General features: G+C 43.7%; 3 protein-coding genes across 4 annotated transcripts; 1 reads left to right on the forward strand and 2 right to left on the reverse strand.

The window, feature by feature from the left end:
* Positions 1 to 57,577: 57,577 nt before the first annotated feature.
* Positions 57,578 to 72,529, reverse strand: ATPSCKMT (ATP synthase c subunit lysine N-methyltransferase; the record flags this gene model as incomplete). Its single annotated transcript, XM_080698402.1, has 5 exons — positions 57,578 to 57,748; positions 64,184 to 64,234; positions 65,481 to 65,618; positions 68,447 to 68,736; positions 72,439 to 72,529. The coding sequence occupies 5 exons, from the start codon at positions 72,527 to 72,529 to the stop codon at positions 57,578 to 57,580; spliced, it is 741 nt and encodes a 246-aa protein (XP_080554528.1).
* An 8,497-nt stretch (positions 72,530 to 81,026) lies between these two features.
* Positions 81,027 to 96,831, forward strand: CCT5 (chaperonin containing TCP1 subunit 5; the record flags this gene model as incomplete). 2 transcript variants are annotated; one of them, XM_080703668.1, is made up of 11 exons in its annotated part: positions 81,027 to 81,131; positions 84,611 to 84,671; positions 85,969 to 86,133; positions 89,019 to 89,217; positions 91,685 to 91,877; positions 91,957 to 92,106; positions 92,818 to 92,937; positions 93,446 to 93,631; positions 94,175 to 94,312; positions 95,063 to 95,243; positions 96,704 to 96,831. In XM_080703668.1, 11 exons carry the CDS (start codon positions 81,027 to 81,029, stop codon positions 96,829 to 96,831), a joined length of 1,626 nt encoding a protein of 541 aa, XP_080559794.1. The 2 variants fall into 2 exon arrangements, with proteins under 2 accessions (XP_080559794.1, XP_080559795.1); XM_080703669.1 differs by lacking the exon at positions 85,969 to 86,133.
* Positions 96,832 to 98,750: 1,919 nt separating this feature from the next.
* CMBL (carboxymethylenebutenolidase homolog) lies at positions 98,751 to 110,509 on the reverse strand (the record flags this gene model as incomplete). The annotated part of the gene is made up of 5 exons (XM_080718963.1): positions 98,751 to 98,930; positions 102,065 to 102,156; positions 105,488 to 105,630; positions 107,613 to 107,720; positions 110,295 to 110,509. The coding sequence occupies 5 exons, from the start codon at positions 110,507 to 110,509 to the stop codon at positions 98,751 to 98,753; spliced, it is 738 nt and encodes a 245-aa protein (XP_080575089.1).
* Between the last annotated feature and the right edge of the window lie 22,271 nt (positions 110,510 to 132,780).

Raw genomic sequence — 132,780 nt, forward strand, 5'->3', positions numbered from 1 at the left:
GTGATCTACACTTAACACTAGATCCAGGCCCATTGATATTGGCCATCTGCATAAACTGAGAAAGACTCAGAGAACCAGGCTTGCAACAGGAAAAGTGCCAGTGACACTTGGTGTCTGCACAGAGAGAGACTACAAATATATATATTCATATCATTGTAGGATTGCATTACTTTGTTTTTGTTTTGTTTTTTTTGTGTGTATATGCTTGTCTGTTTGCTCAATTCCAACCCACTCTCAAGCTTCTTCCCTTGTATATAACTCCTCTCTTCTCTCCATCCCTTTTTCCTTTTCTCTCTTCTTTTCTCTTCTTTGTCTTGTATTAAATCCACTTCATACCACTATATTTTTAAAAATATTGCTTACTAGAATACTACTAAATACTCACTATCTATAGTCTCTAATACCTTACCAAACTCATACTCTCATTCTATCTGATCCCATCTGTGGATTTACCCTATTCCTGCATTTACAACCTCACTTCCCTTCTCACTCAACTTTCACTGTTGAATACAATACAACTTTCCCTTGGATATTCCAGCTGACACCTAGAGACTGAGAGAACTCTACCAAAAGCAACAGATACAAAGTTCTGAAATCACAAAAAGGAGGAATAACAAGAAAGCAAGAAGCCGCCACAACACCACAATAACAGAACCTGACAACACAGAATTGCAGAGATCTCCAGAAGATCAAATCAGACCTCAGCACTGTGAGAAATAATTGTGTATTGTTTAAAGATATTCTGTGATGTTTTGATATAACAACCAAACAAGCTAAGATACCCCCTTGTGTACACCAAGTCTGCCTGAATCTTCTGTGAATTACAGGTTATGGACATCTTCTCTTCCACAACAGGGAAAAAGATACCACAGTTCTCTGCCTTCCTGCTATTTCCTGGCTTATCTTAGTTAAAGTGTACCATAGAAAATCACTGAAGGAAAAAGAACTAAATTAAAGGAACAGTTTTCAGTAGGAGACTACCAATCTAGCATATGCAAGAAGCAAGATATGTTTCATCTAAACGGTTGGCGCTTATTCTCCTGTCATAGGTAATTTGTCTGAACATATTTTCCTTTTCTTTCCCAGTAAGCATATAAAAGAAGTTTTAGCTTTGTAATTTTAGGTGTTTGAGAATTTGGTATAACAATATTAGCCATCACATTCATGGGTTGAATCTTCTCTGTGGCAATAAATCTCAAGACAAAAATAAAAGTAAGATGATGTGCTATATCGTTTCTGATTCCAATACTATTCCTGGCTTAACACATGACTTTTATGTCTTTGTTAACATTTTATCTAGATTTGTACAAATAGATGAAAAAATATCTGATGTAGTACAAAAATATAACAGTAGAATAAAAACTCTAGGCAGAATCATAAGCAGGAAGAATCAGCTGCAAAAATACCTCCAACTTGAATAAAATAGTTAAAAGTTTTAGCTAAAATATCAATTTTGAATACAATTACAGCCTATAGTTAGCATATTACTCAAAAATGGATATTTTAGTGCTCTACTTTTCAAATTACAATGTGCAACTTTTAGCAATCAAGGATAGTTGGAAGAAGTAAAAGTCATAAGATGGGAAATGTTAAACATGTAGCTGGGGATAGAGGAGGAAAAGGAGAGTGTGTGGAGCTTTAAATGAGGCTGGCATCAGCACAGTATTGGGAACAGCAACACCTCTGATCTGGAAGGCCCAAGAGAGCAGGTATTAAGGGAAAACTAAATCGTTTAGATTTAGAAAAACAAAAAATAAAGCACTTGGAAACAAATGTTGAGTAGAAAAATTTAAATGATGCCTGCTAAAATTAAAAACAGTTTTGGTAAACTGTAATTATTAACAGAAAATTGCTGGGACAACAATTTCAACTTCAGGACTATTCATATCACCACCTAGAAGTGATTCAGAACTCAAAAAGACTCATTAAAGTGATTACTTATTTAAATTTGGTAAACTTCCTATGCAGATGATACTCTCTGTACTTAAGACAAAGAAGCAAAAACAGAAAGATGGGCTCAAACATGTCTCCCACCACATGCAGAGGGAAAAATACTGCCAATGCATTCAGGAGAGGTCCTAAAGGAGACACCATCTCTAACTGCCAAAGTTCTAAGAAAACCTACCACTGTGCTGGAAGAGGAGACAATCCTTATCTCTCCAGGCTTGCTGCTAGACAAATATCCTGAAAATACAGAGCTGCCGTGATGCCAGTCACATTTAGTGCTCTCCACGTTCCCTTTCCCCTCACCCAAACCAGATGGGCTTCCCATTTTATCTTTCTACTTCTTTTAATTGCTTTTTACTATTGAAAGTCCCACAGTGTAATTTGAAGATAACATTAAAATATCAGAACAAGCTGAGCATGGTGGCGCATGCTTGTCATCCCAGTACTTAGGAGGCTGAGACAGGAGCATCACAGGTAAAAAGCCAGCCTCAGCTACTTAGGCTCTCAGCAACTTAATTAGACCCTGTTTCCAAATAAAATATAAAAAAGGTCTGGGAGTGTCACCCAAAGGTAGAAGGTCCCTGAGTTCCACCCCCAGTACCACAAAAAAATAAAAAATAAAATAAATAAAAATATATCAGAACAAAGGCTGTCAGTACCTCTTCTGTAAGATGTTCTGAAACACAAGTAATGACTCCAGTGACACAGATTTCTCTTCAATAGCAATATTTGTCACAAGACAATGGAATCATATCACTCAAGGGATGAAAAAAATAGTGTACAATTGTATGACTTCAATGGTAAGGGCAAAATAAAAATACTGTCAGATAAATGTAACCAACATGATGAACTATCCAAATTCTGAGAAAGTCATAAAGCCACTGCTTTTTAGCACTCGTCTTTGTCTTTGATTTTTCTTTAAGATTAATAGCAGATTAATCCATCTACTCTTAGACTTTAAAAAACATAAATTTTATGGTCACTGTTGGATTAACAAAAAATGTTAAATGTAAATCACAAAACAAAAAGACTAATTATACATTTTATCCTGTAAACATCAAAATTTAAACTTTGAACACCAGTTGAGTTTTCTTTACCCAAGTCAGGCTGTTGCAGGTAAAGATCTTTACAATATGGAACCACCATAGGACCCAGCTATAACACTCCTGGGTATCTTTCCAAAGGAACTGAAACCAGAATATTGTGGTACACATATCTATGTTTATAGAAACATGACTCACAATAGCCAAGTTATGGAATCAACCTAGGTACCCATCAATAGATGCATGGATTAAGAGATTATGGGATATACACACAATGAAATTCTACTCAGCCATTAAGAAAAGAAAGTTATGGCACTTGCAGAAAAATGGATGGAACTGGAGAATACCAGTGAGATACCAGGCACAGAAAAGAAGAGCCATATGTTTTCTTATATGTAGGAGGTAGAGAGACATTGTGAAACAATTCAAACAATCCTATGTACATACTTAAAGGTATTAAATTGCAATATTACAGTCAGAAAGGGGAAGGGAACAGGGTGGGATCTAGAGGGCAATACATCAAATTGCTGTGTGCAAGGGTCTTTCTATTACACTAGACCTTAATATGATGCATGGTTACAATGCACCAATGAAATATGGCATATTTTTTAAAAAGATTCTTGCAGTTAAGAATGGCTCTCTCTTCCCCAACTTGTGATGCTTCTCCTCCCTGCCAAATACAGCCTCTGATCCCTCTATATCAAGAGGAAGGAAGAGGAGGGTAAGAAGAAGAGAAATCTCTTCCTAGCTGTAATAGCGGAGAAGCACCAACTCCCCACTCTGCAAGTATTTACACAGGACTCTATGTACTGGGACTCTTTGAGTCTTCAGAAGCTTTCCTTCCCCAATTCATAGAAATCACTCACCTCAGTTCCCTGGAGGAGCTTGAAAGAATTTGTTCCATCTGGGTGTAATGGTACACACCTATAATTCCAGCACCTGGGAGGCTGAGACAGGAGGATCTCACGTTCAAAGCCAGCCTCAATAGTTTAGCAAGGCTCTCAAAAACATAGCAATACCATATTTCCAAATAAAAAAGGGCTGAGGGTCTAGCCTAGAAGTAGAATGCCCCAGGTTTGAAGAGAGAGAGAGAGAGAGAGAGAGAGAGAGAGAGAGAGAGAGAGAGAGAAGAAGAAGAAGAAGAAGAAGAAGAAGAAGAAGAAGAAGAAGAAGGAGGAGGAGGAGGAGGAGGAGGAGGAGGAGGAGGAGGAGGAGGAGGAGGAGGAGGAGGAAGAGGAGGAGTTGGAGGAGGAGGAATAAGAGAAAGGGAAGAAGAGAAGGAAGAATGGAGGTGGGAGGAAGGAAGAAGGAAGGAAATGAGTGTGTTTATTCCAGTTGATCACTTAACTGCCTTGATCATGAGGAATTCAGTGACACATTTTCTCTCCTCTTGGGAACAGTTTCTCCTCTCCACTTGACCTCTTAGCCAGAACCTAAGAACACCCTACATAGGCTATCTTAAATGTATGGCCCAGGAAGGCTGAAACAGGAGGATCACAAGTTTGCGGCCAGCCTCAGCTACTCGGTGAGGCCCTCTGTAACTTAGTTAGACCCTGTTTCAAAATAAAGAAGAAAAAAATAGGGCTGGGGATTTAGCTTATAGGTAGAATCCCCCTGGGTTCCTTCCCCAGTACTGAAAAAATAAAAATAAAATGTATGGTCCATTTCTAATCTACACCATGTAGTCAAATATTTTTTGCATCCACAAACTTTGAGCAGGCAACAATATTTTGACTTTATAATAGTGCAAAAAATGCTGTGCATGTACCAGAAACTGAAAACCAATATGTATACAGTAGAAATCATACTTCAGCCTTCAAATTTGGATCTTTTCCCAGAATAGTAATATTCAGCATGATTCTCCCTTGCAAAGCAGGCAGTTGCAGGAGCGATGACTCCTAGTTAGCCACATGATCACGAGAAGAAACAACCTGCCCTCTGCAGTATACCATAGGTCAGCCTCACTTTCAGTGGGCTAGGTGAGTGAGTGCATTTTAGATTCGCCAAAATTTTGAACTTAAAATGAGTCTATTGGGATGTAACCCCACTCTAAATCAAAGAACATTTGTAATATATGTAATCATATATATACATATATAGTCAGCCTTTGGAAGATATGGTGAGAAAAACTATATGAGGGTTGTAGAATAGTGAAATAAAGCCAAATCCTGATCTTTGATCATAAAAAGTCAACAGTAATAAAGAGTATTCTAAAGCCAAAAAGTCAAGAATCAGCCTGAGCATTATATCTGAAACTATGAAGGGAAACACATGAGAAAACAGCCTAAAGAGTAGAAAGAGCTTACTGATAGAGTGAAGGAGGGAAAGAATGACCACTCTTTTTCATTATGGATCTAAGAGTACCACTGGACTTCCTAAGCTATATAATATGTTAATTGTCTATTATAAACATTTAATTTTTAAAAATTACAGTAAAACCCCTGAAAATGATGTGCTAGGAGGATATGAATGAGAAAGCACTTTTTCCTCAGGAGGTGAAGGTACTGATGAATCTTCCTAGTTTTTCTAGAAAAATATATCATTAATTATAGTTTTAAATAACCACTTGAAGAATAAAAATTATATCTATGGCTTCCAAATAACAGAAAGATTAAAGTAAAACTAAAGATAACCTTATGGATTCAATATAAAGAAAAAATAGACTTTAGGTAAGATGGCAACCAAGGGAAACAGTACATATGAGTCCTGCTGACAGAACTCTGATCTCCATTGCCTTAAAAAAATGTTCTTACAAAAGCAAGAAAACGACTTCTGGGAAGATGGCGACGGAGAAAAGCATGGCTTACGAACCCCGCTAACAACCAATCTCTATTACCACAATATCAGTGCCTTTCATAGCCAGAAAACACCATCAGCAGAGAAACAAAAATGTAATTACAAGGAACAGAGAAAGAGGGCTGGAAAAACGAGACTCCAGAAAGAAACCAGACCGCAGTGCTGCGGCCAGAGCCACGGCGCGGAGCGGGGGGGGGGGGGGCGCCATCTTCCCTTCCTTTGCAGCACCAACCCCCAGAGAGGAGGGGGGCTCAGAACGGAGCTCAGAGCCACAGAGGAGATACACCAGCCTAATGCCCGAGGACGCGGAAGCAGTGCCTTACTGCCGGTGGCAGCGGTGAATTCACCAGACGGCTTCAGACCAACGCACTCAACAGCCCACCAGGCTCCAGAGAGGAGCGGCGAACAGCGAGCCGAGGTGAGCTGCTGCGGATCAGCCGGGAGGAATTTGGCAGATTTCTCGGCGCAGGGAGCATCTAAAGCTCCCAGAGTCTGGGCTTGGCACACCCTGCAGGGACTCAAAGCGGAGCTCAAAACCAGAGAAGAAATACGCCAGCCTCACGGACGAGGGTGTGGCAGTAGCGCCATATTGCCAACGGCAGCAGCAGCAGCGAATTCACTGAGTCCACTACAGCTCCACCTGCGCACTCAACAACAGTGAGTCAAATTGCGGCCCCTAGAGGAGAAATCCCAGTACTGTACTCCCAGGGACTTGACCCAGTGGGGGAGTGGCATTGGCAGAGATATCACACCATAGGAGAACGCCCAACCTGGCACCCCCCATGGTCTAAAGAAGCCTCAATTGACTCCCTGAGTCTGAGACTCTGTGATACAACCCAGTAAAGGAGTAGTGGGGACTGAGATACCACAGACTCGAGATCCAGAGCACCTTAAGTGAAGTCGTAGTGACCCAAGGGAAGAACCCAGAGAAGGCACAAACTCCCAAAATCATGGGAAAGAGGAATAACAATGGAGCAATGAATGCCCACAACCCCACAACATCAGAACCCGATAAAACAGAAAATCAGAGATTTCTAAAAGATCAAATCAGGAAAATAACTGTAGAAATAATAGAGGTGTTCCAAAAAGAATGCAGAGAAAGCCAAAAAGAGATAAAGGATGCAATTAATGAAGTAAAGGCCTCAATTCAAAGATTAGACCACATGGAGAATAGAATCTTGATCTTAGAAGAAGATCATTCAAAAAATGAATGCATAGTTTCTAATTTAGAAAAAAAAAATCTGACAGCGGGAATCTGACATTGAAGAAATATGGGCCCATTTTAAGAGAGCTAACTTAAGAATAATTGGAATAGAGGAGGGAAAAGAAGGTGAAACCAAAGGGATCAACAATCTCTTCAAGGAAGTAATAGCAGAAAATTTTCCAAACATAGAGCAAGAGGTTGATACACAGGTCCAGGACCCTGTTTCCAAATAAAATATAAAATAGGTCTGGGAGTATAGCCCAGTACCACAAAAAATAGTTCTTGGTGTATAGCCCAGTACCACAAAAAAAAGAGTTATGGTGTTTTCTTCCTTTTGTTTTTTATTTATTTATTTATTTTTATTGGTGCATTGTATTCATACATCATAATGGGATAAAAAAAATACTTTTGTAGACATACATGCACACATTGCTCAGTTAGTCCCTACCCGATCCTCACCCCGTTCCCTCCCCATCCCTCCTTCTCATGCTCACCTCTGCTCGCTGTCCACTGCTCCTCTCTGGAGCCCGGTGGGCTGTTGAGTGCGTTGGTCTGGTGCCGTCCGGTGCGCTCGCCGCTGCCGCCGGCAGTAAGGCACTGCTGCCGCGTCCTCAGGCATGAGGCCGGCTTATCTCCTCTCTGGTTCTGAGCTCCGTTATGAGTTCCCCTCCTCTCTGGAGCCTGGTGCTGCAATGGAAAATGGCGCCCACTGCTTCGCACCACGGGTCCGGCTGCAGCACTGTGGTCTGGTTTCTGGTGTCTCGTTTTTCCATCCCTCTTTTTCTCTGTCCCTTGAAATTACATTTTTTGTTTCTCTGCTGATGGTGTTTTCTGGCTATAAAGGCACTAATTTTGTGGTAATAGAGATTGGTTGTTAGCGGGGCTCATAAGCCCCGCTTTTCTCCATCGCCATCTTCCCAGAAGTCTCCCAAGAGAATTTTATAAAACTTTATAGAAGAGCTAATCCTGATACTCAATCTATTTCATGAAATAGAAACAAACAGTCTGTGAATGTCTTTTACTGTAAGGTGTGTTTCTTGCAAACAGCATATATTTGGATTATGTTCTTTAATCCACATTGCCAGTCTATGTCTTTTCATTGGAGAGTTAAGTCCTTTGACAGTCAGTGTTATTATTGAAATGTGTTGTTTGTTTCCTGTCATTTTATGTTCTATCTTCTGTTGGATATAGTATTATTTCTTCATACTTAGATGCCCTGCTGATCAACTTCATCTTTTCTCTGGTTCTGGAGTCTGCTTCTTTTTTCTTCTTTATGGTTTATTTCTTTAAGTATTTTCTCTAGTGTTGGCTTAGAATTCATGAATTTTTTGAGGGTCTTCTTATCTTGAAACACTTTTGTTTCTCCATCAATGTTGAATAATGGTTTTGCTGGATATAGAAGTTTTGGTTGGGAGTTGTTTTCTTCCAGAGTCTGGATCACATCATACTAGTCTCTCCTGGCATTCATGACTTGGGATGTGTAGTCTGGAGTGATTCTTATTGTTTTGCCTCTATATGTTACTCGTCTTTTTGTTCTCACTGCTTTTAAGATTCTTTCCTTGACATCTATGTTGGTCATTTTGATTATTATATGACGTGGGGATGTTCTTCTTTGATCTTGTCTTAGTGGTGTTCTGTATGTCTCCTGAACGTGAAGATCCAAGTCTCTTTCCATGTTTGGAAAATTCTCTGAAATTATTTCTTTGAAGAGATTATGGATGCTCTTGGTCTGCAATTCTATCCCTTCTTCAATGCCTTTTATCTGTAAGTTAGGATGCTTCATATCGTCCCATAGTTGCTGGATGCTTAGGTTTTGTTGCTGTACTGACTTCTGTATGTTGTTGGCTGTGTTTTTGGTTTTGAATGAACTGTCTTCTAACAGTGATATTCTACTTTCCATTTCATATAATCTTCCAGAATTGCTGTCTTCATTTCATTTATTGACTCTTTCATTTCATTCCAGAACTCTTTCTGATTCTTTCTTAGTGTTTCAATTTCCTCTTTCATTTTCTATAGACATGTTTTAAAGCCTTTCATCATATTGTAGATCAAGATTCTGAACTCCCCTTCTTGCATTTCTTGTAGGTCAGTATTCGTGATTTCTGTTGTCTCTTCATTATTCCTGGTTCTGTATTTTCAGCATTCTTAGTTCTGTTTTTCTGATTTCTACCCATTGTTTGTGAGTATTATGTTTAATCCAATCTTAGTATTAGGAGTTTAGAGGTATCGGCAGGTCAGTAGTGCTTTTCCAATGTTGAAGGTTGGGTGATGGGGGAGGAGCCGGGGTGATGGGTATAGGAGTTGGATTAGGTAGAGGATATGTATAGGTTGAGAAAGACTTTAAGTATGATGGGCTTCAAATTATACTATAGAGCAATAGTAGTAAAAAACAGCATGGTATTGGCACAACAATAGGCAGACTGACCAGTGGAACAGAATAGAAGATACAGAAACAAACCCACACATCAACTCGAGATGGATCAAAGACAGAAATTAGACCAGAGACTGTGAAGTTATTAGAGAAAGGCATAGGATCTACACTCCAACATATATGTACAGGGAGTAACTTTCTCAATAAGACTTCCAAAGCGCAGGAAATTAAAGCAAGAATTAATAAGTGGGATATCTTCAAACTAAGAAGTTTCTTCTCATCAAAGGAAACCATCAAGAACCTAAAGAGGAAGCCTACAGAATGGGAGAAGATCTTTACCAGCCACCACTCTGATAGGGGGCTACTATCCAGAATATACAAAGAGTTCAAAAGACTCTACACTAGCAAAATAAACAACCCTATCAAGAAATGGGCAACTGAAATGAATAGACATTTCACAAAAGAAGAGATACAAATGGCCAATAGATACATGAAAAGATGTTCAACATCACTAGCCATCAGGGAGATGCAAATCAAAACTACACTGAGATTCCATCTAACCCCAATCAGAGGGGCAAACACAAAGAAATCAAACAACAATTGCTGGCAAGGATGTGGGGAAAGAGGAACTCTTCTACACTGTTGGTGGGAGTGCAAAGTAGTTCAGCCACTATGGAGATCAGTATGGAGATTCATTAGAAAACTGGGAATAGATCCACCATTTGATCCAGCTATACCACTCCAGGGTATCTTTCCAAAGGGGTTGAAATCAGAGAACTACATTAACATATGCATACCCATGTTCATAGCAGCACAGTTTGTAATAGCCAAAATATGGAACCAACCTAGATCTCCATGAACAGATGAACGAATTGTAAAATTATGGGAAATACACACAACAGAATTTTATTCAGCTATAAAGAAAAATATAATCATAGCATTTACAAGAAGATGGAAGGAACTGGAGAACATTATGTTAAGTGAGATTAGTCAACCACAGAAAGAGAAGGAACATATGTTTTCTCTAATATGTCCAAGCTAGGGAGTAGTGATAATAACAGAGGGACTCCAGATGATGGAGGGGAAATCTCAGCAAAGCTTGAACAGAAAGAAGGATAGGAGAGGAAGAAAGCTGAGGTTGTTCAATGGAGGAGCTACATACGAATATGTGTAATAGCATAATTACAACATGATTAACCTGGACACTCTCTATTGGGAGAGGGAAGGGAAATGGAAGGGGAAGGGCATGAAGCACAATGTAAATTTACACTACTCTCAATATGTTCCACTTATAAAAAATAAAAAATTTTTAAAAAGAAACAGGACTCTCCCAAATACATTCTATAAATCAAACCTCACATTAATACCAAAACCAAATAAAGACAGCTCAAGGAAGGAAAACTACAGGCCTATATTTTTTATGAACTTGGATGCAAAACTGTGAAACAAAATACTAGCAACATACATTCAAAACCACATCAAGAAAATCATACACCATGACCAAGTATGGTTTATCCCATGGATGCAAGACTGGATCAACATATGAAAATCAATCCATGTAATTCATTACATAAACAGACCCAAAAATCATATGATCATTTCAATAGACACTGAAAATGCACTTGACAAAATCCAACATTCATTTATGCTAAAAGAACTGCAAAGAATCAGAATAGAAGGAACATACCTCAATATCATAAAGGCCATCCACAATAGGCCCACAGCCAACATCATATTAAATGGGGGGAAAAAACTGTGAGAATTTCCCCTAGAAACAGGAACAAAACAAGAATGTCCATTATTACCACTTCTTTTCAACATAGTACTTGAGACTCTAGCCAGAGCAATAAGGCAAGAAAAGGAAATCAAAGGAGTACAAATTGAAAAAAAAACTCAAACTTTCACTATTTCCAGATGACTTAGAAGGCCCAACAAACTCAACCAAAAGATTTATAGAACTGATCAATAAATTCAGAAAAGTGTCCAGATACAAAATCAATCTTAAAAAAATCAGAAGCTTTTCTGTGTAACAAACATAAATCCACTGAAAAAGAAATCCAGAAATCACTTCCACTCAGGATATCCCACAAAAAATAAAATACTTCGAAATAAACTTAACCAACAAGGTAAAAGTTTTCTACAAAGATTATTATAAAACACTGAAAACAGAAATCAAGGAAGACCTTAGAAAATAAAAATATCTTCCATGTTCACGAATTGGCAGAATAAATATCATCAAAATAGCCATACTTGCAAAAGTGATCTACAGATTCAATGCAATACCCATTAAATTACCAAGGTCATTCCTACAGACATAAAAAATCAGTTCTTAAATTCATTTGGAACAACAAAAATACTGGAATAGCCAAAATAGTTCTCATCAACAAAAAACATATAAGAAAAATCACAATACCTGACTTTAAACTATACTGCAGATGCATTGTAATAAAAACAGCATGGTACTGGCACAAAAACAGATACATAGACCAATGGAGCAGAATAGAAGACTCAGAAACAAATCTGCACTCTTATAGCCAATTGATTTTGAGAAAGGGGCCAAAAACATACACTAGAAAAAAGATAGCCTATTTAACGAATGGTGTTGGCAAAACTGGCTAGCCATATTGAGAAACATGAAAATAAACCCCACTTTCTCATCCTGCAGAAGAGTCACTGCAAGATGGATCAAAGTCTTGGAAATTAGACCAGAGACTTTGAGGCTCCATGAAGAGGATATAGGTCCAACACTGTAACACACAGACATAGGCAAAAACTTTCTCAACAAGACCCCAAAGGCACAAGCAACTAAAAAGGTGGGTCATAAGTGGGTTCACATTAAACTGAAGAGCTTCTGTACAGCAAAGGAAATTATCAAGAACATCAACAGAGAGCAAATAGAATGAGGGAAAATTTTTGCCAACTATTCTTCCAATAGAGGACTGATATCTAGAAAATACAGAGAACTCAAGAAACTCAGCACTAAGAAAAACAAATAACCCAATCAAAAATGGGCAAGTGAATTAGACACTTCACAAAGGAAGCCAATAAGTTCATTTAAAATACTCAACATCATTGGCAATCAGAGAGATGCACATCAAAACTACCCTGAGATTTCACCTAACTCCAACTAGAATGGCAATCATTCAAAACACAAACAACAACAAATGCTGGTGAGGATGTGGAGAAGTGGGAACTCTAATACATTGTTGGTGGGACACAATATTGGTCCAACCACTTTGGAAAACAGTATGAATGACCCTCAAAAGAATGGGAACAAACTTACCATATGATCCAACAATACTACTTCTGGGTGTCTACCCAAAAGAATGGAAACAAAACTGCCAAACTAATGCATGTGTATCTGTGTTCATAGCTGCCAATTCACCATTGCCAAGCTATGGAACCAGCCAAGATGCCCATCAACAGATTAATGAATTACAAAACTATAGGATATGTACACAGTGGAATTTTACTCAGCCATAAAGAAAAACACAATTACATCATTTACTGGGAAATGGATGTAATTGGAGAACATTATGCTAAGTGAGATTAGTCAGTCACAAAAAGTAAAAAATCAGATGCTCTCCCTAATATGTGGAAGCTAGGGAGAAAATGACGCACAGGAGGAATTCTAGATGAAGAAGAAGAAACTATATATGAGCAAATAAGGTGACCTGAGGGGGCTGGGAGGGGGAAAAGGGAAATTCCCTAATGTACATGATGTACATTCACAAATATATCAAAGTTAATCACTGGTATATTCACACAATGAAACTTTACTCATCCATAAAAAAAAACAAAATTAAATTATTTGCAAGAAAATAGACAGAAGTAGAGAATATTATGTTAAGATTAGCTAGTCTCATAAAGCCAACAGTTGTATGTTTTTTTCTCTTATATGGAAGCTATAGAGAAATCGAAAAACTAAAGAGACTTTTAAATTAGGAGAGACTCCAGTAAAATATAAGGGGATTCAGGAAGAAAAATAGAAGGAACAAAGAAGACTTAAGGAAACAGCTCAAATAATGTTATATACATATGTGAAATTATCAACACCAATCTCAGTAGCACTATGGGAAGGGGGGGCGGAGCTGGAGGGAAGGGAGGGGAGGGGGAGGAGGGCGGGAGGGAAGCACATCAAGCTCCGTGTCCATGGGTGTTTGTATCACTTTCAACCTTACTCCGATGTATAATTTCAATGCAGCAATTAAAATATATAAAAAAGAATTTAAAAATAAGTGACAAACGTTTCTTATTTGAATGTACTTTAGTTAATAGAATTGTTTCTCACAGAAGTAGGTTCTGAAACCACTATATGTGTGTCCTAAAATTTAATAATTAAGTAAACAGATGGCAAACAGAAAAATACAGGCTTCTTATTGTTAATGTAGGAGTTATAGATATGAGGATAGGCTGCCATGATCTCTGTAGTAACATATTAGAGTTGAGACATCAGTATGAACTCATGTTTACCTTAAAATAGATACATGAGGCTATACATAGAAATATTTATATGACATATAGGTAACTACATAGAGATAATGCAGATAAACATATGCATATATACTAGTTTAGATATATATTTTTCTTGCTATGTCAGATGAGGGAGTGTAGAGGCAATAATATCACATCAGAAACAAAAACATCTAGCACCCAGATCTTGGATTCTAATATCACCTTCCAGTTATAGGTAAAAAATACCAGGGCTCTTTAGAGAAGAAGCTGATTCTAGGCCTGCAGCAAAAAATATACAAGATGCACCTGGAGCATAAAGAATATAATAATAATAATAATAATAATAATAATAATAATAATAATAAAGCATATTGATGAAGTATGGAAAAGGACATACTATCCAATATCCAAAACTGAACAATCTGAACAACAAAATTAAGTAGTATTGGATAATAGCCAAAATGTTAAATAAATATGCATGAGTTCATATTGAGGAAAAAGGAAGGAAAGGAGGGAAAGAAGGAAGAGAAGAAGGAAGGAAAAAAGGGTAGGAGGAAGGGAAGAAGGGAGGAAGGGAGGGACAAAGGGAGAAAGGATCCTATGCTGAATTCTAGATAATTTATGAAGACACTTGGCCCTTCGAGAGGTAGAACATAACTCTGCCTTCCTTAAGTGTGCACAGACTATGCACAGTAATTTTATTTCAGAATGGTGAATGAAAAGAAGGGGAAGGGTAGAGTAAGTCTACAGTAGACAGGTGATCAAGCGTAACAACAGCAGGGGTAAGCTGACACTGTGTAACCTTAATAAGATGAGGTGAACATGGCACTTGAATTGTGTGGTCTTCCTTCCAAAAATCTATAACCCTGGTCTAACCATAAGAAAAAAAAATCAGACAAATCCCAAATAAAGAGACATTTACAAAATACTTGACCTAAGTCAAGGTGACCCAAAATAAATAAAGTCTGAAAAATTGTCATAATCAAGAGTCACCTAAGGACATGTGACAGCTACATGCACTGTGGGATAATGGAATCCTACAATTTAAAAAATGAAGGGCTTTGGATAAAAACTCAGGAAATATTAACAACATATGAGCTTTCGATAATTTTTTAATTATTTAATTAGAATCTGATGAACTCTGCAAAAAAATCAAAAACTATTAAGTCAGTTTGGCAAGGTTGCAACAAAAGGGAATAAACTGTGGATAGTACATGTCGCAGTGTGACTGAGCCTCAAAATAATGATGCTGAGGGAAAGAAGCCAGATAAAATAGTACACACTGTGTAATTCCATTCTTATGAAAGTCTAGCAAACACAAAATAAGCTTTAGTGACAGAGAGATTGTCAGAGGTTTTCTAGAGACAGGATAGAGGGATGGGCACAAGGAACCTGGGGATGATGGGTATGTTTCTACCATCAAAACATACTATATTGTACACTTTGGAGTGTATGTAGATCGTACCTTGACAAAACTACTAAAAGGAGCCATGCATGGTGGCACACACCTGTAAACCCAGCACTTGGGAGGCTGAGACAGGAGGACCACAAGTTCAAGGACATCAGCAACATAGTGAGACTCTCAACAACCCAGCAAGACACTGTTTCCAAATAAAAAATAAAAAGGGCTAAAAGAATAGCTCTGAGGTAGAATGACCCCGAGTTCAATCCCCAAGAACACAGGGAAAAAAAATAGAAAGAAGAAAGGATTGGAGGGAAGGAGGGAAAAACAAACTCCTAAGTGGAAGAAAAGTATGCAAGATCAAGAAGAGATGAGATGATTTTGAAACAAAGGGAAAAAAAGGAAGTGTTACTTGGGTACCAAAACTGACAGACCAGAAAATTGCATGGTTCCCACAGTGAGGTGTGAGGTCAAGGTAGAGAGAGTGAAGGATCAGATTAGAAAACCCAGAGATAGACCCACACCTATCTACAGAAGTTTTGTAATTAACAGAAGTGGATTGTTCGATAAATGGTGCTATGAAAGTTGTTATTTCTCCATGGGGAAAAATACGCAGCAGTCAATTCCTACCCTTGCTGTACACAATAATAAATTTCAGGTGGATTAAATATCTAGCTCCAAAAAAGCAATACTTTAAAGTTGTAAGAAGAAAATATAGGCAAAGATTACCGTGGGGTATGAAAACTTTTTATACTAGACGCAAAATTGACAAATAATAAAGAAAAGAATTGATTCTTTAAATTTCTGCACAATAGAATACACCATTAAAGGGTAAAAGAAAAAAAATAATAGGCTGGGAGTAGCTGTGAGTATCAAATCAAATTATTAACTCCCAGAATATATAGAGAACTTCTATGGATCAATATAAAAAAGACGACAGAATAGAAAAAAAACACATGACTCACAGAAAACCCCAAAGGTCAAAGAACTAAATTATCATGAGGAAAATTAAGAATTTCCAATTAAAACTGCAATGAAATACCATTTTATATTCAACATATTGACAAAAATTTGGTGTGCTTAGGTAAATTAAAATAGAAATGTGTATTGTTTACCTCATTAGGAGAACAAGTTTGAAGGAGCTGTTAAATATGATGCAGGTTATATTCCACAGTCCCTTCTACTTCTGTATATACCTAAAAAGCTCTTGCCCATGTGCACAGAATTTATAAATAAGAATATGCTTTACAGTTGTGTAAGAAACAGGAAAAGAAGGAAACTGCATGGAGTTTCATCAATAAAACAGATTTCTTTATTTTATGTACCCTCTTTATGGTTTTATTGGTGCATTGTAATCACACTTCATAATGAGAGTCACAGGGATACAGTTGTATATGCTCACAACACTTGGTATATTTCATTCTGCACCTCCTTCCCATTCACCCCCATCTCCACGCGTTAGTGAGATTTGAGATTGGTAGCCTTACCTTCACATATGGACATAACACTACTTGTTCTGTTTGTTTCCTTTCCTCTTTTCCTTCCCTCACCTCCTTCCCCTTGAGAAAACGTAAGACCCTTGACATTTCTGAGACTGGCTAATCTCACTTATGTGGGAGAACAGATTTCATTGTATATGGGGTGGGGAATTGAACCAAGGAGCATTCTACCTCCAAGCCACACTCCTAGGTCCTTTTATTTATTTTTTTAAAGAGGGTCTCACTTTGTTATGGCTGGCATCAAACCTGCAATCCTCATGTCTCAACTTCTCAAGCACTGAGGAGACCGGCTTCGCCACCCTGCCTAGAGAGAGTGAATTTCTTTAAATGTGATTTTTATACAGTAAAATACTATAATGATAAATAAAACGAGTGAACTTGCAAAGCATTAATATAATAAACCTCAGAATTGTAAGATATCATTCACTGAAATTTGAAAAAACATATAAAACAGCATTATGTATTACTTATGCCTATGTACATTTATAAGTATTAAAACATGTTGGAAAGAGACCACCTCGCTGGTGAAGGTAGGGAAGAGAAGGAAGGAGATCAAGTCAGGGCCAACCCAGAGGACTTCACTGCAATGGTAATATTGCATTTCCCTAAGAAAAACACTCAGGAAGAGAAGAGGGAAAAATATGAGTGATTCCACTCATGTAAGGTATTAGCACAGTCCGCTCACAGGGAAAGAAAGTAGAACGGTGGTGTTCTACTTTCATTATTCATTCTACTTTCATTATTTCATTCTACTTTCAGAGTGGGGAGTTCACATTTCCTGGGTTCTGAGTGTCAGCTGTACACGATGGCCAACATTCTAGGGGTGGATGCTGGCAGTGATCACACGGTCATGAGTACACGTAATGATACTGACTCATACACTTGAAAATGGTTAATATTAAATTTTATGGAATATATATGTTACCACAATTAAAACTTAATTAATTACAAAATAATCATGCATTATACCACAAGTTTCTTAAACAGAGAGATGTCACACACCGAGAGAGAACATGATGTGAACAGGCCCCATCTGGGACCCTCCCCATGTTAATGGGCAGGTGCTCAGTGTTACAAGATACCAAGATCCCCAAGGAGAAGTCTCTCAGAGTCCCAGAGGATAAGCCACCACTCATTTGGATCAGACATCTCTGTTGAAAGTGCGGTTCTCCCGTTTCTCTTTCTAATGATTCTGCTGCTTTAATTATGAGTTGTGAACGGTTATGGCAAAGAAGAACAGACAGGTCAGAGGTACTTATAGAAAGGTGGGGGTGGTAATCTATGCGAAACTTTATCCAAATCGACTCCTTGTACCTGGGCATAAGATCTTTCATCACCTATGCCTAAGATGCAAGCCTGTAACTGGAGGTCAAAGAAACATTTCTTCCCAAGCTTCTGCAAAACCTCTCTCTGCATTATTCCAGGAAGGACCAGCTACATCATTTGCAGGACTCAGTGTAAAATAAAACTGCATGGCTCCTTGTTCAATGACACTTTGGAGTTGTAGGTAGCAACAGCAGAACATAAGTCAACACAAGGTGTTTCTGAGTGTGTAGCCTGGTGGCATGTCCAAGTGACACTCCTGGCTTCCAAGCTACAGGAAAAGTGAAGGGTGTGTGTTGGTGTGCTAGAAAGTGCTTAGATACTCTTCTCCCCCCATGCCATGTAAACGTGGTCAACCCTACAACTTTTGTTTACTTGTCAAATAGCATCACTAAAATAACACATGAATATGAAGAATAAACATTACTAAAAGAAACTACCATTTCTCCTTCTTGTCCCTCTCCTCCTCCTCCTTCTCCTCTTCCTTCTCCTCCTTCTTCTCTCTCTCTCTCCCCCTTCTCCCTCTCCTTCCTGTCTGCTAAGAGCTGGAACTCATAACTTCTAGAAAATATTAGAAATAATAAAATTTAATCTAGATCCCATGGCTCTTCTTTAATTTGCGTGGAAAGTGTTAAGGTAGATACCCATCACATTCATCATACCAAAATAAATTACAAATGAATCAAGACTTAACTTTCATTTTTATTATTTTCAGCTACACATATTCATGGGGTACAGTGTGATAATTTGAGACATGTATACAATCTGTAATGATAAAAATCAGTGTAACTAGAATTTCTGTCTTCTCAGATGTTTTTAATTAACATGTTAGAAGGTACATATTTACAAGGTACAGTGTGATATTTCAATACAATGTGTACTGATCCAATCAGGATGATTAATGTTTCCTTCTCCTCATCATTACTTTGTGTTTGGAGCCTTGGAGTTGCTCTCTGCTAGTTACTCATAAAATATGTAGTAGGATGCTCTGAACCATTCACTCCAATGGGCTGCAGAGCACCAGATCCTCCGACTTCTACCTGTGCTTCAGCACCTGTCTTCCACCCTCCCTTGACCCTTTACCCTTGCCTCCCCTGGCCTTTTATCCTTGTCTCCCCTGACCCTTTACCCTTACCTCCCCTGACCCTTTACCTTTGTCTCCCGACCCTTTACCCTTGTCTCCCGACACTTTAACCTTGCCTCCCCTGACCCTTTACCCTTGCCTCCCCTGGCCCTTTATCCTTGTCTCCCCTGACCCTTTACCCTTGCCTCCCCTGACCCTTTACCTTTGTCTCCCGACCCTTTACCCTTGTCTCCCGACACTTTAACCTTGCCTCCCCTGGCCCTTTACCCTTGCCTCCCCTGGCCCTTTACCCTTGTCTCCCCTGACTTTTTTTGTGTGTGTGTGGCACTGAGGGTGGAACCCAGAGGCTTTCTACCTCGGGGCTATACTCCCAGACCTATTTTTATATTTTATTTGGAAACAGGGTCTAAGTTGCTGAGAGCCTCACTAAGTAGCTGAGGCTGGCTTCGAACCTGTGGGATCCTCCTGTGTCAGCCTCCAAAGTGCCGAGATCCCCTGACCTTTAACCCTTGTCTCCTCTGACCCTTTAGCCTTGTCTCCCCTGACCCTTTACCCTTGCCTCCCCTGACCCTTTATTCTTGTCTCCCTTGACCCTTTGCAGCATCTAGTAATTACTCTTCCACATTCAGCTGGACTCTTTCAGAAAAAAAGGGGCAAATTCTCTTCTTGAAGCACAGAGGCTTTTCAAACATAACACAGACCTTTCACTCTCTACACAAGACTGCCTGTTCTCAACTTTGTATCATCACTATCCCTTTTGAAGTCTCTTCATCCAGCAGAGAAGGGAGGGGCTATGTTTCCCAGAACTCCATCCCAGCATGGTTCTGAGTTAGAGTCCTCCAATGAGAACTGCAGGACAGAGAGAGAGACTAGAGGAGCTGGCATTGACTCCCAGAAACAATCAGAGCCACTCATGCAGGAAGATGTAAGACTCATCTTCTATACAATCTTTTTTTTTAGGGGTAGGGGTGCTAGAGATTGAACCAATGGGCATTTTATCTCCAGGCTACACCTCGAGCCATTTTATTTTATTTTATTTTATTTTATTTTATTTTATTTTATTTTATTTTATTTTTGGTGGTACTGGGGATGGAACCCAGGGGTATTCTACCTCCAAGCTACACCCCCAGGCCTATTTTTTCTTCTTTATTTTAAAACAGGGTCTCTCTTAGTTGCAAAGGGCCTCACTAAGTAGCTGAGGCTGTCCATGAACTACAATCCTCCTATCTCAGCCTCCCAAATGCTGGGATTACAAGTGTGTGCCACCATGTCCAGCTCTTATTATTTTATTTTGAATCAGAGTCTTGCCAAGTTGCTGACAGTCTCACTAAGTTGCTGAGGCTATCAAACCTACGATAACCTCCTGTCTCAGCTTCCCAAGTATTGAGATTACAGGTAACCTTACAAGCTCTTGAGAAGCCCCTGCTTGTCGCTACACAATGAGACACAGGAAGAAAGCTTCCTAGAGATTCCTGGGAACTATGGCAGCTCCCCAGTGAGCTTGGCCAAAATACCCACTTCTGTGCTTCTGGCAGTATTTCCAGGACCATCTCCCATAACCTCCATGCCCCTAGACCTTCCAAGGGCATGTGAGCCCTCTTTCCATTTGTAAGAATATGGAAAGACCTGGAGAATAGTATGTTAAGTGAGATTGTCCAGGCACAGAAAGAGAAGGGGCATATGTTTTCTCTAATATGCTCAAGCTAGGGAGTCTTTAGAATATCAGAGCTACTCCAGATAATGGAGGAGATTCCCAGCTGAGCCAGGGAGGAAGGGTGGGGAAGGAAGAAGGCTGAGGTTCATTACTGGAAATGTTACCTGCGACTATGTGTATACATGTGAATAAAATATTGTTAACCTGGGCACTTGGTATTGGGAGGGAGGGAAATGGGGGCACCAAGTACTGTGTGAATATATGCCATTGTTAACATGATCTACATTATGATGTAAGACTGGAGTGCATCAAAAAAATGTTTTTAAACATTTAACATCAGGACTATGAAAAGCAACTTCCCATTTTCCTGAGGGACCCATCTGATACATGTATCTTTGGGAAATTTATTCTATAGTTATAGTTACACATATGTGCAATTATTACAAACAAAAATCTCATTGTTTACAAGAGCAATCACTGAAAAAAGAACTAAAAGCCTATCAATAGTGGAAATTAAAAATATAATGCACCCAGAAAATACAAGGCTCTTTATTATTAAAAATAAAAAGGCACAATGCTTCATGTATCCACCATGATACACAAAGGTGAAAAAGCCTGACAAGTTCAAATTAGCTTATATCATATATAACAATTTGTATGATAAAGAAATACACAGAATATCTCCAGTTATTTGTATAAGAAACCAATGACAAAAGATCAGGATGGGAGGAAGAACTACCCCTTTTTTACTTTTCAACATTCTACCATAAGTATATATTTTTAAAAAAACTACTTACACAATGGGATACCATTCAGCCATAAAAGGGATGAAATTCTGTTATTTGCAACAATCTATAGAGACCTCGACGTCATGATGTCAAGTGAAATAAGGCAGACACAGAAAGACAAGTGCCACAGGACCTCACTCATACATAGAATCTACAAAGCTTGCTTTCAACCGAGTCAAGAATATAAGGGTGGTTACCAGAACCTGAGGAGAGCATTTGTGAGGATGGGATAGAGAAACTGAGTCACTGGAGACCAAGCTGTAGTCAGAAAAGAGAAATTAGTTATGATGTTTTATTATATAGTAGGTGGCTATAAATAATAATAATGGAATGTGTGTTTCAATGAAATGCTAGAAGAGGATTTTTCAGTGCTTTTATCACAAAGGAATGACATATGTTTTAGGAGACAGGTTTATCCTATTTTGAAGATGTGTATTAGAAGATGTGTATGTGTATTGGAATATAACATGGTAGCCCATAAATATGTATAATTTTATGTATCAATTACAAATAAAATTTAAAAAGAAAGTACTAATTAGTAAGATTACATAATTATAATATGTCAGAACAAACCAACAGATGCCTCTCTTTGGTCTGTTTTTCATCTCCTCTTGAGATTTAAAACAAATTAGAAACAGGAACCTGAGCTTCTTTTTGGAATATTTTAGAATTACATTTATTAGCCTTTTTGAAGATTAATTTTCTGCATCGATTTGTACTGCGTAAAGCTTACACCCCAAAGGATGAGATAGAAACTGAGTTGAGAATTCAGTGCTTCTTCCTCTTACTCTACAAGATTACTTAAATTTTAAATCCATACATTTTATCTTACTGAGCTGACGTATCTACTGTCTTGGTTGATAAATTCTAGAGACTGATTTGTTTGTTCTCTAACAGCAAACTAAAGGAGGTACCTTACTTGCAGTTTCTATAACAAAATACCTGAGATGAGTACTTTATAAAGTAAAACAGGTTTATTCAGCTCATGGTTCCAGCACCTTGAAGATCCAGACAGCACAGTGAGGTCCTGGTGAGGCCACTCTGTCTTGTCAAAACACGGTGAGCAAGTGGGTGCATATGAGAGCAGCATGTGTTTGAGACAGTGAAATCAAAGGAGCCAGCCAAGGTGGCCATGCTTATTTACAACAATCCATTCCCAGAGGAAGAAATCCAGTGCCAGGAGACCTGACCCACTCCTGAGAAGACACTAGTCCCCTCTGAGGGAAGTGCTCCCATGACCTAGTCACCGCCACTAAGCCCCACCTCTGAGAGGTGCTAACACCTCCCGCCATCCCCACACGGGGGACCAGGATTCCAGCACAGGAATCATGGGGGATAAACTGGACCCAAACCCTGCAGGGCACCTCGATGACCACTGGAAATAAAATCCTCATTCTTTACGTTTTCTAACATTCTCTCCCTTGTCTAGAAGTAGGAGGTCTCTCTGTGGATTCCTTGTATGAATGGAGTCCACTGGAATTCTGGTAGCACTTGTGAAAATGAGGTTCCGTCACAGTTAGCGCTAGAATTCTGTCTTCAAGTTGGTTTTTGTAATCCCAGAGCTACAGCCAAACATTCAACATGGTTCATGAAAACAGCTGGCACTTCAACTTCTCCATGGGACCTTTCTGACTCTTCCAGCAAAATGTTCCTTCTTTGCCCTTTAAACTCTATAATAGTATATATATTTTCAGGAATTATTTTACTCTCATATTACTTAAAATTGGCCATTTACCAATATATCCAACTGTATTTGGAGGTCTGTTTTTTAGTATTACTGCTATTGCTAATTTTTAGGCAGCAATGGGGAGACATTTCCTGGCTACTTCTGATATGTCCACATAAAGACAATGCCTATGTTTTATTTACCACATATATCTGCTATCTCTGCCTTTTTGGTTACTGTCACTATTTCTCCCTCCCTTTCTTTGTGTAAGTAGTTTAGAACTGGGTTTCTCTCTCTTGCAAAGGCCAGAGCCCTGGTAGCTCCAGCCCCCATCTAAAATCTGCAGCCTTTCCCGGTAGTCATCCTCCTAACTCAAACCCTAACCACATACTCCCTCCCAACACCCATGAATCCTTTTGTATCCCACTTCAGTCTTCCTTCTTATTCTACATCAGGTGCCTTGCTTGCTTATCCAAGGGATGCTAACAGTTCCACGAAATTTAGGGAAAAATATATAAGGTAGTCTGGTTGAATTGTGTCCCCCAAAAAGATATATCCAGATCCTAATCCAAGGATCTGCAAATGTGACCTTATTTGTAAAATGAACCTTTGCAGTTGTAATCCAGTTAAGATTACATCATTATGGTGGGCACCAAGTCCAACCTGACTAGTGTCTTTATAAAGAGAAAGAAGACACCAGTGCAGACCTGTGCAGAGGGCCGAACACAAGAAGAGACACAGGAAGGATGCTGCATCAGAACAGAGGTGGGAGTGGAGTCCCACACCTGCAAATCAAGTTTTGCAGAGGACGGCCAATTATCACCGGGAGCGGGAGAAAGTCATGGGACAAATTCTCTGCCTCAGAGCACTCAGAAGTTAACGACTCTGCCAATACCTTGATTTTGGACTTACAGCCTCCAGAACTGTAAGAACATAAATATCTGTGGTTTCAAGCCACCTTGTTTGTGGTACTTTGTTATGGAAGCCTAGGAAACTCATACACAGGACACTGGTTGCCTTGTGATACTCCAAATTAGTACAAACTTGTCTTTGAGTATCACAAGACACGTGACCAGAAGAAGCCAGGCCCTTGCACAGTGCCAGGGCTCTATTCCCTTACACATCTGTTTCAGTCTTCCCTCTCTCACCACACACCCTCAGACAAGCGAGACCACTTTGTCAACAGCCCCTGGCTCTGTCCCTTAAATCTTGGCTACTATAGAGAGCCTGGCTCAACAGTCTAGATCCAAAGTCAAAACCGTAGGCGAGGGCTCAGGTTGGGTCAAGAGCCCTTGGGTCAGTAGTAAGAAGCGGAGGCAGGGTCACACTATACAAAATGTCTGTTCAAGCAATTTCTAGCTGAAGACATCTCACTATCACTATCTCTCTCTCTCTCTCTCTCTCTCTCTCTCTCTCTCTCCCTCTCTTTCTCTCTTACACACACACACACACACACACACACACACACACACACAGGAGGTTCTCTGCTTTCTGAAGTTAAAACAAATATCCACTGGATTCTTAAGCTAGTCTTAACTCCGTATCATAACAGTGTATCAGACTGCACTCTTGAGTTTTGTCAATAAAGTACTGGAACTCTATGAGTTCAAAGTTCCTTGTAAATCTCGTTTTTCAGAAAGCTGTGCTACAGGTGTTCCTGGGGCATGGTACTTCCATTTGGCAGCTTTCATGAGCTATGGGTCTCCTCTCCTGTTCCTGTTTGGTCTCTGCACCATCTGAAGATCCCTTGGTGGCCCTGCCTCCTTGGTGTTAACCCTGTGTGCTCATTTGCTGCAGCCCAAATTGAGTGGGACTAGTCCTGCAGATCTGAGACTGCCTGGCCTGATCAGTGATACACACAGCCCTTGCCTTGCACGAGGCAGCTGAGCGGAGAAGTGTGAATGGCTTTAAAAGAACCCATCACCATTACTGACAAATGAACTTAAAACATGTTCTTCCAACAATTCAATAGCATCACCTTTAAATACAAAGCAAGGTTCAGTGATCAATGTGCCTCTTCTGATGCCAGCTCCACTTCTTTAATTAATGAAGCACAAACATCAACACACTAAATTAATCGATCGTATTATACATCAAATTCTGTAGGAATTCTGGAAATCGTACCGACGCTGATTATGGATTCGATCAGTCAGGAGAGACAATAGCGCAAATGTCAATGGCCTGAAGTATCATTTCTCACCTATGCTGTGGTGTTTTTTGAAATGGCCAGGACTGTGTCCCGTGACCCCTACATTCAGGGACACAGGCTGGCAGACACTCTAGCATCTGAATGCCACATTCAGATATCTGAATAACAGTTGTCTAAAGGAAATACCTGTTACTTCTGCTCATGTTGCATTGGCCACATGTCATGTCTATGTTCAAGGGGACATGGAAATACAATCCCACTATGCTGGAATACTGGTGAGGAGTCCTAAGGGGCTGGGAAAGATCAATCTTACTATGTCCCTGGAAAATACAGTACCAGAATAATAGCAAACAGTCTTTATGTCTAGGACACTCATTTTTTTTTTAGATAGAGGTACTTAAGAATAAGTTCCAAATAAACTTTCCATAAGACTACATCTTAACAGGGCACCAGTTTTCATCTGTGTATCTATACAAGTGAGAATACCTTGAGCCATTTCCCACAGAGATCTTCAAAATGTAAGCTCCACTGGTTTTAAGAGATGCTACATGGGAAAACAAGATCTGTGTGTTCTAACAAAGTTGTCAAAAAAAAAAAAAGATGGTTAAGAGTAGATGCCCTTCTCCACTGCAGAACCATTCAGGGGGTGTGTCATGGAGCTGGGGTACCTTGAAGTGCACTTCAGGAAGAAATACCTTTCATTTCTAAAACTAGCATTCAATAGGTGAATTTAGCCTGTGTTGTGTCTAAGCTTTTGTTTCTCAGGTGAATTAACTCTGAGCTTGGTTATTTGGGAAGCTATGCTATGGTGTGCAAAGAATCCCCCAGACCAGACAAGGCACCTGTGTGTGTGGAGCAAGCTCCAGCATGCCCATTTTTTGTTGTTGTTGTTGTTCTTCTTGAATGTAGGAGGCATCTGCCAGGTAATATGAAAACCCTGACATCTTCATTTAGATAGTTATCCCATCTCAGATTCTCTTTGCTTCCATCACTTAACCACAGAGCAGACAAAGGTGTGGAGTTGGTCCTTCACTTTCCTACGCAATGCCAAGGTTGCCCTTTTAAGCATTCTTTTCCCATAAATACTACCTTGCTGTCCCTATTAGTGGTGATTTCACTCATTTAACAATAGAAAGCTACACTCACGTTCCATAACCTCCATGGGCCTGATCCAAATTCAGCCATGCCAGCCCATTGATGCTGACCTATTACTACATTTTACTGGAGAACGTCTTGGCTCCGGGCCACAGCGTAGCTTTTACGCCCAGGTTTTCTCTATGGAGTACAAGGAGGCTACGTACTCACTTGTACCTAGTTGCCTCTATGTTTATGACTAGAAATGCAAGACTGATTTTTCTCCTGCTACTGCACTGCGTTATGAATAACTTAATGTCTAACACTCTCTCAAGAATGAGTTTCCTCTCTTTCCGTTCTCTTACCTTATTTACTTCAGGAACACTGGGCGAGTACTTGAGAAGGATAATGCTCCATGCTTATGTCCTCTCTGGGAGTTGCAAACAAGACTGAGCCAGCCTGCCGAGAACACACATATGGGTATTGCAATGTGAGACAGAGGCTTCGCTGATCAGTGAACAGAATGAACCCCAGCTGCTTTGTTCTGGCTCGAATCAGAAGCTGTGACTTCTGCCATCTCCAAGGGCTGGTTAAAGCTCTGATTCATGCGTGAGCCACCCGGGCCATATGGGTAGGCAACTTGGCTAGGGCTAGAACTTTCTTTTCAAATGCTATCAAGTCCAGGGGAAAAAATCCTTCTGATGCCAACCCATTGCCACTTTCTGACAATCACTTGAACAATGTCATTTAAAGCTATACACTTTTAATCTCTGAATATAGTCCGACTTGCTTATTATACGTGACATTTGCAAAGAGTTGCTAAAAATTATCCTCCCAACTAGTGGTCCTCTGGCTTGCTAATATTCCCTCTGGAATAATTCATTGAGCTTCTGCTCCTTAAACTTTCCCATTTGGGGACCCTTAACAGAAAGGAATTCCAGAAAGGAATCCAGAAAGTAGGTATGAAGATGAATGAAATTCCTTTAAAAAAAAAAAAAAGCCCTGTTTTTTTCATTTAAATGTAAATGTATTTTATATTCTACTCTGTAGACACTTGTGATTGTTTTAACCAAATAGTAGGTTCTGGTTTAATTACTTTAAAGCACCAAGGGTCTCCTCAGGAAATAAAACCCACTTCCTTTCTTTTTTGCAGTACTAAGCATAGAACCTGGGGCATTCTACCCACAAGCTATACCCCCAGCCCTATTTTTTATTCTTTATTTTGAAACAGGGTCTCACTGAGTTACAAAGGGTCACACTAAGTAGCTAGTGCTGTCCACAAACCACAATCCTCCTGTCTCAGCCTCCCAAATGCTGGGATTACAAGCATGTGCCACTACGCCCTGCTCCACTTCCATTCTTATAGCTGAGAATTTAACATAAAAAGTTGATAATCAAGTACTGATGACCTTAAAAACACAGAAAGCAACTAACACACAAGGGCTGGGGAACTGAGGGGAGAAGGTGGGATTACAGAACCCTCCAGCAGAGAGGAGGGGCCTGCCAGGACTGCCCGGAGGCTCCGAGAGGAGCCTGAATGTGTGGTGTGAGTGCTTCTGAGGGCCCTAAAGAGGCTGGTTCTGGATGTGTAGGAAAAAATGCAATGTAAAAGCAAGCACTGCTGCTGAGACAGCTGGCTTCTTATTGTAAAGAACTGCCACGGGGGCCCTAGAGTCAGTAACAGGAAGCAGGAAGGAGTGGATCCCTTCCTCTGCCAGCCTTGGGGTAGCGTCTAGCGCCCCCTCCTGACAGAACCTAAACAGTGATGACTGACAAAACAAATGCATTTGCAGAGTCTTGTCCTCTGGACACACAGCTACGCTAGAAGGGAAGGGAGAGGCGATCTCTAGGAGCCAGCACGGATGCTGCCTGTTCTCCAGGAACAGTTCTGATTGAGTTAGTTTGCCAATGGAGGCACCGTCTCTTCATCCTCTGGCTCTGCTTGCCTCTGCCAAACACTTTAGAGCCTTGACCGTGCCCTGTCATCGCGTGAATTAACCGAAGGGGCACTGGGCAGGGTCCAAGGACACCAACATCCTATTCAGCACCCTATTCTGCTGCTTTTTTATGACCTGGAACACAACGCTTTCTGGATTACCTCTTATTTAACATGAAAGAACTGGTTCTAATTTTTTAAATCAATTCCAATTTTTCTAAATCCTGGAGATTATTTTGGGAAGACTCACCTTTTATCAGCATGGATTTAGTGGCAAGAGGACCCCAATCGAGTAAAATGGAGGTTGAACCCAGGTATGCTCAACCAGTAAGCTACAACCCTAGCCTTTTTTATTTATCAGTTTTTATTTTGAAAGACATATTTTTGGGTGTTTTTGAAAGATATTTTAGAAGGACGAATAATTTTTGTCTTTCTAAATTGCCCAGGCTGTCCTCAAACTTAGGATCCTCCTGCTTCAGCCTCCCCAGTAGCTGGGATTACAGGCATGTGCCATCGTGCCCAGTTTATAGAGAGACTTCTAAGCCTCTGTTGGGATCTAGAAGAAACATAAGGCAAGGTGCTAGGAGGAGGAGAGCCCTGAGATAGGAGATGTGGAAAAAGGAAACAAAAACTGAAATAGAAGGGTGCCAGTGGGGAACCTGCAAGGGGGCTAACCAGCAGGAGAGTGTCTGATCACCCATGGGGCCTCCCTTATTTTTCTAGTGCTTGAAAGTTGGAACTTTGTGTGCTCTATGATACTGTGCAGACACAGGACAGAATGGAAAAGCTAGCCTTTCTTCTGTAGTAAGAAATTAGAGTCCCCGTGTTAAACACCTAATTCTCCATTCCCCTTGGGGCTGTAAAGGCAGAAGATGAAATACTTGTACATTTTGCCATCTGCCACACATTTCTTTTTTTTTTAAATTGGTACATTGGAGTACAAGATGGTAAAGGCGTAAATGCACACATCACTCATTTATCCCTTCCCAAATTCCCACCCTATTTCCTCTCCCCTCCCTCCTTCTCATGTTCGGCTTAGTGAGATTAGTCAATCACAAAAAGTAAAAAATTGGATGTTCTCCCTAATATGCAGAAGCTAGGGAGAAAAAAGGTCATGGGAAGACGAAGAAGGAGAAAGCATAGGTGAGCAAATAAAGCAACCTAACTGGGGAGGAAGGGAGGGGGAGAGAGAAATTCCCAAATGTATATGATGTACATTCACAAACATATCAAAGTCAGTCAGCATTTCTTGACACCCAACTCCCTTCGTATAGATGAAGTACTTGGTGTTTCTTTGTAAGATGTGTTATTTAACGCAATGGACACACCACTCACAAATTACAGGAGTATGGTGTCGAACTAGATCACACAGCAAGCAGGCAAGAACCAGAAGACAGATAATTCCGTGGCTGAGCTTGGTGTGTGAGGTGTTGATGTGGAAAGACAATCCCCCCTCTAGCTCTCCCATGAATGTGGTTACAAATCACTTGGTAATTAAATATCCTTTTCAGGATATCTTGGCTGATTTAATGAGGGCCAAACCCATCACAACAGAATGCTCATCTGAGCTGGCAAGGGTTTTTTTCCTTTGTTTCATTTTCAAAGATTTTTATTAGTGTAAGATATTTGGTAATATTCTTTATTAGGCTGATAAGTTTTGAATTGCTTTTCGTTTTATTATCACATTAGTTCCTTCTAAATGGTTTTACTAGGACTCGGAAGTCTCTCGAGTTTTAATAACCTCTCTTTCTTCAGCACTTACAATCATAGAATTAATTGTATAAAATCATGATCCTTCTCTGAATGTGTCACCAGGCCAAGAGAAGAAACTTCAGTAAGAAGAATTAGACCTTGAAGAGTGATTAACGATTCATCTTACTAAGAGTTTTCACTTCAAGACTTTCATTTGCTTTACTGTAGCACGACTTCTTTTCTTTCCACCTGCAAGATGCTTCAGACTGAGGAATACTTTGGAATTCTTAGAACTGGGGACAGCAGGCTTCTATAAAATATGAATGCACCTCTCTGTAACGGCTAGTCTGGATTATCAACTGGATCATGAAACACCTAAGATAATGTGACTTTGAGTATGTTGGTGAGATTATTGGTTTGTGCGATAGCAGATGTAAGGGGTAGTCCTGCCTGAATGTGGGCAGCACTGTCCTGTTAGGTGCAGGACCTGGATAAAGGAAGGAGAAGGCCACTGAAAGCATATGTGTTTCTACTTGAGGAAAGCACCTCTTCTCTTGTCTGAGATACTGGCCTTCAGTTCTTCCAACTAGACTTTCGCTATCATTTCTCCAAACAGTTTCCTGGCCTTTCAATCATGAACTGGGACTGAATTAGCATTCACTCCAATTCTGAGACTCCAGCTCTTGGACCACCTGACCAGCCAGCTCTCAGTGTGCAGTCAGCCACTTGGGACCACGCTGCTTTGGGCTGTACGTTGATTGATAAATCACCTTGCATCATATATGTATTCTGTGAGTTCTGTTACTCTAGTTAACCCTGACTAATACGCTCTCTCTGTAGCTATCATTGTTTTAAAAATAGATAACAAGATGAACTAAAGAAAACTATAAAATTATCAGCTAACCAAATTTTCTTAGCATCTTTATTTCTTAATCCATGTTGGTAGTAATTCTCCCAAGAATATATATCAACTAACTTAAAGTACTAAGGTTGAATCCTCTTTATTAAATCATAATTAATATCAATTACTACTAAAAACAAAATGTCAACTATAACTAGTTCTGAAAGAACAAAAATTTTGGATAATCTTTTTTTTTTTTTTTTTTTTTTTTTTTGGTGGTACTGGGGTTCCTGGAAGCCCTTCTACCTCCGGGCTACCCTCCCAGACCGATTTTTACATTTTCATTTTTGGAAACAGGGTCTCCTAAGCCAGCACGCGCGGCTTCGAACCTGCGCGATCCTCCTGTCTCCGCCTCCCAAGCGCGGGGATTACAAGCGTGCGCCACCACGCCCGGCAAATTTTGGATAATCTTTTATCTTAGATATTGTCAAATGAGAATATCAAGTAGAAATAGTCAAGTATTCAAAGAAGTGTAAATAATTAAATGCCCAGTTACAAGAATAAGAATTGAGTAAATTAAAATCATAGTTACCAAAAAACTTTATTATTAAATGAACAATTGTTTTGGATGATCTGAAATTTCACTTTTAACAGTGCTTAACTGGAGATATATATCTGCTAAAAATCTCTCTAACAACAACTAGAATATTATCCTCGTGTCAAAATTACTCTTATAAATCTAGCACATAATGAATCTGCAATAAATGTCTACTAAATGGATGGGTTTGCTCAATTAATGTGTTTAATCAGATAAAAGAATACTGAACCCATCAATCATAACTCCTTGCTTCAACAAAGCTATAAATATTGCAACTAATCAATTATTGATAGATTTGATCTTTAGGGAGCTAAGTTATTTCTAGGGATATGTAAATAAGCAAACTATTAGGTAAGACCTAAGACACAGACTTTAATGTGTTAGTCCTCGATTCTTGTAAAACAAAACACAAATTTAAATTTCTTCAGAAGCATCAGGCAAGCTGAGCGTAGTAGTGCACACATGTAAGTACTTGGGAGGCTGAGACAGGAGGATCACAGGTTCACAGCCAGCCTCAGCAACTTATTAAGGCCCTCCAAAACTTAATGAGACCCTGTTTCAAAATAAAGAAAAAAATAATGCTGGGGGGGGGTGCATCTTGGAGGTAGAATGCTCCTGGGTTCAATCACCAGTACCACCAAAAAAAAAAAAAAAAAAAAAGGTCAAGAGCAAGACAAAGATGCCCACTCACCACTTTGGCTTTAACATTCTACAGAAGGTTCTAGTCAGAGAAAACAAGAGAAAAAATCTATTAGATGATGTAATCTTGTGAATAAAAATTCCTTAGACATCTATAAATAATTAGGCCCAACAAAATATATACAATTTTGTATGCTGAAACTGGTAAAACACTGATGAAAACAATTTAACAAAGATAAATGTGAGATAAACCATATTCATGGATTGAAAGGCTCAATATTGCTAAGAACCATTTCTCCCCACTTGATCTTTAGATTTAATACCAACCCTTTCAAATCTCAGACATTTCTGCAGAAACTAATTGGCAAGATGATCCTAAAAATTCATATGGAATGGCAAAGGAACTGCAATAGCCAATATAATTTTTATATATTTTTAAGAGAACAAAGTTGGAGCTTTATCATCTAATTTTGAGACTTACCATAAAGCTGTAATACTGAAGGCTGCATAGTATTGAATAAATAATTAATATATGGATCAATAGAAAAATATACATACAGTACAAAAATAGACTCACATATATTTTGACAATTGACTTTTAACACAGCTGCAATGGAAATTCAACTGAAAACAAATAATCTTTTCAACAACTCTGGGAACCATTGGATAGATAAATGCAAAGAAATAAACCTCAATTCTTACCTTACCCCATAAACAAAAATTATCCCCAAATGGATCCTAGATATAAATGCAAAACCTAAAACTATACAACTTCTAAAATTAAATACAGAAAAAAGTTTTATCTCCCTAATTAAGACTTCTGAGGTATGGCATCAAGGCACAATTCATAAAAGAAAAGAACAATTAAATTGGACTTCATCAAAATTAAAAACTTTTGCTTTTCAAAAGACATTGTTAAATAATTAAAAGTAAAGCTACATGCTGGGAGAAAATATTGGCATAACACATGCCTGATAAGGTATTTGTATCCTAAATATAGAGAGAACAATCAAAACTCAGTAATAAATAAATAAGCCAGGCATGGTGACACACACTTGTAATCCCAGTACTTGGGAGGCTGAGACAGGAGGATCATAAGTTCATGGCCAGTCTCAGCTACTTAGTGAGGCCCTCCACAACTTAGTGGGACCCTGTTTCAAAATAAGGAATAAAAAAAATAGGGCTGGCGGTGTAGCTGAGAGGTAGAATGCCTGGGTTCAACCCCCAGTTCTAAAATAATAATAATAATAATTAATAATAATAATAATAATAATAAACATCGCAATTTTTTAAACTGGCAAAAGATTTAAACAGACTCTTCACCAAAGTGATACACAGATAGCAAACAAAGATTTTTCAAGATTCTGCACATCATATGTCAAGAGGAAAATGCAAAATGAAACCCTAATTAGAAATCGGCACAAACCTACAAGAAAGAAAATGTGGAAAACAATGGCCGATAAGGGAGCAGAACAACTGGAATCTCACGTATTGCTGGTGGAATGCCATGCATGGGCAGAGTCTGGCAGTTTCCTCTGAAATTAATACTCAGCCAGCAATCCTACTCTTGGGTATTTACCCAACTTCAACAACAGTGTGTATTCACAAAGTGAAGCCCGTATGTACATGTCTATGTGAATAAAACTTTACAAATGTTTATTCATAGTCATCAAAAACTAGAAAAAACACAATGCGTTTATGCTGAGGAATGGATAAACAAAGTCAGGTACATCCATATAATAGATCCTTCTTCAGCAGAAAGTAATAAATACTCAATAACATGAAGGAATCTCAAATGTGTTCCGCCAAGTCAGACAAGCCAGGCTCAAAGGGCTACTCTATGATTTCATTTATTTTACATTCTGGAAAAGACAAAACTATAGCAACAGAAATATCAGACATTGCCAGGAAGGAGTTACAGAGCCCCTGGTTTCAAAGAGATACATGGGAATTTTGTGCACACTATGGTGATGGTCATGTGACTGTATGAATGGTCAAAATTCACAGCACTGTGAATTAAAACAAGTTAATGTTTTCTGTATAAATTATACCTCGTTTTTTTTTAAGTGTATGGTTTTCATATTCTACCATTAACACCTTAGGATATTAGGTTAAAATATCTCTTGGGGGTGGATATGATCAAGGTGTGTTATTTGCATATACAAACACGCCTCAATGAAATCCATCATTTTGTATAAATAAAATGCACTAATAAAAATATTCTACATACTTACATAAGTGGCTACTATCAGCCTGTACTCTGAAGATATTTCTAGTTTGTTAGAACAGAATATTGGCTTTTCTAAATAGATGATTAAAATGAAAGAAAAATATTATCAAGCCCACTTTGAAACTCTCCTATTGTAGGAAAATTTCATCTGTAAATTGAAAATCATGGTCCTTCATCATTTCCCTTCACATATAGTCAAGCAGCAAAAATCCTCTTTCTTGTTTTAATTCCAGCAATAGTTTATGTGCTTCTCAGAAGGAATTCATCACAATCAATCTGGATTATTTTCATGTTTGCTAGCAGTTTGCAGGATTTGACCGATAGTCGTATGAATAATTTAAAATATTTGTTGATATCAGTCTAAACATAATTCATTGTGTTTGATGGCAAAGTAATTCTTTATGCCTGAAATAAAAACCAGAACCATCCGTTTCAATGGAAACTCTTCTTATAGAGGATCAAAATTTCATGTTTTAAATGGCATCGAATAAAAATGAACTTGAAGAAATAATCACCAAAAGACTTAAAATACAAAATACCTACATGCAAGCCAAGCCGTGGAGCTGAATAAAAAATAAATCTATCACAGACTTATCTCATCTTAGAGAATCGCTGAGTGCTCGAGCTTTTCTTCTTTCTGCCTAAGTACTAAGTGGGTGAAATATTTTCCTTTCATTTACTGGAAACAAAAGTAATGCTATATCAGCAGATAAGTTACGAAATAAAGCACACACACACAAAACAGGATGATGCCTAGTTAAATGTGAATGAAACAAAATGACAAAGAGGGTTCATTAAGGTAAGAATTTTGTAATCAAAAGTCGAATTCTGAAAATTTAAAATGTGGGGAGATGGGGATGTAACTCACTAGTGGAGCATGTGGGAGGCCCTGGGTTCTATCCTCGGCCCCACCAGAAAATCAAAATAAAATAAGATGTGGGAGCAAAAGGCCTATGATCCCATCAGGGATAGAAAGAGACACAGTGTACATCAGGCCCCAAGAGAGATAGCGGGCTGAGATAGGAGGATCACAGGTTCGCAGCCAGCCTCAGCTACTTAGGCCCTCTGGAACTTAGAGAGATCCTGTTTCAAAATAAAGAATAAAATAGGGCTGGGGGTGTAGCTCAGAGGTAGAATGTCTCGGGTTTAATCCCCAGGACTGCAAAAATAAATAAATAAATAAATAAGCAGGAATTTGAATACTGGAAGGTAGAAGGAGGAAGAGAAAAGTCAACTCAATCAACCACTAGATGAAAACATAGTACTAAGCGGAAAAGAATTAGTAAATTGTAAATAAGAGCAGAAATGTGGCAAATATTAAATTCTTAGTTCTCACTTTGGAACCCACCAACTCCAAAAATATATATATTTGCATTAATATTTGTTGAATGAAAAATTATTGAAAGAAATGTTCTCCCAATTAATCATTATGCTAAGAGAAATTTTTTCATTAAAAATTCCAAATTTGGAAGCCAGACATAGTGGCACAAACCTGTAATCCCAGTACTTGGGAGGAGGACGAGATAGGAATATTGCAGGTTCGAGGAAAGCCTTAGTAGTGTAGTGATACTTTCAATAAACTAACGAGACCCTGTTTCAAAAGAAAAATCAAAAGGGCTTGAAATATAGCTCAAAGATAGAATGTCCCTGGGTTTAATTTTCAGTACCCCAAAAAATAAAAAATAACTAAACTAAATTTGGAAACCAGGCTTGGTAGCAAATGCCTGTAATCCCAGCAACTCAGGAGGCTGAGGCAAGAGGATCACAAGTTCAAGGCCAGCCTGGGCAACTTAGTAAGACCCTGCCTCAAAATAAAAAATGAAAAGGGTAGGGGATATAGCTCAGTGGTTGAGAGCCCCTGAATTAAATTTCCAGTACTGAAAAAAAATACAAAATTTGGTTCCATTTACTCAGGAAGAAACTAATGCTGTTAGAATTCTATAGTCATAAAAACTTAAAGTTTAAAAAAAAAAACAGAACAGAGAGCAAACTATTTTTCAACAAGGAATTTTTAATCCACAGAGGGAGAGCCATGTCTGTTAACTGCTCTAAATAAGCCCAATCTGTATGTAAGAATGTATGTAAGAATAATATTGTCCAGAGAACTAAAAGGTTGTGTAAATGAGACACATAAATTCTTACTGGGGAAGTTAGAGAAATTGTATAGAAGGGGAGAGGTACCAGAGGCCTCCAAATCCATCACTGTCAGTCTTGAAAAGGTGAAGAGGACTAATCCTGGGAACTGCAGGTACAAGGAAGCTTGGCATTAACTTAGGGAAAGAGGAGGGCCTAGTAGAGGCTGTATACTGCCATCTGCCAAGAAACCAAAGCTACAAGGGATGCTGTGGGTTTCTAGGAATAAATCATGCTGGGTGACTAGTTTTATGTTTTAAATTACAGAGAGAAGACCACTACGTCTGTGATAAAGGGCAAATTGTATGGCTGGACTGCAGCAAGACTTATGACCAAGTCTCCCTGACATCTAGTTCACCAATGTCGATGGGGTCCTCGAGATACACATGCATGGCTCTCTGAGCCGCCCACGGGGAGTGCCATTCGAGTTACACACTCACCCCTGTCCTCACAGTCAAGACAGAGAAACGTCAGCTCCGCGGTGAGAAGCGTCACTGAGGTGATTATACATTGAAGGAACAATCTCTGTGCCGTTAACAGAGCAAGTCAGACCCGGCTTACATGATGGGAGGCCGCAGAGATCTGACCATGGCCCCATCTCACTCAAAGTTTGTGGCTGATTCCCTCAAAAAACATAAATAAGAACACTGACCACAGTTATTAAAGTTGTATGTGGCATAAAGTGCACAGAGATAACCAAATGATGGAGTGATTAAACTAGTCTCCAAAAAGCCCTTAAAAGCCCAGAGCATTGAACAAATATAACATGATAAAATTTTTAAAAGAATATATTGAAGGTTCTTCTCTTGCTTCAAAAACATAAAACCCACTAGGGTCACAAAGTAACTCCACTTAGGTGGCTTATATAAGGATATTATGTGGAAATAAGGCTTTTCTGAAGAATAAGTAAAATCCCCTCTGGGTGGAGAGTGAGTCCCAGTCTTATTTGAAGACAGGTTCAAGGTAAGGACAGGGGAGCAGTGTCCTCCTCTGCAGTGGGGGCCACGCCAGGGGAGCTGTCTCTGGCTCCAGGAACCACTTGAGAAGGTGAATTACAGTCTCACTTCTGTTAAATGGGCAGCCAAGGGAGAGCTGTATGTAAAGAAATGAGAGAACAGAAAGTTCACTGGGATGAGACAGTTTTTCAGATAACTGCAGTCTATCCCACAGAGAAAGTGTTAGATTTGTTCAGAGTGTTCTGAGGGGGGAATTAGGGTCACTGGGTGGGAAACACGAGTGAGCCGGGTTTCAAACAGAAAAGACATTTCTAGCAGGGCGCACCCCATGGTAAAACGCACTATCTTGAGAATCACGAGTGAATGGCCAGTCTCTGGAGGCATTTCTGCAGGGGCTCCAAAACCTCGAGAGGACTATTTTATTTATTTTTATTTATTTATTTATTTTGGTGGTACTGGGGTTCCTGGAAGCCCTTCTACCTCCGGGCTACACTCCCAGACCTATTTTATGTTTCTTTATTTTTGGAAAAAGGGTCTCTTAAGCCAGCACGGCTGGCTTCGAACCTGCACGATCCTCCTGTCTCCGCCTCCCAAGCGCGGGGATTACAAGCTTGCCACCACGCCCAGCAAGAGAGGACTATTTTAGACAGGGGTCAATGGCCATTTACATTCAATAACTGAAGGTTCCATTCGGCACTGTTTGTGAATGTCACCTGCTCTTCTACTCAATACATCTGTGTCAGTCAGCGTTCTGACACTGGGACAAAATACCTGAGAAAAGACACTTGGAGAAGGAAAATTTGTTTGGACTTACCGTTTCAGAGGTTTTAGTCCACGGTCAGCTGGCTCCATGGCTTGGGCTGGCAGTGAGGCAGAACACCATGACCGGAGGGTGTAGTAGAGGAAAGCAGAGCCACAAACTAAGTGGCAGGGGACAAAATATAAAACCCAAGTCACACCCCTAAGAACCTGCTCCCAGCGTTATGGCTTCATTTGTCCCCAAAACCTCATGTGTGGGCAGTGGAGCCAGGCTCAGAGGGAGGTCAGGCCCTGGGGAGGGAGGGAGTCCCCTGAGGGTGTAGCCTTGGGGACTGGGTTGGTTTGTCCCTCCCATATCTTCTCTCTCTGCTCCCGCAGCCATGAGTCCAGTTTGGGTTTTCCTCTTCCACCTTTCCTGCCTTGGAGCCAACTGGTCAGAGACTCTGAAACCATGAGCCCCAAATAAACCTTTCTTCCTCTAGATTGTGCTTCCTCTATTTTGGTCACAGTAACAAGGAGCTGAGGAAAATATTCTCCAACTGGGTTCTATCTCCTATAGTTTCTACCCCTCCAAGATACCATTCAGCTATGAACCCCTCAGTGGATTAATTCATCAATGAAGTCAGATCACTCATGACCCAATCACATCCCAAGAGTCCCACCTCTGATTCCTGCAGCATTGAAGACCAAACCTCCAACACATGAGTCTTTGGGGAATGTAACCCATCCAAACTATTACAACACACTTTGACAAACACAAAAAGCAAAGGAAGAAGTGTCTTGACTTTTAACTTACTGTCAAAATTTGGTATTGGGCATAACCAGCTCCAATAATTAGCATTAAGCTGAGCATGGTGGCACACACTTGTAATCTCAGTACTTGGGAGGCTGTAATCTTCAACAGGAGGACTGCAGGTTCAAGGACAGCATCAACAACTTAATGAGGCTTTCAGCAACCTAGCAAGACCCTGTTTCCAAATTAAAATAATAAAATATGACTGGGGGTATAGCTGGGAGGTAGAAAGGACCTGGGTTCCACCTAAATAAATAAATAAATAAATAAATATTAGCATTAAATTTTCAGAGAAGGCAAGAAAGGAAAATGAAGAAAGGCAATAGTGGTTGTAAATGTGACATTATCTACGGCCAGCCACAGAATAGAAGCAGGTTAAGAGAAAGGTGTTTCCCCCAAAAAAAGAGGTACTCACCCTTGCCGGGCGTGGTGGCGCACGCTTGTAATCCCCGCGCTTGGGAGGCAGAGACAGGAGGATCGCGCAGGTTCGAAGCTAGCCCCGCGCGCTGGCTTAGGAGACCCTGTTTCCAAATAAAAATGCAAAAATAGGTCTGGGAGTGTAGCCCGGAGGTAGAAGGGCTTCCAGGAACCCCAGTACCACCAAAAAAAAAAAGAGGTACTCACCCAAAGCTGCTCCTCCTTGCTTCTCTACATCAAATATAATAGCTTCTCCCTACTGCCTCGTCTGTTAGAATCTAATTTTTTAGTTATTTGATCTGGTTACCTAAATATCACAAATTATGTGTTTTTCTCTTTCCACTTTATTACAAAGACAACAGAACAAAGAAGGATAAAATACCTTAATATAAAAAAATTAGGAACACACATTATTGACCCAATATAAGTCCTTGAAAACCAGTTCTCCACCAGTTTCAGTTAGCATTCTAACTCCTGTGACCCAAAATACCTGACAACCACAACATAGAGGAAGGAAGATTTGCTCACAGTTTCGGAGGTTTCAAAGGTTTCAGCCCACCATAGGCCAGGTCACACCAGTAGACTCAGGCATAGCAGTGGAAAGTAGAGAGAGCTGGAGGGTATATAGTCCCCAAGGCCACATCCCCAGTGCCCTCCCTCCTCCAGCCACACCTGACCTGCCTACTTCACAAATCCATTAACCCATCAACGGATCTGTCTGTTGGTGAGATTAGAACCCTCATGATTCAATTATTTCACTTCTGAACAGTTTTACATTGCTATATATAAGCTTTTCCAGGAAACATTCTGTATCCAAATCATAACACCATATCCATAAAAGCTCATTCTGCATGAGCACCCCAGCTTTCTGACTTCTAGAGTATCATTAACCAACATGCATAATAGTTCAGCAGATTTCAACCCCACATCATTGCTGAATGTTATCTCTTTCAGTTATTTATGGTCTTTAAAAAAAGTGCAGTTCATATGTGAATCAAAGACAATCTTCCCTTTGGATGTACAAACTTAAAAAGTAACTTTCAATTGGAAAGGCGTGTATGTGTGTGTGTGTGTGTGTGTGTGTGTGTGTGTGTGTGTAATGTATGTTTAAAAAAAAGTGATTTCAAAATATACAAAGAGAAGTCTTCCTCTCACCTCAGATCCCAATCTCTACCCAGCACTGGGGGTGGGGGGGGGGGAGAATGACACAGGCCTGTAATCCCAGTACTTGGGAGACTGAGACAGGAGGATCACAGGTTCAAGGCCAACTTAGGCAACTTAGGGAGATGCTGTTTCAAAATAATAAATAAGGGTGAGCATGTAGCTCAAAAGTAGAATTTCCTGGGTTTGATCTCCAGTAACACACACACACACACACACACACACACACACACACACACACAGTGGATATGTGATAAAATGAACAAGAGTGAGTGCCAAGGACAAGGCATAGAAGCACAAAGGAAAAGTCAACCGGGAGAGACTTCCAGAAAGATGGCAACTAAGGGAAGCAGCACATCTCAGTCCTGCTGTCTCAGTCCTGCTGACAGTCTCTATTGCTGTGAAAACAGCATTCTGACAAAAGAAATAAACCAGCATAAATTTAAAAAGAGTACAACAAACGAAAAAAGCTAGAAGGCAGGTCAGAGAGCAGGAAAGTACCCCACCTGATCAGCCATGGGCACTGCATTGGCACCATCTTGCCTCACAGCACCAGCCTACCAGAGACTCACAGGGGGGAAAAAAAACTTGAAACAAAGTAAGCAGCTACAGCTCACTGGAATTGTAAGCCATCAGTTCCCCCTGCACACACACAGGCTACGACTTGTAGCAGTGGCAGCCGAGCTTACCGTGCAGCCACAGGGACTTAACGCAGCCAGCAATAAACTCTATAAGCTCACAGGGTCTGAGACTTTGCATTTCAAATGAGCAAAGGTGGGGGTGGAGTCTGCTGTTGGACATAGCAGAGGTTCAAATTAGCAGACAGCACCCAGGGACAATAAGGCAAAAATACCTACAGTCCCCAGGGCTCAGAGCCCTAGTAAGACTCAAAAGTATTCAGTTCCTCCATAGGAATTGTAAGCTGTCAGTTCCTCTTGTGCAAACACTGGCTATGACTTCCAGCAGTGGTGGAAGCTCACCATGCCCTCCAGGATCCAAAGCAGCACTCAACACCACCACAAGTGAACCCACCTTCCCTGCGGGAGAACACCCAGCGTGGATACAGGGACTCGAGAAGCTGCGATAAACTCCATGTAACCTGGCTTAGACTTTGTGGTTCAACCCGGTTAAGGTGGAGGTGGCAGGTCTCCTCTAGCAGAGGCTCAGAGAGCCTTGGCCCACATCAGTGGAAAGCATGGAGGGAGACCTATGCTTAACACTAGTTCTAACCAGTAGGCTCTCCAAGATTACCACAGACCACACAGTCATGGTGAACAAGGAGAAATTAGGCCAACCTAGCTCTAGCTGTAGAGAATAGGGCCTCTATCAGATAAACTGGGTTTGGTTTCAGAGGCAACTACCACCTACACAGGCAGGGAGGGACTCAGGCTCCACATCGGTGGAAAGTATGGAGTGAGACCTATGCTTAACACTAGATCCAGCCCATTGATTTCAGCCATCTATATAGACTGAGAGTCTCAGAGAACCAGGCTTGCAGCAGGAAAGGTGCCAGTGGCACTCAGTGTCTTCACAGAGAGAGACTGCAGAGGCCAAGTCTACTGAGTATTCATATATTGTAGGGTTGCATTATTTTGTTATTGTTTTCTTTTGTTTGTTTTTGTGTATGTGTATGCTTGTTTGTTTGCTCTCTTCCCTACCTCTTTCACGAGCTTCTTCCCTTGTACATACCTACTCTCTTCCCTCCGTCCTTTTTCTTTTTTTTCCCTTTTCCTTGTCTTGTATTAAATCCACTTCATATCACTGCACTAAATACTCTACATTGGTTACTAGAATCCTACTGCATACTCACTACCTCTAATCTCTACCTCACCAAGCTCAGGCTCTCATTCTATTCAGTTCTCTCTGTGGCTTTACCCTCTTCCTGCATTTACGACTTAGCTTTCCTCCTCACTCAACATTCTCCATTGACGTCAACACAACTTGCCTTTGTATATACCAGCTAATACACACATACTGAAGGAAATCTACTGAAAGCAACAGACACAAACTTCTAAAATCATGAGAAGGAGGAATGACAAGAAAGCAGTGAGCTCCTATAAACCCATAATTAAAGAACCTGACAACACAGAATTGCAGAGGTCGCCAGAAGAACAAATCAGAAATTTAACAATAGAAATTATATAGAATTTCTGAAAAAAATTTAGAGAGAGCCTGAAAGAAATAAAGGATGCAGTCATTTAAGTGCAGGCATCGATACAAACTATAAACAACAGATTATACCACATGAATAATAGAATCTTGCTCTTAGAAGATGATCACTCCAAAAATAAAACATAGTATATAATTTAGAAAAAAAATTCGACAGCATAAATTGGACATTGAAGAAATATAGGTCCATTGTAAAAGAGCTAACCTAAAAATAATAGGCAGAGAAAAGAGAATATAAGGTCAAATCAAAGTGATGAACAATATTTTCAAAGAAGTAATATCAGAAAATTTTCCAAGCTGGGCGTGGTAGCACAGGCTTGTAATCCCAGCATTTGGGAGGCCAAGACAGGAGGACTGCAGTTTGAGGACAGCCTCAGCTACTTAGTGAGGTACTTTGCAACTCAGTGAGACCCTGTTTCAAAATAAAGAATAAAAATAATAGGGCTAGGGGTGGGGAGTCGCTCGGAGGTAGAATGCCCCTGGATACAACCCCCAGCACCGCAAAAAAAAAAAAAAAAAAAAAAAAAAAAAAAAAAAAGGTTGATACACAGGTAAGGAAACCTTGAGAACCTTATTTATTTATTTATTTATTTATGTGGTACTGGGGATGGAACCCAGGTGCATTCTGCCTCCGAGCTACATCTCCAGCCCTATTTTTTTTTATTCTTTATTTTGAAACAGGGTCTCATTGAGTTGCAGAAGGCCCCACTAAGTAGTGGCAGAGGCTGTCTGTGAAAGTGATCCTCCTGTCTCAGCCTCTCAAGTGCTAGGATTACAAGTGTGCACCACTACACACGGCTATAACTCCCTTTAGACAAGATCAGAAAAAAGGTTCATCATGTCACATAATAGTCAAACTGACTAACATAGAAGCCAAGGAGAAAATCTTAATGGCAACAAAAAAACAAAGTGACATTCAGAGACAAACCAATTAGAATCACTCCACACTTCCCACATAAAGTCATAAAAGCCAGAGGGCCTGGAGTAACATATTTCAAACTCTGAAGGAGAACAAATTGCAGCCCCAAGTTTCCTACCCAACAAAACTATCTCTTAAATTCAACATGGAAATAAAATTCTTCCATGACAAACAGAAGCTGAAATAATTATATCTTCAAAAAACCAGCAGTAGAGAAAAGACTAACTGCAAAGAAGAAATAAGTAACATACATGAGAACTAGAGAAACAATAATTACCATCAAGCAAACAACTAAGCAAAGGAGAATAAAAACTACCTCAAACATAAGTTAAAACTCAAAATGTTAGGAATTAAAAATCATCTCTCTGGGTGTATTCATTCGAGTCACCCCTCCATGCCGGTCTGGTATGGAGCTGTACCTATCCTCTATATTTCTATCTTTCTAATAAACTTCTTTAAATCTTCAAAAAAAATAAAAATAAAAAAATAAAAATCATCTCTCAATAATCATGCTGAACATAAATGGCCTCAATTCCTCAATAAAAAGACCTAAGGTGGCAAAATTTATTAAAAACCAGAATCCATCTATCTTCTGCCTGCAAGAAACACACCTTACAAGTAAAGATAGTAAAAAACTAAAGTAAAGGGCTAGAGTAAGGAAATCCATGCCAATGGAACTTAAAATCAAGCAAGAGTAGCAACTATGATATTGAACAAGTTAGACTTCAAACCCAAGCTTATCAGAAGAGACAAAGCAGATCATTTTTTATTGGTAAAAAGAACAATCAAGCAAGAGACAATAACAATAGTCAATATTTATGCCCCAAACATAGGTGTTGCTACTTTCATAAATTCTTTGTGACATTAAGTCACACATATGTCCCAGTACTCTGAGATTTCAACACCCCTCTCACACTGCTAGACCGATCTTCTAGACAAAAGGTCAGTAAAGATGCTTCAGCCCTAAAGAATACCATAAACCAAATGGACCTATTAGACACATGTAGAATATTCCACCCAACTATAGCAGAGTTCACATTTTTCTCAGTTGTTTACAAAACCTTCTCCGAAGTAGATCACATCCTGGGCCACAAAGTGAGCACTAGCAAATTAAAAAAAAAAAAAAAAAATGTGACATACTCCTCTGTGTCTTTTGAGACCGAAATGGAATTAAACTAGAAATCAACTATAAGAAGACCCAGAGAAACCAAATAAACGTGTGGAGACAGAACACCACACCACTAAACCAAGAATGGGTCATAGAAGAAGTAAGGAGTGAAATCAAGAAATTTCTAAAAACAAATAAAAATAGAGATATATAAATCTCTGGGACACCTTGAAGACAATATTAAGAAGAAAATTCATAGCACTGAGTGTTCACATAAGAACAAAAAAAAAAATCACCAAATAAATAATCTAATGACACACTTCAAAGCCCTTGAAAAACAGAAACAGTCTAACCCCTACGCCAGTAGAAGACAAGAAATTATTAAAATCAGAGAAGAATTCAGTGAAGTAGAGAATTAAAAAATGACAAAACCAAGCTGGTTTCTCAAAAAAAAAAAAGAGAGATATACCACTAACCAACTTAACAAAAAAAGAGGGAATTAATACAAATTATAAAGAGAATAAAAAAGGAGATATTACTATGAACAGTGTAGAAATCCAGAGGATTATCAGAAACTACTTTGTAAAACTATACTCCAACAAAATGGAAACTCTGGAAGAAATCAACAACTTTCTAGATATATCCAACCTTCCTAAACTGAGTCAAGAAGACATAGAAAATATTAACCAACTAATAGCAATCAAAGAGATAGAATCAACAATAAAAAGCCTACCAACAAAGAAAATCCCAGGACCAGATGGTTTCCCAAGTGAATTTTAAAAAACCTTTATAGAAGAGCTAATCCCAATACTCCTCAAGTTATTTTGTGAAATAGAAAAAACAGGACTCTCCCAAACACATCCTATGAAGCCAATATCACATTAATACCAAAACCAAATAGAGATAGCTCAAGAAAAAAAAAAACTACAGGTCTATATCATTGATGAATTTAGATGGAAAACTGCTAAATATAATACTAGCAACACACATTCAAATCCAAATTAAAAAATATCATACACCATGACAAATTAAGGTTCATCCCAGATATGCAAGACTGGTTCAACATATAAAAATCAATCCATGTAATTCATCACATAATCAGAACTAAATACAAAAATCATATGATGGTTTCAATAGATGCTTAAAAAGCACTTGACAAAATCCAACATCCATTTATGCTAAGAGCAATGCAGAAAATTGGAATAGCAGGAACATGCCTCAACATCATAAAGGCAATATACAATAGGCCCACAGCCAAAATCATATTAAATGGGGAAAAACTGCTAGAATTCCCTCTTAAAACAGAAAAGACAAGGATGTCTATTATCACCAATTCTTTTCAATATAGTACTTGAGATTCTAGCCAGAACAATAAGACAGGAGGATCATGGTTTGCAGCCAGCCTCAGCTACTTAGTGAGGCCCTTTGCAACTCAGTGAGACTCTGTTTCAAAATAAAGAATAAAAAATAGGGCTGGAGGTGGAGCTTGGAGGTAGAATGCCCCTGGGTTCCATCCCCAGTACCACACACACACACACAAAAAAAAAAAAACTTTTAGAACTGATCAACAAATTCAGCAAAGCATATGGATACAAAATCAATCTTAAAAAATCAGAAGCTTTCTGTATGCCAACCATAAATCCACTGAAAAAGAAATCCAGAAAACATTTCTACTCAGGATATTCCACCAAAAAATAAAATAAAATACTTAAAAATAAACCTAACCAAGGGGATAAAAGACCTCTACTGAAAAAAATTATTAAAAATTGAAATAAGAAATCAAAAAATATCTTAGAAGATGGAAAGATCTTCATGTTCTTAGATGGGAGGAATAAATATCAATAAACTGGCCATTCTTCCAAAAGTTATCTATAGATTCATTGCAATACTCATTGAATTATCAAGGTCTTTCTCACAGACATAGAAAAATCAGTCCTTAAATTCATTTGGAACAACAACAAAAAAACCCAGAATAGCCAAAGTAGTTCTCAGCAACAAAAACCATGCAAGAGGAATCACAAATATCTGACTTTAAATACTACAGAGCCATTGTAATAAAAAAAAAAACAGCATGATGCCGGCACAAAAACAGAATATAGACCAATGGAGCAGAATAGAAGACTCAGAAACAAATTTGCACACTCAGAGCCAATTGATTTTTGACAAAGATGCCAAAAAAAATAATACACTGGAAAAAGATAGCTTGTTCAACATATGGTGTTGGCAAAACTAGTTAAGCATATGCAGAAAAAATGGAAATAAACCCCACTTTTTTACCCTTGCAAAAAGTTAAGATGGATCAAAGACATGGATATCAGACCAGAGTCCTTGCAGCTCCTTAAAGAGGGCATAGGCCCAAGACTTCAACACACAGGAACAGGTAAAGACTTTCTCAACAAGACCCCAAAGGCACAAGCAACTAAAAAGGTGGGTCATAAGTGGGTTTGCATTAAACTGAAGAGCTTCTGTACAGCAAGGGAAATTATCAAGAACATCAACAGAGAGCAAATAGAATGAGGGAAAAATTTTGCCAACTATTCTTCCAATAGAGGACTGATATCTAGAAAATACAGAGAACTCAAGAAACTCAGCACTAAGAAAAAACAAATAACCCAATCAAAAATGGGCAAGTGAATTAGACACTTCACAAAGGAAGCCAATAAGTTCATTTAAAATACTCAACATCATTGGCAATCAGAGAGATGCAAATCAAAACTACCCTGAGATTTCACCTAACTCCAACTAGAATGGCAATCATTCAAAACACAAACAGCAACAAATGCTGGTGAGGATGTGGAGAAGTGGGAACTCTGATACATTGTTGGTGAGATTGCAAATTAGTGCAACCACTTTGGAAAACAGTATGGAGCATCCTCAGAATAATGAGAACAAACCTACTATATGATCCAGCAATACCATTTCTGGGTTTCTACCCAAAAGAATGGAAACAAAACAACCAAACTAATGTATGCATATCTATGTTCATAACCACACAATTCACAATTGCCAAACTATGGACCAGCTAAAATCTCCATCAACAGATGAATGCATTATAAAACTATGGGATATGTACACAGTGGAATTTTACCCAACCATAAAGAAGAACAAAATTACATCATTTGCAGAGATATGGATGGAACTGGAGAATATTCTGTTAAGTGAGATTAGTCAGTCACAAAAAGTAAGAAATCAGATGCTCTCCCTAATATGTGGAAGCTAGGGAGAAATGGTCATAGGAGGAATTCTAGACAAAGTAGGAAAAACTACAGATGAGAAAATAAGGTCACCTGAGGAAGATGGGAGGGGGAAGAGGAAAATTCCCTGTTGTACATATGTACATCACAAACCTATCAAAGTCGATCATCAAGCCAAACATGAGAAAGAGGGAGGGGGCGAAAACTGGGGAAGGTCTAAATGAGTGACGTGCGCATGTATGCCTCTACCATCTTGTATCCCATTAAGATGTAAGACTACAATACACAATTTTAAAAAATGTTTTTCTTAATGAAAGGACAACAGGCAGACAATTGGCTACCTTACAGCTCTGCTAACTGCTAGCTGTGTTCCACCTGGATTTAGTTGGTGTGCACTGGCCAAGTTGTCTCTCCTTTAATTCTTAGGTTTCACAAGAAAAACACTGCATTTGTCGTATTTACAGAAAATGCTATCAGACCTCAACATCCAAATGTATCCACCAAGTTTAGGAGATACATGGCGTTTTGTGAAACTCTTCTGACATATGGATTAATTATTATAAAGTGAAATTTTGCTACTCAATATTTTACCCTGCAATATAACAGAAAGAAAACAAATTTGATTCCTCTTTCTATCCTTGAATTAAACCTGGTGATCAATGAGCCATTGTTTTATCAGTCCTTCCTGGATAATGTTCACACTGTAATATTAAATTAGAAAAATAAGACACCTAATTTCCTTCACCTATAAAAGTTATATGGTCTTTTTTGTGCATGTTCAATTTGCATCAGCTCATTGGGTCACAAGTGTGCCGATTCCAATATAATATAATGTGTCATGATTACAGAGCACCTCAATCTAAAAGGGGTAAGGCATTTTCCCTAAGAGGCTTCCCAGATCACTAGAGTTTTCTATTTGAGCTAAGAAACTTTGTGTCATTGAGATGCAGCTAGATTTGTATTTTATCTATTATTTTGTAATTATATTTATATTTTTATATTACTATATTTTATTATTATATTTTTCTATTTAGATATATGGCTCCCACTGTATCTGGGAACAATCATCCTCAGGAATGTCTACTATGACAAGTGGCATTTTCATTGGTCATAAAATCATTGTTTTTGTGTGGTACTTGGGGGTGGAACCCAGGGGCTTTCTACCTCCAGGCTACAGCCCCAGCCTTATTTTATAATTTATTTGGAAACAGGGTCTCACTAAGTTGCTGAGAGCCTCACTAAGTAGCTGAGGCTGGCTTCAAACCTGTGCGCTCCTCCTGTCTCAGCCTCCCAAGTGCTGGGATTACAAGCGTGCGCCACCATGCTCGGCAAAATCACCTTTTTTTATAAATGGAGTTTTTCTGGGTTTTTTGTTTGTTTTGAGGTAGTGGAGATTGAACCCAGTGGCATTCCACCTCCAGCCCTATTTTTTATTCCTTATTTTGAAAAAGGGTCTCACTTGCATAGGGCCTCACTAGTAACTGTGGCTGGCTCCGAACCTGTGATCTTCCGGTATCAGCCTCCCAAGTATGGGAATTACAAGTGTGCACCACCACACCTGGTTATAAATGGAGGATTTTTGTGTTTTTGTGGGTTTGTTTTTTTTTTTCAGGTCTGAGGATGGAACCCAGAGGCATTCGACCTTCAAGATACACTCATTTTGAAACAGGGTCTCACTAAGTTATGAAGGGCCTCACTAAATAGCTGAGGCTGTCCGCGGACCGCGATCTCCCATCTCAACCTCCTGAATGCTGGGATTACAAGCGTGCGTCACCACGCCTGGCTCTGTGAATGAAGTTTTTAAGAAACAGGTTATTCGGCCTGCTCAGACAAAGACAAGGAGACAGCCTAAGGTGATATTAGGTGCAGCAACAGTCCTGCAGGCTCTGCTCCTGGGGCCCAGGCACCCCGGCACTCCTGGGCAGTGAAGGCAGGGGAAGCTCCTGGAGGGGTGGCCCCTGCAGGACAGTAGCAGATAAAAAATTTGGAGAAACCCAACTATTATTCTGCTCTTCCGTGGCTATTGCCATTCCTCTGGCCTCAACCTCATCACCTTAATTTCCACTTCTCTGTCCTTAAACTTTCTGTTCTCTAGTTCAAATTCTCAGCTTGGAATCTGTATAGTTCATCTCATCTCCTTCTGCCAGCGACTTTATTAGCCAGCCCCCAGCCTCCCCTGGGCTTAGAGGCCCAACCCTGATCTGACCCACTGGGGAAGCCCTGGGAAGGAGGAGGGATGGTCCTCACCAAAGTATGGCGAGGCAGAGTCACTTAAACAAACATGAGATGCCACTGGGGACATATGCTTACCAGGGCTTTGAGAACAGGCCCCTGGTTCTAATCAGTACTGACCAGCACAACCGAGTTCTATAAACTCTCTGGAATTTTATGGGTTCCAACTTTCCCCTCTGAGGATTCACACTTCATGGCTGAAGTTCTGATATAATTTATCTTCATTCATCAGCTTCCCAATATTTTGTCTGTTTGTTATGCAATACCAGAGTAAAATATCACCACGGCCTCCCTGTGTTTGCGGGATGCTGAGATTCGCCTGCTACGTGTGAAATGACTCCTAAGGATGCCAGTGCTCCATAGACCTCAGGGGTCTATTCAAAGGATCCGGGCAGCCCCGCTAAGACTGGAAACTCGCCCCTCCCTGAGGTCATATTGGGATTTTATGCTTGCTTGTAGACAGATGCTTTTGGCAACATCTCTACCAAGTGGCTGCCCAGCTCTATTCCCACATCTCCAGGGAGGAGGAACTTGCCGCCCCAAGGGCAACACAGTCACTCTAAATTACTTTATTAATGTAGTTTTTTGTTTCTTGTGGTACCAGGGGTGGAACCCAGGGACATTCTACCTCCAAGCTACACTCCTAGCCCTATTTTTTTTGTCTTTTTTTTTTAAGTCTCACTGAGTTGCAAAGGGTCTCACAAAGTAGCTGAGGCTGTCCACAATTCTTCAATCTGTCTCCTGAATGCTGGATTACAAGCATGCACCACCATGCCCAGCTTAAATGACTTTATTAAAAGCACCCTTCATATAGAACCTAAACTGCTTGTCCCTTGAGCATCTGTCTGATGAACCTGGTTTGCTCCCTAAAGCCAATCAGACGGAAGCAACTGTATACAACAAAACTCCCATGCACCTGTGTCAGGATGTGACTCTGAGCAAGTTGGTAAGAACTCCTTGGATTAAAAATAAAATAAAGCCGGGCGTGGTGGCGTAGGCTTGTAATCCCCGCGCTTGGGAGGCGGAGACAGGAGGATCGCGCTAGTTCGGAGCCAGCCTCGCTGGCTTAAGAGACCCTGTTTCCACATAAAGTTAAAAAGTAGGTCTGGGAGTGTAGCCCGTGGGAGTGTAGCCCAGAGGCAGAAAGGCTTCCAGGAACCCTAGTACCACCAAAAATAAAAAATAAATAAAGACAGTACCACTTCCCTGATGACCAGAAGGGGTAAGCGCATGGGTGCCCCGGGCTCAAAGACACATCCGTGACTTGCTTCTATGTGGCAACCCATCAAATGTTTTTAAATGTTTGTCACACTACCTCTAAAGTCTGCTCATCTGCAGCAGACGTTCACAGCCTCATTAACTGTGCTTCAGATGATAGGTATTGGAGACATCCAGAATTCATTGCCATGTATCTGTGTTGTTTCTTCTGGTCCATTTTCTATTTCTAGGTTTTTCTATCATTCACTGAAGCCATTGTTACCAGGGGAACAAACCATGGCAAAAGCGGCCTCCACGTGAGCTGGGAGCGGAAGGTCCAAGGAAGACCTCCGCATGTGGGGACAGTGCCAAACGCACCCCCCAGGTCACCCAGAGGCAAAAGTGGCCTCCATGTGAGCCGGGAGCAGGAGGCCCAAGGAAGACCTCCGCATGTGGGGACAGTGCCAAACGCACCCCCCAGGTCACCCAGAGGCAAAAGCGGCCTCCACGTGAGCCGGGAGCAGGAGGTCCAAGGAAGACCTCTGCATGTGGGGACAGTGCCAAACGCACCCCCAGGTCACCCAGAGGCATCTCAGGGCAAATTCTGCAGCCTACTAGGCTACCTGTCCATCACTTCAGGGAGTTTGCCTTCCTTCCCAGCTGGCCCATCAAGGACCCTCTTGCAACAAGGCTCCCTCACCTTACAGGGACTAAGAAAATACAGCTAGATCAGAGATGAGTCTACACAGACCTAAGAGTGGCTCTTCTAAGTTACCAACTACTATATTTAGCAACCCTACTGCCAAGAGGGACAATTCAAAAGTGATCTTCCCTTCCTCATCCAATCCTTGAGGGATCATCCTTTGCCCTATAAAACTCTCTATGGCACAGGGATATGGCTGAGGCTGTGCGATGACTCACCTTTTCCTGCGTCCCCAAGAACAGGAAGCTCTCCTGTGACGACTCGAGTCCCTCAGGGCCCATGTGCTCACCTGGCCAAGTCCAGCTCCACAGTCCCTTGGTACCACTCACCCAAATGCCACTTCTTGGAGCTACACTTTGAGTGGCCCCTGCCCCTGGGACCTCCCCATCCCTCACTCCAGACACATCTCTCAATCGTCCTAGGAATCTTGCTTCCTGTAATCTTCACCAGACAGCCACAGTGGCCTCAGGACCCGCAATTCCATACTGCTGGCTCCATTCACCCAGTTCAGCTCTACAAGCCTCCTACCTAGCAAGAACAAGCAGGGTGAACCTAACACAGCACAGATATAAAAGCTCAAAATAGCACAATCTATTGCTTCACCTTAAAAGAGGAGGGCTTCAGGGTCAGCTCACCAGCCCAGCACCATCACCTAGACCTTCCTTTCAGCTCCACCAGCTTCAGCATCCGGGCTTTCACCAACAGATTCCTCCTCGTGGCTACAGAATGGCTGCTAGTTTCAAGAATTGCTACCTTCTAGAGCATGTTCAAAGCCAGGAAGGGTGGTTGCTCCTCAAGCATCTAGTCAATTAGTAGTAAAAGTCTTTCCCAATGCTTCGAGATTCCTAATTCTCAAAGGCAGGAACTGGTTCATGTGCTCTGTGTCCACCATGACACTCATGGCAAAGGGGGATGGGGTCCCACTGTTGGCTGGACCCATTATCCCTGAACACACTGATGCCAGGCAACTGAACAAGTGGGGGTTCTGATAACAAGACAGAAGAGATGGCCGCAGGGTAGGAGGCAAGCCGAGCGTGCACACTTGGCTGCCCAGTTAAGTGAGGCACACTCTACCCAGTCCAGAGGACGCCACACATCTTATGCAGTCTGGACACTCTATAGCACAGAAGGCCCCCAAAGCGACAAGACACTGCTCAAGCACGGTGTGCTCCAAGTCTGTCTGCTGAGACTCAAGTGGACTCCTGTCATCTGCTCTGCAGTGATAAGAGGTCTTCCCTAAGTGTGCTTCGCAGGTGCTAAGAACACATATTATAGCACAAACTTAGAAGACTGTTGACCTTTAGGGTGTTTCTTTCTTCACAACAGGTCTTTTATACTTTTGGCCATCAGGAAAAGTATTATGGCAGAAGGATGCTATTCAGCATCCGTGTGTGTGTGTGTGTGTGTGTGTGTGTGTGTGTGTGTGTGTGTGTGTGTTTGTTTTTGTGATACTGGGAATTGAATCCAGGGACAGTCTACCTCCAAGTTATACCCTCTATAGGGTATAAAAATATACTCTATTTTTTTTCAGTACTGGGGACGGAACCCAGGGGCATTCTACCTCCAAGGTACACCCCCAGCCCTATTTTTTATTCTTCACTTTGAAACAGGGTCTCACTGAGTTGTAAAGGGCCTCACTAAGTAGCTGAGACTGTCTGCAAACCATAATCCTCCTGTCTCAGCCTCCCAAATACTGGGATTTAAAGTGTGCACCACCATGCCCAGCTCTCCTATTTTGCTTTTACTCTAAAACAGGATCTTGTTAGGTTGATGAAAGTCTCACTACTTGCAGCAGCTGTCCTTAATCCTGTGATCCTCTTGTCTCAGCCTCCCAAGAACTGGGATTACAAGTGTGCACCACATCTGTCCAGCTATGTGGTTCAAACATCGGGAATCGTGCATTTCTTCTGTTGTTTGGCTATGACTTGCCATAGTGTATACCCTCTCCCAGCACTAGGAAAAGTGTGTTTGGAAGAGGAGCTCGTTTCTTAAATCTCTTAACTTGGTCTCAAATTCACTTGATGGAGCTAAACGTATGTAGGAGTCTTGATGCCAGATCCTACAGAAGGTCTAACCTGAAGGACACAGCAGTCACACGCAGGCACCACACTTCTGGAGAAAGATGAATTCAGATGGGAACATCCTCAAGTCATTGGTCTAGAGTGCCAGTGGGAACCCCAGTCTGCTCACCAAGACTCCTGCAGAGCAACATCACCTCTAGGCTCTATGTTGTTGGTTTTTTGTTTTGTTTTGCTTTGGTGAGTGGTACGGAGGATTGAACCCAGGACCTCATACATTCTAGGCAATTTTTCTACCCCTGAGCTACACCTAAGCCCCCCTATTCTTCCTTCAACTCTAAATTTTGTCCCATTGAACTGGCCTCTGATTTCCATCTGCTGAGACATTTATGGACCCTATTTCAACACCCAACACAGTAGTTCTCATTCCTTGCCTTGTGAGATGAGCAAATTTAACCACCATTCTTACCCTAGTGTCAATAAAAATTCACACAAGCCAGAAGCCATATAACCTCAATAAGAGAGGAAAATTCTTATTGTACAGTTAACTTAACAAGCTACAATTTTAAGAAGAAATGCAAGGTCTTACAGCTCTCTGAATTCTAACACATTTATGAAATGGCCATTTTACTCTGAGGTTGACAGGCGCACCCATCTAATTCGTGAGAAGCTAAAGGGGAGACTCCAAAACTGGCAAGTTAGCCAGAGGTGATGGCACTCACTTGTAATCTCAGCATTTGGGAGATTTAGACAGGAGGACCGTGGTTCGTGGACAGCCTCAGCTACTTAGTGAGGCCCTCTGCAATTTAGTGAGACCCTGTTTCAAATAAAGAATAAAAAACAAGCGGGCGTGGTGGCGCACGCTTGTAATCCCCGCGCTTGGGAGGCTGAGACAGGAGGATCACGCAGGTTTGAAGCCAGCCGCGCTGGCTTAAGAGACCCTGTTTCCAAATAAAAAGTATAAAATAGGTCTGGGAGTGTAGCCCGGAGGTAGAAGGGCTTCCAGGAACCCCAGTACCACCAAAAAAAAAAAAAAAAAAAAGAATAAAAAATAGGGCTGGGGATGAGGCTCAGAGGTAGAATGCCCCTGGGTTTCATCCCCAGTAGCATGCGCCCCCCCACCCCACACACACACACAGGCAAGAGATGACTGTACAGAGCCGGGTGCCTCTGCAAACCCAGCAGGAATATACCTGGAAAAGCACCTGCAATGTCCCACGAACCCTGCATCTACCCACTATCTTCATGGCCAGGAGCAACTCCTCCTCACATGGCCAGGAGCCAGTGAGGTCTGGCTGGAGTGGAAGGTGACAGTAAGAGCCAGACACAAGAGCCACCTTCCCACCAAAGCCGCCCACGATGGGGGAGATCTCACTCTCGCGGACACCAGGGCATTGGGAAGGGGGTAGAAGGCAGCAACCAATGACCCAACAGCACTCATCCCTCACCCAACACAGCTGCTCCCCACCATCACAGCTCCTTTCTTTCAGAGAACGTCACACATGCAAAATGTCTTGCGTAGATGTCTGTCTCCTCTTATAGAGGAGGAGTTCTGTGAGGCCACAGGCAGGTCTACCCACCATGGAACTGCATAGTGGATCACAGATGAGTGGAACAAATGAGTGCACAAACAACTGAATGAATGAATGAATGAGTGGATGAGTGGATAAGTGGATGTTATCCCCAGATCATTCTCATTTAGACAAAAATTATCAAGCTGATCATACCTTTACCAGTCTCATTAAAGGTGCGACCATCTATTTTATTAAATCTCCATTAAGACAGTTAAGTATTTCAGGTCCAGATAAATGACTGCGGGTTTGATAGATTATTCAAGTTGAGTCACTATTTTAATATTGAGGGTTCAGATATATGAAGCTCATGTACTCAAATTCAAGTTTCAAAACCCTTGTCTTTTTTTTTTTTTTTTTTTTTTTGGTGTTACTGGGGGTGGAACCCAGAGGCTTTCTACCTCCGGGCTATACTCCCAGACCTTTTTTATATTTTATTTGGAAACAGGGTCTCAATAAATTGCTGAGAACCTCACTAAGTAGCTGAGGCTGGCTTCGAACCTGTGCGCTCCTCCTGTCTCAGCCTCCCAAGCGTGGGGATTACAAGCGTGCGCCACCACACCCGGCTAAAACCCTTGTCATTCATTAAATCAGTGAAGTCTCTTCTCATGAATGAGAAATAGTAGATAAATGCTTACTCTTATAAAATAAAAAAACCAAAAGAAATAATCTGCAACTTCCAAGTAAGGTTTCCCTTAGTGCCTAACATAATAAATACCATTTGTAGACCAAAGTCTATGTGCTGGGAGCTTAACAAATTGGTCCACAGACCCCTGTTCAGTGGGTCATTACGGCACTGGCAGGGATGCCCAGGAAGCCTGGGCCCAGAGACCGCACATCACTGACCGTCGGAGGACTCCTGCTGGTGACACACCAGGGACCTGAACGAGGCCAGGCTCAGGCCAAAGCCCACAGTCAGGGCTTCACTATTAAGTCATTGCTAGTTACTCCACGACATCATGAATCTTCTCTGAATGTCTTATTTTTCAAATCTAAGATGTGACTGATAGTAGTACTGTATCAAGATGTGAAATGCAGCCAATTAAAGATATAAAACACCTTGAGGTGAAAGGTATGTCACAATATCAAAAATGTTAAAATACGTACATGTATGTACACACTCCTTGACACACATGTATAAACATATACATATCAGATCCAAGAAAACATGGTAACCCACTAGTGCTGGAGCAAAGTATTCCTAAAAATGTTACAAACGCCTCTCTGAACACTTCAGAAAATTAATTTTGCCATAAAGTACAGAAAAGAAAGAGATACATCTTAAAAAGTTACAAACATTTGCTAATATATACTCTCTTTAAAACTCATTTCTCAGCTGTGGCATTAAATTATATTGTCTATTGTAAAGAACTGTTGACATTTTCCCTACCCATGAACATAACCATCACGTATTCATATGTGCATACATCCACGTGCAGAAAAAGACAAGAGCAAATTTTAAAGAATATTCCATTAAGTCCAATACTTAGGAGGCTGAAACAGGAAGATGACAGGTGCAAGGCCAGCAACTTAGCGAGCCCCTCGGCAAGTTGGCAAGACCTTGTTTCAAAGTAAAAACTAAAATAGGGCTGGGGGTATGTCTCAGAGGTAGAATACCCCTAGTTTCAATCCCCAGTACCAAAAAGAAAATAAAAAGTGGATTTTAAATCTGTTTTTCTTCTACTTGTTTTCTCTAAGAAAAGTAATAACAATTTCTCATTCCATACCAAAGAAAAATAGGCTCTGTTGGTAAAGACGCTGCTGTTAAGTCTTTACAGAATCAAAGAAAACCACCGCCACGTTAAACAGCACTCTCCGTGAAGTGTCTGGATGAGCAAGCGCAGAGGCGTAGCTTTTCAGGGCCTCTTTTCCCGTTCTCTACGGGTTCTCACATCATAAGCCCACACGGTGTCTATCCCCTCTCCAGTGACATGGTCTGGGGTCCAGTGAGGGAAAGGGAACCTGCAAGCAATGACTCTGGCACCATCCTCAAGTTCAAGTTCAAGCTTCTTCTCCAGCTGTGGCATCTGTCGGGAAGGAGAGCCAACACCTCAGTGAGAGAGAGGCAGAGGGACGACTCCCAAATGCCCTGCATGCAAGCGTCCTGGGAAATACGTGAATAAGATCACTTGGAGGCACAAATACATTATCAAACAATCCACCAACATGCAGAAGACGCATTGACAGCAGTTAAAAGAACATTTTCTACTATCAATTATAAAATATGCCATTTTGAGCAGACATGTATCATAAATTTCCAGTTATCTGTCTGGACTCATGATGTAGCAGTAATTGAAAGAAGAAGCAACTTTAAATTATTTGTCTACTTAAACATTTTACCAATAAAGGAATTTTACTGTTTGTTAAAAGTATTGACATTTTAACTACATCAGCAAGTAAACAGCTGCTTAAAAATTTATCTGTAGTTCCTAAAAACATATTAATGCCTTTTTATCCTAATAACACTTTTTTTTCTTCTTTTAACTTATTTTGAGATAAGTTCAGGTTTTCAGAAAAGTTGCAAGAACAGAACAAAGAACTCTTGTGTGCCTTTAGCAGTCCATCAGCTCCCACCGTTTGGTCACATGGACTTTATTATATTGACTCCTCCTCCTCAATGAACAACTTTTCTACATCACTGGAGAAGAGGTCGTATACAATGTGTCCCTTTACCCCCCTGATACTTCATTACATATTTTCTAAGACAAATACTATTTTTTTACATGTTCTCAGCATTATCATCACATTAAAAAAATTATTATTATATTCCAACAATAATAATTCCAAGAAAGCTCCGATTTTTTTTTTCTGTCCCAACAGTGTCCTACCTATATCAGGATCCCCCAGGGCAGGAGCCAGCCAGGGTCACTTTTTGCATTTGTCTATTTCCTGGACCTCTTTTGATCTGATCTGGAATGGTTCCCATCTTTCGGTTTCTCTAATGACAGTAAGTGAAAACGCCCTCACCTTGCTCCCTCTGAGGCTTGCTCCTGTGACCCCTCCCCGGCTGTGGGGTGTGAGCTTATCTAGAAGGGGTCCAGAGGCCAGGCGGCCCCTCTGCTCTCAACGGTGACGCTAACCAGCTGACGTCACCATCTCCGCTTCTGCAGTGAGTGAGCAGTTGGTGAGGGGATGCTCTGAGATGATGTGACCGTCCTGTTGCTCGTCAGACCAGCCTGTACGAGCAGTAGCATTCACTGATGACTCTGGCCTGCGTCAGTTATTACTAGAATGGTTGCAAAGTGGCAACCATTGTAGAAACCATCGTTTCTCTACAAGAATGCAGTCAGTGTGGTACTCTACGGAAGCACTTGCCTTTCTCCCTGTCTCCCTCTACCCATAACTATCCTAACCATGAAGGCCTACATTCTCACTCCATCCACTACCAGCCTTGTTTATTCTAATGCTAGGACTGTCCTAATTTGGTCACTGAAAGTCTCCTACAGCTGGCCTCTCTGCCCTCTAGACAGGATCCCATTAAGTATTTTGAGTGTGTCCTTAAGCCTAACTCAACAGAATGTTCTAGGCGTGTGTGTCTTCCCTTCCCCAGCCCTAAGCCAGATATTTCTCAAAGAGTCCTGGTTCCTCTTAGTGAAAAAGCAAGGTATGAGCAAAAACGTCTTCCTTTCAAAGTAACCAACTACCAGTACTTGGGTAGCTGAGATGGAAGGATCCCAGGTTCATGGCCAGCCTCAGTAACTTAGTAAAGCCCTCTAGAACTAGTGATACCCTGTTTCCAATAAAAAATAAAAATAGGGCTGGGAGTGTAAAATGCCCTAAACTAAAGCAAGATGAGTGAATCGACAGTGCTTCTGCGAAGGCTTTATTCCTGACCTCTGTCTTATAAAAGAGGCCTAGAGAACACCACATGGCCGCTGGCTAGAGTGAACCACGAAACCATTAGAATCAACACCAAAATAACAAAGGGTAAATTCTATTAAGGATGGAAGATTTCTATTCTTCTAACAGCCAGCAAAAAAAAAATGTTTTAATGTTTTATTCCTTGAGGGAAAAATTAAATAAGCAAAGAAGGAGACAATGTGTGTTTTTCCAAAATATCAGAGGTTTCTTATGGTAATTTTGTTCATAAAAAGGATAATTGTAAACTTATTCATATTACTATTATTCTTTTCTCTTTTATAGTTTCTTTTATTTCCAAATGATTGTCACATGCTAAGTCAAGATAAACCTAAAAATGAAAGGAACTATTCCAATCATAAGAAATTAACTGACTAAATTACACATAAATATGCAACGAATCTGGTTCTTGATATCATACACAAAGAGAAGCAGTGATGTGTTGTACTTGTATAATGGAATTCAAAATTATTCATACCATTATAGATTTCAAAGTGACACAAACTCATCATATTCTAATTATATCTTTGAACTTTAGACACAAGTTGGACCCATCTCAAAGGCATGAGGCACGTCAGCCATAGGCAGTTGCAGCAGATCTCCAGGACCTCTTCCTCCCACAAACCCTTGTTCTGCTCAGCTACAGGCCAGAGATGTCCCTAGCCACCATGATGCCCCTCATGCCCCAGACCTCAACTATTAGAGCCACAACCCACACCTTGGGTAGCCTCCGGGCAACCGCAGCCACTCCTAGGCCCTAGCACCGTGGGAGCACTGATACCTACCACACCTCCCCTGGTTGCCCTCTCTCCCCAACCCCAGGCTCCTAACTCATGACTGCCAGCCCAACAGCCCCAACATGTATCCAAGCTGAATTTCTGCAGTCAGCCCTGCCTGGACCTCCCTCAGCTCAGCTGACAGCAATTCCCCACACCCCGGAGCTCAGCAGACACCTTGGCAGCCTTTGACCTTTCCCCTGCTGCTCTCTGGTCCAAGCCCCAACACCGTGGCCTGGACACCCTCAAGCACACACAACCTGCTTCTTAGCTCCACCGTGGGCGCCTTGGGTCTCATCTCCATGTGGGGCCTGTGACCCTGACCAGCCCAGCCAGGCCTGAAGCCCTCTGTCCGCCCCTCAGTGGCTCGCAGTTGCACTGTCCTCCACCCTTGGCCCTTTTTCCTCTCTGAATCTGTCCCCACTCAGTGCCACTTCCACCTGCCTGCTGCTCCTCGTCCCCCACAAGCACAGCCCTTAGCGCCATCACAACTGCCGGTCCCGGGCCTGGGCCACTGTTCTCTCTCCTCCAACCTCACCATTGCAAGGACAGTGAGCCCACCCCGGCTCCCTTGCTTTTGACTAGTCCATAGCGCTCATTCCTTTGCACTGGACAATAGAGTTTATGTAGGCGTCTCCTCTAAGAGATGCTCTTTCCACTCAGCAGAGAACCACCTCAGGGCAGGGGCTTTTCTACTGTTTGCTAAGAATTCCAGATGATAAAACACGTATGGGGTGGCCACGCTAGTTGAATGATGGAAGGAAGGATAAGTAATGCCGTCATGACTCATTTTTCTTTACCAGAAAATAACATTTCCCTTCACTGATTCACAACAGACTTTGTAACTACAATTAAAGAGTCACTTTGTGAAGTTATGACAATTAATGGTCTTCTGGAAGAAGTGTGGGCCATGGGCATGTTCACACCCAAGCCATTCATCCTGCAAGTATTAACTGAGGGGTCGCTCTGTGTCCATGCACACCCGAGCTCATGGTGCCCTGCACACCACAAACACCACGAGGCCAGGAGGCAGAGGAGGGCGCAGCTACTCATCTCCAGATGGAGAATCAGGAGCTGCAGGAGTGGGAGAGAGGGAGGGTTGCACGAGCCTCCCTGGGGGAGCAAGGACAGCGTCAGAGGAAAGGACAACTGGCCCAAGAGCCACCAGCAGGCGCTCCCCAGGCCAGAGCAAGGCTGACGTCAGGGAGGAGGCCCCCGGCTCCAGGAAGAGAAGCACAGCCAGGGCCAGGGACCAACAGGACAGAGGGCAGCATGGCCCAGGCCAGGCTGGAGGTGAGCCGGGGCCACACGGAGTGTCCAGGACTTCTTCTGAAGAGCAGCAAGAAGTCACGTTTTAAACAGGACACGACTGGTCTGCTCTGGGCTTTAAGAAGATGCTCTTGGTGCATAAGCTCATGTTAAGTGCAGATATCTGCGCTCTTCCTCCTGCAGTTAGCAAACCCCAGTGGGACTCCTCATCCCATTCACCACATACTTGGCTTGAAGGCTCAGCTGTGAGGTCAGCTTAGTTCCACACAGCTGAGAGCCGAGGCTGGATGGCACCAGGTTCCGGCCTCAGCACTTCTCTGGGGTCCCTACTGGCTCTCCAAACAGCCCCCATGCATCAGGTAAGGTCTCAGGGGAAGCGCTTCCTGACGTGACTGGAGTGACCAGGGCTCACACACTGCGGATCCCTTTCAGCAGAGTCCCGCCACGCTTGAGGACAGAGCTGCCTCTGACCTCCCAGTGAGCATATGCTCCCTCTGCACACTGAGAAGACTGAACGTGGAGCCCTCCGCACACTGAATACAGCCTTGCAGACCAACAGAAGCCATTGGGGCCCTCCTGCACCCTGATCACCCCGCCCGCATGGAAAACGCAGGCTAGCCGAATCTAATGACAGGCGCTACTTCTATGTCAGCTGCACTCCTTTTTTTTTTTTTGGGGGGGGGGAATAGTGAAGTGCTTCAAGGTCCTTGGCCAGGATTTCTCTGTGTACTGAAGGATGGGCAATAATTGCAAAAGCAAGCCAGGTATGGTGGCACATGCCTGTAATTCCAGTACTTGGGAAGCCGACACAGGAGGATCACAGATTTGAAGCCAGCCTCAACAACTTAGGAATGCTCTCAGCAACTTAGCAAGACCCTGCTGCCAAAAGAAATTGAAAAGTGCTGGAGGTATAACCCAGAGGCATTCTGCCTCTGGGTTCAATCCCCAGCACCACCAAAAAAAAATAAAAATAAAAATAAAAAAAATATTGCAAAAGCATTTATTGAAATAATAAGACTTTTATCCCTGAGTGAACAGCTAACACCATCCTCACCTCAAATGCGATAGGAAGCAGAAGTGGCCAGCGGGTTAGGTAGCAATAGCATTACCAAAGGCCACTGCTGCCCCCCACTGGACAAGAAAGCCCAGGCTTCAAGATCCGAATCTCAGCTCATCCTCTCATCTCTGAACAGCAGAGATGCCCAGTAAATAACTTTCTATTTTTATAAAGCATGAAATCCAAATTAAATTTACCTGTCTCCAAACTTCTAATTACCCCACTTCAGAAGGAAATCCTAAAGATAATAATTAGTATATCACCATCTAAAGTCAATATCAATCCTGATCCCAAATCATTTCTCAAAAGGCAAGGGAGCATGCCCTTCTACCCATTTTCACTTCTAGAACAAGAGTAGTACCCAAGTTTGGTCTCAATCTGAGCCCTAGTGAGAATCACAAACACACAGAACACTGTCACCTTCCAGGATACATACGGAACAAAATAATGTCACCTTCCAAGAACAAAAGCATTCTAAATGTCTTCAAAAATTAAAGAATGTGAAATTGGCCACGGTGGTGCTCACCTGTATTCCCAGTACATGGGAGGCTCAGACAGGAGGACTGCAGGTGCTAGGTCCACCTCACAATTTAGCAAAGCCTCCTTTCAAAATAAAAAATTAAAAGGGCTGGGGCGGGGTAGCTCAGAGGTAGAATGTCCCTGAGTTCAATCCCCAGTACCCCAAAAATAAGTAAATAACATGGCATTACACTTGAAGGTTCTAATAGGAAGAATAAATTCCTCAAGCACTGTACTATCTTATATAAAGATCAAAGTCTGAATAAAACAAAAAAAGTAAATTTTCCTTTTTTAAATTAAAAAGTGTATCAGCTTTATAATGTCATTTCAGCAAACATCCAATTCTGCCAAGATTATTATGACTACAATTATAGACTTTGAAAAGTAAAAAGGGGCTTCCTGCTCTGGTCTGTAACCAGCAACTACTGCAGAAGCATCCTGCCCTGACTCTTTCCATCAACGGAAGAGGGCCATTTTCAGTACAATGCTGTGGGGTTTTCACTTTTCCAAGTACATAATCAAAGTTCAATACTCAGTTCTTCCACAAATCAGTCAATTGAGGTAAATTGAAAGTAGTCAATGCTCATCCACCCTGAAAATTATCTTCCTGCAAAATTGGAGGAATGATCAGTTCAAAGGGAACATCCCATTAACTTCCCCTAGTGATTTCGGCTGGGTCTAAAGAGCAGCCATGAAATCACAAACTACATTTAACAAATAAAATTAAAAGTGGTTTTCCAACGGGAAGTTTTAAGGTTTAGGTAGGTCACTGAGATTTTTTATCTGAAACAAAAGTTTAAATATATGGCTTAATCTTTTGTGATTAAACTTTTACGACCCCAAAGTATTTTATTAAACCAGGAATTGAAAAATCCAGTGTTCCTTGCAAGCCCCCGGGGCTCCCTCTGCACAGGGGTGAGTGGCAGCGTGCTGGTGCTGGAGGGCTTGCGACACCTGCCCCAGACAGACGGGTGCATACTCACCATCTGAGGCACACCGAAAATGACGACGTTCGAGTACTGCGAAAAGGTGACCTAGCAAGGTGGAAAAATGGGTAGATTAATTCTCAAAAGCCAGGCGTTCAACTTAGCTTAGTTCACAGAAGTGACCAGCAATTTCCCACTTCTCTAAGTGCCAGGCTTTTACAAACTCCCAAAACAAGTGGCCCTCTTTAAAACTACCCAAGGAAAAGGGTACCACGCTCAAGTGTTCATTTATGCTAGCGCAGTGCACCCAGGCTCCCTGGATCATCCCGCTAGCGCAGTGCACCCAGGCTCCCGCGTACACTCTGCTAGTCCAAGGCATCCACTTTCTGAACACTTCCCTGGAGCTCATTTCATGTCATCCTCACAGGGACTCTGAGCAGGGTAGGCCTGAGGAACCATATGTTCTCAGAAAGGCCAGGGAATCCCAGACCGGCTATTGACCACACATTCCCACCTACGCCATTAAATGCCAAACCAGCTTAGCAAGAACTCGAGGGATTTCAGAGCCACGTGTCTGAGGCTGAGCCATCCTTAGAATTCTAATCCCTCTTCTCTAAAATGCTATGTAAAATAGTGCCATAAGATGTTCCCTTCAACAGTTGAAAAATGGGGGGGGGAGTGCTTTGCCAGTCAAAAACTTTATTGCCCAATAAAAGCCTTATTTACTCTATAGAGAGACCGTTTAGTTATATATGGTAGAAAACACAATGCAGGCAAAACCCAAGTGAATTTTTATAAGCTACTGATGATAATATTACAATGGGAAATTCTTATTTAAGAGAAGACATTTTATGGATCATTCCTAAAGCAAAATTATAGGGGTTTTTTAAGCATAAAAATAAGTGTGGAAGTACCTCACACTTCATGAGGGTAGGAAGTAACCATGACAGCTTGGCCAGTGGATTCTTTATCACCCAGCTCTGTCTCCCTCCAAACACACAAACATACACAGGCACACACATGCACAGAGCAGGGTAAAGGCAAATGTTTATCAAGAATAATTTATAAGATTCCCACATGAGATGAGAAATCTCAACATTTCATAATAAAATGAGAACATTTAAATTTAGTCAATAAAATTCTTGGAATTCACATGTCCTAGCATATCAAAAACTTTAAGCTTCTAGAGTCTAGTTGTAAAATCTATCAGTTAAAATTACATTTATTTACAGCAAAATATTCACTTGGATTTACTTACCTGGTTACAGTGCATTTTCTAGTTGTCAGTCATGCTAGTTAGGAATAGAAAGGTCTTCGGTTACGTTTCTCCAGGACCACTCCCCGCCTTACCTACCTTCCACAAATCTGAAATATAAAACTTGGCAGAGCCATGCACGCCTTCTCGCCAAGCACGGTATCTGGAGTACCACACTAGCCATGGATTCAGCTCATAACCAACAGCTGTGAATCCTTCCTTTGCAGCCGCTATCACCTGGAGAGGCCGGGATAGATCCCAGAGAAGAAAACGTCATCTTACATGGTCAAACGACCCGAGTATTTCCTATTCAGGGTTTATGATCCTAAAACATCTTTGTTGAAAACACCGCTTAAAAAATCTATCTCTGTTCTTAGATGAGCAAATAAGGCGACCGGAGGGGATGGGGGTGGGGGGAGAGAGAAACTAAAGCACATGATGTACTTAAAGATATCAAAGTCAATCACTAAGCCAAGCATGGGAAGGAGGGATGGAGAAGGAATGGGGTGGGGATTGGGTAAGGGCTAATTGGGTGATGTGTGCGTGTATGTCTCCACCATCTTTTATCCCACTAAGATGTTATGACTACAGTGCACCAATAAAAAAAAATTAAACAAAATCTATCTCTGAAGCTAGATAGACTGTTGACAAGACAATGGCCAGTATGTCTGAAATCAAGTTTTCTGGCTTTTGTCAAATATTTCACCTCAAGTATCAGAAGAGATACTGAGGTTTGCTTTGAACAACTGCGGAATTAACTGAGTTTAGCAAAACCCTGGGTAAGTCCAACACGACGTTGCTGAGAACCTGCCACACCTCTCCATCTGTGGACTAGCAAATCAGTGGCCAAAATGAATATTCCTGGGAAGGTGGTTTCATTAACAAGTAATAAAATGCAATAAAAATAACTAGTCAGTGAAGAATTAGGAATGAGTTACACTTTCCCTTAGTATTTAAGGACCGTTCACGCTAAATTAAAAACAGGTAAAGTAAAATATAATGAGTTCAAATAAGGTCAACTGTGGGATCCCAGCGGCCTCCCAAGGGCAGGAGAGGGTGAGGGGTGGTCCTATGGTCTCTCCACTCATTCTGTCTTGCCCCCAGTCTCCAGCAGACAACCTTCCCGAGCTATCTCTCCTAAGGTATCTTCCCCAGTAACTACAGTACCATAGGAAACCATTTTCTTAAAAACCAGAAAGGTGCTGGGCATGGTGGAGCACGCTTGTAATCTCAGTATTTGTGAGGCTGAGACAAGAGGATTGCAATTGGCTGACAGTCTCAGCTACTTAGTGAGGCCCTTTGCAACTCAGTGAGACCTTATTTCAACATAAAGAATAAAAAAAAAATAGGGTTGGGGTGTCACTCAGAGGTAGAATGCCCCTGGGTTCCATCCCCAGTACTGCAAAAAAAAAAGTACCGTTAAAATATGTCAAAATTCAAATATGGGCCAAATACTTCCTCTGGATTAATACATGTCTCCCAATTTCTTAAAAATAAACACTAGTCACACCTGTAATCCCAATTCTTGGGAGACTGAGACAAGAGAATTGCAGGTTTGAGGCCAGCCTCAGCAACTTCACAAGGCCCTTAGCAACTTAGTTTCAAAATTATATTAAAAAGTATGGCAGGGGGTGTAGCTTAGAAATAAAATGCTCCTGGGTTCAATCCTCAGTACCAATAAAATAAAAAAGTAAATAAACACTAGGGGTTGCCAAGGCCTGAGGAAGAAAGAAAATGGGGAGGTATTATTTAATAAATTGTAGTTTCCATTCTGCAAGGTCAAAAAGTTCTGGAGATAGAGGTGGTAATCGTGAACAATGAGACTATTTCTTACCACTGAACTGCATACTGAAGATGGTAAAGATGGTAAATATTGCCATGTGTGGTGGCACACACCTGTGATCCCAGTGTATGGGAGGCTGAGGCAGGCTGGAGGCCAGCCTCAGAAACTTAGCAAGACCCTGTTTCAAAATAAAACGGGCTAGAGGTATCACTTAGAAACAGACTACTCCTGGGTTCAACCCCCATTACCACCGAAAAATAAAAAGATGGTAAATACTATGGTGTATATATCTTATCACCGTTTAAATTTTAATTTAAAAATTAAAAACATGAGTCCCATTTGAATGTCTTCCTAATTACTCCAGGTCAGTCACAGAACCACAGGGCCAGGCAAGGTGTGTCTGCTGGTCCGCACACCACATGCCCCAGAACTCCAGCCTCCCCCTCCCCGCGGCTCACCATAGGAAGGAGGCCTAAGGACCGTGCCACCCTGCCCAGCGAGGGACTCTCATTTGCCTGGCAGTGGCCCTTCTTTATTTACAAGAATCTTCCAGGGCCAAAAAGAGCTGAAGTTTTGAAAAGTCTCGTCTTTAGCTAAGTGGGGTTTATTGCTGCCTCTTCCTTACTTTTTTTTTTTTTTTTTTTTTTTTGGTGGTACTGGGGGTGGAACCCAGGGGCTTTCTACCTCCGAGTTATACTCCCAGACCTTTTTTATATTTTATTTGGAAACAGGGTCTCAGTAAGTTGCTGAGAGCCTCACTAAGTAGACTGGTTTCGAACCTGTGTGATCCTCCTGTCTCAGCCTCCCAAGCGCGGGGATAACAAGCGTGCACCACCATGCCAGGCTCTCTTCCTTACTTTAACTCTGTATTATCCCATCAGAACTATTACTTATACATGAATAAATATAGAGAAATGTAAGAGCAAACCTCTAAGCTGTAAAAATGTAAAAACAGTGAAACTTCATAATTGAATATGTTTCTTCTTTATGCCACCTTTATAGTTCCAAAAATTTTAACCATTTGACACTTATCAATTTAAATGTTCTTTTTTTTTTAACCTGACATGATTACAGAGTACTTTTTAAGAAAAAATTACATCTCAGAAAAATGAATTCCGAACACATGCTGATGGTCAAATGTTTAGCCAAAGAAACACAAAATGAAACAACCGTTTTCTCACACTGTCAGACTTGGCAAGTCCTTGGGTAAACTTTATAAGATGTGTAAAGAAAAATTTTAACAATTCCAGTTCCAAACTTAAAAAGTTTTGGCATAACTCACAATCCGACCGTCGCCACTGCCAAGGTCTACCAGAGATCCTCTTCTGCGTCGCAGCGTTTTCAAGACATTTTCAATCTGCTTTGTGGTTGCAGGTACAAAAGGCAAACAAATTTTCCTAAGGGCTGGTGTGATAAATGGTGTAGCTACAGCATACAGCGCCAACAGCGACCCACCGACAACCCCAGTAAACAAGAACCCCCAACGACTCTTCTTCACACTGCTGGCTTCCAGACTCGCGGGCAGGACACGGCCCAACGGCCCTCCTTCTCTAAGCGTGTCCGGGGGTGTACCTACAAGGAACAAGAAACACACAGGGAACCAAATCTGAAAACCAACACTGTATTTTTCTCTGTAATGCATATTGACCTGTAAACTAAGGTTTTTTTTAAGGACAGTTTAGCTGAACACAATCTAAATTACACATGTGAGATTCTGCAATGAATTGTAAATCCCACTGGCAAAATCAAAGTCATTTGGAGAAAATTACTCAATACTAATGGAAGACTAAATTTTTTCCTTTCCAACATATTGATTTTCTGTGTCTAGGAGTCATCCTGACATATTCAAACTCTGCCTAGTAATTAACTCAATATCCATTAGTACAGCTTTTAACCATAAACTCTATATTTTGATGTTCTGAACAAAAAAAGGCCTAATAAACAAATGAGCATGAAAATGATTATTACCTCTTTCAAGTAAGATTCCACACCAAAATGGCCTGGCATCTATAATCTAGCTGCACAAATCGAATTTTGAAGTAATAGAAGAGGCAAATAGCAGGTTTTGCCAAACTCTTAAATAAGTATGATAATAAAAAGATTTTTAAAAGCAGACCCAAAAAGAAAAAACGAATCATTTCAGTACTACCACAAACAAACTCCAATCACTGATTGCAGAGAAATGACAGTCACCTTGGAGATCGTCTTCACGAGTTTTATCCTCTAAAATGCATTTTTTTTTTTTTTTTTTTTTGTGGTACTGAGATTCCTGGAAACCGTTCTATCTCCGGGCTACACTCCCAGACCTATTTTATACTTTTATTTAGAAATAGAGTCTGTTATGCCAGAGAGACTGGCTTTGAACCTGCGTGATCCTCCTGTCTCTGCCTCCTAAGCGCGGGGACTGCAAGCGTGCGCCACCACACTGGGCTCTAAAATGCATTTTTAATGGGCCGTGAATCTGATGTGGATTTGGAAATTATTACTGGTGAGCACAGCCCAGGAGGTCAGAGCCCAGCAGCTCCCCAGTGACCCTGAGTCGTCTCTCCTCACTGACGCATGGGCCCCATGGTTACTGAGCTGCAGTAAGGTACTGGGGTCAGTCCCAGGCACACGGGAAGCAGCCACAGTGTCAGCAAGCATTGTCACACCACAGGGACACAGAGCCCCGCAGGGAGCCAGAGGCTCAGCCTAAAGCAGCGCCCCATGGAGCTGAGGGTTCAGACCTAAGCCCAGGAGGCCACAGGAGACAGGAGATGATAGGAGGGGTAACAACAGACCTCTGCCCTTTAAGGGTGTGACTATTCATAGTGTATTAGAAAGCTGAGAAAGCTGTTCAAAAGAAAATTCCATGCACTGAGCGGCTTAAAAATAAAGCGCATCCAGTACTTGAGAGGCTGAGGCAGGAGGACCGCAGGTTCGCAGCCAGCCTCAGCTACTTGGGAGGTCCTCGGCAACTTAGTGAGACCCTGTTTCAAATAAAAGAATAAAAATGGGGCTGGGGGTGCAGCTTGGAGATAGAATGCCCCTGAGTTCAATCCCCAATACTGCAAAAAATAAAAATTAAATTAAATTAAATAGTATGCATCTACTACCATACAGTGCTGAAGGTCAGAAGTCTACAAGGGGAGCTGGGCGTGGTGGCGCACGCTTGTAATCCCAGCATTTGGGAGGCTGAGACCGGAGGATCGCGGTGCATGGACAGCCTCAGGTACTTAGTGAGGCCCTCTGCAACTTAGTGAGACCCTGTTTCAAAATAAAGAATAAAAAATAGGGCAGGAGTATAGCTCGGAGGTCGAATGCCCCTGGGTTCCATCCCCAAACCCGCAAAAAAAAAAAAAAAAGTCTACAAGGAGACAGCAGGGGGGTCCTCCTAGTATTTGCCAGACCCCAGAGGTAGCCCACATTCCCTGGCTCTCAGCCCCACATCCCTCCAGTCTCTGCTCCCATCTTGGCACCCCATCTCACAAGCCTGTCTTCCTTTCTTGAGGGGGCCCCCAGTGAAAACACTAGACCCACCTACGTAATCCAGGACAATCTCCCGTCTCCAGCTCCTTAACAGCCTCCTGTAACTGCAGGTTACAGCAATTACAACTGAGACACCTTCAGAGGGGCTGAGACTCTACCCGCTATACCCAGGAGCTGAGACTATCCACTTGGTGAGGTACAAGTTTGACCACAGGTCACACAGAAAGCTGGCACACAGCAGTCACCTTCCAGGGCGACTGGCCCACCTCCAAAAGCCTAGCTCAGGGCAGCTTTATTCTTCTAGACTTCTGAGGCCTCTAAAGTGAGTTTTAAAATAATTTCGGAGAGCCGGGCATGGTGGCACACACTTGTGATCCCAGGACTTGGGAGGCTGAGACAGGAGGATCCGGGTTTGCAGACAGCCTCAGCTACTTAGTGAGACCCTCTCCAACTTAGTAAGACCCTGTTTCAAAATAAAGGATGAAAAATAGGGCTGAGGGTGTGGTTCAGAGGTAGAATGCCCCTGGGTTCCATCCCCAGAACTGAAAAAAAGAAATATGGTTTCAGAGTAAAAAAACAATCAGAAGAAAAAAAAGAAAACCCTAATTACAGAGGTAAATAAAGTTTAAGAAGACAATGGTGTTTGATGGGAAACAAAAGCTTCAAGTAACTGAATGGAAGAATTTATAACACTATATTATGTATTTTTTATTTAAGATACATCAACGTTTATTTGTCATGCCTTAGTTTCCTTGTGGGCATGCCAACTATACAGGACAGTGGTTAAGAGGATTGGAGTCACATATTTCTGGACTCTCCAAACTTAAACTAGTTGTTTAACACTAGATAAGTTGCTACTAAAACATGGTTTGCTCACCAGGAAGACTTAGGAATAATTATGTCAGTCATTCATGGTAGAACACGCTTGTAATTCCAATATTTGAGAGGCTGAGCCAGGATGATCGCAGGTTTGTGGCCAACCTCAGCTACTTAGCGAGGCCCTCTGCAACTTAGTGAGACCCTGTTTCAAAATAAAGAATAAAGCTGGGCGTGGTGGTGCACGCTTGTAATCCCAGCATCCAGGAGGCTGAGACGGAGGATTGCCTTTCGTGGACAGCCTCAGCTACTTAGTGAGGCTGTCTGCAACTTAGTGAGACCCTGTTTCAAAATAAAGAATAAAAAATAGGGTAGGGGGTGTAGCTTGGAGGTCGAATGCCTCTGGGTTTTATCTCCAGACCCCCCCCAAAAAAAAAGAAAGAAAAAAGAAAGAAAGAAAGAATAAGGCCAGGTGTAGTGGCACACCCTTGTAATCTCAGCATTCGGGAGGCTGAAACTGTAAGATCACGGTTCATGGACAGCCTCAGCTACTTAGTGAGACCCTTCACAACTCAGTGAGACCCTGTTTCAAAAAAAGAAAGAAGATGGTGGCAGCCGTGACCACAGAGGTAAAAGCTGGCAGTGGCTGAATAGGACATGTATTCCTCTGAGAAACCCCAGACAACAGATTTTGGGTTAATATCTGATTGGGACAACATACAGAGACATTTCCAGCCATGATTTCCTACCTAAAATATAAGAGAGAAGAGACGAACCAAGATGGCAGCTGAGGCGGCCAGTATTCGGGAGAGGCAACAGATCCAATCCAACCCTCCTGGAACTGTTGGAGAAATCTCCCTGGAAACAGACTCCGCCTGCCCCACATGCTCAGAAATTCCAGACAACATACTATGTAAGCAAAATGCTCGGAAGGAGAACCAAGATGGTGGTGGCAGCAGCGGCAGCAGCCAATATTTGGGAGAGGCATACAGATTAAATCTAAACCACCCTGAACTTTTGAGGAAATTTCCCTGACAGTAGACTGCATCTGCCCCACATGCTCAGGAACTCTGGATAACATATTACGTAAGAAAAAGGTTTGGGGCGCATCAGAGGGAGGCCCGCGTACTCGGGTAAGCCAGTAAGCTATGCGCCCGAGGAGACAAAGGCACTCCTGGCCACCACACTCCACTGCACCACAAAGGGGGCTGGGGTGTGCTTGGAGAAGCAGAACCTGCTCTCAGTGGTGAAGCTGCAAGCCTCCACTCTTGACGGGAGATAAAACCCACTGCTGCTAATTACTCGGGCCCCCAACTTCTGCAAAAAGACACGTACTGTTTTCTTTTATTAAAAAATATTGAAGAGGGAGAAAGATGGCTGTGGCTGCGGCTGTGGCTGCAGCTGCAGTGGTGACCATGACTGCAGCGCTGACAGTTGGCAGCAGCCAAATAGAACATGCATCCCTCTGAGAAACCCTGGACAACAGATTTTTGGGTTAATAGCTAATTGGTACAGCAGCATATGAAGACATTTGCAGTCATGACTTCCTATCTAAAATACAGGAGAGAAAGTAGAAAATAGCGGAATTAGAGGCAAGATGGCAGCATGGCGCCTGCCACTGCAAGAAAAGTGCTTTTAGGAGGGATATCCCAGAAGAGATCAGAAAGTAGACTGTTCCTGCCGCACATTCACAGGAATTCTTAACAACAACATACTCTAGGAGAGACCAAGAAGACAGCGGCAGCAGCGGCCAGTATTTGGGAGAGGCAGACAGATCCAATCCAAATCCACCTTGAATTTTTAAAGAACTCTCCCTGAAAGTAGGCCTCTCCTGCTGCACATGCTCAGGAATTCTGAACAACATACTATGTAAGAAAAATTTCTGGGATGAGTCAGAGGGAGCCCCGCCCATATGGCCGGGTCTGGCTCCCTGCGCCGGGGGTCCTGGGAGATCTCAGCAGCATTCATGGCCGCCGTGCTCCTCTGCGCTGCACAGGGGGCCAGAGTGTGCTTCGAGCAGCGGATCCCCCTCTCCATGATGAGGCTGTGGGCCTCTGCTTTTGGTGGGGAAATAAAATCCATTGCTGCTAGGGAATCAGGCTCCTAGCTTCTGCAAATGGCATGTGCTGTTTTCTTATACTTAAAATAAAAAATACGGAAGGAAAAATGGAAACCTCTGTATATGTCCTGCCCACGGTGACGGGGACTGGAGCCTGCTGCACAGTGAGGCCAGGTCTGAAGCCAGCGAGGCCAGGCCTAGAGCCTGCCATGGGGTGAGGCCAGGTCTGGAGCCAGTGTGGCCAGGCCCAGAGCCTGCCACAGGGCAAGGCCAGATCTGGAGCCAGCATGGCCAGGCCCAGAGCCAGCCATGGGGCCAGGCCAGATCTGGAGCCAGCATGGCCAGGCCCAGAGCCTGTCATGCAGCAGGTCTAGGACCGAGGCCTGCTCCACAGCAAAGGACCAGCGGGTCCCTGCAACCGTGTGGCCAGGAAGCACTAGAAGCTGCCACTGCCTCACCTCATCTCTCAGCAGATTTCCAGCTCCTCTATTAAAGTGACCTCTATTAAGAAAATTGGCTGTGAGTGGATCATCTTGTCAAAGTTACTCACCTTCTGGTTTTCAGGATTTCAGTAAGTGGGATAAGTGTGGAAATTAAAGGAAGAACTTCTAAGGAAGAAAGAAACTGTAATTGATCGGATGTGGAGAAATAGAAGTTCTAATGCATTGTTGGTGGGATTGCAAGTTGGTGCAACCACTTTGGAAAACAGTATAAAGATCCTCAGAAGAAGGAAAACAAACTTACCATAGGATCCAGCAACACCACCTCTGGGTATCTACCAAAAAGAATGAAAACCAAAATACCAAACTAATGCATGAGCAACCGTGTTCATAGCTGCACAGTTCACTACTGCCAAACTGTGGAACCAGCCAAGATGTCCTTCAACAAATGAGTGGATTTCAAACCTATGGGATGTGTATACAATGGAATTTTGCCCAGCCTTAAGAGAGAACAAAATTATGGCATTTACAGAGAAATGTCACAAAAAATAAGAAACCAGATGCTTTTCCTAATGTGTGAAAACTAGAGAGAAATGGGTAACAGGAGGAACTCTAGATGAAGAAGGGATCCTATAGAAAAACAATTAAGGTGACCTATCTAAGGGGATGGGAGGGGGGAAGAGGGAAACTCTTCAAAGCACATGATGTACTTAAACATATCAAAGTCAATCAGGAAGCCAAGCATGGGTAGGAGGGAGGGGGAGAGAAGGAATTAGGGATTGGGTAAGGGCTGATTGGTTGATGTGTGCTCATATATCTTCACAATTTTTTTTTTAATTCTATTAAGATGTATGACTACAGTGCACCAATAAAAAATTTATTAAAATTTTTTTAAAAAATAAAAAGACTAGCCGAGTATGCTGGCTCACACCTGTAATTCCCGCACTTGGGAGGCTGAGACAGGAGGACTGCACAGGTTCGAAGCCAGCCTCAGCTACTTAGTGAGGCTCTCAGCAATTTATTGAGACCCTGTTTCCAAATAAAGTATAAAATAGGTCTAGAAGTATAGCCCAGAGGTAGAAAACCCCTGAGTTCCACCTCCAGTACCACAAAAGAAAAAGAAAAAAAATTTTAAATAAAATAAATAAAAAGACTAAAAATAGGGCTGGGGGTATAGTTTGGTGGTACAATGCCCTTGGGTTCCTTCCCCAATACCACAAAAAATGAAAGAAAGAAAGAAAGAAAGAAAGAAAGAAAGAAAGAAAGAAAGAAAGAAAGGAGGGAAGGAAGGAAGAAAGAAAGAAAGAAAGAAAGAAAGAAAGAATAAGGCTGGGCATTGTGGTGCATGCTTAAAATCCCAGTACTTGAGAAGCTGAGACAAGAAGATCACAGGTTCGAGGACAACCTCAGCAGGTAGTGAGACTCTTATCAACCTAGCAAGATCCTGTTTCAACATAAGAATAAAATAGGGCTAGGGGTGTAACTCAAAAGTAGAATGCCCCTGAGTTCAATCTCTAGAACCACAAATAATGCTAACAATTATTATTAATAGTAATTATAGTAACAATTACTATCACTAATTATTAATATTTTAATAATTACGATGTTAATTATATTGTTACTTATGATAATTATTAGTATGTTATTAACAATAATTATTGGTAACTATTATTACTATCAATAATAGTAATGATAATATTTTTTTTGTGTGGGTCTGGGGATGGAACCCAGGGACATCCGACCTCCAAGCTACACCTCCACCCTATTTTATATTCTTTATTTTGAAACTGGGTCTTACTGAGTTGCAGAGGGCCTCACTAAGTATTTGAGGCTGTCCGAGAACCGCGATCCTCCAGTCTCAGCCTCCAGAATGCTGGGATTACAAGCGTGGGCCACCACGCCCGGCTGATAATAGCTATTATTACAATTATTATTTTCACCGTAATTCAATTTTTTTAAAAAGATTTAGAATAAATCTATTCTCATAGGGTTCTTGCAAGGATTGAGTAAATCATGCATTCAAAGAAAACCTTAGCACAGGCCTGAGAGTCAAAATGACAACGGTTAACTGCTATTACTGTTCTCCAGGCTATCATTTTGGGAGGGGGCCTACTTTGAACAGCTTTACTGAGATGTAATTATACACATAGAATTTGCCCACTTAACATGGTGTTTAGTATATTCATAGCTGTGCGCAATCACCACCAGTCAACTTTAGAACATTTTCATTACCTCAAGAAACTCCTTGCCAGGCGTGGTGGCACGCTTGTAATCCCTAAGCTTGGGAGGCGGAGACAGGAGGATCACGCAGGTTCGAAGCCAGCCTTGCTGGCTTAAGAGACCCTGTTTCCAAAAAATATATATAAAATAGGTCTGGGAGTGTAGCCCGGAGGAAGAAGGGTTTCCAGGAACACCAGTTCCACCAAAAAATAAAAATAAATAATAATAATAAAAAAAGAAACTCCTTATCCTGCCGCTATCACCCACACTCTCCCCAACCCAACCCTTAGCAACCACTAATCTACTTTTTGTCTCTGGAGTCCCTGTGACCAATTTCTTTCACTTCATATAATGTGCTCAAGATTCATCCATGTTATACCATATATCAGCACTTCATTCCTTCCTCCCCACCCCGTAACACTGGGGATGGAACCCAGGGGCATTCTACCTCCAAGCTACACCCCAGCCCTTTCTGGTTTTGGTTTTTGGTTTGTTTGTTTGTTTGTTTGTTTTTTGTTTTGTTTTTTTGGTGGTACTGGGGTTCCTGGAAGCCCTTCTACCTCTGGGCTACACTCCCAGACCTATTTTTTATATTTTTTTATTTGGAAACAGGGTCTCTTAAACAGCACGGCTGGCTTTGAACCTGTGCGACCCTCCTGTCTCCGCCTCCCAAGCGCGGGGATTACAAACATGCCCACCACGCCCGGCTCTGGTTTGGGTTTTGAAATAGAGTCTCACTAGGTTGCTCTCACTAGGTTGAGTCTCACTCCCTTGCTGAGCCGGTCCTAAAACCCGAGGTCCTCCCGTCTCAACCTCCCAAGTACCAGGATTACAGGTGTGCACCACCAGGCCCGGCTAACTTTATTCCTTTTTCTTAATCAATAATAGTCCAATGTATGGCTATAGCACATTTGGTTTACATATGTGTGCACTGTTTATTAAACACAAGTCAGATGACCCAAATTCTATTTAAACTGTGTAGACATGTAACCTTCCATCCAACCTGCAAATAATAAAATAAAAAGCTCCTGGTCTTCTGACCTCCCATTTAGCCTGAGTAGCAGAACCCAGTTGAGGCTACAAAGGCGAGGTTGTGAGAAATGCTGTAATATGCACAAAATGCTGTGGAAATATTGGGGGAGCAGAAGGACAGATTCCCAACAATGGGACCAGAAAGGCATTGGCAGGCAGAGTTTGAGCTAAGGAGCGAAAGCAGCGCACCCTGAAACCAAGGAACAGAAGGCAGGGGAAGCTTTGCCCAGCAGAGGATGGGAGAGTAACAGGAAAGCAGGTCTTTGGGTACCTGGATGCATCTTATTTTATGCACACAAGAATAGCTTGGGGAGGGGCAGGGCGAGTGAACACTGAACTCAGGAACTTTCTACCTCTGAGCCACATCTCCAGCTCTATTATTAAACTGCCAAGGTTGACCTCTAACCTGCAACCCTCCTGTCTTAGCCTTCCAAGTCCTGGGATTATAGGAATGCACTGCCATGCCCACCTAGAATGAAATTTTCTGAGCAATGCCACTGTATTTGTGTTTTGGGTTTTTTTGTTTGTTTGTTTGTTTCATTTTGGAGGTTTGTGTGTGTGTGCGTGGTACTGGGGATGGAACCCTGGTGCGTTCTACCTCTGAGCTACACTCCAGCACTATTTTTTATTCTTTATTTGAAACAGGGTCTCACTGAGTTGCAGAGGGCCTCACTAAGTAGTAGCTGAGGCTGTCCTAGAACCGTGATCATTGTTCCTCCATCTCAGCATCCCGAATGCTGAGATTACAAACATGCTCTGTATCTGTGTGTTAATGGATATTTGAATACCTTTAAACAACTGTGTTTAGATTTGCAAGACGATGTACTATAAGAAAGAAACCAGAAGAGCTCTCTGTCAGATGTATCCTTTGGACCATCAGGCCACTCCATTCAACAGGCGCAGTGGTGGCCACTGTTTTCGCTGAGCACTTGAGCTCGTGCTTGAGAGTAGAGGACGGTACAGGTCAATTTCTATTCTACTCTCTCCAACTCCCGCCTGCTTAGTGACTTCTGCTACTTGTTGAAAACAGATTTGGATCCGCTGAAACTGGAGGAGGTGACTACGTGCAAAGAGGGACATGGAATTCTTCCCCAAGTTCAAGACAAAGGAAAAAGGCCGGGAAGAACAGGCCTGTTTGGAATTGTGACCGGCCACATGTTTAAAGTGCGGTCTATCTTTGGGTCCCAGTACTAGAGGGCTATTCATTGTGTAATGGTATATGCATACTAGTTTAATGACTACAGCATGTATTTTACGTTCCTAAGAAGCCCTCCTTGCACTGGTCCAGCATCACTTGGGTCCTTTCACTATATATCAGCTATTGATTAGGAAAAGTTACACACACAGCATTTTAACAGGAAATAAACTGCATGGAGGATCCAGAAGACATTTCCTATTCCTCACAATTTAATGAGCAAACTGGATTGTAGAACTCACATTTTGAATGAGTAAACAGCTAAAGCTGAAATGAGGCCATACTACAAACTCGAAAACGCCCCTGGAGCCGGGCGTGGTAGCACACGCTTGTAATCCCCGTGCTTGGGAGGCTGAGACAGGAGGATCGCACAGGTTCAAAGCCAGCCTCAGTTACCTAGTGAGGCTCTCAGCAACTTAGTGAGACCCTGTTTCCAAATAAAATATAAAAAATAGGTCTGGGAGTATATACCCCGAAAGTAGAAAGCCTCTGGGTTTCACCCCCAGTGCCACCAAAATAAATAAAAATAAATAAATAAATAAGACTCCCTTGGAGTATCCTTCTAAATCTACTAAGACAGTAGACCAAGCACTAGAGGTTAAGGATTCATCAACCATCCAATGACAAAGTCAATTCTTGACTCTCTAGGAAGGGTGAAATGTTATAATATAGTGCTGGTATATTACAATTGGAGCGATACACAGATTAGCGTGGCTCCCTGCTCAAGGCTGACAAGCAAATTTATGAAGCATTTCAGCGTTTTTGGAAGTAGAAGGAAACTGGGAAATAAAGAGGGCTACAGGTAAGTAAGGGGAGACAGTCGGGTGTGGTGGTGCACCCTTGTAATCCCAGCATTTGGGAGGCTGAGACAGGAGGATCGCAGGTTCGTGGACAGCCTCAGCTCCTTTAGTGAGGCCTTCTGCAACTTATCAAGACCTTGTTTCAAAATAAAGAATAAAAAATAGGGCTGGGGTTATAGCTTGGAGGTAGAATGCCCCTGGGTTTCATCCCCAGTACCACACACAAAAAAATTTTTTTTAATGAGGGGGGCCACTATGGAAGGAGCCAGGGGGAAAGGGGTGATCTGATAATGGATGCTACTCAAATAACCCTTTGTTCATACATGAAGTTATCTATAGGATGTAAATATTATTTATGGGAAGGGAAGTCACAGGAAGGCAACCAGAAAGAAACACATAAGGAATATGTGCACATATACGTTTGCCACTCTGAACCTCACTGTTAATTATAACGCACCAACTAAAATAATGAATGTTAAAATGTATATCCTACTAACAACTGGGAAGTGTATGTCAGTGGGGTGAAAATAACCAGAAAACCACAACAAATAAGTCTAAGCGATAAAGTGGTAGGTCGTGATTCAGAAACTTGTTTCTACTTAGGGTGACCCAAAAATACCTTCCTGAGGCCACAGGGTTGAGTGTGACCCGGAGCACTAGGCTGTGCGACTTTACCTGTTACCAGCTTTATAATCTTGTGCAATTTCCCAGACTATTGGTACAGAATGGGATTCATTTCACACTTAAACACAGCGTTTAAAGACCCGACACTGCTCTCCCTGAATCCTTACCGCAGCTTTATGAGAGGTAGATACCACTGTTATGATAGCCATTTTGCAGAAGGGGAAACTCAGGAATAAAGAAGCTAAACAACTTTTACAAAGACAAAGACAGTGAGTGACAGGGCTGTGAGTCCAGTGCGCCCTATCTTCTTTGGGGGTTGGCGGTACTGGGATTTGGTCCCAGGAGCATTCTATTCTACCTCCGAATTACACCCCTGCCTTTATCTTTACTGTGTTATTTCTGAAACAGGGTGTCGCTAGATTGCTCGGGGTCTTGCTAAGCTGCTGAGGCTATCCTCGAAGCTACGACCCTGCTATCTCTGCCATTGTGATTACAGGCGTGCACTAGCACGCCCAGCTTCCCCCGACTTCATAAGATCATGCTAGGAACTGAGTCATCTACCACTAGGCGCCCAAAGTCCCAGGCAAATATACTGTGCCCGCAGACCACCGGGCCGACCTGAGCAGGGCGGCGGCAGGGAGAGGCTGGAGGCCGGGCACCGGGCGCCATCCCGCCGCGCCCCGCCTCGAGCACCCGCCCCACCGCGGGGCCCCCACGCCCCCCATTCCCACGCCGCAAAGAACACGCCGTGGCGACCCAGCCTCACCTCCTCCTCCCGCCATCGCGAGACTTCCGGGCGGTGAGAAAGAGGAAGTGGATCGTACCATCTTCTCGGAACCGGGGGGTGGGGAGAAGACAGAAAATGTTTAAAGTAAATGAGTTCTCGTTGAAATCCGCTCTCAGAAACTCTCAGCTGAGAAATATTAATGGGTAACTAGGTCAGGTCTACTCTGGCTTTGTGGCTTCTGAAGGTTCCTTTCTGTGTCTTTGAAAATCCCCCCACAGTTTCCTGGATGATAGAAGTTTCCTAAGGCCGCGGATTCGAGAAGTTACGGTCGGGCGGTAAATTAGTCTCGGTTAAAAAATTAATCTCGCGCGACCTCACTGCGCATGCGCGAGCTCTTGCGTCCTCTCGCGAGAAGGCGGCGCGCTCTCGGTTCCGGAGTGGTCTCCGCCGGTTGTAGGGAAGTAACTCCTACTGCTACATCATGGCGTCCATGGGGACTCTCGCCTTCGATGAATATGGGCGCCCCTTCCTCATCATCAAGGATCAGGACCGCAAGTCTCGTCTTATGGGACTTGAGGCCCTCAAGGTAACGCCCGGGACACGCTCGCGGCGGGCTGAGCCAGGGAAGGCGGCGGGGTGGCTGTGTGCGCCTGCGCGAGCCTGGGACGGCTCTGCCATGTGCTGGCCCGAAAGGGCGAGCATCTCCTCCTCCCGGGAGGACCCTCGGCCCCGCCGCGCACCCCACTCCCTGAGCTCGGGAGGCAGTGACGTCCGAGCTTCGCCCCGAGCGGGGGCAGGGCGAGCCTCCGGAGCTGGGTGGGGGCTGGGGTCCGCCCGGCAGAGCCGCCGAACCCGCGGCCCGGGCGCGGGAAGAGGCCGGCACCTGCAGGCGGCGGGCCCAGCCCCAGGGATGGGGACGCCCATTGTCTTTGCCACTCCACGGATCCCGCGTCTGAGTGCTCTGATGCCTGGTATTCCCGCATGCGGTGCTCAGTGATGACAGACGCATCGCTCAAGAAAGAAGAGAGCTCGTGTGACTGAAAAAACGGACAGAACCGTGAACCCGAGGCGGTTGTGGGAAGGGATGCAGCCGGGAGTGGAGAGTCCTTCAGACATTTGACAGCGCATTGGCGTTCGATCAGGGAGAGGGTGATAACTTAAATATACCCGGCCTAGTATTTTTAGGGAGAGGAGACAGTAAAAGTAAATACGTAGGCATGAAAGCACTTAGCAAGGTATTGAGTGGGAGAACAGGCCGCCGTTAGCAGGAGGGTCTAGTACAAGTTAGAATAGTTTGCATTAGTGGAAGCTCTTGAATGCCCCGAATGGGAATCTACACGTTATTCTGTGGGAAAGAAGAGGGCAGCCTTTGGGGGGAGGGTTGAGCAAAATTTTAGTGAGAAGGAAGGTTTTCCAGGAGGGGTCATTTCCCCTGTGTGCTGAGGACTTGACCCAGGCATTAACTGGGGTGCCTGAAGTGGCCACTCGGATGGGTCCGTGGTAGATGCTCAGTATCTGTTTCCTTTCTGGAAGAAGTTCCAAGCACTTTTATTACATACTCAAGTCCATTTTTCACCTAAATTTTAAGTCCCCAAAGGGACTTGCAGATAAAAAAAATATCCAACACACAAGCAAAATTAACAATATAATTAAAGCTTCAAGTTATTTTGCATTGGCATATTGTGCTAACTGTATGGATTACTGAATGTAATCCTCACACTCAGATTTATTTACTGTTCTACAGAATTGACACTTTGGGGCCAGAGTAGTTGAGAAATTGACCAGGGTCACATAGCTATTAATGGGCAGCGCCATTTGAAGCCCACCTCTATCTGAATAAGAGATCCTGGAATTGTGTAAAGTGCTTGGGATCTCATTTAGGTTAGTGAGGCTCAAATAGAAAGGAAGGAAGCATTCAGGGGAAGTAATGAACCTAATTATGTATGGAAACAGAAGGATCTTTTCACTCTGGTTACCTTTAGTGTTTTGATACCACTGGCCTAAATCTTAAGGGGGGCGGGGCTTCACCTAGGATGATTGTTTGCTGTATTTTGCACTTGTGAATTCCAGCATTTCTTCTGCAAGTTGGTGGACCTGTTCAGATGTTCAGTGAAGCATATTATTTTCCTAGAATGTAGAAGTCAAGCGTTAAGGCTTTTTGGGCAGTAACATGAACACTTAAATGTCCAGCACTGAATGCTTTGCTTCAGCACCCTTGGTACTGGAGCTCATCAGTTAAGGGGTATGTACTTGATTCCCCCTGGTCTTACAGAACTTCAAACCAACTCTAAAGTGGGGACACAATATATCAAAAATTAAAGGCTGAGACAGGAGGATCACGGTTCCAAGACAACCTCAGCTACTTAGGGCCTTTGCAACTCAGTGAGACTGTTTCAAAATAAAGAATAAAAGCTGGGCTGGAGGTGTAGCTTGGAGGTAGAATGCCCCTGGGTTCCATCCCCAGTACCAAAAAAATAAAACTAGTAGCAATCCCCAACCCCCCCCCACCAAATATAACCCAAACCAAAGCAAACAGTGCCCATCTAGCCACCAGAGTCCTGTTTAGCCCATGTTGTAACTGAAACATAGTGCCTTGATGTTTAGATTATTCTGTTTGCAACAGAACTCGAAGGAAATGGAAGAAGAAAGGTTTCAGGGTTTTTGTTTTTTGATTGTGTGCTAGGGGTTAAGCCAAAGGACATTCTACTTCTGGGCTATACCCCCAGCTCGAGGGTTTTTTGTTGTTGTTGTTGTTTTTTGTTTTTGTTTTTAGCTTGGAAACAGGGTCTTGCTAAGTTGCTGAGACTGGCTTCAAACCATTAGTCTTCCTGTATCAGCCTCCCAAGTACTGGTATTATAGGCGTGCACTCCCACACTTGCCCCTATTTGCCAAATTCTTTACCAGCTTTCTTTTCCCTCTTATAAAAGTTGATTTACACCTGCCACTTCAGTAGCTAGATAAAATGAGAAGAAATAACCAGGTAAGTGAATTACTCTTAACATGTCTTTCTGCTAACTTTGATCTACAAGAGGTAGATTCGGGGGTGGAGAGTGGTCCTAGGGGTTGAACCCAGGAGCATTCTGCTTCCAAGCTACACCACCACCCCCTAGCCCTACTTGATTTTTTATTCACTGAGTTACTAAGGCTGGCTCTGAAGCTGAAATCCTCCTGTCTCAACCTCCCAAGTTCTGGAATTAATAGGAGTGCATCACATGCCCAGCTGGAGAAAGAAGTGTAAGGCAAGAGAATAAATAGGTTAAAACAGAGCAGTCTGCCTGATTATATGCTCCTACAGAAACACTATTAAGAAACTCTTGGCCACTATTTAGACTTACCTTCTTTAAAAAGGCCACTATTTAGACTTACCTTCTTTAAAAATTGGTCTTCTAAGCCAGGCGTGGTGGCTCACGCTTGTAATCCCTGCACTTAGGAGGCTGAGACAGGAGGATCGCACAGGTTCGAAGCCAGCCTCAGCTACTTAGTGAGGATCTCAGCAACTTAGTGAGACCCTGTTTCTAAATAAAATATAAAATAGGTCTGGGAGTATAGCCCAGAGGTAGAAAGCCCCTGGGTTCCACCCCCAGTACCACAAAAAATAGAGAGAGAGAGAGAGAGAGAGAGAGAGAGAGAGAGAGAGAGAGAGCGCGCGAGCGCGCGCGCGCGCCAGGCGTGGTGATGCACGCTTGTAATCCCAGCATTTGGGAGGCTGAGACCGGAAGATCACGGTTCGCAGACATCCTCAGCTACTTAGTGAGGGTCTCGCAACTTAGTGAGACCCTGTTTCAAAATAAAGAATAAAAATAAAAATCAGGGCAGGGGGTGTAGCTCGGAGGTCAAATGCCCCAGGGTTCCATCCCCAGACCCGCAAAAATAGATAGATAGATAGATAGATAGATAGATATAAAAATTGGTCTTCTTAAAAGTTGTGTCAGTAAAGTTGACTCCTTCGTATGGGTTATATGTTGGTTCCGTGAGTATATTTCTACAGTAGACCACAGTGTAAAAGTTGAGCTAACAACTGAAAATATATCTAACTGAATTTTTTGTTTGTTTGTTTCACTTAGTCTCATATAATGGCTGCAAAGGCTGTAGCAAATACAATGAGAACATCACTTGGACCAAATGGTAAGAGTCTAAAGGTCTTTATTCTTTAACAAAAGTTTATGGGCTTTTTGTTTTGTTTTTTGCGGGTCTGGGGATGGAGCCCAGGGGTGTTTGACCTCTGAGCTACACCCCCTGCCCTATTCTTTATTCTTTATTTTGAAACGGTCTTACCAAGTTACAGAGGGCCTCACTAAGTAGCTGAGGCTGTCCACGAACCACGATCCTCTGATTTAGCCTCCCAAATGCTGGGATTACAAGCATGTGCCACCACGCCCAGCTTAACAAAAGTTTTAAATCATAAAATAGTCCATATTAACCTTTTTAGAAAAGGAGGGAATAGTATCCTACCAATGTAACAAAGCCAGGATATTTTGGTGTATTCTGGATTTCTTGAACATGGTTATATTACAGAATGTATATAGTTTTTTGTTTTGTTTGCGGTACTGGGAGTAGAACCCAGGGGCCTTCTACCTCTGAGCTACACCACCAGCCCTATTTTTTCTTTAGTCTTTTATTTCTTGAAACAGGGTCTCACTGAGTAGAAAAGGGCCTCACTAGGTAGCTGAGGCTGTCCACAAACCACAATCCTCCAGTCTCAGCCTCCTGAAAGCTGGGATTAAAAGTGTGTCACCACACCCAGCCTAGAATGTATTAGTTTTAGATCAAGCTTTTTTTTTTTTTTTTTTTTTGTCATTTAACATTTACATAGTATTTTCCAGATCATTTCTATTATTAATTTTGAAATTAACACACCTAGTAATGCTTTGTGACTTTTTTTCATTTTTCTGGGTTTAGCCAGTTAGATTCTTTTCTGTGTGTTGCTCTTGGTTAGCTGATCTAAAAAACTGTCTTTATGGAGATATTTTTACCTGAGATCATACCTCTTAAGACATGGTTTTAAATGGATAGAGCAAAACATCCTTATTTCTTAAGCAGTTGGTGGCTTACAATAGAGAAAGTGCAGCAAATTCAGATCCAGTGTGTCAGGTCATAATCACCAATGCTGCTTGTTTTGCACTGAAAATGGAAAGTTCTTCCCAAGCCCTCCTCAGAGTGGCTCCAGAGGACCGCAGAGGTTCTGGACTTGTGGATTCTGTGTCCCAACCTAGCACTGCTGGGGGCTCTGCGAGAAGCAGACACCCACAGCCAGAGAGGCCGCGCCACGCCAAGTCCTTTTCTACCGCCTTGTTCTCAGGACACAAAGCCCAGGGAAGAGCTTGAGCTTTGTAAACAGTTCTTGGTATTGCTTGCCCCTTTGCTGCTGCTGGAGCTGGTGGTTTGCTGCTCAGAGGCCTTCTAGACATTGTCGTCTTTTTAGGGCTGGATAAGATGATGGTGGATAAGGACGGCGATGTGACCGTAACCAACGACGGTGCCACCATTCTAAGCATGATGGATGTGGATCATCAGATTGCCAAGCTGATGGTTGAACTGTCCAAGTCCCAGGATGACGAAATTGGAGATGGAACCACAGGAGTGGTTGGTAAGAAAAGAGAAACTGTCTTGCTCATTTGAGACGTGTGTCACGGGTCTAAAGTGCCTAAGGGACATCACGAGGAAGGAGTTGGGCGAATCTGAGTTGAAGACCATGCTGCAGGTGGCCTGGGCTTCTCAAAACTCAGTGTCATAAAGAGGCTTGGGGTCTTAGACCTTGAGAAAGGACAACCAGCTAGAATGTGTGGTTCTTTTACTTTTGTATTTTGATACTGGGAATTGAACCTAGAGTCAGTCTTATCTCTGAGCTCTATTCCCTGGGGGGTTTTTTTTGTTTTTTGTTTGTTTTTTTGGTGGTGGTGGTGGTGCTGGGGTTCCTGGAAACCCTTCTACCTCTGGGCTATACTCCAGGCCTATTTGATACTTTTTATTTGGAAACAGGGTCTCTTAAGCCAGCATGGCTGGCTTCAAACCTACACAATCCCCCTGTCTCCGCCTCCCAAGCGTGGGGATTACAAGCGTGCGCCACCACACCCAGCGCCCCCCTGTTTATTTTAAAAAGGAATCTCACTGAGTTGTGGGAGACTGGCCGGGAACCTGCGATCCTCCGGTCTCAGCCTCCCAAGTACTGGGATTAAAGGCGTGCGCCGCCGTACCCGCTGTAATGTGTGATTCCTGACTGAAGGCTGGCTGCTTTGTCCAGCAGTGAAGGATTTTTGGAACCAGTTGGGGGATGGTAATCATGTATTATATAAATTTTTTGTCAGTGTTCAGTTTTCTGAGTCTCGATGGCTGTCTTGTAGTTTTTTAGGCAAATGCCCCTGGTTCACAGCCAAAAACTAAATTACAGAGTGGTGACACATCATGATTTCTGTGCCAAATTCTCAAGTAATTAAACAAAGAAGGTGGTTCATACGTACATGGAAAATATATGCAAAATGTAAACTTGTGGGGGTTTTTTGTTTTATGTTTTGGGATGTGTGTGGGGGGTTGAATCCAGTGGCATTCTACCTCTGAGCTACACCCCCAGCTCTGTTTTGGGTTTTTTTTTTTTTTTTTTTTTTTTTAGGAAAATAGAACCTGAGGGCATTCTACCTCTGAGCTATACTCCCAGACCTATTTTATATTTTATTTGGAAACAGGGTCTCACTAAGTTGCTGAGAGCCTCACTAAGTAGCTGAGGCTGGCTTCGAACCTGCGCAGTCCTCTTGTCTCAGCCTCCCAAGCACAGGGATTACAAGCGTGCGCCACCACGCCCGGCTCCCTGTTTTGTTTTTTATTTGAAGCAGGATCTCTCTAGGTTGCTGAGTCTCCCTAGCTTATTGAGGATGTCCTCCAACCTGTAGTCCTCTTATCTCAACCTCCCAAATATAGTAATAAAAGCATGCACCACCACACCAGGTCTAAACTGGTGTTTATTTAACTTTTTTTTCAGTACTGGGGATGGAACCCAGGGATATTTTACCTCTGAGCTACACCCCCAGCCCCATTTTTTATTCTTTTTTTTGGGGGGGGGGTACCAGGAATGGAACCCAGGGGCTTTCTTCTTCTGGGCTACATTCCCAGACCTGTTTTATATTTTATTTGGAAACAGGGTCTCGCTGAGTTGTTGAGATCCTCACTAATTAGCTGAGGCTGGCTTCGAACCTGTGCTGTCCCTCCTGTCTCAGCCTCCCAAGGGCTGGGATTACAAGCGTGCGCCACCATGGCCGGCTTTTATTCTTCATTTTGAAACAGGGTCTCACTGAATTGCAAAGGGCCTTGCTAAGTATCTGAGGCTGGCCGCGAACAGGGATCCTCCAGTCTCGGCCTCCCGAATGCTGGGATTACACGCGTGCACCACCACACTGGGCTTATTCTTTATTTTTTGAAATAGAGTCTCACTGAGTTGCAAAGGGCTTTACTAAGTATCTGTGGCTGGCTGCGAACCACTATCCTGTCTCAGCCTCCCAAATGCTGGGATTGCAAGCATGCGCCGCCATGCCCAGCTCTAAAAAATAATCTTTTACGGTTACCTCTTCTTCAGTTAAATTGACTTAATTTATTTAACAAATAATTGCTGAGCTCCATTGTGTGCCAGGCACTGTTGTAGACATACTTGGAAAGCAGCAGATTAAAAACAAAACTCATCTGCGAGGCACCAACATTCAAGGGGAAGAAAGACTGGTAGTGGGCGAATAAAAAATAAATGTCTCTTAACACCAGGATGACTTCACTAAGTATAAGTTCCTAGCCCTAGAAACATAGAGAATTATGAAAATATCACACGGTCTTCTTTAGTTACACTCTTCACATCACAGGGAACAGTATAAGCAAAGGCCTATTAAAACATTGCCAGAAGCCTGGCGTGGTGGCGCACACTTGTAATCCGTGTACTTGGGAGGCTGTGACAGGAGGATCACAGTTCGCAGACAGCCTCAACTACTTAGTGAGGCCCTCTGCAACTTAGACCCTATTTTAAAATAAAGAATAAAAGCGCCGGGCATGGTGGCACATCCTTGTAATCCCGGCACTTGAGACACAGAGACAGGAGAATCACGCTGGTTCGAGGTCAGCCTTGCTGGCTTAAGAGACCCTGTTTCCAAATAAAAAATATAAATATAGGTCTGGGAGTGTAACTCAGAGGTAGAAGGGTTTCCAGGAATCCCAGTACCACCAAAAATAATAAAAATAAAAAATAAAGAATAAAAAGCAGGGCTGGGGTGTTGCTTGGAGATAGAATGCCCCTGGGTTCCATCCCCAGACCTGCAAAAAAAAAAAAAAGAAAAGAAGAACAACATTGCTAGAACCAAAACAAGGGGCTCCCTTTCAGAAATAAAATAGATAAGCCAGCTTCTAAGATCGTACGCACCTTAATTCTTGAACTTTCTTCTCTCCGGGGTCGCATCTAATCTGTGTTTTTCCTGCCCTGATTGTTTGCTGTGTCCTTTGCAGTCCTGGCCGGTGCCTTGCTGGAAGAAGCTGAGCAGCTGCTAGACCGAGGCATTCACCCCATCAGAATCGCTGATGGCTATGAGCAGGCCGCCCGCATTGCCATCGAGCACCTGGATAAGATCAGCGACAGTGTCCTTGTGGACCCAGAGAACACGGAACCGCTGGTCCAGACCGCGAAGACCACGCTGGGCTCCAAAGTGTGAGTGTGGTGTCCGTAGCACGTCCTCATTTTATAAACATTGAAGCGGAGGCAGTTTCTTTATCTGCTCCTCAAGACAACTATATCATCGCTGGTGGTTCGGTACTGATCTGATTAGATAGCCGTTATTTTTGTTTTGCTGTGTTTTTAATATCTATTGTAAATGTGTGCATATTGTGTTGTAGCTGGCAGCTGAATTTCTCAGCTCATTTATTGAATCCTTTTTTACGATAATTTGTAAAGTATATAGTTCTTTAGCAGAATAAGCTGATTTGAAATTAACCAGGAGCCACTGGGGCAGAGAGAGGGGTTTGGGTTGTTTCTGTTTTGTTTTGAACTCTATACCTTTAGCGTGAGAGGGTTCAACTCTTCATTCATTCAGCAAGCATTCAGTAAGAGGGGCAGTCTTGAAATTGGCTTGCCAGGTGGTTACATAATGCCTACTACTTGCCAGGCTTGCTGCTAAGTCTTAGAGGCCCAGAGACACAGTTCTTGCTCCCAGGAACTGAGCAGCCTCATCTGTTTGAACAGTGACTGACACTTAAATTTGATTGCCATAATGTTGCACAAACACCCAGTGTAGCAGTCAGGCACACACCTGTAATCCCAGTACTTTGGAGGCTGAAACAGGATGATCAAAGGTTTGGGGCCAGCCTCAATTTAGTAAGGCTCTGAACAAGCCAGCAGGACCCTGTTTCAAAAAATCAGAAGGGCTGGTGTGTCTCAGGTAGAGTGCCCTGGGTTCGGTCCCCAGTACCCAAAAAAAAGGCATAGGTTCCTTTATTATACTTCTTAATAGCATTGTGGGCGGTGTGTTAATGTCTTAACACTATGCGAACACTTAATTTTAATGTGGTCTTTTTAGCAGAAAGGGAGGCATGGTGTTCTCAGTGTGAGGTTGCAGAGTACGTGCAGCAGAAGCGGCTGTTGCCTTGGGCAGGGAAGGGGGGACCGCAGTGCTGCCTGGGTGGCCATTGCCACAGGCATAGCCCCATTTTCTCATGAAAATGGAGGACTTGCAACTCAGTTGAGGTACACAGATTTTATCTTACTGTTTTATAGGTAGAATCTGTTTGCAAGTCTTTATAACTGAAGTGTATATAGGTGTTTGCTTCAAAAAAAATGCTTGAATTGATGACAGTGACAAAATAATCCACCATAAAGCAAAACACCTATTTAAAATGCTAAATAGAGCCGGGTGTGGTGGTGTATGCTTGTAATCCCACCATTTGGGAGGCTGAGACTGGAGGATCGCGGTTCTCAAGCAGCCTCAGCTACTTAGGCCTTCTGCAACTCAGTGAGACCCTGTTTCAAAATAAAGAATAAAAAATAGGGCTGGGGGTGTAGCTCAGAGGTCAGATGCCCCTGGGTTCCAGCCTCAGACCCGTAAAAATAAATAAATAAATACTAAATAAGCTTGCAAAAATAAGCTACCTACTTAGGATCCTAACAACAGTTCAGTTTCATTGTTCTTTTCTATGGATGACTTAAGATATCAGAGTCTGTATTTCAAGTACTAGGTTTCTCCTCTTATTTTCCCAAACTCTAAATTTATTGAGCAGTCCCCAAATATTTCATTATTTCAGAAAAGATAATATCCTCCAACTGTAATGAAATATAGGCAAATGAATTATTGTAGAGAGACTGCCCTGTGACTACCTACAGCTCACTGAGGTGAGATTTATTACTTTTCCTGGATAATTTATCATTCCTATTCTACTTTGAACCTAATATTAGCAGTACTATTCTTTAAAAGTAGTGCACTACCAGTGTGGTGGTACATGCTTGTAATCCCAGTAATTGAGAGGCTGAGACAGGATCACAGGTTCAAGGACAGCCTCAGTAATTTAGTGAGGCCCTGGCCAGTTATGTAGCTCAGAGGAAGAATGCCTGCATTCAATCTCCAGCACCAAAAAAAAAAAAAAAAAAATAGTATACTCTTAAGAAAAATCTTCAGCCTTACCCTACAGTGGTTCTTTGTACAGTAATAAAGAGAATAGTAGATTTCAATTAGGAAAAATAAAGATGTAAGCTGGGTGTGTTGGCGCATGCTTGTTATCCCAGTACTTGGGAAGCTGAGACAGGAGGATCACAGGTTTGTAGCCAGCAGCCTCAGCTACTTAGGCCCTCTGCACTCTGTAAGACCTTGTTTCAAAATGAAGGATTAAAAATAGGGCTTGGGGTGTAGCTTGGAGGTAGAATGCCCCAGATCCCATCCCTAGTAAAGCAAAAAAGAAAGATGGAGTTTTGTTTTGGGGGGTTTGTTTGTATGGTTCCCTTTGGGGTTCATGAATCCTGAGTTGGAAATCCCTGCCCCAGACTGTTAGGAATGGCAGAATGTGATGTTCCCTTCTAGAAACTGAAAACCATTGGTTTTGCAGGTGTCTTTGAGTTACATTACGTGATGGCGTCTGCTTTGGTTGCAGTAATTGTGAAATGAATGTGAAAGGTTCTGTGTTTTCATCAGAGTTAACAGTTGTCACCGACAAATGGCCGGGATTGCCGTGAATGCGGTCCTCACCGTGGCCGACATGGAGCGGAGAGACGTTGACTTTGAGCTCATCAAAGTGGAAGGCAAAGTGGGCGGGAGGCTGGAGGACACCAAGCTCATAAAGGGCGTGATCGTGGACAAGGACTTCAGTCACCCACAGATGCCGAAAGTGAGTCGTCGTTTTCATGGCCTCGTGCTCCCTGATAACTCTTAAATGCACCATTTAAAAGTTTCTATTTTTCCCATAGAAAGTGGAGAATGCTAAAATCGCAATCCTCACATGTCCATTTGAACCACCGAAACCAAAGACAAAGCACAAGCTAGATGTAACCTCTGTGGAAGACTACAAAGCCCTTCAGAAATATGAAAAGGACAAGTTTGAAGAGATGATTAAACAAGTAAGTCTGTAAAGGCGATCACTGCTGGCTTCGGCGTAATTATCGTCTTGATACTCACATGGCGCTTCAGGTAACAATGTGGTCTTTGTTCAGCTTTAAGTCACAAAAGTATTAAACACTCACAATGGGGAAAAAACAAATGGAGCCGGCTGTGGTGGTGCACACCTGTGATCCCAGTACGTGGGGAAGCTGAGACAGGAGGATCACGGGTTCCAAGGCGGCCTCAGCAACTTGGGGAGACAGTATTTCAAAATAATAAAAAGGGCTAGCAGTATAGCTCAGCCGTAGAATGCCCCTGATTCAGTCTCTGGTGCTGGCCACGGGAGGGTGCCATTCGCATCATCCCCTTCTTGAGGAAGGAGCATCCCAGCCTACACTTTGGGGGGCAGGGGTTTATTAGAAACAGGATTGTCTCTGGGCCACACTCTTTCAGACTCTAGCTCTACCCCCTTTCTACCACCACTTGACCTAGTTGTGGCTTTTAATGCATAGTGCGAAAAATGAGATGATTCCTATTGGTATATGTCTAGTGTTTACGGTTTGAACTGACAGAAAAGTAAATACTCGTGCATTTCCTTTCTTTTCTACGCTTTAATTTCAATGCACCCACCTTGATCACCAGCTGCTTCTCCCCTTTTTTCAAATTCTGTTATAACAAAGAATATAAACACCTGCTTTTTGTTCATGTGGCTACGGCTTTTTTTCCCCCAGATTAAAGAAACTGGTGCTAACCTAGCTATTTGCCAATGGGGCTTTGATGACGAAGCCAATCACTTACTTCTTCAGAACAACCTGCCCGCGATTCGTTGGGTGGGCGGACCAGAAATCGAGGTAGGGAGCCCCGTGCGGAAGCCTTTCCTGGCCCCGGGTCTTAGGAGCTGATTTGACAGTGATGGGTGTTTCTGTGTTCTGTGGTGCATCGATATGCTTTTCCACAGCCATTTCACTTGGCTTTCTGAGGCAAGAGGACCTGGTCTCAGTCTCCTGTGTCAGCTGAATACAAATACTCCTACAGAGCCCTGGCCTGACACTAGGCGTGCTGCCTCACTGCTGCGGATACCCCAGAGCGGGGTTCACAGAGGACTGCAGGGTGGGGGAAGAAACAAGGCCACGCTTAGGAACCCCGGTTCGCCCAGGGTGTCAGACCTGGCCGCATCAGCCTCAGAGCTGCTCAAGGCCTAAGGAGACTATTTACGCTGAAGTCATAATTCCTTGCCCGGAGCGGGTGCGGGTTCCAGTGATCAGGACCATCCTAAATGGCATTTAGTTGGTTTGTGGCCCCGTTTTGTGAGTTGACCATTAACCTCGTCGTCTTCTCCCCTCGCTGACACCCAATTAGCTGATCGCCATTGCGACGGGAGGGCGGATTGTCCCTCGATTCTCGGAGCTCACGCCGGAGAAGCTGGGCTTTGCGGGGGTTGTCCAGGAGATCTCGTTTGGCACAACCAAAGACAAAATGCTGGTCATTGAGCAGTGCAAGAACTCCCGGGCCGTGACCATTTTCATTCGAGGAGGAAATAAGATGGTAAGACCGCGTCACGTGCCCTGAGCTTCCTCCCCGTGCAGCACATGGTGGCCTGGAAAGCCCATGATGCATTTAACTAGATGCCATCGCCATGAACCGAAACGTGGTTTGTCTTGGTGTACAATCACTGAAGACCATGTTACGCCGTCGGTTGTACACAGTGTATTTGCCTTTCAGCTGCCTTTAGGCTGAAGTGGGAAATCAAGTAAATAACCGTCAACAGTCTGTTCTTAGTCATGGGTTTCTAGCACATTGTGAGAAGTGTCGTCATGGGATGCTTTCCATCGCTTTTGTCTCTTGCTTGATCATGTGTTCTGAGTCACCTGTTAAACTTTGGTATGAAATATAAGCCCTCTGGTAAAAGACCATTTAATATTACAACACTCCCTCACCATTTGTTTTTAAGCAAGATATTTCTAGTAAGGGCTACTAGGAACATCTTCAGTATCCAGCAAGCACTTAGGCTAATAGGAGAGCCAGGTATTCGGCTCTGAACAGTAAGATCTCGGATCATATTCACGTACACAGGACCTTTTTCCCTAGATCATCGAGGAAGCCAAGCGCTCCCTCCACGATGCGCTGTGTGTCATCCGGAACCTCATCCGCGACAATCGTGTGGTGTATGGAGGCGGTGCTGCTGAGATCTCCTGTGCTTTGGCAGTCAGCCAGGAGGCGGACAAGGTACAGACTGTTCCGAGAGGACAGGCGTTTCCAGTGCGTGGAGGCTGTCAGCTGGGGACAGGATAGGATGTTGGGCCCATTCTCAGGTCCCCTTAAACTAGCATTTCTCAGCCATTTCTGACTATTCCCAATTTGTCTAATGTGGTAACTTAAAGTAGTGTGCATGTTGCTTGGTTGTAAAAAGTCTTTCAGGCATGTGTCTATGTCTTCTCCGTCCTTTGTAGTGACCTTCTTTTCTGATAGAGTAAAAGTAATCAAATGAGGTTATTCTTTGTTTTTGGCAGTACTGGGGATTGAACCCAGGAGGATTCTGCCTCTGTGCTACATCCCCAGCCCTTTTTTTTTTTTTTTTTTTTTTTTTTTTCTTTATCTTGAAACGTTCTCACTGAGTTTCAGATGGCCTCACTTAAGTAGCTGAGCTTTTTCTTTTTTCTTTTTTTTCCCCTGCGGTACTGGGGGGAAAAACCCAGGGGCTTTTCTACCTCCAGGTTATACTCCCAAACCTATTTTATACTCTATTTGGAAACAGGGTCTCACTAAGTAGCTGAGGCTGGCTTTGAACCCGTGCCATCCTCCTTTCTCAGCCTCCCAAGCGCGGGGATTACAAGCGTGCGCCACCTCGCCCGGCTCAGAACGAGCTTATCCTTAGGCTCTTCGGCAGAGGCAGTAGTGCGCTTGCAGACTGCTGCTGGCGCCTGCCGGCTTGGCTTGGATTTGGCTGGTGCACTCACGGCAGCCCCGTCTTTGCAGTGCCCCACCTTGGAGCAGTACGCCATGAGAGCTTTTGCAGATGCGCTGGAGGTCATCCCCATGGCCCTGGCTGAAAACAGCGGCATGAATCCCATCCAGACCATGACTGAAGTCCGGGCCCGACAGGTGAAGGAGAACAACCCTGCGCTGGGGATCGACTGTCTGCACAAGGGCACAAATGGTAAGGCGCTGCCGTCTGTGTGCGCGTGAGCCCCGTCTGCTTAAGTTGGGTTACAGGTCTGCCACTGGACGGTGTGTAGCATGTGCTGTGAGGTTATCTCTTATTTTAGATCCCTTTACACACCCTGGGTATTCAAGTTCTGTACTTTAGAATGTTCAAGTTCATCGCCTCAGGAGATGGGTAATCTTCATGATATGAAACTGACTTTAATAACACTAAAATACAGTATTTCCAAGGATGGCATGTTTTAATCTCGAGTTTTAGAAAATAATCTCTATCTTTTTTACACAAATATCGGTCAGAGTGAGTTCTGGGTCTCATGGGAAACATCTCTGAGTTGGGTGCACACTGATAATCCAAATACCTTAGCCGGCCGGGTGTGGTGACAAACCCTTGTAATCCCAGTACCTGAGAGGTTGAGACAGGAGAATCATAGGTCTGTGGCCAGCCTGAGCAACTTAGTGAGTCCCTGTTTCAAAATAAAAGATAAAACAGGGCTGGGAGTGTAGCTCAGAGGTGGAATGCCCCTAGATTCAACCTCCCGCTGCAAAAAATAATAATCCCAATACTTGGAAGGTTTGGATGTGAGAATCAAAGCCAATGCACAGTAACTTAGATTATGTTTCAAAATAAAAAGGTCTGGGGATATAGCTCAGTGATAGAATACTCCTGGGTTCAATCCCCAGTAACACACACACACACACACACACACACACACACACACACACACACACTAGCTCTGAAATAGTCTTGTAGTTTACAGCTCGTTGTTGGGGTAAGACCATAGGATATGAGCTTATAAATTAGTAGACTTACTTCTCTAGCCATCGTCTTTGAGCTGGTGAACAAGTAGGAGAACATAAGCTCTTTGGGTCTTCGACCCCTTGATTTCTCTACTGGTCAGGCCTTACCTGAGTTTTGTAATCAGAAGTACAGGCATTTTCTGCTTTTGATGCTCACGTCTGGGATTTGAGTAACAACAGCTTGTTGGCAGAAAAGTATTCAACGTTTCTAACTTGGAGGCCTGTGTCTGCTGACACTAACATTCCTGGGGTCCTCCTAGAGTTCAGGTGCCCTCAGATTTCAAGTTGGAAGTGGACAACACCTGGTGGGATGCAGTTCTACAGCTCCTCGTTGAGGAATCAACCACGGTCAGATTCCAGAATGTCCTTGGAAATAATGGGATTACATATTCGTCCAAAAATTAAATAGAACAGAGTGGAGGCCAGTAGGCCCTTCACAGTCTGCAATATTTTTAAGGTGGAATTTTGTTCCATAGCCTAGGCTGACCGCAAACTCTTGGTCTCAGGGATCCTCCGCCTCCTGAGTAGCTGGGATCGCGGGATGTGACATACACTCAGCTGGACTGAAGTTTAACTCTGATTCCATAAATTGAAGCTGCTCATTGATAGTAAATGCATGCGCTATTTTAGGATAATCGACTTACTTGTATTTTTCAGATATGCAGCTACAGCATGTCATAGAAACCCTGATTGGCAAAAAGCAACAGATCTCTCTTGCAACACAAATGGTTCGAATGATTCTGAAGATTGATGACATCCGTAAGCCTGGAGAATCTGAAGAATAATGAAGGTTTAGAGTAAAATGTAGCAAGATCCACTACTGTGGTTAAATAAATGGGTGTCTTGTGATGCAGCTACAGTTATTTATTATTACATCCCTTTTTCAGATACTGTAGATGCTGTAATAAAAGTAGCTGTTTGGTAACCATGGTTTCACTTGTTCAGAGCTGTGTAATTGTAGGCATTCTGTCTCACAAGCTTTTGTATTCATTAAAGAGATTTCTTTAAACAACCTTTTATCTTTTAAGTTTAAGAAACATTCATTGTAATGTTAATTAAATACTGCCCTAATTGAAGGGGTTTGGGTAGGCTTTCCTAATAAGCTGTAGGAACTATTTTAAAAACTTAAACATGAATTATTCTCGGGATTTATTACAGCGTTGAGGGGAGTGTGAGCTTGATCCTAAGTGAGCGATGTTTGATTAGAGACTCGCTGTTCACGCGTGCTTCCACCTCAGAGTGCTGGTGTGTCTAGGTGCTTAGTTCCACCTACACAACCAAGCGCGCTGGGAGCTCCTACTCTCTTCTGCCCCCATTTGCCTGTTTCTAAGAGTCTAAAAGTGCTTATAGGGCTTCATGGTGGTAAAGTTCGCGTATGCACCACCAGGAGAAAAGAATTTGCTGCATCACCACCGTCCCTGGACCCTGAGGCCCCTGCGTGGTGACACCTGGGCTGGGAAGATGGCGCACGGCCCCTTGTCCTCTCATGCTCCCCGCTCCGCTTGGCTTGCAGGCCCCGGGCAGCTTCCTGTCCTCTGTCCTCCGTGCACAGTCCTTGACCCCAGGATATCTAGATAACGCTGTTCCTGTGAATCCATGGCTGGTGTTGAGCTGCCTCCTGGCATCTGTTGGCATCTGAACCTAGCTGTCCTGCAGGCAGAGCTCTCCCAGAGGGAAAAACACCTCAGTCAGGAGCTGGGCCCGGGTCCAATGGGAACCCCAGGATACCTACCCACATGAGTGAGTTTTCTGTGAGGACCCGGTATGGCTGGAACGATCCTATGGAAAGCATTCTAAATATCCATGACCAAGTCCCTGGGAACCCCATCAGGATGGGACTGGGCATCATGGCCACCTTCATGAGAAATCACAAGACCAAACAAGTAGCAGTGCACCACATCTGCCGTACAGCACACATTCCCCTTGTAGGCGGGGTCTGCACTAGGGTCTTCACCCTCTGCTGCCTCCATCCTGATGGAACCGTGTGCCCTGGGACCCCAAAATGAAATGTCAGTGTCGAAACCACTGCCTAGCAAACAGGGTGACTATAAACCATCAATTTCTATTAGCTAAACTACAAATACAAATTAGCCTGATAAAATTGGGTCAATGAAAACATTTTAATTTCAATATTCCTCATATCGCAATACATACATGTGACAATTCAGATCTCTTCATGTTAAGCCTGGCCCAGTGGTAGATACCTGTAAGGCCAGTACATGGGAGGCTGAGACAGCAGAACTGTGGGTTCAAGGCCAGCCTAAACAACTTAGAACCTATTTCAAAGTTTTAGGAAAGGGTTAGGATATAATTCAAAGGTAGAATGCCCCGCAATTAGATCCCCAGTACAAAAAGGAGAGCGGCAATGCTACATGTCTAAGCTGAGTTCTTAATCTACCTGAGTTGATGAGCTACATTCAGAAGTCCGCATCAATTACAGACTGGAAAGCCTCCCCCTGTGGTGTCAGCTGGTCCCTGAAAAGCCTCCGTGCTTCACTCAAACTCCGCAGTCTCTGACCCATTTGTTAAGGGTTTTATTTGATGTTCATGTCAAAGATTACTTTCATACGTTAACATTTTCTACTGAATGTGTTTCTGATTAAATGAATTTCAGGATTCCAACTTTATATAAAGTTAAAAAAATCTATCTCAAGGCAAGTTTTTAGATGTAAGCTATTTTGAGAACGTTTGCACCTGATCAGTGCTAAATATACTTGTTCAGCCACTCGATTAAATTCCGTCTCGCCTCATCAATGTAAGGCTTGTCCGCAGACAGGCAGTCTTCTTTCTTTCGATGCACAAAACCATGAGTTTGCCCCGAAAATGTTTTAATTTGATGGTCAACTTTGCAGTGTTCTTTTAACTTCTGCGTCAGCAAGGAGACCTGGTATACAAAAGATTTCGTCATGATATGATTTGTGTGTATGTGTGTGTGTGTGTGTGTGTGTGTGTGTGTGTGGTACTGGGGGTGGAACCCAGGGGCTTTCTACCTCCGGGCTACACTCCCAGGCCTATTTTATACTTTATTTGGAAACAGGGTCTCACTAAATAGCTGAGGCTGGCTTCGAACCTGTGCGATCCTCCTGTCTCAGCCTCTCACATGCTGGGATTACAAGCGTGCACCACCATGCACAGCTCATCATGATATGATTTTAACTTATGTGGAATATTCTTGTCATCAATTTATAAACTTTGTGTTTATAAAAGAGATTTAACATCAATGTTTAAAATTACAACAAGTGGCAAGACATGGTGGTGTACACTTATCATCCCAGTACTTGGGAAACGACTAGGAGGCTCACTGTAATTTGGCAAGACCCTGATTCAAAATAAAAAATAAGCCAGACTTGGTAGTGTCACATGCCTGTAATCACAGTACTTGGGAGGCTTAGACAGGAGGCCCGCAGGTTTGTGACCAGCCTCAGCAACTTGGTGAGGTTCTCAGCAGTTTAGCAAGACCCTGCTTAAAAAATAAGCCAGGTGTGGTGGCACATGCGTGTAGTCCCATTAGTAAGGGGCTGAGACAGGAGGAGCACAGGTTCGAGGACAGCCTCAGCAAGTAGTGAGACTCAACCTAGCAAAACCCTGTTTCAAAATAAAAATAGGGCTGGGGCATAGTTTAGACGTAGAATTCTCCTGAATTCAATCCTAGTAAAAAATAATAATAAAATAAGGCTAGAGGTATACCTTGGAAGTAGATTGCCCCTGAGTTCAATCCCCAGTACCACAAAATACATAAATAAATAGGGCTGGGGGAATAGCTCAGAGGTAGAATACCCCTGTGTTCAAACCTCAGTACCTCCAATTTTTGTGAGTGTGTATACTGAACTAGGGATTGATTTTTTTTTTGTGTGTGTGGTATTTGGCATGGAACCCAGGGGCATTCTACCTTTGATCTTCACCCCCAGCCCTTTTATTTTTTTGTTTTTGAAACAAAGTCTTGCTAGGTTGCTGAGAATCTCACTACTTGCTGAGGCTGTCCTCAAACTTAAAATCCTTCTGTCTCCAACCCTAATCCTAGTACCAGGATTACAGGCATTCACCACCATGCCCAGCTTCCAAAAACTTTTAAATAACAAAAGCCGGGCGTGGTTGCACACACTTGTAATCCCAGCACTTGGGAGGCTGAGACAGGAGGATTGCACAGGTTTGAAGCCAGTCTCAACTACTTAGTAAGGCTATCAGCAACTCAGTGAGACCCTGTTTCCAAATAAAACATAAAAAAATAGGTCTGGGAGTGTAGCCCAGAGGTAGAAAAGCCCCTGGGTTCCACCCCCAGTACCACAAAAAATAATAACAAATAAATCCCAAACAAGTTCCACAGCTACAGCAAATTCTTTTAACTTTAACACTTGCTGCTGGCAAAAGAGATTCCAGAGCAGTGTAATGACAGCGGTTTCAGGGACTCCTTGACTTAACGATGGAGCCGTGTCCAAAGAAACCCATCATGAAAGGTCAGAACCGCACTTAACGGGCTGGAGTATCGCTGGGTGGTAGAGCTCTTCTTACTTAGCATGTGCAAGGCCTGGGTTCCATCTCCAACATCATCCCGTCCCTCCTCCCAAAAAGAGCACTGAGCAGAGCTGGCCCCCTGCAGCCCTAGCTTGGCAACAGGGCACCCAGTGGGGTACTGCTCGCTCCCCCTTAACTACAGGGCTGGTCAGGAGCCGCAACGCATCGCTGAGGAAGGATCAGACCACACGCTGCTAGCCTGGGAAATGATCCAACTTCATTCAAAAATTCATTCAAAAATTCAAAAAATTCAAAGTATGGTTTCTACTGAATGTGTATTGCTTTCACACCATTATAAATCTGAAAGTCCTAAGTCCAACCACCAGTACTAAGGACTGAACCCAGGGACATTCTATCTCCAAATATACCCTCAGTCCTTTAATTTTTTTTATTTTGAAACTGGGTCTCACTAGGATGCCGAGGGTCTCCTGCTAAGTTGCTGAGGTTGTTCCCCAACCTGCAATTCAAGTGTTGGGATTACAGGTCTGTACCACCACGCCTGGCTCATATAAATTTTTTTTTTTTCAGTCCTAGGGATGGAACTCAGGGACATTCTACTTCTGAGCTACACCCCCAGCCCTATTTTTAATCTTTATTTTTGAAACAAGGTCTCACTGAGTTGCAAAGGATCTCAATAAGTAGCTGCAGCTGTCTGTGAACCATGAACCTCCTGTCTCACCCTCCCAAATGCTGGGATTGCAAGCTTACAAGTGTGCAGCTGAATCACACTTTCCTTCTGCTTTTTCCTTATCAATTGACTGGATTTAAAGAATCCACCTTGAAGGTAATACACTTCATTATGCAGGGGGGAGGGAGGGCCTATTTCTTTGCCAGGTATCCAGGTCATGCTGAGAACATTTCCTTTTGAAGTCACATTAAGTAAGCATGTTTTGCAAAATTACAGTTCTACTCGGAATCCCTGATAAAATCCATCTTTAAAATTTCAACGTTGAAAGCCGGGCGTGATAGCCCACACTTGTAATCCCAGCATTTGAGAGGCTGAGACAGGAGGCTCACGATTCATGGACAGTCTCAGCTACTTAATGAGGCCCTTTGCAACTCAGTGAGATCCTGTTTCAAAATAAAGAATAAAAAATAGGGCTGGAGGTGTAGCTCGGAGGTAGAATGCCCCTGAGTTCCATCCTCAATACTGAAAAAAAAAAAAAAAAAAAAAAAAAAAAATATATATATATATATATATATATATATATATATATATAATTTTTTTTCCCAATGTTGAGAGCTGGGCATGGTGGTACATGCTCGTAATCCCAGTACTTGGTAGACTGAGACAGGAGGACCACAGGTTCAAAGCCAGCCTTAGCAACTTAGTAATGAGACCCTGTTTCCAAATAAAGAATAAAATAGGGCTGGTGGTATACAGCTCAGAGGGAGAATGCCCCTAGATTCCATCCCCAGACTACATGAGTCCTTAAGGACTTTCCCCTCAAATTGTCAGGCCGTGTTAGTAAATACAAAATGAGAGGAAGAAAGAGGCCTACTTACTTGCTCAAGTGGAATCACAGCATCATTTTCAGCAAAAATGAACAGTGTGGGGTTCTTTAAACTATAAACGTCTTCAGAATCCCTGATGATGCCTGGAAGTCAAGGTCAGGGGCGTCAGAGTCCGATTCGGGCAGAAACCCGCCTCCACTTGGTTTGGTTTCTCAAAGTAAAGTAAGTTTGGCGGTGGGAGGGGGCTTTCTTCTCTTTTTTTAGCCATTCAGAAGTAGCCAGCCTGTAAAGTTTGTGTAAAAGTGCAACACAGGCTGTCTGATCTCCCCATTCTGCATCTCCCTAGGAATCAGGCCCTTAAATAATGGAATCAGGTCTTGCAGGCCGCGTCATGCATAGAGACAGGATAGTCCGAGAAACGCTTCCTCCTGGGATAGTCTTCATTTACAAAGAGGTGTAACTTTCTCGTTACTGTCCTAGAAATTTCTGTCTTCATAAACCCTACAGGGTTTTTTTGGGGGGAGGAGGGTTGTTTGTTTGTTTGTTTGTGGTGGCACTAGGGATAGAACCCAGGGCATTCTACCTCCAAACTACACCCCTAGCCATTTTTCACTTTGAAGAGGGTCTCACTAGGTTGCTGAGTCTAGCTAGTTGAAGAGGCTGGCCTTGAACCTGCAATCTTCCTGCCGTAGCCTCCAAACTCCTGGGATTACAGGCATGTCAGCATGCCCAGCTAGCCCCATAGACTCCGGCTTGGGTGCACTGAGTGAGTTTATCCATAAGAATAGCCATTGGGATGGGTATTATGCTCAGATAAGACAGCAAGTGTGTGACTGTCTGGCCGTAGCAGGTCATTCTGCAAAAACCAGTTTTCATCCTTGCCTAAAGCATGCTGTGTGTGATCCAGGGATTCTCTACAACCCTCTCTAGGAGGCAGGCAGCCGCAGGAAATGTAGACGGCCATGCCGTCTGTCCCTCTTCGGCAAAGCCCCTGTTGTGGGGCTGGACTGTTGGAGGGCTGTGGGCCTGGACTGTTGGAGGGCTGTGGGCCTGGACTGTTGGAGGGCTGTGGGCCTGGACTGTTGGAGGGCTGTGGGCCTCTGCCCTGCCGGGCCCTGCCGCTCACTGCTGCACACCAGCAGAGCAGCCGGGAGGTGGCGCCGGCAAGACGTCGGCGCAGGAGCCTTTGTTAATCCATACAAAGGCATTCCTGAGTGGCAACCCATCTATCAGCCTCACTGTGCCCAAGGGTGACAGAGATTTACTGTGCTTGCTTCCTCTTATGTAAGTAAATCTTTAAAAGAATTTTTAATGCTAAAAGTAGGTGAAAGTACCAATAACACAGTGAGTAACCATTAAATCAGATAAGATTCTTTGGCACCTGTATAGCTTTATGACACATGGTATAAAAGAACTCCATGATGTCCTTAGGGTAACTTTATAAAATACTAGCCAAATTTCCTTGCATATCTTATTTTCAGCATTTTTAATTTTTAGTCTGCATACTTCTATATCACATACTGAGTACGCTGTATCTACATACAGTATTCCTGTTGCTATGGTAACGTTGGTTCGTTTGGGCTAAAAAATTGCCATTTACATTTTATGCAGTGGATTTTTTCGTGTGTGTTTCATCATGAGTGTGTGTGTTAGTTGAAAGCAATTCATATCTTGGAAAAATGTTTTCGCAGATGTTGCTAATAAAAATATTGCTTGAAAACCGGGCACGGTGGCGCACACTTGCAATTCCAGTACGTGGGAGGCTGAGACAGGAGGATTCGGGTTTGCTGACAACTTCAGCTACTTAGTGAGGCCCTCTGCAACTGAGTGAGACTCTGTTTCAAAAATGAAGAATAAAAGCTGGGCGTGATGGCGCACACTTGTAATCCCAGTACGTGGGAGGCTGAGATAGGAGGGTAGTGGTTCAAGGACAGCCTCAGCTACTTAGGCCCTTTGCAACTTGGTAAGACCCAAAAGAATAAAATTTTTTTTAAAAAATTGGACTGAGGCTGTAGCTCAAAAGTAGAATACCCCAGGGTTTCATCCCCAGTGCCACAAAAAAAAAAAAAAAAAAAAAACTGAATAAACAAAAATCAGGCTGGAAGTGTAGCTGGGAGGTAGAATGCCCCTGGGTTCAATACCCAGAACAAAAAAAAAAAAAAGCTTGAGTCGTCCAAGGTAGCATCTTTGCAGGAAGATGAAACAGGAGAATCACTTGGGCCCAGGAAATAGTGACCAGCCTGATCCACACAGTGAGACCCTCTCTCTCAATAAATAAATAAGCCAGGTGTGGTGGAGCACGTTTGTCATCCAGTATTTGGTAGGCCGGTAGGCGGGGACAGGAGGATCAAAGGTCCATGACCAGCCGCAGCAACTTAGCGAGACCCTGTTTCAAAACAGAAAAATAAATAGGCCTGGGGTCAAATAGTAGAATTCCAGGCATAAGCCTCTATGCCCAGCTTAAAGTCAATTTTTTTTTTTCCTTTTTGAGGGAGACAAGAGAGACTGTGAATCAAACTTAGGGGCATTCTACCTCTGAGCTATAACCCCAAACTGTTTATTTGTTTGTTTATTTGGGGTCTGGGGATGGAACCAGGGGCATTCAACCTCTGAGCTATACCCCCTGCCCTATTTTTAATTCTTTATTTTTGAAACAAGGGCTCACTAAGTGGTGAGGGTCTCACTAAGTAGCTGAGGCTGTCCACAAACTGCGATCCTCTGGTCTCAGCCTCCTAAATGCTGGGATGACAAGCCTGCGCCTCCACGCCCGGCTAACCCCAACACTTTTTTTTTTTTTTTGGTGGTACTGGGGTTCCTGGAAACCCTTCTACCTCCAGGATATACTCTCAGACCTATTTTTTTATATATATTTTATTTGGAAACAGGGGGGGGGTTGTTTTTTGTTTTTTGCGGGTCTGGGGATAGAACCCAGGGGCATTCGACCTCCAAGCTACACCCCCTGCCCTATTTTTTTTTCTTTATTTTGAAACCAGGTCTCACTGAGTTGCAGAGGGCCTCACTAAGTAGCTGAGGCTTTCTGTGAACCACAATCCTCAGGTCTCAGCCTCCCGAATGCTGGGATTACAAGCGTGCACTACCACGCCTGGCTTGGAAACAGGGTCTCTTAAGCTAGCGCGGCTGGCTTCGAACCTGCTCGATCATCCTGTCTCCCCCTCCCAAGCGGGGGATTACAAGCGTGGGCCACCACACCCAGCCTAACCACAAACCTTTTTAATTTTTATTTTGAGACAGGGTCTCACTAAGCTGCTGAGGCTGGCCTCAAGCCTCAGCCTTCCCATCTCCTCCTCCCACGTACTGGGATGACAGGCACGCACCAGGCTCACAGCCAACTTTCATAAGCTGGTCGTCACCGTGACTGGGTTCTGTGTTGCACGGAGTGGAAGAGAGCTGTATTTACTGTCACTCATCCATTCCCCCTGCGCCCGGGTGTGAGAACACACGAGGCAGACTCACCGTAGACAGACACCCCTGCCCTGAACTCCGGGTACGTCAACATCAGGTGGTGCACGGAGATCCCGCCCCAGCAGAATCCCACGACGCCAATTTTCTGGGCATGACATTGCTGTTTCAGATACCTCAAGACGGCATCAACCTCTCTAGAAAGAAAAGGTTATGTGGCAAAGCCTTCCAAGGGCTGTGCTGATAATGGGCCAGCCAGCCATTGTTGCTTGCAGCTGTCAAGGGTTCCTATTTTCGGAACCTTCTATCCCTGCTACCCCGTCAAGTGGCACCGTATCCCACAGTGTCCCTGCCCAGCCAGCCCTCCAGCCACCAGGCAGAGCTGCAGGGATGCTGTGCTCTTCTTCCCAAGACAGATCTGATGCGCTCCTTTCCCAGCTGGGAGCCCAGCAGCAGCCTTTAAAGCCCTGGGATCACGGCCAGAGACCACGGTAAGGATCCCACAACCTCCGTCCAAGATCTAATCCCGGCTGCGCGTGGTGGTGCACGTTTGTAATCCCAGCATTCGGGAGGCTGAGACCGGAGGATTGCGATTTGCAGACAGCCTCAGCTACTTAGTGAGGCTCTCTGCAACTCAGTGAGACCCTGTTTCAAAAAAGAGAATAAAAAATAAGGCTGGGGGTGTAGCTCGGAGGTAAAATGCCCCTGAGTTCTATCTCCAGTAACTGCAAAACAAAAAGACCTGATCCCTGTGACACGGACACCTTCTCTCTCCCTCAGGAGGTGCCGGCCACAAATTCAAGCGGCTCCCCCACGCTCACTGACTGCACTCACTTATTCCTTTCCTGAGACCCCCAACTCTGAAAGCCACTGGGGCTGTTCAAGACGGGACACCAAGAACGGTGGCCGTCATCTTGCAGACGCTTCCTTTTGAAATCTGAATCCATTTCCACCTAGAAGCACCGTACCGAAGTGGAGGCAGGGCACAAGGTCCCCCAAAAAAGCTCTATTTGATCCGACAGGGGGAAAATGATGTATATTTGCAATTATTTATGCATTTGCTTGCTATTTGTACTAGAGAATGCCTTAATTGGAAAGAACAGAGAGGAAGAAGGCATTGCTAGGAAAACTCTCTGACTTGAGGGTACACTGGATTGCGGGAGTCGCTTCAGCCTGCTCCCCGCTTTCCTGAGGAAACCCCGAGTTCAGCTTGGATGCCCACCCCTGCCCATGGACTTGCTCTCGAGCACTCTGTCCTGGGTTCCAGGAGTAGAACTGGTGGCCCATGCCTGGCCAGTCAAAGCAGCACCATCTCCCGGCCACAGTTATTGGTTCCAGGATTACCTTCTGACCTGGTCATAACCACAGGGACAAATAATAAGACTGGCTGCGTTTGCTGGCAGGGAAGCAACAGAAGGCTGGAGCTGCTGCAGCCACCTTGCCCCACAGAGGTGAGTGGGAGCGGCTCAGAATGCAGCCCACACACAGGAAATGGAGAATATATGCTTTAAGGAGAATGAGTCCTGGGAATGGCTTCTGGGCTACAGACTTGGTCTTCATCCCAAAACCACCTTCTTTCACTTCTATGAACTCTCACGACTGCTTGTGCGCGCAGGACTGTTTGCCGTCACTTGTCTACAGACACCTGCGGGGACACAGGACCTGGGCCGCCATCCATAGCACCCCCTTTGGCATCGGTGGCGTGGGGAGTTTCTCAGAGAGGGAAGCGGTGGCACCAGCCGGGACGGCCAGGGTGCTTGTCACCGTCTACTCTCAGCTCATACACTGCGCTGGAGAAAAACGTTTTTCCAGCCGGGCGTGGTGGCGCACGCTTGTAATCCCAGCATTTGGGAGGCTGAGACAGGAGGAAGGTGTTTTGCGGACAGCCTCTACTACTACTTAGTGAGGCCCTTTGCAACTCAATGAGACTCTTTCAAAATAAAGAATAAAAAATAGGGTTGGGGGTGGAGCTCAGAGGTAGAACGCCCCTGGGTTCCATCCCAGTACCACAGAAAAAATTTTTTCCTTTACGCTGTTGAAAAGTAAGTCCTCCTGGGGAGGAAGGAGGAGAGGAGGCTATGAGGGCCCCTCCTCCCCCTGGAGTCTGCGCTGGGAAGTCGGATCCACCTCTCTCCCCCTCAGGCTGCGCCCCACTCCCAGCCGTGTCTCCTGAACTTACTTATTGATGTTTCTGGCATCTCTGGTTTTCAACCACTCGGGGAAGGTGGACCAGTCTCCAGAGGGGCTCCATGGCTCTTTGCCCACAAAGAAGTCAGGAAGAATGGTTCTGTAAAAAACAGATTTTCTGCAATTTTTGCTCCGGAGTGCTTGGACTTGTGGCACATGCTTACCGTATGAAGCACTTTGCTAAGCCGGGAAGTCTGCTTATGGAGAAGGAAAAGCAGTGGCCACGGAGGCCAACACTGACTGCTGCAAAAAGGCCAGCTTTGCTCGGCCAGGGCCGGGCGCCTCGGCTTCCCCACCAAGGATGGTCCCCGGCAGCCTGGGTGTAACCCAGCCACTGGGCGCTCCCCGAGAGATATGCCAGCACAAGGTGTGCGGGCACCTGGACACGTGGGCCTGGGGCGGGCAGCGATAAGAAGCCGGACCTTGCAGCAGGGCACAGAGGCCCTGGATGTCCAGATTAGCCTCAGACCAAAGGGCACACCTGATCGGCGTGGCCCGTCACCATGACCAAGCAGTTTTCCCAAGCCGCAGCTCAGACTGGTGTAGCCTAGAAGGAATAAGTAGGTAGAAAGGAGACAGGAAGGAAAAGTAAAATATAACTTTAATATAAGAACTTGGAGCTAAGTGCTTCAGCCTCTCGTCCACAAACCGGTTCTCTTTCCCAAGCCCGACTCTCCCAAATTCCTGGGAAACCTGCAGATCCCAGAGTTAACTAAAAGAAACTATAATTGCCCCGTGCACTGATAATAAAACAGATACAATATTTTGAGAAACCTATAATTTAGGTCACTCCAGCTTATCCGTCAATCAGTTGATGAGGACCCCAATCAGCCTGAAGACCCTGAGGCTGACCAGACCACCAGGAAGCGCCTCGGTGCTGCCAGACTAAGGTCATCCACCCTAAAGCTGACCAGGCCACCAGATCCCCATACACTGCCGCGGGGACTACGAGACTGAGACATCCTCACACACCGCCCCTGCCCGCCCTTCATGAAAGTCCCCTGCAAGGACAAACCCTGAGCTCCCCAAGTGCTTCCTCATCTTGAGGGGCCCGCATTCCCTCTTGAATCTGTATTTCCTTCCTTTTCCCCACATAAACCTCTGTCCGTGTCTCTGACTGGCGCGGGCTGAAATTCTTTTCCATCACGTTAACCAAGGACCCCGCAGATCCTGAGTCCCTGAGCTGACTCACCCCAAGACTGCCAGTGGGACTCAATTCCCTGCCTGCATAGGTTCTCGAAGAGACTGCACAGGGAGGACCAGCCAGGCTTTGGAGTCCCTGGGTTTCTTCCCTAAGTCAAGCCAGGAGGGACAGAGCCAGTGTCACTCTGGCCAGAGACCTATTTCCCAAAGTAAAAAGGCTGCAGCGGGAGGAGCCCAGCTCTTCCTGTGAGGTGGGCAGAACATCAACACTTGGGTTAGGAAATTCAAGTGCCAGTCTCAGCAGTGACCTGTGATCACTCAGTCAACTCTAGCCTTGATTTCTTTATCTGACAAAAAGACAGCGCCCAGCGTGGCCCAGCCTCAGAGGACTACCTCGAGGGTAAGAGGGAGGACCATCCATCGTGAGGGACCGTGCCGATCAGGATCATCTCAAGGAGGGATAAATGGGAAAATGCAGGGCTGTGGGAAACGGGAATTCTCCCCACACTGTCAGTGGGATTGAAGATTGGTACAACCACTGTAGATGTCGGTATGGAGGCTCCTAAAAGAGAGGAGTGGGAGCACCATATGACCCAGCCGTATCCCTCCTCAGAGTCTTTCCAAAGAAATCAGAGTCAGAAAACTACAGTGATACATGCACATCCACGTCTATAGCAGCACAGTTCACGGAGCCAAATTATGGGCCCAGCCTAGGTGTCTGTCAATAGATGAACAGGTCAAATAATATGGTTTATTCACACAATGGCATTTTATTCCGCCATAAAGAACAAAAATACCTGCCGGGCGTGGTGGCGCACGCTTGTAATCCCCGCGCTTGGGAGGCAGAGGGCCTGCTGGGCTTTCTGCATCCCTGGGGGTGGTGAGTGAAGTCTCTTCAGGCCGTCTGTGACGCACAGCCTAATTCAGACTCCTTCAGACAGATGAGGCTGACCACGGACAGCGGTGCAGCAGGTGCAGGCACACTGAAATCTAACCTGGGGCTCTGAGCATCCACTTCAAGCCCTTGATGTCTGCTGTGTCTGGGAGGGGTCCTCTGTGGTTCGGAAAGGACTCTGTCGCACAGTCCTGGGCCAGGCACTCCCAGGGAGCTGAAGCCCAGGGACTGGGTTGGGAACGGCAGCTCCCAACACGTGGGTGTTTAGGTTTTTTTCCCTTTGGTACTGGGGATTGAACCCAGAGGCATTCTATCTTCAAGCTCTACCCCAGCCCTTTTTATTTTCTGTTTTGAAACAGGGTCTCGCTAAATTGCTGATGCTAGCCTCAAACTTGTGATCCTCCTGCCTCAGCCTCCCAAGTACAAGGATTTCGTGGGTGTGTGCCACCAGGCCTGGCAGCAGATGTTTGATTTCATATGACAGTTTCCATTTACTTTCACCACAGGGAGATAAGGATGTAAATAATGTAAAGGAGAACGAAGGTCTGTTTCATTTTTGTTATTTTTCTTAAAGGAATGAAACGGACCACAGAGGCCTAAGTGCATTTAAGCAAAAGAAGAGAATTTTATACTCACGTGTACCCATTTCCTGCGATCATATCAGCCATGTACCTGGTGTTGGGCAACTGCCAGCCGTATATGTCCTGAATGACAATCACGGCTTTCCCCGTGTCGACGGGGGATTTGGTCACGTAAGCCTTGATGTGCTCGACTTGGACTTCGCGTCCCAGGCCGCCATAGTCTAGCCTGTGGCCGATGTCACAAGGACAGGGACAAGCTTCGTTAGCCATCAGAGAGACCGAAGTGAGCTGCAGGGAGACAGTGTGCGTTTTATTCTGAAATGCAAACCAAAGATTATAAACAGAAAGTGAGCTACAGTTAAGGCTACTATAAAAAAATCATTTTAGCCGGGCGTGGTGGCACACGCTTGTTATCCCCGCGCTTGGGAGGCAGAGACAGGAGGATCGCGCAGGTTCGAAGCCAGCTGCGCGCGCTGGCTTAGGAGACCCTGTTTCCAAATAAAAATGTAAAAATAGGTCTGGGAGTGTAGCCCGGAGGTAGAAGGGCTTCCAGGAACCCCAGTACCACCAAAAAAAAAAATTTTAAAAAATCATTTTAACTCTATCTCTGGCATTTATTTTTATTTATTTATTGGTACTGTGGATTGAACCCAGGGGCATTCTACCTCAATAGAGTCTTGCTAAATTGATGAGGCTGCCGGGCATGATGGTGCACGTTTGTAGTCCCAGCATTTGGGAGGATCACGGTTCAAGGACAGCCTCAGCTACTTAGTGAGGCCCTTTGCAACTCAGTGAGACCCAGTTTCAAAATAAAGAATAAAAAATAGGGCTGGGGGTGTAGCTGAGAGGTAGAATGCCCCCTTGGTTCAATCCCTGGTACCAAAAATAATAATAATAGTAATAAAATAAAATTAAAAATAAACAAAAATTCCAGATTGAATGTAACCAAACAATAATTTGTAAGAATGGCAAAGCTCATAGGAAAGAGTGGACACCTTCCAAGGAGCCAAGACTGGAGAGGAGATTGACAGCCAGAGAAGCAAACGCTGAGGAGCCCGATGACTTTGGGGGACAGAGCCAGACTGGGGGACACCGCCGACAAAGGGTTGCTTGGATTTTGCATCTGAAGAGGCCTCAGGACCCCAAGCAATGAGACACACCTGTAACTGAGACGCACCTCTGTAATGCTGACCTGCAAAAATGCATCCAGGAGGGAGGGGGTGCTCTAGCAACAAGACTAGAAATATACATAAGAGCAGGGCTGGCGCCGCACACCTGTAATCCCAGTACTTGGGAGGCCAAAACAGAGGGGCCACAGGTTCGAGGCAAGCCTCGGCAACTTAACAAGAGTCTCAGCAATTTAGCAAAATCTTGTTTCAAAATAAAAAATAAAAAGGGCTGGGGATATAGCTGAGAGTCTGGGTTCAATCTCCAGTACCAAAGCACCAGAAAGGAGGAAGAAGTGTATCTCACTGAAGTTCTAAGTGGAAAGGGGGGAAGAAACAACCACATTCACACTGTCCTTGCAAGGTAGGAACAGCTGGTAGCCTGGGAAATTAATATAACAATTGCCCACAACCCAAGGACGCCCTGGGCACCTGCAGAAGCAAAGGCAGGTCCACTCTGCAGCCAGAGCCCACGACCCAGGCCCAAAAGTCCAGTCCAGCCCACAAGGGGTCAGAGAGAACCACCCACGGTAGAGAGGCGGATAGACGGCACTCAGCACACACCATGCAGCTGGGACGTTTGGAGAAGAATGGGGTTTGAAGCCAGGCGTGGTAGCACATGCCTATAATCCCAGTATTTGGGAGGCTGAGACAGGAGGACCACAGGTTCAAGGCCAACCTCAGCAATTTAGCGAGACCTCAGCAACTTAGACCCTGCTTCAAATAAAAATAAAATGGAGCCGGGCGTGGTGGCGCACGCTTGTAATCCCCGCGCTTGGGAGGCGGAGACAGGAGGATCGCGCAGGTTCGAAGCCAGCCGCACGCTGGCTTAGGAGACCCTGTTTCCAAAATGAAAATGTAAAAATAGGTCTGGGAGTGTAGCCCCGAGGTAGAAGGGCTTCCAGGAACCCCAGTACCACCAAAAAATAAAAAAATAAAAATAAAATAAAATGGGGCTGGAGGTGTAGCTCAGAAGTATGTATACCAACTGCCCTGAGTGGGGTTCAATCAATACACAACACACACACACACACACACACACACACAGCTTTGAGGCCAGATGTGGTGGTGCAAACCTGTAATCCCAGTACTGGAGAATCTGACACAGGAGGATTGCAGGTTCCCAGCCAGCCTTAGCAACCTAGTGAGATCCTGCTTCAAAATAAAAAAATTAAAAAGGTGGGGGTGAAGCCGGGCGTGGTGGCGCACGCTTGTAATCCCCGCGCTTGGGAGGCGGAGACAGGAGGATCGCGCAGGTTCGAAGCCAGCAGCACTGGCGCTGGCGTAAGAGACCCTGTTTCAAAAAAAAATATAAAATAGGTCTGGGAGTGTAGCCCGGAGGTAGAAGGGCTTCCAGGAACCCCAGTACCACCAAAAAATAAAAAATAAAAAATAAATAAAAATAAAAAGGTGGGGGTGTAGTTCAGAAGTAAAACACCCCTGGGTTCAGTCTCTAGAGAAGAAGGAGGAGGAGGAGGCTTGAAATAAGAGCAGACCTACAAAAGCTTGATGAATCAAATAGAATGGAGGGGGAAAATAAAAAACTTGTTAACTAAAAAGCATAAAATTAAGTAGCTGACAGCCGGACGTGTTGGCACATGTTTATAATCCCAGTACTCGAGAAGCTGAGACAGGAAGATCCGGTTTCAGCTACTTATTAGTGAGGCCCTTTGTAACTCAGTTAAACCTTGTTTCAAAATAAAGAATAAACCAGGCATGGTGGCACATGTTTGTAATCCCAGTACTTGAGAGGCTGAGACAGGAGGATCGCTGGTTCGATGCCAGCCTCAACTACTTAGTGAAGCTCTCAGCAACTTAGTGAGACCCTGTTTCAAAATAAAGAATAGAAAATAGGGCTGGGGTGTAGCTCAGAAGCAGAATGCCCCTGGGTTCCATCCCCAGTACCGCAAAAAATAAAAAAGGGAACTGAGAACACAGAACCCAGAGACGTCTCTTCACTAAATGAGCCAGCGCAGTCTTTCCAAGCAGATGTGAACAGTCATCAAATTACCAGCATACTAATCCGCAGCGCAAGTTTCAACTAAGATTTTATATAAAAGATATTATAAATATATAAAGAAATTATAACAAAACCTCAGCAGGTTGAGAACTCGATTGCCATGAAAACACCCGAGGGCAGAAGTTACCTTCACATCTAAACTGCACAGAGTGGACCAGAGAGGAGAAGGAAGCCAAACCAGGCATCAAGAAGGCAGCAAAACTGACCTGGTCTTTGTCTATTCAAGCTGTTGTAACAAAATACCAGAAACTAGCACAAACCACTGAAATTTACTTCTTACAGTGCCGGAGGTGGAGAGGTCCCAGATCAAGACAAAACAGACTGAGTTTCTGCAGAGGCCACTTCCTATTCCACAGACAGCGCCTTCTCTCTGGATCTCCCATGATTGCAGGGATGGAGAGGGCACTAATGGCAGTCCTGAGAGCTCCGCCTTCCTGACCCCTCACCCCAGAAGCCCCGCCTCCTAAGGCCAGCACCTTCCTTCCTGATCAGGATTTCCATATAAGTAGGTAGGGAGGCCAGGCAGGGTCAAACAAACATTCAGATCATAGGACACCTGACAAAGAAAAAATTCAGAGGTGAAAATTAGAAATGGAGAAAGTCCAAAAAGATTGAAGTCTAATTCCTTGAAGAGTTATTAAGTAGGCATATCTCTGGCAAAATTGACCAGTATGAAGGAAATAATAAGCACTTAATAAAATAATATGCAGCAATAAAATAATAGCTGAATGAAAAGGTGACATAAAGATTTTCTCTCTTCAAGGGGCTGGGGTGCTGCTCAGAGCATATGCCTAGCATGGATGAGGCTCTGGGTTCCATCCCCAGCACTGCAGAAGCAAATAAGATTCTCTCTTTTAAAAAATCAAAATAAAGCCGGGCGTGGTGGCGCACACTTGTAATGCCAGCATTCAGGAGGCTAAGACAGGAAGATCGTGGTTCAAGGACAGCCTCAGCTACTCAGTAAGGTCCTTTGCAATTCAGTGAGACCTGTCTCAAAATAAAGAATAACAGTCCGTGGTAGCATATGCTTGTAATCCCAGCATTCAGGAGGCTGAGACAGAAGGATCGTGGTTGGAGGACAGCCTCATCTATTTAGTGAGGGCCTTTGCAACGCAGTGTGACTCTGTTTCAAAATAAAGAATAAGAAAGAAAAAAAAAAAGCCAAACCCAAGCCCTTTCTCCCTCTAAAAGGAGGTGAAGAGGTAAAAAAGTAAGTCAAAATAAAGAATTAAAAATAGGGGTGGGGGCTGGGCGTGGTGGCGCACGCTTGTAATCCCCGCGCTTGGGAGGCAGAGACAGGAGGATCGCGCAGGTTTGAAGCCAGCCGCGCGTGCTGGCTTAGGAGACCCTGTTTCCAAATTAAAAAAAAAATGTAAAAACAGGTCCGGGAGTGTAGCCCGGAGGTAGAAGGGCTTCCAGGAACCCCAGTACCACCAAAAAAAAAAAAAAAAAAATAGGGGTGGGGTGTACCTTTGAGGTAGAATGCCACTGGATTCCATCCCCAGTACCGCAAAAAAAAAAAAAAAAAAAATAGGGCTGAGGTTAGAATGACCCTAAATTCCATCCCCAATACCACAAAAATAAGTAAATAAATAAATAAATAAATAAATAAATAAATAAAATTAATATGAACAACTTTGAGATGTTGCAGAAATTTTCTGGAATAACTGACCCAGTGCAGATTAGGGTGGAAAAGAGGATGTTTCTTACACCTGTGGACTGAAGTTAGGATAGCTCCCGAAAGACCCCGGCCCCAAACTTCGCGTGAGCTCCCATTTTATAGATTTGTAACAAGTGGCAGAAGCAGGCAGGCGGGCCGGCTTACAGAAGCTGAAATGTGACAGTTGGTGATTGCAGTCTCACTCTTGGAAGCTGGATACAGGAAAGGCAAGAGGGGGAAATTCCTGAGCAGGTTACTGACCATGTGACCTTCTACCAGGCCAATATGACCTTCACCTATCTACAGGTGGTTGCCTGGGTATCTGGCCCTCTGCTGGCCGCTTATCTGTAGTTACATTCTTTTGCTTAGTACTAGGGGAAGGGTAAATTTCAGTCTTCTTTTTAGTGACTTATTCTACCACAGTGCTAATAGTGTGTGTGTGTGTGTGTGTGTGTGTGTGTGTGTGTGTGTGTGTGTGTTTTACTAGGGATTGAACTCAGGTATAGTCTACCTCTGAGCTACACCCCCAGGCCTATTTTTTATTCTTTATTTTGAATCAAGGTCTCACTAAGTTGTAGAGGGCCTCATTAAGCAGTTGAGGCTGGCCATGAACTTGTGATCATCCTATCTCAGACTCCCAAGTACTGGGATTACAAGTTTGTACCACCACATCTGGTTTTTGCTAATAAAGTTGAAAACACAAAATTGACAAATTGGTAGCATACAAAATAGAGAGGATGTTTCCCACCTGTTTTATATGCCTAACTTAAAAAATTCACTATAAAAGAAAAAAACTCAGTCAGGCATGGTGGCGCACACTTATAACCCCAGCATCCAGGAGGCTGAGACCAGAGGATTGCAGTTCGCAGACAGCCTCAGCTACTTAGTGAGGCCCTCTGCAACTTAGTGAGACCCTGTTTCAAAATAAAGAATAAAAAAATAGAACAGGGGGTGTAGCTCGGAAGTCAAATGCCCCTGGGTTCCATCCCCAGACCTGCAAAAAAAAAAAAAGAAAAAGAAAAAAGAAAAAGAAAAAAACTCTAGTGAGATAACTCCCAGATCTATTTTATTTTTATTTGCAAACACAGTCTCAAGGCTGGCTTTGAACCTGCAATCCTCCTATCTCAGTCTCCCAAGTACTGGGATTACAAGCGTGCACCGCCATGCCCGGTGATAAAGCATTCTTCCAATGGAGTTGATGCTTCTCTGTGAGACAGTGGCCGAATTTACCAATCTGTCGGTCTGTCTGATATGGTCTAGGTGACTTAGAGCTGTAAAACAACTCAGATACAATGAACAGAGCTTGAATATGAGGGTGCAGGCAGGCAGCTACAGGTGATGGCTACTTTTCTACCAGAGCACAGCTTCTCCTACCTATTACAGGGTCCTTCACATGAGCAGTAAGGTTTCAGTCTCCTCAGTACAAGGCAGGACCCTGCATCTGATGCGCACAGCGGGGTCTTTATTACATGTGTAACAAGAAAGGCTTCTCAGCTTAAGGACCTGTGTGTCTGGGTCACACCCGGGGCCACCCTGAGATCAGGTCTATAGGCTCCACTGGAGATGCTTCCAGGAACCAGGGTCTCAGGACACCAGGAGTGACCAGGACCCGCCCCTAGAACATCCTGAAGACACATTCTTTGGCCAGGCCCCCAAAGGGTGCTGGGAGCACAAGCTTTCCCAGTATGCCTTCAAGCAGGACGCTGCACTTGTGTGAGTGACGGCAGGTCCTCCTGCAGAGCGACTCCAGGGGCCCCTCCATCCCTGCCTCACGCAGCAGCTCCCTCTGCAAATCACAAGCCAAAACCCGTGGGGACGAGGACTTGAGAGACAGAGACAGGATTTTTTTTTTTAGGCCAGTCTCGGCAACTAAGAGGGACCCTCAGCAACTTAATAAGAACCTATTTCAAAATAAAAACTAAACTAGGGCTGAGGGGTGTGGATAAGAGGTAGAATGTCTCTGGGTTCAATCCGCAGTACCAAAAAATAAATAAAAAACCCATGGGGGTCCCTGTTGAGAGTGCACTCTGCAGATGCCAAGGAGCTCGGGTATGTCCTCTCCTGGGTGTGCCCACCGGCCACTTGACCCAGCATTGCTCCGACTCCGTATAAATTTATTCTTCATTTCCTTCTTAACAAATAAAATCCTTGCCATGTGCTCCCTTTTATATCTATATAAAAGTCTTGATTATACCTTTTGCCAAAAATGATCTTTTAATGGTATAACTGAAGGGCGTGCCCCCTTTTACTCACTGGGAGTCAGAAATGGGTGGAAAAGTACACCAGAGTGTGGCGTTCCTGCCAGACTTGATGGTATATACCTATAATCCCAGCACGTGGGAGGCTGAGACACAAGGATCACAGAGTGAGGCTCTTTTTCAAAATAAAAAATAAAATCGGACTGTGCCAATGTTGGAAAATTGCTCTGGTATTGATTTCTTCTTTTTTTTTTCCTTTCTTTTTTTTTTTTTTTTTTTTTTTGTGGGTCTGGAGATGGACCCCAGGGGCATTCGACCTCTGAGATACACCCCCTGCCCTATTTTTTATTCTTTTTATTTTGAAACTGGGTCTCACTGAGTTGCAGAGGGCCTCACTAAGTAGCTGAGGCTGTCCCGAACCGCGATCCTCTGGGGTCAGCCTCCAGAATGCTGGGATGACAAGGGTGCGCCACCATGCCCGGCTTTTTTTTTTTTTTTTTTTTTTTTTTTTGCGGTACTGGGAATGGAACTTGTACCAGTATTGGAAAAGAGCTTCAAAATGTATGAATGTGCCAGTATTGGGAAATATTTTCAGAATGTATGTGGAAAAAAAAAAAAAAAACTTGAGCATTAGGAAGCCTGACACTTCAAGGAAAGGGCTGCAGATTTCTAGGCACCAAAGGTAATTATCCGGAGAATAGAAGAAACCCAAAAGCCTCGGGTCTTTTACATTTCTAATAGAGGAGAAAATTTCCTCAAGGGTGTGGGGGAATGCCGTGAGCCAAGAGATCCCAGACTTCTGATGGTCATTTTGGAGCGTAACAAAAGGCGTGGGGTCTACAGGGCAGGTCTACAGGAAGGAATCCCCACAACAAAAGACCTGCCCAGGAGAAAGGGCGGATCTAACCTGGTTATAAGATAACTGATATAAAATATTTTATATCCAGAAATCTCCAGTGACTTCTTTTCAAGTCATCCCACTATGTATGTCTGTCTGTCTGTCTGTCTGTCTGTCTGTCTGTCTCTCTCTCTCTCTCTCTCTCTCTCTGTGATGTAGTGCTTTACTCTAAGCTATATTGTATCTTTCCATCTTGTGATAATAAAAAAGCTTACAGCAAGAGTTTGGACTTGCCAGCGTGGTGGCGCACGCTTGTAATCCCCACGCTGGGAGGCGGAGACAGGAGGATGGTGCAGGTTCGAAGCCAGCCGCGCTGGCTTAAGAGACCCTGTTTCCAAATAAAAAGTATAAAATAGGTCTGGGAGTGTAGCCTGGAGGTAAAAGGGCTTCCAGGAACCCCAGTACCACCAAAAAATAAACAAATTAAAAAAAGAGTTTGAACTAGTGTTTTCTATACCTAGTTCAGAACAAGAATCCGCGATTACATCTCTCACACAGTAATTGGAACAGTTTGAGCCCAAAAGGGTCCCCGGAACAGTTCCAGCACCGTAACAGAACCCAGGGGTATTTTACCTTCGAGCTACTCCCTCAGTCTTATTTGTTATCCTTTATTTTGAAACAGTCTCACAGAGTTGCGGAGGGCCTCACTAAGTAGCTGAGGCTGTTCACAAACCGCGATCCTCCTGTCAGCCTCCTGAGTGCTGGGATCACAAGCGTGCCCACCACACTCAGTTTGGTATTGATTCTAAAATGTAAAGAGGCATTCAGACTCTGGGCACTCAGGCAGGACAGGGCAGCAGCTGTTTAACTGCAGAGCTCCTCCCTCTCTGCCCTTTTAGTTTAATGATTAACCTCAAGTATGAATGTGAAGGAAATTAAGGCCTTAGAAGCCCTGGAGATAATTAAAGCCTTTTGGCCTTAGAAATACATAGAGGCAATCAGCGCCTCTGTTTACCTCCTCTTCCTTGTGACCCAGCCTGGGTATGGGAAAGGTAATCTCCATGTGCTGCTTCAAAGCACTCAAAATTGATGAGCCACCTATACCGCTCAATACAATAGACATAAAAGCAAGGTAGATATTGGCCCTGCATTGAGTAAGTGCACTGTCCAGAGACTAAGAGGCACCAGCCGGCTAAGAAATGCTATTAGCCCATTGCTTTGGTAGCGCTGATAAGAACATACCAATATAAAATCTGTATCTGAAGGTCAGGGATGGGGGGATTCCATTTTCAGTCTCTCTAGCGTGTCCCAGGCACGTTATTTTTCTTCTCATTCCTTTCTATTTCCTACTGATTGTGCAATAAAGACTTGTTGAGGCTGTGCCAAACTATTAGTTTTAATTTCCCTACTCAATAAATTCTAGTTGAATAGAGGAAAAGGACCCACAGCATCGTTACAACCGTACGGGACTGGAACGTGACATGGAGGTAGAACGCCCCTAGGTTCAATCCCTAGGACTTCCAAAAAAAAAAAAGTAGTTTCCTGCTTCATTCCCCAAGGATTTATAAAAGTCAGAAGCTGGGCCGGGCGTGGTGGCACACACCTGTAATCCCAGTAGTCGGGGGTTTGAGACCCGAGGATCCGGGTTTGCGGCCAGCCTCAGCTACGTAGTGATGCCCTCCGAAACTTAGTGAGACCCTGTTTCAAAGTAAAGAATAAAAAATAGGCTGGGGGTGGAATTCAGAGATAGAATGCCTCTAGGTTCAATCCCCAGTCAAAGTAAAGAATAAAAAATAGGCTGGGGGTGGAATTCAGAGATAGAATGCCTCTAGGTTCAATCCCCAGTACCACAAAATAAAAATAAAAATAAAAAACTCAGAAGCTGGACTTTGCTACACAATGGGGTTCTCCAATGGAAATAGAGAAAACAGACTTTGAACAGCAAAAGAGGCTGATGAGGTCCTAACAAGCAAATAAGTCAAGGAATGTGCTGGAGACTAGAGATTCTGAAATAGAAGCCATGCGCGGGTGCGACAGGGACTCCTGGACAGCACAGAAAGGCGGCGTCCACTAGGGAACGGCTGGGCATTTCCCTTGGCTAGCTGAACACAGAGGAAATTTCACAGCAGTGGACTCCCAATCTTGCAGCGGAGAAGGCCGGGCCGGTACTTATCCTCTGGCCACTCTGACTGTCAGCTCCTCCGAGGGTTTATCTTCAGCAGTCGTGCTTACATTCTGCACGGGGTACAGACTTTAGCGACGTGTAGTGAGCGGACACGGGCCTCGAAACAGGCCAATCGCACCCACCTTTAGCCTTCTCTTGGGGTGCTCATTCCCGGGCCCGGCTCCCCACTTATGCACAGTGCTCCTTTTTGACCACCTTATTTTACATGGGCTCGCTCAGAAGACAACAGGTGGCCTTTCCCATCAGCAAGTGGACACAAACCACAGAACCCAACGTGAGCCCGGCCTGGGCCTGGCCCCGCCGCCTGCGGGTGTAAACTGTACTGTCTTTTTTGGCAAGACCTCCTGGCCTCTAGGATATCACCCTCTTAACATGATAGCGCCTCCTCTCTCCTGCACCCTAGGGACACGCTTCCAAATGGGGAGAGTGACTTCAATAAAAAAACGCTCGGTTTCTTCATGGTTTTATATTCACAACCACCACCCAGCCAAAGTCCGACCGCAGAGAAAACAAAACAACTACAAAGAGTATTTAATGGCTCAGAGGAGCCGGCAGTAACCAATCCAAGTTGTGTATACAGTGCGATTTCAACTGCTTTAAAAGCAGGTGGCCAGCCATGGGCGGTGGTAGGGGCTGCTTTCCTGAAAAGGACAGTGTGTCCCTTGTATAAAGTCTATTTTGGGAAATGCACTTTACTAAATTCCCCCATCTGCGCCCTGGCAAAGCCCTCTGTCCTAATGCAAGCCCAGCACGAGTTCCAGCAGAGCACGGCTTTTCTGTCCCCAGAGACGCACACCTACCTTTCCCGCGGCTGGACAGACTGCAGCTGAGCAGGGCCGAGCTCCCAGGAGAGGGAGGAGCCTCGGCCTGGGGAGGGACGGGACGTGGTGACGCCGGAGGGCTCGGGTTCCTGGGCGGCCCCACCTGGGTCCGTGGCCTCCTGGGAGGAGGGAGGCGGAAGGAGAGAGGCCTCGGGAAAGAGGTCCCCAGAGGGGCGCTCGGGGTCAAGAAGTCTGAGCGCAGAGGGCTGGGACACCAGCCTGGAGATTCACATCCGTGCGTCTCCCAAGAGCTGGGACATTTTTTGTTTTTGTTTTTATTTTTTGTTTCTTTGGTACTGGGGATTGAATGCAGAGACATTTTACCTCTGAGCTACACCCCCAGCCGTTGTGAGTGTGTGTGTGTGTGTGTGTGTGTGTGCGTGTGTGTGGTGGTGGTGTTTGTTTCAAACAGTGTCTTTTTTTGTGGTACTGGGGATGGAACCCAGGTGCATTCTATCTTCGAGCTACACCCCCAGCCCTATTTGTTTTTATTCTTTATTTGGAAACAGGGTCTAAGTTGTAGCTGAGGCTGTCCTCAAACCCAGATCCTCCTGTCTCAGCCTCCCAAATGCTGGGATGACAAGCGTGCCGCGCTGGGCACAAGCAGTGTCCTGCAAACTTGCTGAGGTGGTCTGGAACCCCTGATCCTCCAGTCACATCTTCCTAAGGACTGGCCTTACGGGTGTCCCACCATCCAGGCTGCTGGGACTTTTTCAAAATCAAAATTAGGCTGTTTTTTTTTTTTAATAAACTACAGTTTTTTGTTTGTTTGTTTGTTTGTGGTACTGGGGATGGAACCCAAGGGCTTTCTACCTCTGAGTTACACCCCCAGATCTATTTTTTAAATTTATTTTTACTTTTATTCTTTTGCTGTACTGGGGATGGAACCCAGGGACATTGTACCTCTGAGCTACACCCCCGGCCCTATTTTTTTTTAATTATTTATTTTTGAAACAGGATCTCACTGAGTTGCAAAGGGTACCTCTGAGCTACACCCCCAGTCCTATTTTTTAGTCTTATTTATTTATTTATTTATTTATTCTAATACTGGAAATGAAACCCAGGAGCAGTGTACCTCTGAGCTACATCCCAGGCCTAGTTTTTAGTGTTTTTTGTTGTTGTTTTTGGGGTTTTTTTGCAGTACTGGGGATGGAACCCAGGGGCATTTTACCTCTGAGCAACACCCCCAGCCCTATTTTTTTTTTTAATTCTTTATTTTTGAAACAGGATCTCACTGAGTTGCAAAGGGTCTCACTAAGTAGCTGAGGCTGGCTTCGAACTTTACACAATCCTCCTGTCTCAGCCTCCCAAATGCTGGGATTACAAGTGTGTGCCACCACGCCTGGCTTTTTTGTTATTTATTTATTTATTTACTTACTTACTTACTTACTTATTGTGGTACTGGTGGGGTGGAACCTAGAGGCTTTCTACATCCAGGCTATACTCCCAGACCTATTTTATATTTTATTTGGAAACAGGGTCTCACTAAGTTGCTGAGAGCCTCACTAAATAGCTGAGGCTGGCTTCGAACCTGTGTGATTCTCCTGTCTCAGCCTCCCAAGCAAGGGGATTACAAGTGTGTGCCACTAAGCCCGTCCAGGCCTTTTTTTTTTTTTTTTTTTTTTTTTTTTTTTTTTGGTGGTACTGGGGTTCCTGGAAGCCCTTCTACCTCCGGGCTACACTCCCAGACCTATTTTTACATTTTTATTTGGAAACAGGGTCTCCTAAGCCAGCGCGCACGGCTGGCTTCGAACCTGCGCGATCCTCCTGTCTCTGCCTCCCAAGCGCGGGGATGACAAGCGTGCGCCACCACGCCCGGCTTTTTTTTTTTTTTTAAACAGGGTTTCCTCACTAAGTAGCTGCTGAGGCTGTCCGGAAACCTCCGGTCTCTGCCTCCCAATGCTGGGATTACAAGCGTGCGCCACCAGGCCCGGCTGTCCAGACCTATTTTATATTTGGAAATAGGGTCTCACTAAATTTCTGAGAGCCTCACTAAGTAGCTGAGTATGGCTTTGAACCTGTGCGACTCTCCTGTCTCAGCCTCCCAAGTGCTGGAATTATAAGCATATGCCACCACGCCTGGTTTAAACTACAGTTTTATCTGGTCATCTCACCCAATCCTGATACCACCTTCAGTGGGCTACAGAAGAAAGCCAAAGAAAAGGAGGAGAGATACTTAGTGAAGCCCTCTGCAACTTAGTGAGACCCTGTTTCAAAAAATAAAGAATAAAAAATAGGGGTGGGGATTGTAGCTCAGAGGTATAATGCCCTTGGGTCCCATCCCCAGTACAAGAAAGAAAGAAAGAAAAGAAAGGAAGGAGAGAAAGAAGGGAGGGAGGAGAGGAGAGGAGAGGAGAGGAGAGGAGAGGAGAGGAGAGGAGAGGAGTTGTTGGGAAAGGCAAGGGTGCAGGGAACGGGGTGCTTAGCAGGAAGATGTGTGAATCCAGACTGCTGACCTTTCCCTCCGGAGAGCTTGTCTTCAGAGGGGCAGCCAGCAGGTTAATACAGAGACCACTGGGGGACGGTGTGTGCTGTTTAATCAGAAGCTGAGGGCTCCTTTGCAGAGAAAGATGGAATCGGGACCCTCACAACCTCCCTTCACAACCTCAGCAGAGCAGAATTGTTTCTTCCAGCTATCGACCGATTGCTGAGCTGATCAATCACCAGAACAAGTTAAAAAACAGGACTAGACTTAGCGAGGTCCTCTGAAACCTAGTGAGACCGTGTTTCAAAATAAAGGATAAAATAGGACCAGGTGTGTAACTCAGAGGTAGAACACCCCTGGGTTCGATCCCCAGTACCACATGGGGGGGATGGGGGGAGGCAGGAATAGCACCCAGGGCACCCTCTAGTGAGCAGAGTGTGTCATCAAAACAAAACATTTTCTCTGGGCTTTGTTTTTATTTTTCTACCTCTGCCTTACGTCCCCACCCCTCTATTTATTTATTTATTTATTTATTTATTTATTTATTTATTATTTTTGCAGTACTGGGGATGGAACCCAGGCACATTCTACCTCTGAGCTACACCCCCAGCCAGATTTTTTTTATTCTTTATTTTGAAACAAGGTTTCACTCAATTGCAGAGGGCCTCACTAAGTGAGGCTGGCTGAGAACCTGCGCTCCTCCTGTCTCAGCCTCCCAAATACTGGGATTACAAGTGTGCGCCATCATACCTGACTTTTCTTTTTCTTTTTATTAATGTATTTATTTATTGGTGCTGGAGATTGAACCCAGAGGTGTTCTACCTCTGAGCTACACCCTTAACCCTTTTTATTTTATTTATTTATTTATTTATTTATTTATTTATTTATTTATTTATTTATTTATGTGGTACTGGGGGTAGAACCCAGGGGCTTTCTACCTCTGAGCTATACTCCTAGACCTATTTTATATATTTTTTTTATTTGGAAACAGGGTCTCACTAAGTTGCTGAGGCTAGCTTCGAACCTGTGCAATTCTCCTGTCTCACCCTCCCAAGCACGGGGATTACAAGCGTGCACCACCACGCCCAGCCTCCCAAATACTGGGATTACAAGTGCGCACCACCACGCCTGCTTTTATTCTTCTTTTTATTAATTTATTTATTGATTGGTGCTGGAGATTGAACCCAGGAGTGTTCTATCTCTGAGCTATACCCCGAGCCCTTTTTATTTTTATTTATTCATTTATATTTATTTATTTATTTAGGTGGTACTAAGGGTGGGACCCAGGGGCTTTCTACCTCTGGGCTATACTCCCAGACCTATTTTATATTTTTTTGAAATTTGGAAACAGGGTCTCACTAAGTTGTTGAGAGCCTCACTAAGTAGCTGAGGCTGGCTTTGAACCTGTGCAATCCTCCTGTCTCAGCCTCCCAAGCACGGGGATTACAAGTGTGTGCCACCATGCCTGGCTAGCCCTTTTTATTTTGAAACAAGGTCTCACTAAGTTGTTGAGTCTGGCCTTGAACCTACCATTCTCCTGTCTCAGCCTCCCAAGTACCAGAATTACAGGTGTGTGCCACCATGCCCAGTTTCTGTGTGTATGTGTATGTATGTATGTATGTATGTATGTATGTATGTGTGTGTGTTACTAGGAATTGAACCCAGAGGCATTCTAATTCCGAGCTACAACCCCAGATCAATTTTAATTTTTTATTTGGAAATAAGGTCTCACTAGGTTGCTGAGAGCCTCACTAAATTGCTGAGGCTGTCTTCAAACCTGCAATCCTTCTATCTCAACCTCCCAAGTACTGAGATTGCAAGTGTGTGCCACCATGCCCAGCTAGCTTCTATTTTTTATTTTAAAATAGGGCCTCACTAAGTGGCTGAAGCTGGTCTCTCGACCCTGTGATCCTCTATCTCAGCCTCCCAAGCACAGGATTACAGCCTGTACCGCCACACCCAGCTCACTCTGTAGGACTGGTTTTCAGTGTCTTTCACTTAAAAACATCTTTGAAACACCATTTACGTGGAAAGAATAGGTGTAACTGGGTAGCTACATATCAATTTTCTCTATTTGCTAAATTTAGCTCTCTAAGCATCATTACAGACTTCTTACTTAATAACACCGTTATTAATAGAAGACACTCTGTATTCCCCAGGCTCTGGCCTGCAGTCGTGTGCTAGGCTAGCAGTGAGTGTGTGGCACTAGGCTAGCAGTAAGTGTGTGGCACGCAGACAGGCAAGTCTGCTCCGGGAAGAGCTCAGGGGTCTGAGTCGGGTGAGGTCAGGGAGGGAATCTGTGTTACCCGTGCTCTGGGCCGCCGGGCCGGGTACCGTTCTCTGGCTGATGAAAAGCCTGGATTTCACGAGTGTAATAGCCCGAGGTTTCTCCAAGCAGAAGTTGTGGGTGCCTTAGATGAGTGGGTGCCTCCTATTCCAACTTGTCCCGTTAACCTACACGCATGCCCCTTATGTGAGCTGTTTTCTTAACTATAAAATGAGGGGCTCAAACTGGATTTGTTTCTCAAACCTTGGGGTGCATCAGAAACGCTGGAGGAAGGAGCCAGGCGCGGTGTTGCACACTTGCGATCCTAGTACTTGGGAGGCTGAGGAAGACCGCAGGTTTGAGGACAACCTTAGCAAGTAATAGACTCTCATCAACCTACTGAGACCCTGTTTCCAAATAAGAAATAAAATTGGCTGGGGGTGTAGCTTGAGGGTAGAAATGCTCCTGGGTTCAATTCCTGGGAACACACACAAGAAAAGGAATCCTGGAGTTGCCAGGTGTGGTGATGCATGCCTGCAATCCCAATACCTGGGAGGCTGGGGCAGCAGGATTGCAGGTTCAGAGCCTCAGAAGTTTAGCCAGGCTCTTAGCAACTTAGCAGGACCCTGTTTCCAAATAAAAGCTAAAAAGGGCTGGGTGTGTAGCTTAGAGGTGGAATGCCCCTGGGTTCAGTCTCCAGCACAGGAAAAGAATCCCCAGAGGCCTTGTCAACACCCAGAGTGCTGATCCCTAACCACAGAGCACCGCATTCGAGGGATCCAGGGAGACCCTAGGAAACTGAACCCCGAGGAGGCACACACGATTGCATCTCTCATATGCCTACGCCGTGGGGGGCAGGGAACCCACTTATGCAATGCTGGGGCTGGCTGGCAGTCTCCCGGTCTCTGCATCCAGTGCTCAAAGTCAAAGTTCACAGGTGGGTGGTAAAGAAAGACCATGAGCCAGCTGGAACCTCATGAATAAGCAGGAACACAGCGACAGGCCTCTGGCCTTGATAAGGTTGTCCTGCAAAACTCCAGAGCTCTTCCTCACCAAGAGAAACTGGCCGGGGAGGCAGCGAAGGCATCACCAGAAGCGAGTTCCGCAGTCGCAGGCCCCGAGGCCACAGAGGAGCAACTGCGCAGCTGCAGAAGGGCGGCTGCGGCCTCCCCCCACCTCTCAGCGCAACGCAGGCCCCAGGGGGGATCACTGTGACAGTCACCCTATATACCTACAGAACTTGGTCAAGGTCACCCAGTATCTCCCCTGGCCCCTCCTTCCTCCCTTCCCCCGTCTCCTGCCTCTACTCTGTTGGTCTTCTTTCTCTTTTCATGAGGTCCCTCCTTTCCCTTTTCTTTCTTTTCTTTTTTCTTTCTAGTTCCCATATATGAGAGATAACATGACCTCTGACCTTCTGGTCTGGCTTCTTTCACTGACCATAATGCTGTTAAATTCCATCCATGTCCCCGCAAATGACATACATTGTGAAGCCGGGCGGTAGCGCAGGCCTGTAATCCCAGCATCTGAGAGGCTGAGACAGGGGGATGGCGGTTTGTGGCCAGCCTCAGCTACTTAGTGAGGCCCTCTGCAACACAGTGAGACCCTGTTTCAAAATAAAGAACAAGAGGGGTGAAGGGGAAGTGGGGGTGGGAGAGGGCACCAAGCACAGTCTGAATGTATGCCATTTTCAATACAATCCACATAAAAATAAAAAAATAAGATAAATAAAAGATAAAAAATAAGGCTGGGGGTGTGGCTCGGAGGTAGAATACTCTTGAGTTCTATCCCCAGTACCACAAAAATAATAAATAAATAAATAAATAAACAAATCTACATTGTGTGTGTGTGAATAAACAAACAAATCTAGATTGTGGGGTGTGTCTGTGTGTGTGAGTGACATTTTCTTTATCCACTTATTGGACACCTTGGCTGCTTCCATAACTGGGCCATGGTGAATCGTGCTGCTATGAACATGGGTGTGTACGTATCCTGCAGTCTGCTGACTTTAATTATTTTGGAAAGGCACCGAGGAGACTTACGGCTGAGTCATGTGGTGTTTCCACCCCTATGAGGCCTCTGCAGGCTGATCTCCATACTGGTTGTGAGTTAGGACAGAAGAAACTTAAAAACGGGAAGAAAGGCCAGGCGTGGTGGCGCACACTTGTAATCCCCGTGCTTGGGAGGCTGAGACAGGAGGATCGCACAGTTTCGAAGCCAGCCTCAGCTACTTAGGGAGGCTCTCAGCAACTTAGTGAGACCCTGTTTCCAAATAAAATATAAAATAGGTCTGGGAGTATAGCTTGGAGGTAGAAAAGCCCTTGGGTTCCACCCCCAGTACTACAAAGAAAGAAGGAAAGAAAGAAAGAAAGAAAGAAAGGTAGGTAGGTAAAGGAAGGCCAAGAAAACCAAACTTTAATTCGGAAGTCCAGCCCCGTCACTCCAAAGCCAGCCTCTCTCCCAGGCCTGCCACCCCCAAATTTCTATAACATCTGTAAATCTACCCCGTACACCATTAACGAGCCCACCAATAAGCAGTTTGTGCAAAGAGAGATAGTTGGAGGAAGCTGTGGTTAGGGGATGTGACAGCGTTGTCTGCTGAAGAGATCACAGAGAGCACGGAGAGCACGTTAGCCCAAGGATGCTGAGGGCTGAGAATGAACAGGCCACCACAGCATCTTGTGCTCACCAGACTGATGCCCTCCCTGCATCCCTTCCCATGCCCACCCCTCGCCAAGTTTCCTTTGAAAGAAGAGCCAGGGGTACCAAAGTATCTCCCAGTCTCCAGATGCACTCTCCCCAGATGTGTATTCTTTGCTTTCCTAATAAGTCTGTGTTCCTCCACTGACATTGAGGAGATAGAAAGGAAATAGGCAGATAGGAAAAGGCCTCGGTAGAAAAAAGTTAATTTCCTGAGATTTATTGAGTTTCCTGAGGGGCGACAAATACCTGAAATTCCAAAGGCTCAGAGATAAGAAGGCCAGAGCTTCACAAAGCCATCTGTTTACTAATCAACAAACCCAGGGAACAAGTCTGGCATTCCTGAAAGGAGATTCTTCAAAAGACTTGCAAATACCCTATGCAAATCCTGAGAGCTGCTTCCCAGAATTCCCAAAGTCACCCTAACCAAAAGAGGTAAAAAACGATCAGGCCTTCGCCTTAGTCGGACGGCAAATTGGGGCTTTCCCTCTCGGGACCCCTTCCCCTTTTGGGGAGCTGTTCTCTCTCTCACAGGTCGTGTTGGCCCTGAGAGAAAGCAGAGTGCATCTGAGGGCACATGGCTCAGTCGACTCTCGAGTAGTGACCTGAAGGCCTCTGCTGGACATCAAGGCTAACCAGGGCCCCTAGGGGTGACCTGTACCTCTTTTCTGGCAGATCGCGTGGACTCTGGGAGAAAGTAGTTTGTAATTGACGGCACTTGGCTCAGGCGACACTTGGGTAGTGACCTGAAGGCAGCTACTGGACCCCGGAGTTCCGACCGCCCCTTTGGGGTGTTCGGCCACTTTTCTCTATTCCCTTCTGGCAGATCACGCGGACTCTGGAAGAAAGCAGCCTGCACCTGAAGGCAATTCGGCTTGGGCTACTCTCAAGTATTGTCCTGAAGGCAGCTGCTGGACCCAGAGTTCCAGCCCCTTTGGGGGTGTTCAGCCACCCTTGCCCCATTCCCTGCTGCTTCCAATAAACCTTTTACTCCCCTTCCTGAGGTCTGCGGGTGTCATTCTTCGCTCACCGTAGACAAGAACCCAGTAGGAAACATCAAGTTCCTTCTTAGGGAACTCTTTCATCTCGAGGAAATGCCGGGTTTCCTCTCAAGAAACCCCCGTTTCAACATGCGCTGAAATTCTTTTCCACTAGGGACCACAAGGACCCCGCTGGTCCTGAGTCTAATTGCCCCATCTCTCTGGGAACTCCTGAGGACCCTCTCTTGGAGGCAGCTCTTCTCCCAAGACCGTTTACGATCCCACCCGCTATCTACGTGTTCCGTGGGGCCCACATCCTCACCAGCATCTATTGTTACTTCTAGTTCTTATGACTGCCACCCATACGGCAGGCTATCAGCTTCACCAATTTTAGGTCCAGACTCCACTATAAAGTTTATCACACAGTGAATATTGAGCCTAGACTAAAAGAAAGAAGGGAAGAAGGGAAGAGAGAGAGAAAAGAGAAGAGAAAAAGGTAACCTGGGGCTTGGTGGCACATGCCTGTTATCTCAGTACTTAGGAGCCTGAAACAGGAGGATTTCAGGGTTGAAGCCAGCCTCAGAAACTACTGAGACCCTGTTCCAAAACAAAAATTTAAAAAGTGCTAAGGGTGTAGCTTGGAAGCAGAATGCTTCTGGGTTCAATCCCAGTACTTCACATCCCCCAAAACATGTTTCATTCTTATAGAAATTTTCATGCCGGGCGTGGTGGCGCACTCTTGTAATCCCAGCATTTGGAGGCTGAGACAGGAGGATCGAGGTTCACGTTCAGCCTCAGCTACTTAGTGAGGCCCTCTGCAACTCAGTGAGACCCTGTTTCAAAATAAATAGTAAAAAATAGGGCAGGGGGTGTAGCTCAGAGGTCAAATGCCCCTGGGTTCCATCCCCAGACCGCAAAAAAAAAAAAAAAAAAAAAAAAAAACTTTCAGCATGAGCACTAAAATTGTAATCTTGCCAGGCATGGTGGCGCACATTTGTAATCCCGGCAGTTGGGAGGCTGAGACAGGAGGATCGCATGGGTTTGAAGCCAGCCTCAGCTACTTAGTGAGGCCCTTTGCAACTCAGTGAGACCCTGTTTCAAAAATAAAGAATAAAAAATAGGGCTGGGGGTGTCGCTCGGAGGTAGAATGCCCCTGGGTTCCATCCCCAGTACCAAAATAAATAAATAGAATAAAATTGTAATCTCAGTCCTTAGGAGGCGGAGACAGCAGGATTGCAGATCCAAGGCCAGGCTGAACAATTTATCAAAGTGCTCAGGAATTTAGTAAGACCGTGTTTCAAAATAAAAAATAAAGGAGCCCGGCGTGGTGGCGCACGCTTGTAATCCCCATGCTTGGGAGGCTGAGACAGGATCGTGCAGGTTTGAAGCCAGCCTCAGCTACTTAGTGAGGCTCTCAGCAGCTTAGTGAGACCCTGTTTCCAAATAAAGTATAAAAAGTAAGCATGGGAATGTGGCCTAGAGGTAAAAGAACCCTGGGTTCCACTCTCAGTACCACCAAAAAGAAAAGAAAAAGAAATAAAAAGAAAAAAGAAAAAGGCTGGAGGTGTGTGTAGGTCTGAGGTAGAACACTCCTGAGCTCCATTCTCAGTATGAAAAGCAGATTTCATGGGGCCCCTCGTAAATTAGAGAGCGATGGCTCGGCACGCTGCTGGCTACTCTCCCCACGTTGCTTTTATTTTTCATTATGAAATAAGGAACCGAATTCCAGGGACAGAATGAGTCCAAGCTGAATTAACAAACAGCAAAGGTGAGCAAAGCTGCTGACGCCGCCATCCCGGGATCAACAGTGACCTTCACAGGCCAGGCAGGGAGAAGCCCCGGATCTGCCTCCCTGGAGCAGAATCAGAAGCAGCGCTGTGTGTTTCAGAAGATCTCAGGGTAACAGCTGAGGGCGAGCCGCCCGGGTACTGCCGGCCCTGCCCCTGTGCAGCTGCAGAACACCCCCAGCTCCTGCTCCCGCAGCGCCGCTGGGAAGCCAGGCCGGAGGCTGGGCTCCGAACAAAGCTGCTGGTTTCTAAAGAGTTCTGAGCCAGTGAGACATCATGTTTCCGAGAGACAGAAAGCCAAAATCACTTTGGTTTTACTTTTTATTATAAAAATGCGAGCCGGGGTGTGGTGGCGCACGCTTGTAATCCCAGCATTTAGGAGGCTGAGACAAGGGGACTGGGGTTCGCAGCCAGCCTCAGCTACTTAGTGAGACCCTGTTTCAAAATAAAGAATAAAAAATAGGGCTGGGGGTGCAGTTCGGAGGTAGAATGCTTTTGGGTTCCATCCCCAGTACCGCAAATACATACATACATACATACATACATACGTACATACATAAAACATACATACATATGCAAGCCCGGCATGGTGGCCCACGCCTGTAATCTCTGTACTTGGGAAGTTGAGACAGGAAGGAGGATTGCAGGTTCGTGTCCAGAAACTTAGTGGAACCGTGTTTCAGATTTTTAAAAAATAAGCTGGGTGTGCTGGTGCAGTTTGTAAACTCAATATGTAGGAGGCTGAGGCAGGAGGGTTGCAGGTTCAAAAGCCAGCCTCAGTGATTTAGGCCCTGTGAAACTTAATGAAACTCTGTTTCCAAATAGAAATAAAATCGGTCTGGGAGTATAACTGGGAGGTAAAATGCCTCTGGGTTCAATCTCTAGCACCAGCAATAATTTAATCAAATAAATAAAATAAACCAGGCATGGTGGCACACACTTGTAATCCCAGCATTTGGGAGAATGAGACCAAAGGATCTCGGTTCATGGATAGCCTCAGCTACTTAGCAAGGCCATTGCAATTCAATGAGACCCTGTTTCAAAAAAAATAAAAAGACTAAAACTAGGGCTGGGGGTATAGCTCACAGGTACAATCCCTAGGTTCTATTCCCAGTGCCACATAAAGAAGGAAAAAAGGCCTTTTGCAACTCAGTGAGACCCTATTTCAAATTAAGAATAAAAACAGGGTTGGGGGTGTAGTTTGGAGGTAGACTACCCCTGGGTTTAATTCCCAGTACAGCAAAAATAGATAAATAAATAAATACATAAATACATAAGTAAATAAAGTAGAGCTGAGGGTGTAGCTCAGAGGTACAACAGCCTGGGTTCAATCTTTAGTACCAATTAATTTGTCCAAATATATATAAAACTAAAAAGAATATAATAAGCTCCTATCTATGCCAGACCTAGATATATTTATTTATTTATTTATTTATTTATTTATTTTTAATTTCTTTTATTGGTGCACTGTATTCATATAGTATATTTTAGATTATAC

This window comes from Muscardinus avellanarius (assembly GCF_963383645.1).
Source record: "Muscardinus avellanarius genome assembly, chromosome: 1".
Taxonomy (NCBI): domain Eukaryota; kingdom Metazoa; phylum Chordata; class Mammalia; order Rodentia; family Gliridae; genus Muscardinus; species Muscardinus avellanarius.